The sequence below is a fragment of the Aulonocara stuartgranti genome (assembly GCF_965226115.1).
Source record: "Aulonocara stuartgranti genome assembly, chromosome: 3".
NCBI lineage: Eukaryota > Metazoa > Chordata > Actinopteri > Cichliformes > Cichlidae > Aulonocara > Aulonocara stuartgranti.
This window is the reverse complement of record NC_138941.1, coordinates 57,337,481-57,480,059: the sequence shown is the minus strand read 5'-3', so window position 1 is coordinate 57,480,059 and position 142,579 is coordinate 57,337,481. Positions and strand designations below refer to the sequence as shown.

At 39.2% G+C, this 142,579-nt stretch overlaps 11 protein-coding genes and 2 long non-coding RNA genes across 14 annotated transcripts; 10 read left to right on the top strand and 3 right to left on the bottom strand.

The window, feature by feature from the left end:
• Positions 1-1,262: 1,262 nt before the first annotated feature.
• Positions 1,263-1,874, top strand: LOC309703886. The gene is made up of 2 exons (XR_014276070.1): positions 1,263-1,441; positions 1,610-1,874. It is a non-coding gene; the product is annotated as an uncharacterized lncRNA (long non-coding RNA).
• Positions 1,875-7,487: 5,613 nt separating this feature from the next.
• Positions 7,488-9,928, bottom strand: LOC309703306 (ladderlectin-like). Its single transcript, XM_082528090.1, has 6 exons — positions 9,822-9,928; positions 9,664-9,741; positions 9,281-9,390; positions 8,351-8,485; positions 7,969-8,077; positions 7,488-7,825 (listed from the first exon to the last, which is right to left on the bottom strand). The coding sequence occupies exons 2-6, from the start codon at positions 9,722-9,724 to the stop codon at positions 7,758-7,760; spliced, it is 483 nt and encodes a 160-aa protein (XP_082384216.1). The 5' UTR covers positions 9,725-9,741; positions 9,822-9,928; the 3' UTR covers positions 7,488-7,757.
• Positions 9,929-14,034: 4,106 nt separating this feature from the next.
• Positions 14,035-24,915, top strand: LOC309703308 (uncharacterized protein). Its single transcript, XM_082528093.1, has 2 exons — positions 14,035-14,633; positions 24,387-24,915. Exons 1-2 carry the CDS (start codon positions 14,374-14,376, stop codon positions 24,451-24,453), a joined length of 327 nt encoding a protein of 108 aa, XP_082384219.1. The 5' UTR covers positions 14,035-14,373; the 3' UTR covers positions 24,454-24,915.
• Positions 22,787-23,590, top strand: LOC309700483. Its single transcript, XR_014274680.1, has 2 exons — positions 22,787-23,301; positions 23,389-23,590. It is a non-coding gene; the product is annotated as an uncharacterized lncRNA (long non-coding RNA).
• Positions 24,916-29,344: 4,429 nt separating the features above from the next.
• On the top strand, positions 29,345-31,203 carry LOC309703356 (uncharacterized protein). Its single transcript, XM_082528131.1, has 5 exons — positions 29,345-29,951; positions 30,049-30,160; positions 30,476-30,564; positions 30,678-30,850; positions 31,014-31,203. The coding sequence occupies exons 2-5, from the start codon at positions 30,105-30,107 to the stop codon at positions 31,041-31,043; spliced, it is 348 nt and encodes a 115-aa protein (XP_082384257.1). The 5' UTR covers positions 29,345-29,951; positions 30,049-30,104; the 3' UTR covers positions 31,044-31,203.
• An 8,807-nt stretch (positions 31,204-40,010) lies between these two features.
• On the top strand, positions 40,011-44,917 carry LOC309701888 (ladderlectin-like). Its single transcript, XM_082526214.1, has 4 exons — positions 40,011-40,140; positions 44,077-44,211; positions 44,397-44,508; positions 44,582-44,917. Exons 1-4 carry the CDS (start codon positions 40,120-40,122, stop codon positions 44,647-44,649), a joined length of 336 nt encoding a protein of 111 aa, XP_082382340.1. The 5' UTR covers positions 40,011-40,119; the 3' UTR covers positions 44,650-44,917.
• A 9,685-nt stretch (positions 44,918-54,602) lies between these two features.
• On the top strand, positions 54,603-59,476 carry LOC309703137 (sialoadhesin-like). Its single transcript, XM_082527847.1, has 9 exons — positions 54,603-54,909; positions 55,023-55,247; positions 56,111-56,460; positions 56,594-56,816; positions 56,939-57,187; positions 57,302-57,565; positions 58,802-58,856; positions 59,186-59,328; positions 59,424-59,476. Exons 1-7 carry the CDS (start codon positions 54,708-54,710, stop codon positions 58,810-58,812), a joined length of 1,524 nt encoding a protein of 507 aa, XP_082383973.1. The 5' UTR covers positions 54,603-54,707; the 3' UTR covers positions 58,813-58,856; positions 59,186-59,328; positions 59,424-59,476.
• A 4,918-nt stretch (positions 59,477-64,394) lies between these two features.
• On the top strand, positions 64,395-115,981 carry LOC309701823 (selection and upkeep of intraepithelial T-cells protein 1-like). Its single transcript, XM_082526094.1, has 7 exons — positions 64,395-64,442; positions 107,091-107,266; positions 109,323-109,673; positions 112,132-112,345; positions 112,930-112,994; positions 113,990-114,106; positions 115,299-115,981. The coding sequence occupies exons 2-7, from the start codon at positions 107,218-107,220 to the stop codon at positions 115,961-115,963; spliced, it is 1,461 nt and encodes a 486-aa protein (XP_082382220.1). The 5' UTR covers positions 64,395-64,442; positions 107,091-107,217; the 3' UTR covers positions 115,964-115,981.
• LOC309704031 (ladderlectin-like) lies at positions 79,330-80,425 on the top strand. The gene is made up of 4 exons (XM_082528986.1): positions 79,330-79,435; positions 79,522-79,650; positions 79,826-79,934; positions 80,083-80,425. The coding sequence occupies exons 1-4, from the start codon at positions 79,415-79,417 to the stop codon at positions 80,163-80,165; spliced, it is 342 nt and encodes a 113-aa protein (XP_082385112.1). The 5' UTR covers positions 79,330-79,414; the 3' UTR covers positions 80,166-80,425.
• On the bottom strand, positions 87,579-89,647 carry LOC309701874 (galactose-specific lectin nattectin-like). The gene is made up of 6 exons (XM_082526194.1): positions 89,553-89,647; positions 89,382-89,458; positions 88,888-88,997; positions 88,653-88,787; positions 88,255-88,366; positions 87,579-87,915 (listed from the first exon to the last, which is right to left on the bottom strand). The coding sequence occupies exons 1-6, from the start codon at positions 89,573-89,575 to the stop codon at positions 87,848-87,850; spliced, it is 525 nt and encodes a 174-aa protein (XP_082382320.1). The 5' UTR covers positions 89,576-89,647; the 3' UTR covers positions 87,579-87,847.
• LOC309693051 (butyrophilin subfamily 1 member A1-like) lies at positions 100,504-106,442 on the bottom strand. The gene is made up of 6 exons (XM_082512030.1): positions 106,192-106,442; positions 105,209-105,308; positions 104,047-104,382; positions 102,730-103,011; positions 102,559-102,649; positions 100,504-102,246 (listed from the first exon to the last, which is right to left on the bottom strand). Exons 2-6 carry the CDS (start codon positions 105,297-105,299, stop codon positions 102,195-102,197), a joined length of 852 nt encoding a protein of 283 aa, XP_082368156.1. The 5' UTR covers positions 105,300-105,308; positions 106,192-106,442; the 3' UTR covers positions 100,504-102,194.
• A 1,976-nt stretch (positions 115,982-117,957) lies between the features above and the next one.
• On the top strand, positions 117,958-130,574 carry LOC309701822 (uncharacterized protein). 2 transcript variants are annotated; one of them, XM_082526092.1, is made up of 7 exons: positions 118,105-118,160; positions 118,589-118,817; positions 122,999-123,349; positions 124,395-124,608; positions 126,037-126,101; positions 126,702-126,812; positions 128,052-130,574. In XM_082526092.1, exons 2-7 carry the CDS (start codon positions 118,754-118,756, stop codon positions 128,714-128,716), a joined length of 1,470 nt encoding a protein of 489 aa, XP_082382218.1. In that variant the 5' UTR covers positions 118,105-118,160; positions 118,589-118,753; the 3' UTR covers positions 128,717-130,574. The 2 variants fall into 2 exon arrangements, with proteins under 2 accessions (XP_082382219.1, XP_082382218.1); XM_082526093.1 differs by lacking the exon at positions 118,589-118,817 and having other exon boundaries at positions 117,958-118,160.
• Positions 130,575-132,104: 1,530 nt separating this feature from the next.
• LOC309698595 (uncharacterized protein) lies at positions 132,105-139,144 on the top strand (the record flags this gene model as incomplete). The annotated part of the gene is made up of 6 exons (XM_082521140.1): positions 132,105-132,225; positions 133,230-133,581; positions 136,343-136,556; positions 136,901-136,965; positions 137,123-137,239; positions 138,465-139,144. The coding sequence occupies exons 2-6, from the start codon at positions 133,368-133,370 to the stop codon at positions 139,142-139,144; spliced, it is 1,290 nt and encodes a 429-aa protein (XP_082377266.1). The 5' UTR covers positions 132,105-132,225; positions 133,230-133,367.
• Between the last annotated feature and the right edge of the window lie 3,435 nt (positions 139,145-142,579).

Below are 142,579 nucleotides of genomic sequence, written 5' to 3'. Positions count from 1 at the left end.
GCATGTCTTTCTCACTCCAAAAGCGCAAAATTGACAATGAAAACTGTCGGTTTAACCCTGCCTGGACTGACAAATACTTATTCATTTTACCGAGTTTAATAATCTTACAACCGAAGTTGTACTACCATGGTGAGGGTCCTGTACAGCCCAAGAGAGAGCTGCAGCATCTTCCCTTCGTGTTTGCTTCTTGGCGAAGAAGAAAAGGCCTTTCACAGATTCTGAAACAATGAAATACTGCATGCTGGCCGTGGTGGATGCGGTGAAAAGTGAGTGTGACATCTACTATTAAAAACGTACCCCTGTAGGACAGTTCAAATATTCGTAGAATTGAAGTTCTGGCGTCAGACGAGTTTGAAATGCTGTTAGATGACCTGAAGAAAACTGATGTAATGTCTATAGCAGAAGATCACAGACAGAACTGATAATGCACAGTTATGCGTATATGTCCGTTTTTTGGATGGGAAATTGCTCGGTTTACTACCGTTAGAGGGACACACAGCTGGCGAAATGATGTTTGAGAAGATTTAAGCTCTTTTTGAGGAAAATGGTCTGGATATGAAGCGTGTCTGTATACTTGTGACCGATGGGGCTCCATCCATGGCAGGAAAAGTGAGTGGTCAGCCAAAAATTTATTTTAATTTGAAAGAGAATTATCAAAATGTTTTTTGTTATTATTATTATTATTATTTCAAATGTGCAAAAAATAGTTTAGTTACAGCTCCCTTTTTTTTTAAATGGACCTTTTGGTGTGCATTTGTGAGAGGTCACCACCAGATTTATAGGGGAAAAGGAATAAAAAAAATACTTGTTTTTCAGTACAGTTGTGTGGGTTTGAAATTGATCATGATCTGCTGCTTACTGGCTTCAAAAAAAATATCTGGCCCAGATAAATTCCTCGGATTGAAAATCTGGCCCAACTAACTTTGTAGTTGAATAGGCATGCCTTACGGTGTGTTCACACCAAACGCGATGGACGCGAATAGAGCGTCAGGTTTACATGTAAAGTCAATGGAAAGGCGCGATGACGCGCGATTGCGGGTCCCGCGAAAATTCGGAAGCAGATTTGCGTCGCGAAAACGCCAAAACGCGCGTCAGTGTAGCGCGTCTGGCGCGTTTGACGCGCGAATAAAACCATGCGCGTCAGCTTTTGTGTTGCATTTTGTGCATACGCGTGTTTCGCGTCTACCGCTCGAGTTGGAAAAATCTGAACTCCAGCGTCAAATCGCACCGCAACAACCAATCAGGAGCCTGGTGACGTGGCTGTTACCTAGGTCAGAGGGGCAGGTCCAGCCAAAGCCTTTCATACTTCAATGCAGGGGAAGGCTAATCAATGCGGTAGCAAACAACTCGGAGCTGTACAACACCAGCTGCTTTCTGTACCGAGACAGGAATAAAAAGGACCGAGCTTGGAGGAAGATATGTGAAGAGATCGGGCAACCTGGCAAGCACTGATACCTTTTTAGTCGGTGGGATTGCCTTGTGATCACCTTTACTAAATATCTACAACCAATCTGATTATATCCTGTTTTTTTTTTTGTTTTTTTTCAATGTTGAAATTAAAATCTAGTAGCAGCCTTCTCATTTCTTTGTGTTTTGTGCTGTTTTACAGGCCCACAGAGGAGGACGGCTCCGAGGCAGATGAGGGACGGGTCCCAGGACGGTCCATCGGCGGTGGAGCTGGCCATCCTGGTGTCCCTGAAGAGGCCACACCAGTCTCCAATGGAGCATTTCCTCCTCAGCCATGTTCCTGCTCTGGAGAGCAGCTGGTCCTTTTTATTCCTGTCTCTCTGTAAATTCTTATATTTTATATATTTATGTTTAATGTTTTTCTGTTTGAGAATTTTAATATTATTTCAAATAAATTTTTATAATGACTAATGTCTCAGTTCTACTACACAGCAAATGTTGGCACACGACTTGACACATGTAGAATTTATTTCATATTATACTAATGACAAAATATACTGATACAGTGGGATGCAAAAGTTTGGGCAACCTTGTTAATAGACATTATTTTCCTGTATAAATCGTTGGTTGTTACAATAAAAATGTCAGTTAAATATCATACAGGAGAGACACACAGTGATATTTGAGAAGTGAAAAGAAGTTTACTGGATTTACAGAAAGTGTGCAATAATTGTTTAAACAAAATCAAGCAGGTGCATCAATTTGGGCACCACAAAAAAGAAATGAAATGAATATTTAGTGTATATCAATGTGTGTGTCTCCTATATGATATATGGGGTGCCTTTGTCTGGACATGCTTCCCATTCAGAGCTGCACAGCACAGAGGAAAGTTCCAGTGCTCCTGGAAATCCCTCTGTGATGGACCGCCAGTCTCCAGGTGAAGGCACAGCCATGAAGTCGTCCACTAGACAGTCCCAGATGGCCGTCGCTGCCTGGGGGGTGATCTGGCTCACCGTGGACACACCGACTCTGTAACTGAACGCTTGGTCGTGAAGGAGTCCCCGGTGACAAGGAACCTGGACAAAATTGTTCAAAATCAGTATTATGTGTACTGCAGTTACAAAATACATTATTCAAATTCCAAAATACTTTTGTGATGTCAGATTTAAATTACAAAACATGAATCTTACATAAAACATTTTGTAATTATAAGGATAATTACAAAATGTATATTAGATCATATCTAAAACAGTGTTTTGTTTTAACTTTAACATATCATAATTTGATTGGTAGCAACTTTCACAACTACAGTGTGCCAATCACTCATAATTCCTAAACATGTCAATCAGGTAGGAATGAAGTAAGACATTAATAGAAATAAAGAGTTGTATGTTGTAGCCCTTTCCTTGCTTAAATCATTAATATTTTTGAAGAATTAATCTGTGATAAAACAGCTTATCAAGATAGAACCATGTAACTAAAGATGAACCAAACTGTTCAGTTTTATCTAACTCTGTTTTAATAAAGGCTGGTGACCCCTGTTATAGTCTGACAGCTGCAGGGATTATATACAAATATTCAACTATCCCAGAATTAAACCAGGTCTAAATAAAAAGGAGTGAGTATCACTACAAAGGTTAACTCAGTGGTCCTAATGCTACAGTTTGATATCAGCAAACACCGAGCGCATACATTGATAGGACACCACAGCCATGCTATCATTGCAAACACTGATAACAGCATAAATCGAATTAAATCGGGACTTGATGAGAGCTTCTGAGTATCACTAGAAATATTATAAACAGTCGTCTCTGTACCACAGTTTGCTATCAGTATACACCGACAGCATTCACTGTTAGCATAGCACATCCATGTTAGCAGTGTATAAATGGATGGTTTAGCATATTAGCACAGGTATCAATAAAGGACTACCGTATTAAACACTTTTACTAACCTCAGGCAGACCGACAGGCGCTCTGCAGGTGGGATTGAGCGCCTGTAATTGGTGTCTAGGCGGGCGATGCTGGGACCGACGAGGGGAAGCAGGTCCTCAAACTGGCCGACGGTGATAGCGCTGGAATCGGCCGTCATCCAGGCGCAACTCCTGGAGCAAATGGTGAAACTCACCAAACTGCTCACGCCTCTGGAGGACCTGATGGACCCAGGTACGGCGAGGACGTCTTTTACGCTGCTGCTCTGCTCTCCAGAGTACATAGAGAAGGGAGACTCTCTCTTCAAGCGCTAGCTCGACAGCTGCCATCTTGCAAAGATACCGGTCTGGCACAACTCCCTCCCACATTCCTCCCACATTTCCGGTTCACGCGCGGATTTTTCTTGGACACGCGTTGAGACGCGAATGTGCACGCGTCAAATTAGGGGCGTTTGGGGCGTTTTGTTTGCGTCCATCGCGTTCGGTGTGAACACACCGTTAGGCTCATCAGAGACAATCATATCCAGGTAAAATAATTTCCTTTAATCTACACGCATTTAGGAATTACTTAGCTAATTACACAGATAATTGAATTATTGCCAGCGTTGTGCCAAAAAGTGTTCGCCTGCCAAAACTGATTTCCAATGTTTCCGTGTGTAATATGTGTAATATCTTTATGTATGTTGGTAAATAGACTTCGGTGAACATGGTTTACAAAGGGGTTTTATACATACAATAATTACCTGTTGTTCAAGTAACCTTATAACTCTGGTTATAATGTAGGTTCAATTGATATATTTGTTGCACTGTCTGCTGTCCTCTTGACCAGATTACTCTTAAAAAATAAATTTGTAATGTCAACAAGATTGTTTGTGAACTGGATAAATAAAGGATATAGAAAAGTCACTGCCAAAAACTGATTGCAGCTTCTACCTTGTTACAGGAATGTTGCTGGTGGCTCAAGGTGACTTGATATCGTTAATGAGGGAAACATTTGACATATGACAACATCGGTCATTCTTACACATGTACTGTATCATATAAAATATATAAACTAAATATCTTTGAAACGTATAGAATCTAATCTTTTGTTTGTTTTTTTACATAGCACTTTGTCAAACTGTTGTCTGCTACAGAGTTACAAGTATTATACTAATAATATAGCATCCACTAAGAAACGGTCCAGGAACAGGTCACTCAGATTATTCCTGTATGAACAACTGTAAATACTGTTTTTTCATCTTTACATACTGTGTATTTGAAATATTCTTGTTTAAGAATCAGTGTGTGCACTTCCCAACACTGATTACTGATCACTGGACATACCTCACTATAAAATATGTCTAAGCTGCTCAGTATATATAAAAGTATATGGCTCCGTGGCTTGCCTTGCTGTAGCACTGTTTTTGTTTTCGTCTTTTAGTTGAGAACTGTTACTTACCAAATTTGCCACATGGCTTAAACAAAAGAGCAATCAGTCCAGCTGCAGCTAAGAGAAACCCAGCTGTTCCTCCAATGGTGATGACAACCATTTGAAGATCAGATTTCATACAGCCAGCTAAAATGACATAACACTGTGCGGTTTTATAAATAACTTGGAATATTTTGAAAATGTAAAGTACTCTAAAACATAAACCTCACATAGATGAAAAATGCAAATAAAACATGATTTTAGGTGTTAGGATGTACACATGTCACAGTGAAGTTCCTGCATACCTGGTATGAGGATTGTTGTTTCCCTTGTCTGGTTAATTGTTATTGTTATTTACTTTATTGCTATCAAATAAATATCCATGTAATATTGTTCAAAGTTAGCGTTATGTTCATACATGTTAAAAATGCCTGTAAATCAAATTGAGTTCAGTGACAATTACTGTTTGTTTGAATCAATTTATTAATAACATAAAACCTTTAAACTAATGCAACACATATTAACAGTGTAACAAATATATTCAAATAAATAAATTTCTCAATACGTAACTCATTTGGGAACTAATCTTTCTAGAAGTGAACACAGTCTGTCCATCCTCTCCCTGCTCTCCTCTCCTCAGCCTCTCTTTGCTGCCTCATGTCCTCTCTGATGAGGTCTAGCAGCTCATCATCCCGGTCTCTTTTCCTCTTTCTCCCTGTCGTTGGTGGCTGACTTGCTTCGTCATTGCTGTTGTTTTGGTCACCCACTGCTGCGCTTGGCCCTGGAGTGTCCTCAGGGAGAGAGGACATTAGGACAGGAGGCTTAATGGAAGACATCTGTCCTGTCACCTCATCCATGAGGGCAAACCAGGGCCAAGTAGCAGCAGTGGGCTTCCCACTGGCCCCCTCTCCTGAGCCTGGATACTTGCAATCCTAAAGGCAGAGGAAATCAAAAATGACAGTAGGCAAATAAAAACACCACAACAACTCTTGGTAATTGCACATTTATTAACTTGTGTTCTTAAGAAATTTCTTCTTGATAACACACATATGTACTTTGTATTCTTTAAAGTTATCTCATGTCTTCTGGCCTGCAAGAGGGTGACTTTCCCCTGCAGGCCCATCTTCTCCAGAATTGTCCTGATCATACACAACAAATAAGAGAAGAAAGGAAACCATGACAACTATGTTAATCCCTAAACCCAAAAGTTTTCACAGCAGAACACCAGAGGAACACCGTCTGGACATCACAGGTTCTGTACAGCAGCGGTTCGTGAGTCGTTTGGCCACGAAAGTTGAGGCGCCGCTGTGAAATTTATGGTTTTCGGGGTTTTTATCGTTAACTCGGTTTCCCTGGGTCTTTCCCGTGTTGTAGTTGTGTGTCTTATTTTGAAAGAAATATTTACGTTACCATAGCGACCAGAGAGCATTAAGCGGCAGAGAGGAGGATGTTGCTCTAAGTGTTGGCACATTTTCAGGAGGACGCTGCTAAACCTACTATCCTGCTAAGGTTTCTACCGACTATTCTCAACCACTGAACACAACCCAACATTACAAGTGGCAAGAGGGACTCTCCCTCTCAGATCATTTCATACACCTTAATGAGCAACATTTTATGCTTCCATCATAGCTAAATGAGCCCTCGTTAATTTGGTCATATTTGATTCATGTCCTGAGATTCATCTATTCAACAAAAGATGCAAAACCAAAAAATGTTCTAGATGTAGTAATCTCTAAATAATTTGTCAAACAGAGCAACCTCAGCCTCATTTCAAATAATAAGTTTAAAAGACATTATCGAACATTTTTAAGTAGAAATAACTTTATCTTTCTTCATCACAAGCTAGCTGTTGTTGTCTGTAAAAAGGCCTTTAATCAAAGTTCTAGAATAAACCAGTAAAGTGTAATTATCAAAAATAACCCAGTGATTTTTAGAGTGTTGGAATTCACTTTTTGCTTGCCATGTTTTATTTCATAGTAGAGGAGAAATCAGTGATATCTGATCAGGTCACAGTCTAGTTGAAAATGGCAGTTTCAGAAGAATAATGTGGCTTCTTCTGAAGCGTATCTTCTACACAAACAATTGGGTAAAATCTTGGCCCAATATTTGATCAAAGCTAGCGAACCTATGACCCAATAGAATTATTCAAGCCAGGGAGTTAATTAACCCAGCACATCGCCAACCCAACTCTTGAGTCACGACTTTTAAACCAACATTTAAACTAATAACCTACGGCTTTTACCCAGAAGTTGTTATAAAAGTAACCTAACATGGTTTTATTATGTATTTGCAGAGGTTTTGTGAAAAAAAGTTCAGTTTGTGTTTAGAGGTTTGTGAAAAGGGTGCAAGGTTGTATCTTAACAATTATGACAATGTACAAAAGCTTTAGCAAAATATTTAGTTATTTCTGAAATTTAGCACTATTAGGTGAAACTAAAAGTTTGGGACGAGGGAAGCAAAAGAGGGCAGACTTATTTAAAGGAGACCTCATCGTGTGTGTGTGTGAGTGTCTAATTGCATGCTCGTGTGTGGTGATGCCATCAAAAGCAGAAACAGGACACACAAGCAAATAGCATCGGATTAAAAAGATTAAAGTAATTTCAAGAGAAATTGGTGTAGTTTCAAGCAGATTTATACGTGGGTTAATCTATCAGTGAGTTAATCTAATCAGTGAGTGTTTAAAAACTGCACTGAAAGCTTACATAATGTTACACAAAAACACAGATACTCACAGACCAGTTTGATTCAATGCTTAATAGTTTAATGATGCAGAAGAGAAAAAAAGTTTTGTTTTTAAGTTTTTGCTAAAAGCATTCTTTCCATTACACATTTCAATTGCTCCTTTTAAAAGACACAATCACACTATTTTATGTCACTTGTCGCTTCATTCCTTATGCATCGTTACAGCAAAAGAAAAAGGTAAAGATGTGAAAACAGATATTTTGAGTGATATATGAGAAGATTTCTTTCTTTTTCAGATGACGTGCCTTCATGTCAGCCCAGGAATCATCACTTACTCTTAATGCAGACAGAAGGGCATCGGGACTGGCAAGAGATATCATTCATACACAGGTCTCCTGTAAGCACCAAAAATCAACTTTAACTGAAATTTTTGTTGCATGGACACAAAAATATAGAATATATGAGAAAAATATTTTGGTTTTTTTGGTTTTATGTATAATGACAATAGCACTTGTATATATTATGTACAATATTATACCTGAAAAATTCATTTCCATGCATTGCTCGCTGCCCAAGTTGTTAGGCTCCCCCCGACACCAGTTTGTGTATTGGAAACGTGTTCCATCGATCCAAAACCAATAACCCTCCTACAGAACAGAAAAAAGTTAAAAATAAGGAATCGTTTTTTAACAAAACTACACTTTAACATTATACATCGACTACCAAGTTTGGACACACCTTCTCATTTATTGGTTTGTCTTTACTTTCACTACTACCGACATTGTAGATAGAAACTGAAGATATCAAATATATGAAACAAGATATATGGAATTATATGGCAATGAAAAAAAAGATAAGAATGAGAAATAAGTAAAATATCCAGTGGATAGATTTATGTTTTAACTGGCAGACTGGCATACCTGTTGACCATCAGAACCACCAATCCATGTTCGTCCATTAGCTCTACTCCCATCAGATATCACCCTCTGAATCTGCTGGTATTCCCCAAGGCTCTGTACAGATGCAAGGTTTGCACTCATGGTCTGACAGTTTCTCTACAGTAAACAAAAAGACAGAAGAGTTACAGAAGATTTATAAAACAACCTTCATGATTACACCACCACAAACATACAAATAATAATAAAACATACCAAGAAATATTTACATTGAGTGACAAAATTATTGATTTTAATTATCTGACCTTTTATTAATAGCTTACAATTCAACAAGTAATAAAAAGTAACGTTTTTTAAAAATTATTATATTGAAAGGACTAATGATTAATACATTTACAATCATTTATCATTCAGAATTATTTCATGCAGTTAATGTTGGTGGCTTAAACCATTTACTGCAATAATTAGCATTATTTTTATAAATTAAAAAAATCATATTTGCTATTATAAGCTTGGATGCATATTTCACAGTACATATAAGAACTGGTTTTAATCGAAGCAAAAATTGACAGGTGATTTATCCATGGCATAAATTGTAGGAACGTGAAACTGGAGACTTTAGTTTGTTTGCTTCTTTGTTTGTATTTCTTGTTTACTAATATATTGTTACTGTTTACTTGTTAAAAAGTAAAGCCATATATGACATACATACATATTAGAACAAATGATAGCATTATTAAAATTCAATAAATGATAACATTAACAATGATCAATACATACTATTATAATTTTAAACAAATTTTAACAGTACATTGGCTTTGATAACATTTTAATAATTGTCAATATAAAAATGTTTAATATAATATTAAAAAAATATTATTATAAGGTCTTATCCAAATATTAAAGAATCAAAGAAACACAGTCACAGTAACCGGTGAGTCCTGATGTTATTACCTGAGCATCACCCCAGGGTAAGGGTGTAGAAACATAGAAGTAACATTTGTTGTTGGACTCAGTCCAACCAGCAGGGCATGATGAGGACTTCTTGAGAACATAGCACTCATCTAAAGACAAAGCAAACATATTGTGTGACAAAATGCTGACCCAATTCCCCCTTTACTGGAATAATTATAATTATGGTCATTAACTTGTGTTTTATTGACAATAGTTTTACTTTTCAACAAATTTCAACTGGAAAATGTGTCATTTTCTTCCTTTAGATTTCTATTTTTAAAAACATGTATTTAAAAATGGATCTTATTATTTGGACAGCTGTATATAGCCCATTGACATGCACAACATTCAGTATGATACTAGTTACATACTTTTATACTTACCCTGAGCAGCGGTCAGAGCCATCATTGCACAGAGAAGTGCAGATGCAGTCAGCAGCTTCATGATGATATTTAGTGTCTCTGTAAGAAACACATTAACAAAAGTGATTAGCAGTTTGATAAAGAAAGGATAGAAGATCCTCAGCATATTTGTAACATACCTGTCTGTAGAATGTCTTCTCCTCTTTCAAGTGTCAGCCTGTAGCTTCACCCCTCAAGTAGAGATGAGCACTTATATACACTTTCTTATATTTACATTTCAATACCAGGAAGAGATGCACTAAAAATACTTAAGTATGTTTTGATTCCATGCTTCACTAACCCTGTCTTTACCAACCTTACGCAATTCTCTCCACCCAGCTTGAATTTCATGGATGTTTAATTTCATTTATTGACTGCTGGTCAACAAAGATGTCACGCTCCTGGGCCTTTGGCTCAGTGTAAATGTGTTTGGACTTTTGATTCTGGGTTGTTTAATGTTCTATGGTTAAGGTTCTGTTCCTTGTTTTGGTGTACAGTTGTGATCCCTCTGTTTATATTTGTTTTCTTAGGTCTTCTTAGTTTTGTTTTCTAGTCTGTAGGTTTCTGTTATCATGGAGCACGGAACAGGGGAGTTTCCATGCCTCATGTTTAGTCAGCCTTATCCTTTCCATTTAGTCTTGTCTCTGCATTCGGTGTTCTCTTTCTTTCTCCCCGTCAGTCTTGTTCCCATGTATGTTTCTCCACTGGTCTCAGTGTCACACCCAAGTGCTTCATGATGATTTCGGAGTATTTCTATAAAAAACAAAATACCTAAAATGGGTAACAGATCAATAAAGAACTTTGGACAGCCATAAAATAGACAGTTTAAAAAAAAGGAAACAAACACTTTGAAAGCAAATCAGATTTGATATGATTTGATTTGACAAAGTTTCATTGCAGCAACTCAAAGAAAAGCATCATTTACACATAGCATAACATGGCTTGGTCATTGTGATGCACCAAGCAAGTTACAGCTTGGATTGAATGATTTTAACATCAACTGCAAAAACTGAAAATGTGTTTGTATTTGTAAATATTTGTAAGTCCATACAAGAAGCTGATTGTGAGAAAATGTATCATTTATCCTACTACAGTTTACACCTTAAAGAGAAAGCTCATGAATGTGCCAGCTCTGGAGACCATCTTCACCTTTATGGGAAAATAGTTAGTTGTAGATGGCAAGTTGTCATGAGAGAAGTATCATTATAATATTTGCTGTAATGTGAGAGTGTTTACAAAGTCACTGTATCAGCCTCACTTCCTCATATGCTACTGTACCAACTCCCATTAAAAAAACACTGTTGGCACCATCAGTCACACATGAAACTGTTGTTTCTTTAGAGATGGGTGGATGCTCAGTCAACACCCTCATCAAATACCACTAAAATTCAACAGGTTTTTTTTTTTTTTACAGTTTTCTTATGCTTATTTTTGTTTGTAGCATTTTGAAGTTTTTATTTGATTTGTCTCTTTTTTGTTTTGTCTGCAATAATGAATGAAGTGATGCTTCCATAAATAATGGAGAGCAGAAAAAAGTTTCACTAGGTAGCTACAGCTTCTGTCCTTTTGTGATAGCTTTCACTCTCTCAAAACAAGTGTAATGTTTGTGAAATGCTGACTGTTCCTTATTGAAATATCAGATTTTTTTTTCTGTTACTAGGTCATACTTTGTATTTATTGAGGGTGTAAAATAATATTGGATATATATGGACTACGTAATGTTAGGAAATAATGGATGTCACGTAGTTTGAAGAAAACCAACGATTTTTGGGAAAAGACTAAAAATCATTGTCAAAAAATGATGCAACAGAAAAGTCAATTTTGGAAAGGTTAACATATGGTAAATGGTAAATGGCCTGTATTTGTATAGCGCTTTTCTAGTCCCTAAGGACCCCAAAGCGCTTTACACAACCTGTCATCCACCCATTCACACACACATTCACACACTGGTGATGGCAAGCTACAATGTAGCCACAGCCACCCTGGGGCGCATAAAATAATGTTGATAACCAAACAGTTGCTGGTCCCCATTGACATAGTATGGACATAGTATAAAATAACAATACTATGGAAGTCAGTAGGGACAAGAAACTGGTTACCAACATTCTTGAAAATATCTTCTTTTGTGTTCAACAGAACAAAGAAACAGGTTCAGAACAACTTGAGGGTGATGATTACCAAAATAAAGTTTTATTCCTTTTATCTTATTATCCATTTTATCTTATCCCTTAGCATTTAATTACTTCAGTTATACCAAATAATAAATGACCATCTTATTGGTCTCTTTTTAAGGTTAGTGTTGGAATACAAACATTTTGGGTTAACTGTAATAAAAACACATTTAATGCATAAACCTAAATTCAATTTATTATGAATATAGGACTATAGATTTGTCGAAATAAGTACACAAGAGTTAGTTGAATTTTCAAGTCAAGAAATGAAATCAAAAAGATCATGACATTTCTAAACGTATTAATTTTTTAATGAATATTCATGTATTAGTGCATTGAACAAGAAAAAAATAAAACAAGTAATCATTGTTCTAATTATGATTTTTACGGTAATTCCTACTTTCTACTGCAATCATATATTCTTACAGAATTTATCATGAAAGAAAGCACTAAGCATTCATTTTGAGAGTTAATCTTGGTCAGCCAAAGCACACTTAGATTTTGGCAAGACTGAATGGACATGTCAAATAGTGCACAGTTAGTGAATAAGGCCAATTTCAAATGTCTGCTGTAATCCACTAGGCTAATGCTCTTACACTGAAGATTTATAATGTGATGTTTACAGGACCCATAATTCTCTCCTTCTTCTCTTTTCAAGGAAATCCCAGACATCCTTCCAGAAGACAGAACTCTGCTGATGACTAATGAAGAAGAGTGCACTGCAGGTCCTGTTCAGGTAGAGGTCCCAGTGGATTCAGGTCAAACTAAAGAGCAAAACCAACTACTATTTCTGGCACTCAAGCTCAAAAACAGTTTGACCAATGACTGTCTTGAAGATATCATGAGTTTGTACGTGTTTTGTCTCTAGGGGCCACCGCATATATTTATATATAAACATATATAAATAAAACCACTTTTTTTTTTTTACGTTAGTAATTCCTTTTGTGCATAATTTTATAGTATTGTTAATAATAAATTAATTAAAGCAACAAAACAACCCGAAGAGCCGGTTCGGAGCCAAAAGAACCGGCTCTTTTTAGTGAGCCGAACCGAAAGTACCGGATCTCTAAAAAGAGTTGGAAATCCCATCACTACCAAGAAGTGTAGTTAACTGGGGGCCATTGTGGGCTCGTTCCGCCTTTGTGTTTGAGTCTTACAATGCTAAACTACTAGACATGATCAAAAGCACTCAAGGGGTTGCGCTACAGATTGTAAAATGTTCTGGCTACAGAAGGCCTTACCATTTTATGGCCAGACTTTACTGAAAGATGCCTCAAATGAATGCAAGGAGATATTTGAATCTCTAACAAGACCTAAACAGTTAAAACATGTAACTCACACACATGGTATCACTGCACTTAATCATCCTAAAGTGCGATTAATTAGGAGGGATGACTATATGGCACTGAGTCATTATGGGGTACAAAGGAGCAGAGTAAAGTACTTTCAACGAATCATTACAGATGGCGAGGTGTTTCACTCCGAAGATTACAGTCGTGTACTCAAACGTCATTCATTCACTGTTATGTTGAATGATGATGATCAAAATTTCTTTAACTTTAAACGATTTGTAATATATCAAAATGAAAGTGGAGAGACGTGTTATGCTATTGGAAGATTCTATGAATGAGCAAAGCATAGTCTCTGTGCCTCAAATCCAAGTTATTTTGAACCAGTATCAAAAGGTCTTGGACATCTTACAGGCAGGCACGTGCAGAGGGGGGGGGGCTAGAGGGGCTTGAGCACCCGCCCCTTTCCTGATGGGTGCCCAAAGTGCCCTTTTGTTGAGGCAACTTTTTAAAAAAAATTATTATTATTTTTTTTTAATGTGTGTGTGCGTGCGAGTCCTGTCTGTGCCCCTCAACAATAACATTTAACTATTAATCACAGTTTTGCTAAATAAAAGGATCTCGCTTGCATCAGTCACATGTTCACATTTAACCAATGATCGCCCTTGACCGCAAAACGCGCTGGTTATGAGCCGGGAACGAGCTCACAAAGAGCACGCACATTTTTTCCGGTCCGGAGCTGTAGGAGAAACACAAGTTAACTCAGAGACACAGACTGATGCCACAAAACCAGTAAGTAGGTGTACAGCACTGTAGTGTATAGCACACAGGAGTATTGGCTTATTACGTACACGTTGGTAAGCTGTCTTGTTGCAACTGACGAACTAAAACAAACGAGCGTGCTGTGTGTGCAACAGCGCGACAAACATTACCTGTCCTTTTATTAACTGCACAAGTAGTGCTGGTCATAGCTGCTGGCTACCTGTGTAACGGTGTGTTCACACCGAACGCGATGGACGCGAATAAAACGCCCCAAACGCCCCTGATTTGACGCGTGCACATTCGCGTCTCAACGCGTGTCCAAGAAAAATCCATCGCGCGTCAAAATATCATATTTTGACGCGTGTGAACCGGAAATGTGGGAGGAATGTGGGAGGGAGTTGTGCCAGACCGGTATCTTTGCAAGATGGCAGCTGTCGAGCTAGCGCTTGAAGAGAGAGTCTCCCTTTTCTATGTACTGTGGAGAGCAGAGCAGCGGCGTAAAAGACGTCCTCGCCGTACCTGGGTCCATCAGGTCCTCCAGAGGTGTGAGCAGTTTGGTGAGTTTCACCATTTGCTCCAGGAGCCGCGCCTGGATGACGGCCGATTCCAGCGCTATCACCGTCGGCCAGTTTGAGGACCTGCTTTCCCTCGTCGGTCCCAGCATCGCCCGCCTAGACACCAACTACAGGCGCTCAATCCCACCTGCAGAGCGCCTGTCCGTCTGCCTGAGGTTAGTAAAAGTATTTAATACGGTAGTCCTTTATTGATACCTGTGCTAATATATGCTAAACCATCCAGTTATACACTGCTAACATGGATGTGCTATGCTAACAGTGAATGCTGTCGGTGTTTACTGAAAGGAAACTGTGGTATGGAGACTGTTTATAATATTTCTAGTGATACTCAGAAGGTCTCATCAAGTCCCGATTTAATTCGATTTATGCTGTTATCAGTGTTTGCAATGATAGCATGGCTGTGGTGTCACATCAATGTATGCGCTGGTGTTTGCTGATATCAAACTGTAGCATTAGGACCACTGAGTTAACCTTTGTAGTGATGCTCACTCCTTTTTATTTAGACCTGGTTTAATTCTGGGATAGTTGAATATTTGTATATAATCCCTGCAGCTGTCAGACTCTATAGCAGGGGTCACCAGCCTTTATTAAAACAGAGTTAGATAAAACTGTGAACAGTTTGGTTCATCTTTAGTTACATGGTTCTATCTTGATAAGTTATGTCTTATCACAGATTAATTTTTTTTTTTTTCGCCTGTCCCATTTGGTTCTTTAGCCATCAGAATTGTTGTCTGAAGACCAACAAGGATACCCAATGGATTTACTTTGCCAAATGGATAATCGTGGCATTGCCGTATTGGTTCATTTGGTCGATCTTTGTTTTTATTATTTATTATATTTTATTTTCAGATGTTACAGACGGGACAGACATGAGTGAGGGATAGGAAAGGGAGAAAGAAAGAGGAAGGAAAGGAAAAACAGAAGGGGAGAGGGACAGTGAGAAAGGGGGGAGAAAAAAAATAAAAATCTCCTGGATCACCTGTTGAGAGAAGAATAGAAAACAAGCAAAAAAAGACAAAAAAAACAAAACAAAGCAACATACTAAACACAACACCATCGCATTAATCTAGCTAAGTGTAAACAGCAGTAAATACTAAATATTCAATGTTGTTGTGCAGCACGCAGGACAGATGTGCTTCGAAGTAGCAGCCAAGAAAGGTGTAATTTGGGTCTACGAGCAGTGAACACCCGTGTGCATACCTGTGTGGATCAGCGCGCTTGTATTCCAAAGGTTTCTCCATGTAACGATCTGCTAGGGAGTGTGGGGGGGCCACAGCCCCGTCCTCCAGGGTGTGAAGCAGGTATGGAGGAGATCAAAACTCCAGACATCCAGAGGCCCCCAGAACACAAGAGACCATGGAAGACCAACAGAGGGGCAGCCGCGCCACTGTTCCAGTAAGAGCTGAGGAGAGTCCCAGATGAGGGTTCACTCAGCAGCCGCGGAGCAGAAGCCAGGGGGAGTTGCAGTGACGCGCCCATGAGCTCCGCTGGCCGCCAGCTGTGCCTGAGTGACCGAGCCCCAGGCCGAGAGGCCGGGGGCACCCCACCCCCGAAGGGGCCCGAGCGAGCCCCAGGCTCCAGGCCCTGATAAGCGGCCGCCAAGGAGTGAGCCGGTGTGTACCTGGACGCCCACCCCCAGACACAAAGAACCACAAACGCACCGACACCTGAGGGAGTCCGCCACCGGCAGGGGAAGTGGTGGTAGGTGGAGATAGGCCTCCAAACCTTGGAGGGCCTGAGGTGTCCCCAGAGAGGTGGCGTCTGATACCCAGCCTGACATATAGACACAGACATACAGGCACACACAGACACAAACATCCATTCCCCCCCTCATGCTCTCATATGCAATCACTCCACACTCAACCAACGTGGAGACAGACATAAAGAGACGTTGTACACACGATCACACTCCCCAAGCGTACTCTACAAACCGGGTCTAGGTACCCTTGCCCCTGGAGGGGGGAACTGCACCCAGACCCAGGTGGTGTTACCCTTTTCCCTGCGGTGGGGAGAGGCAGACCACCCCAACTCCGTAGCAGCAGGGAGGCCCCACACTCCAGACCGCAGTCGGACGGCCAACTCCACCTAGCCCTCCCGCTCCAGCAGGCCGCAGAGAATGGGGGTGGGAGAAGACTCCAAACCTCCCTCCACCCGCTCATTGTAGTGTTGATGCATGTGTGTTCTAAGGTGCAATTAAAACCCAGGAGGGCATGGAGCTACCTGCCAAGGAGCAGCAGGTAAGCGCATAGTCCCTCCTGATAGCCCTCAATGTCTAAGTGTATTTAAAATTGAGAGGTGGGCAACGACGCCAGGGGTGAGGTGTACACCCTGATGGTAATTTGGACTCCGTGATTGTGCCCACCCCCAAGATCCTATATGTATGTGTAATGAGAGTGTGAATAATGTGAATGTCTAAGTTGTGGGATAAAATTGAGGCAGAGGCAGCCAGAAGGGGACAGAGGGGGGGGGGGGGGGGGGGGTAGCCTCCTCTGCACCCTGGTGACATACCCCTACTCCAAGGCCCTGCATGTGTGGGTGGTTGTGGTGGAGCGGGAAGAGGGAGGACGCTGGAGATGGGGAGGGACGGAAGGGAGGGGCAGGTAACCCCTCCCTGGGGCCAGCTCCCCCGCTGACCTCAGTAGGCACTCCCACACTCCGCGACCCGCCAGGGAAAGGGGGCCCAGGCCCATCCAGACCGGGGCCCAGTGCAGCAGCGCCTCCCGGCCCCACAGAGCCCGGGACAGTCCACCCAACCCCACCACAGAGAAAACTGCACCCACCCCACCATCCACTCATCTTCCAGACTACATAATACAGTAAACGCCCAGGCTGAGATCTTCCTCCACCTCTCCTGTATCTCCCCCTCCTGCAGAGAGAGTTCCTGAAGAGAGGAAAGCTCCTGCAAGATGTGACCATCTCCCCCACCAGTTGAAGAGCCCCCCAGGTGGTTCGACGCACCGGCGGCACCCTGCTCCAGGGCCGGGCCCCCATGCACCCACCCGCCCACAACCCCGGCAACACACCAACCAGGATCCAAGCCCACGAGGCCCGGCCCGGGCCCCAGCCCAGAGACGGAGCGCCCCCAGAACCTCACGCCCATCCCGGACCCACCCAGGGCCAGCCAGGCTACCAGGTCAGTAACCCACGTCCGTCAGCACAGACCTAGCCCCGCTGCACGCAGCCGCGAGGAAACAGTCACCTGAGAGCCAACAGAGCCCCCAACCGGACATGACCGCTACCCCGGGTTGAGCCCCCCAAGGAAGATGCCTCCGGGGAACCCCCCGACGCCCTAAGCCTGTCCCTACCCCCACACCAATCACAACAGTGAAGGCGGGACCAAACTATGACCCCCCACCCCCACTAGGTGATGGAGCTGATAAAAGGAGTCCAGAGCAATTGATCTGATGTGGTGGCAGAGGCTGTGTCAAGACTAATGTAATCTAATAGATAATTTCTATATTGGTTAGAATTAAGATTATTTTTATTTTTCCAGTTCATGAGGACTGTTTTCTTGGCTATGCATAGGGCAGTGAAAATCATATGGGCTATATTCTTTTCTGAAGTGACATTATCTAAGCTGCCCAGTAAACACACTAAGGGGGAAGTTGGAATGTTACATTTCAGACACTTTGATAAGTCTTCACATATCTCGCGCCAAAACTTTTGCACTGGTGGACAGAACCAAAGAGCGTGGATGTAATTGTCTGGTGTATAGCCTTGACAGTGTGAGCAGTTGTTGGAAGATGTAAAGCCCATCTTGAACATCCGATGACCTGTATAGTGCACTCTATGTAGTATTTTGTATTGTATTAATTGCAGACTGGGATTTTTAATTAATTTAAAGGTTTTTAAGCAAATCTGAGACCAGAAGTTTTGGTCTAAGCTGACTGATAAATCTGCTTCCCACTTTGCAATAGGAAGGGATATTGATTCATCTAATTTAGAAAGTGTTCTGTATATTTTAGATAATAATTTGGGGGATTTAAGAGTAAGAAAATGTGCCGCACTTAGTGGTGTTTGTAATTCAACTTGACTGAGGTTAAATTTCTTTTTTACTATGGATTTAATTTGTTGATATTCTAAAAATCTTGTCTTGTTGATCCCATATTGTGCAACTAGTCTGTCAAATGGAATAAATTCTGTTCCCTCTAATATATGTTCTAAGTATTTAATTCCTTTACAACTCCATTCTACCTACAAGAGTTTCTAAAAGCAGATGGCAACAAGTCACATTTACTGTCGCTCATCTGAGAAAGAAAGCGTGTACAAATGGTTGTGAAGGTATAGACATGGTCATAATTAAAAAGACAATAGATTGTATAAGTACTCCTCTTTGTTATATTTTTAATCTTTCGCTACAGTCAGGAGTATTCCCTGACAGAATGAAAGTGGCAAAAGTAATACCATTATATAAATCAGGAGATAAGCATAGTTTTAACAATTATAGGCCAGTGTCTCTTTTATCACAGTTTTCAAAATTGCTAGAAAAACTCTTTGCACAAAGACTTGATAGTTTTATTGAAAAATATCAACTAATACATGAAAACCAATTTGGATTTCGTAAAAATAGGTCAACGGCATTAGCGTTGTTGACTTTTATTGAAGATATTTCATCTGCAACACATAATAATAAATACACAGTGGGAGTATTTGTTGATTTAAAAAAAGCTTTTGATACGATACAACATTCTATTTTGATTTCTAAATTGTATAACCATGGAGTGAGAGGAGTAGCATTGAATTGGTTAATGAGTTATTTAGAGAATAGGTTGCAATATGTTTATTATTTTGGCAATACTTCTGAAAGACTGAAGATTGTATGTGGTGTTCCTCAAGGTTCTATTTTGGGACCTAAACTCTTTAATTTATATATTAATGATATTTGTGACGTATCTAAAAGGTTAAATTCGATTTTATTTGCAGATGACACAAATTTTTATTGCTCTGGAGAGAATTTGAAAGACTTGGTTGAAATTATGACTTCTGAGATGTTAAGAATAAAAAAATGGTTTGATGTAAATAAATTATCTTTGAATCTGACAAAAACGAAATATATGATATTTGGCAATCGTGTAAAGGAGGATAAAGTCATTATGTTTATAGAGGAAGAATTGATTGAAAGAGTTACTGAATTTCGTTTTTTGGGTGTAATAGTGGATGAGAATTTGACATGGAAATCTCATATTGAACATATTAGAAAGAAAATGGTCAAAAGTATTTATATTCTGGGTAGTATAAGAGATTTATTAAATTATAAAACAATGCGTATTTTATATTTTTCTTTGTTTTTTTCATATATCAACTATTGTGTTGAAGTTTGGGGGAATACATATGAGAATACCATAAAACCTTTAAACCTATTACAGAAGAAAGTTATACGAATAATTCATAATGTTAAATATAGAGAACATACAAATAAATTATTTATAGAATCAAAATTATTAAAATTAGGAGATTTAGTGAAATTACGGACATTATTAATTATGTTTAAGGCTAAAAATAATATTTTGCCTTTTAAGTTACAAAGAGTATTTTTGATGTGTTCAAGGGGAGAAGAGAATAGAAGGAAATTTTATTTTAAACATCAGTTAGCCAGGACTACACAAAGATTAATGAGCACAACGGTTAGGGGTATAAGACTGTGGAATTCACTTCATTATAATTTAAAGAATTGTATAAATCTACAATGTTTTAAAAAGTGTTATATGTTTAAAACGATAACTCAGTATGAAGAATGCGAATGAATGTGATGTTGGTTTGGGATTCGACCGGAGAGAAATGTCAATATTAGTTTGTTTCTGATTTTTGGTGCCCATCGGTGATATAAGTTCGATGGTAGATAGGGGGCAGGGTTTAATAAGAATATTTTCTTCTTCCTGCTCCTTTTCACACATGGTTGTTGTGTTTTGTTGATAGAAGATGTGGTTGTTTTGTTTGATTTGTAGTACCAAGTGTGAAATAAATAAAAATGAAATGAAATGAAATGAAATTCTGGGAAATTAATCATAATATTGTTTTGTAATATGTCAGGGTTATTCCAGATAGGTGTACGTTTGCATGGGATTAATGAAGACTCCGTTATTTTTAGAAACTCCCACCATGCTGTCAGAGAAAAGCTGATGTTGATACTTTTAAAGCATTCATGTCTTTTGATGTTTGAGCTAATAAATGGTAGGTCTGAAATCTCTAGATCCTTGCATAGTGCCTGTTCAACATCTAGCCAGGGCTCAACTAAGAAGGTATGTTTTAACCATTCTGAGACGAACTGAAGCCTGTTGGCTAAGAAGTATTGGTGAAAATTAGGCAGATCTAATCCTCCTCTATCCTTGGTTCTTTGTAGCGTTTTTAAGCTGATACGCGGGGGTTTATCTTTCCAAAGGAATTTGGAAATACAGTGGGGCAAAAAAGTATTTAGTCAGCCACCGATTGTGCAAGTTTCCCCACTTAAAATGATGACAGAGGTCAGTAATTTGCACCAGAGGTACACTTCAACTGTGAGAGACAGAATGTGAAAAAAAAAATCCATGAATCCACATGGTAGGATTTGTAAAGAATTTATTCGTAAATCAGGGTGGAAAACAAGTATTTGGTCAATAACAAAAATACAACTCAATACTTTGTAACATAACCTTTGTTGGCAATAACAGAGGTCAAACGTTTACTATAGGTCTTTACCAGGTTTGCACACACAGTAGCTGGTATTTTGGCCCATTCCTCCATGCAGATCTTCTCGAGAGCAGTGATGTTTTGGGGCTGTCGCCGAGCAACACGGACTTTCAACTCCCGCCACAGATTTTCTATGGGGTTGAGGTCTGGAGACTGGCTAGGCCACTCCAGGACTTTCAAATGCTTCTTATGGAGCCACTCCTTTGTTGCCCGGGCGGTGTGTTTTGGATCATTGTCATGTTGGAAGACCCAGCCTCGTTTCATCTTCAAAGTTCTCACTGATGGAAGGAGGTTTTGGCTCAAAATCTCACGATACATGGCCCCATTCATTCTGTCCTTAACACGGATCAGTCGTCCTGTCCCCTTGGCAGAAAAACAGCCCCATAGCATGATGTTTCCACCCCCATGCTTCACAGTAGGTATGGTGTTCTTGGGATGCAACTCACTATTCTTCTTCCTCCAAACACGACGAGTTGCGTTTATACCAAAAAGTTCTACTTTGGTTTCATCTGACCACATGACATTCTCCCAATCCTCTGCTGTATCATCCATGTGCTCTCTGGCAAACTTCAGACGGGCCTGGACATGCACTGGCTTCAGCAGCGGAACACGTCTGGCACTGCGGGATTTGATTCCCTGCCGTTGTAGTGTGTTACTGATGGTGACCTTTGTTACTTTGGTCCCAGCTCTCTGCAGGTCATTCACCAGGTCCCCCCGTGTGGTTCTGGGATCTTTGCTCACCGTTCTCATGATCATTTTGACCCCACGGGATGAGGTCTTGCGTGGAGCCCCAGATCGAGGGAGATTATCAGTGGTCTTGTATGTCTTCCATTTTCTGATGATTGCTCCCACAGTTGATTTTTTCACACCAAGCTGCTTGCCTATTGTATATTCACTCTTCCCAGTCTGGTGCAGGTCTACAATACTTTTCCTGGTGTCCTTTGAAAGCTCTTTGGTCTTGGCCATGGCGGAGTTTGGAGTCTGACTGTTTGAGGCTGTGGACAGGTGTCTTTTATACAGATGATGAGTTCAAACAGGTGCCATTCATACAGGTAACGAGTGGGGGACAGAAAAGCTTCTTACAGAAGACGTTACAGGTCTGTGAGAGCCAGAGATTTTCCTTGTTTGAGGTGACAAAATACTTATTTTCCACCCTAATTTACGAATAAATTCTTTACAAATCCTACCATGTGAATTCATGGATTTTTTTTTCACATTCTGTCTCTCACAGTTGAAGTGTACCTCTGGTGCAAATTACTGACCTCTGTCATCATTTTAAGTGGGGGAACTTGCACAATCGGTGGCTGACTAAATACTTTTTTGCCCCACTGTATATGAATCCAGAGATCTGAACCAATCTTGTGATGGTTTGTTAGGGATCATCAAAAATAAGTAATTTATTTTTGGCAAGATCATCATTTTTATAGTGGCGACCCTTCCCATGAGTGATATGGGTAAAGATTTCCATCTAGTCAGATCGCCTTCTACTTTCTTTAGAAGTGGGATGTGGTTTAATTTAGTTAAGTCTGAAAGCTTAGGAGAGACATTAATACCTAAATATTTAATATTTCCGGATTGCAGTGGGGCAGAGGAAGAATTATGGAAGGAGCAGTTAATGGGGAGAAATGTAGATTTTGGCCAGTTAATTGAATAATCTGAAACTCTTGAAAACCAGTTTATTAAAGTAATTACCTCAGAGAGGTTGGTTTGTGTGTTTTGCAGAAAAAGCAACACATCATCCGCATAGAGACTGATTTTATGTTCTATGTTCTTACATTTTATGCCCTTAATTGTTGTAGCCTGTCTAAATGCTGCTGCTAGAGGTTCGATAAAAATTGCAAAAAGTGAAGGGGAGAGTGGGCATCCCTGTCTGTGTCATGGTCTGGGTCTGATGACCCAGAGCTCATGTATTTCTTGTATATGTTTTTCCATATGTTATGGTGGTTTTCTCTCCCTTTTTGTCCTTTCTCCCTGGGTGCTCCCGGATGTTTTGGGGTCGCTGAGGGGACTGCGACCCGGAAGTGTTCCCGCACTGGGGAGTGCCGCACCTGCCGCCCATTAGCCCTCACCAGCTGCAGCTGATGGCTTCATGAGGGGCGCCTTATTTAAGAAGGTGGCGGAGCCCCAGTCGGCGCGGGATTATACTAAGTCGAACCTGTTAAGTACCTCCGTAGATTAGTGTGTTGTGATCGGCTTCGCTACTAAAGGCTGCCTGCTGAGCTGTGTGTGTTTTTGTGTCACCAGGAGTCGGGAGTCAGGAACGTCGTCACGAGGGGAAATCACAGAGTGGAATCGGGTTTTTGGAGTTGTCACCTTTTCACTGCTATGGACACGTGCACTGTGTGGGATTCTTGGAGGAATCGCCACAGGAGTCACAGTGCTTGAATTGTATATAGTTGTCGTTTCTGTCCACTCGCCATAAATAAATCCACTGTCCTTCACTTGAGTCTCGCGTTTGGGCCCTACTTTCTCTACAACTCCACGGTCTGCCGTCGCAGCCCGTGACAGTCTGGTGCCCCTCAGGAGATAGAAGCTGGAGGATGTCTGGTCATTTGTTCTGATACGAGCTGTTGGGGAATTGTATAATATTCTTATCCAGTTTATGAAAGAGTTTCCAAAACCAAATTTGTGTAAAGTTGCGAATAAAAATTTCCAGTTAACTCTGTCAAATGCTTTTTCTGCATCTAGAGATAATATTATGGTTTCGATGTTTTTATCGTATGAGTAGTCTATTAAATTAAGTAATCTACGAGTGTTTGTTGAGGAGTGCCGACCTTTTATGAAACCAGTTTGGTCAGGATGAATTAAGAGGGGGGTCATTTTCTCTAATCTCTTTGAGAGAGCTTTGCAGATTATTTTAAGATTTTAAGATTAATTTTTCAAAAATATTAATGATTTAAGCAAGGAAAGGGCTACATGTCAACATACAACTCTTTATTTCTATTAATGTCTTACTTCATTCCTACCTGATTGACATGTTTAGGAATTATGAGTGATTGGCTCACTGTAGTGGCAAAAGTTGCTACCAATCAAATTATGATATGTTAAAGTTAAAACAAAACACAACTGTTTTAGATGTTATCTAATATACATTTTGTAATTATCCTTATAATTACAAAATGTTTTATGTAAGATTCATGTTTTGTAATTTAAATCTGACATCACAAAAGTATTTTGGAATTTGAATAATGTATTTTGTAACTGCAGTACACATAATACTGATTTTGAACAATTTTGTCCAGGTTCCTTGTCACCGGGGACTCCTTCACGACCAAGCGTTCAGTTACAGAGTCGGTGTGTCCACGGTGAGCCAGATCACCCCCCAGGCAGCGACGGCCATCTGGGACTGTCTAGTGGACGACTTCATGGCTGTGCCTTCACCTGGAGACTGGCGGTCCATCACAGAGGGATTCCAGGAGCGCTGGAACTTTCCTCTGTGCTGTGCAGCTCTGGATGGGAAGCACGTCCAGACAAAGGCACCCTATATATCATATAGGAGACACACACATTGATATACACTAAATATTTATTTCATTTCTTTTTTGTGGTGCCCAAATTTATGCACCTGCTTGATTTTGTTTAAGCAATTATTGCACACTTTCTGTAAATCCAGTAAACTTCTTTTCACTTCTCAAATATCACTGTGTGTGTCTCCTGTATGATATTTAACTGACATTTTTTATTGTAACAACCAACGATTTATACAGGAAAATAATGTCTATTAACAAGGTTGCCCAAACTTTTGCATCCCACTGTATTAGTATATTTTGTCATTAGTATAACATGAAATAAATTCTACATGTGTCAAGTCGTGTGCCAACATTTGCTGTGTAGTAGAACTGAGACATTAGTCATTATAAAAATTTATTTGAAATATTAGAATTCTCAAACAGAAAAACATTAAACATAAATATATAAAATATAAGTATTTACAGAGAGACAGGAATAAAAAGGACCAGCTGCTCTCCAGAGCAGGAACAAGGCTGAGGAGGAAATGCTCCATTGGAGACTGGTGTGGCCTCTTCAGGGACACCAGGATGGCCAGCTCCACCGCCGATGGACCGTCCTGGGACCCGTCCCTCATCTGCCTCGGAGCCGTCCTCCCCCGTGGGCCTGTAAAACAGCACAAAACACAAAGAAATGAGAAGACTGCTACTAGATTTTAATTTCAACATTGAAAAAACAAAACAAAACAAAAACAGGATATAATCAGATTGGTTGTAGATATTTAGTAAAGGTGATCACATGGCAATCCCACCGACTAAAAAGGTATCAGTGCTTGCTGTAGATATCTGTGGGTGCAGCAGCAGGAGCTCAGGGACTGGGGATGCTCTGCTGCAGAATCAGTTGGTTCTATCAATACAATATTAAATGTTAACAGGTTGAATATAATAATCATAGAGTAGACAGTGGTCCCTCATTTATTGCAGCAGGAGTTCTCAGAATAACTAGCCCCTGGTCACGCACTTTATACACTGTTTTCCCCACACACATGAACATTGGTCACAGTTCTCACAATTGATTCTCAAAGTGCAAACCTTTGTAGATTGCAAAACGTAAAAGTATTATTATGCCGCGGTTTGTCTTCATCTGCCTGCCACTTTCGTGCGCCTTTTTCCCTCGAGGTGCAGGTGTCTATTTCCGAATGAGGCTCATAGTTATGGGTGTTTTTGTGCTGTTTTTTCCATTGGACGTGATGGTTATGAAAACCAAACGTGATAAATTTGGCAAGCGCAGGAGACACAGCACGGAGCAGATTTGTCAATCAGGCTGCAGAATGCAATGCTGTACGGTGCAATAAAAAATCAGCGAAAAAGCGAGGCAGTGACGGATGAACAGCGGGACCACTGTGTGCTGTTTATTAATAAACAATAAAATATATTCCTAAATGACAACATGCATAAAAGCAGAACGGTATTTGTACGTCAGTGGAAAAATAGCGGGGGCTTGCTAGCTTTAGCGCGGCTTCCCCGGGTCAGTAAAAACTTTCAAAAGAGAAATGAATGAACTTACCAGGTTGCCCGATCTCTTCACATATCTTCCTCCAAGCTCGGTCCTTTATATTCCTGTCTCGGTACAGAAAGCAGCTGTTGTACAGCTCCCAGTTGTTTGCTACCGCATTGATTAGCCTTCCCCTCCATTGAAGTATGAAAGGCTTTGGCTGGACCTGCCCCTTTGACCTAGGTAACAGCCACGTCACCAGGCTCCTGATTGGTTGTCGCGGCGCGATTTGACGCTGGAGTTCAGATTTTTCCAACTCGAGCGGTAGACGCGAAACGCGCGTATGCACAAAATGCAACACAAAAACTCACGCGCGTGGTTTTATTCGCGCGTCAAACGCGCCAGACGCGCCAGACGCGCTACACTGACACGCGTTTCACGTGTTTTGGCATTTTCGCGACGCAAATCTGCTTCCGAATTTTCGCGGGACCCGCAATCGTGTGAACACACTGTAAGGCTGTCATGGGTCTGTAGCTCTGTCACCGTTTTAGGGAACATATTTAGTCTTAAAGTAAGTTACAGGGCTTTTCCTGCCTTTCTGGAGGGATTATATTTCACTAAAAAACGATCTAATATGCATGTCCACATAATTATGATTTATTGTAATATATTAAAACACAAGCTGTATTTTAAAGAACATACATTAAGAAGCAGATTATATTAGATTTATATTTTAAATAAGACAAAATTTGGATTTTACAGCATCACAATGATATATGGGAATATGACAGTAAATACTAAATGTTAAACATTATTGTGCAGCACATAAGATCAACAGAACACAGTGTGCTTTGAGGTAGGAGCCAAAAAGGGTGTAGTTTGTGGGTGTGATCACCCGTGTGTACACCTGTGAGCATGGACGCGCTTGTTTTTTGTTTTTTTAAAAGGTTCCTTCATGTAATAATCTGCTAGAGGGTGTGGGGGGGCCACAGCCCCGTCCTCCAGGGCGTGAAGCAGGTGTGGAGGAGATCAAAACTCCAGACATCCAGAGGCCCCCAGAACACAAGAGACCAAGGAAGACCAACAGAGGGGCAGCTGCGCCACTGTCCCGGAAAGAGCTGAGGAGAGTCCCAGATGAGGGCTCACTCAGCAGCCGCGGAGCAGAAGCCAGGGGGAGTTGCAGTGACGTGCCCGTGAGCTCCGCCGGCAGCCAGCTGCGCCTGAGTGACCGAGCCCCAGGCCGAGAGGCCGGGGGCACCCCACCTCCGAAGTGGCCCGAGCGAGCCCCAGGCTCCAGGCCCCGATAAGCGGCCGCCAAGGAGTGAGCCGGTGTGTACCTGGACGCCCATCCCCGGACACAAAGAACCACCAACGCACCGATGTCTGAGGGGGTCCGCCACTGGCAGGGGAAGTGGTGGTAGGGGGAGATAGGCCTCCAAACCTTGGAGGGCCTGAGATGTCCCCAGAGAGGTGGCGCCTGACACCCAACCTGACATATAGACACAGACATACAGGCACACACAGATACAAACATCCATTCCCACCCTCATGCTCTCATATGCACTTACTCCACACTCAACCAACGTGGAGACAGACATAAAGAGACGTTGTACACACGATCACACTCCCCAAGCGTACTCTACAAACCGGGTCTAGGTGCCCCCGCCCCTGGAGGGGGGAACTGCACCCAGACCCAGGTGGTGTTTCCCTTTTCCCTGCGGTGGGGGGAGGCAGACCGCCCCGACTCCGCAGCAGCAGGAAGGCTCCACACTCCAGACCGCAGTCGGACGGCCAACTCCTCCTCCTAGTCCTAGCCCCCCTGCTCCAGCAGGTCGCAGAGAACGGGGGTGAGAGAAGACTCCGAACCTCCCTCCACCCGCTCATTGTAGTGTTGATGCATGTGTGTTCTAAGGTGCATTTAAAACCCAGGAGGGCATGGAGCTACCTGCCAGAGAGCAGCAGGTAAGCGCATGGTCCCTCCTGCTAGCCCTCAATGTCTACGTGTATTTAAAATTGAGAGGTGGGCAACGACGCCAGGGGTGGGGTGTACACCCTGATGGTACTTTGGACTCCGTGTATCGTGCCCACCCCCAAGATCATATATGTATGTGTAATGAGAGTGTGAGTAATGTGAATGTCTAAGTTGTGGGATAAAATTGAGGCAGAGGCAGCCAGAAGGGGACAGAGGGGGGGGGGGGGGGGGGGGGGGTAGCCTCCTCTGCACCCTGGTGACATACCCCTACTCCAAGGCCCTGCATGTGTGGGTGGTTGTGGTGGAGCGGGAAGAGGGAGGCAGCTGGAGATGGGGAGGGAAGGAAGGGAGGGGCAAGTGACCCCTCCCTGGGGCCAGCTCCCCCGCTGACCCCAGTCCCAGATAGCAAGGAGACATTGAACAGATGTTGATTTTCCATCTGAACCATCAGAATCGTCAGGATTGAAATGTCAACACAAAACCAATGTTGAAACAACATTGAAATACTGATGAAACCTTACACTGACATTGAAATAACATTGATTCACTGTTGTTCTGTCATCGTTGATTGTTGATCTATTTATAGTTGACAAGGTGACAACAATCACGTTGAAAAACCATCGATTTATGGTTGAGCGGGAAATTAAAGCTGCTACCACTTGGACTATTCCGCAGCACCCCTATCACATTGGTACATCCCTCCAGGTAACCATTGTCTTGTACAGTAGAGCGGGACATTAGATTTACTCTCAGCGGAATTGACCGGAGAAGGCATCAGTTCATGCACTGCACTGGCCTGCACCACGATTAGTATAATGTAAGAATGAATGACTTTTGTTCTATTCGTTATTTCCACGGTTGCATTTGGATAACAGTAAAAAAAAAAAAAAAAAACTTGTTAATGTAAAGTTTCGGATAAAATGTGGGAGCCCGAAATTGTGTCTACTTTCATCTTACAATCCGGCAACAAATAAATTGCACTGCAAACAAAGTCTATCAACAAAGAAAACATTTTCGTTTCATACTTTTCCGTTATATTCCCTTACAAAGCTAGCTTTAACGCTTCGAGGGTTCCTTTGTTCTTGCCGTCACCTCGGCGCTTGACCCAGACTTTCGCTCTGTAGTTGCTTTTTAGCATAGTACTACAAAAAATTGTAAATCTGTGATATATGATTGATAAACGTAAAGGTAACTGTATAAATGTGTTCAATGACTTTGTTACTTTTAATGATTGGAGAGCACCCGCGTCGATTCGCACTCAATTCAAACTTTACGTTACACGCTCACCTAACTTTACGCTGCACGCTCACCTAACTTGCGTTTGCACCTTTTGTCCACACGTAAACTGCGTTTAGCATTTACGTGTGGACGAGGAAGACGGAGAAAACGCAGCGTCAAAGGTGTGCGCCTATTTTGACGCCACACTGTGCGCCAAGTTTTTGTCTCGGTGCCATGAATTCCTACAATGGCAGACTTAGACAAAATACTGTTAATTTTATTATCTTCAGTGTTTAAATGCTTACATATACGGGTTTGCTTGTAATTGTTGCCTATATACATTTTAAGCTATTATTTATTATTTAGTTCAATCAATAGATCAAGTTTTGTAGTGACTATGAAATATATTGTAATTATCTGTTTCCTGTTTATCCTAGACAGGGCAAAAAAGGACTCCAAATTAAAAAAAAGATAAAAATGAAAGACTGGTGCATTGTGCAGTTTAGCACTGGTGGTACAGAAATAGTCCCTAGATCATGGATAAATGGGGAGAAATTGTCATGGCCTCCATATCCTCCGTGAGACACATTCAGGATCCACGACGCAGTAAAGAGGAGAGTTCATCCTGGTGCAACATGGCTCACCTATGCACCAGTCCGACTTCTAATAAGCCATGGTGGGTATCATCTGGATTGGTGTTGTATAAATGTAACAATAACAAGTTTTTCGTGTCCTAATTTATGTCTGGCCATACATTGTGTTTGTACTTCCAGACACATTTCACGAAGCAGAACGCAGTCTTCAGAAATATCTAAGTGAACACTGTGATATGTCTGACCTTCAGTCCGAAGCTGAAACTCAGACCAGTCATAAAAGAAAGCACAAGTAAAACTTTTTTTATTTCACAAACATATCTTTGATTGCTAAGAATTTATGATCTTGTCTTTTATACATATCTGTGGTGCTTGCATACTGCTATATCACCACATAATATAGTCCAAAAAGTGGAAGCTTGTAAACTTTTTATAAATGCAAAGCCGTGTACACTTGTGCACTTCAAAAATTCCTTGTATACTGTACCTTCTTGCACATCTCCGTTTCCTGTGTGTGTTGTTATAAATCAAACTGTAACTTTAGGAAAAAATATTCCAAAAGCACATTTGTAATTACTTATGACCGTTTTCAACTTTTTTTCTTTAGACCAAATCCCCTGTACACATATAGTGACTCAGAGGATGAGCAGCCCACAAAGAAATGGTTTCCCCAGGCCCCTCGAGTGAAAATACCAGGTAATAAAATACTGTCTAGTGTCTTTGTACATATCTGTGTGTGACACAAGGAAACTTTTGATAAGTTGTCTGTATTCTTAAATACTTAAAAAAAACTTATCTTTTTCTGTCAGACCTGACGAGAGCTGTTAACGAACTCCGTGAGGAGGTCAGAGCCATCCGCAATACCGGCTGCAATGAATCGGTAGATGCTGGGGTACTGCCTCTGGATTTGCCCTTGCACAACATTGAGGAGCTAAACAATGCAGAGCCAGCTCTTCAATCACAAGAGGCAAATAAGGCAATGGTAAGTATATAAAGGTTATGTACACTTTGTAACTATAAAGTGTAATAGCTGTCAGATGTGATTTAAATACATAACAACGGCCTGTTGATTAAACACACAAGCACTTGCATACACATTAAAGACATGAGACACGCTAATTCCATCTCTTAAAACGTGTCTATAGGTGAGACGCTTTGCCTTGATTGGAGCCTGACGCAGCAGTTAGGGGCAAACTCTATGTCCGAGTTTGTCTTTGCACAAGCAGTGCAGAAATGGCTCCGATACGCCCCAGATCATTTGGGTGGTGCAGGACGCACATCATGCAAAAAATTACAAACTTCTGTGAATCATATAAACGTAAATAGGAAACTGTCTTTTAATAAAGTATTTAGCAAACGAAACATGCCTATTGACCTTTTTTTTGTTTATTTTTTTTCTCTCTTACATCACATGCAATGCTTTCTTATTTTAGGATATTAATATTGACATGATACATTGTGAGACATTTGGGGGTTTTTTTTATAAAGGGTGTCCAATTTAAGGAATAAGTACAATTATGTGTTTAGGTGGTTGAAGTATTGATGGAAACATGCAGTAGTTTAGTATTGGTTAAAATACCTATAAAGAAAGGTAGATTTCCAGTCATGATTTAACTGTTGTTTTAATAAAAAGCAAATATGCGAAAGAGGTGGAAAATCAACACCATAGCTCAACAGTGTTTCAATATCAGAATCTGACATTGTTTCAATGTCAGCAGTATTAGAAAATATAACGTTGAATCAACGTCAGGTTTCAACATTGATTCAACATCAAAACCTGACGTTGTTTCAACGTTAAAAAAGGGTGCAAGAGTGACGTTAGGTCAACGTCACACTTCAACGTTGATTCAATGACACAGCCTGATATTGACTCAACATTGTTTCAATGTTTCCTTGCTATCTGGGGTAGGCACCCCCATACTCCGCGACCCGCCAGGGAAAGGGGGCCCAGGCCCATCCAGACTGGGCCCAGTGCAGCAGCGCCGCCCGGCCCCACAGAGCCCGGGACAGTCCACCCAACCCCACCACAGAGAAAACTGCACCCACCCCACCATCCACTCATCTTCCAGACTACATAAGACAATAAACACCCAGGCTGAGATCTTCCTCCACCTCTCCTGTATCTCCCCCTCCTGCAGGTGTGCATAATTATTAGGCAACGTCCTTTCCTTTGGCAAAATGGGTCAAAAGAAGGACTTGACAGGCTCAGAAAAGTCAAAAATAGTGAGATATCTTGCAGAGGGATGCAGCAGTCTCAAAATTGCAAAGCTTCTGAAGCGTGATCATTGAACAATCAAGCGTTTCATTCAAAATAGTCAACAGGGTCGCAAGAAGCGTGTGGAAAAACCAAGGCGCAAAATAACTGCCCATGAACTGAGAAAAGTCAAGCGTGCAGCTGCCAAGATGCCACTTGCCACCAGTTTGGCCATATTTCAGAGCTGCAACATCACTGGAGTGCCCAAAAGCACAAGGTGTGCAATACTCAGAGACATGGCCAAGGTAAGAAAGGCTGAAAGACGACCACCACTGAACAAGACACACAAGCTGAAACGTCAAGACTGGGCCAAGAAATATCTCAAGACTGATTTTTCTAAGGTTTTATGGACTGATGAAATGAGAGTGAGTCTTGATGGGCCAGATGGATGGGCCCGTGGCTGGATTGGTAAAGGGCAGAGAGCTCCAGTCCGACTCAGACGCCAGCAAGGTGGAGGTGGAGTACTGGTTTGGGCTGGTATCATCAAAGATGAGCTTGTGGGGCCTTTTCGGGTTGAGGATGGAGTCAAGCTCAACTCCCAGTCCTACTGCCAGTTTCTGGAAGACACCTTCTTCAAGCAGTGGTACAGGAAGAAGTCTGCATCCTTCAAGAAAAACATGATTTTCATGCAGGACAATGCTCCATCACACGCGTCCAAGTACTCCACAGCGTGGCTGGCAAGAAGGGGTATGAAAGAAGAAAAACTAATGGCATGGCCACCTTGTTCACCTGATCTGAACCCCATTGAGAACCTGTGGTCCATCATCAAATGTGAGATTTACAAGGAGGGAAAACAGTACACCTCTCTGAACAGTGTCTGGAAGGCTGTGGTTGCTGCTGCACGCAATGTTGATGGTGAACAGATCAAAACACTGACAGAATCCATGGATGGCAGGCTTTTGAGTGTCCTTGCAAAGAAAGGTGGCTATATTGGTCGCTGATTTGTTTTTGTTTTGTTTTTGAATGTCAAAAATCTATATTTGTGAATGTGGAGATGTTATATTGGTTTCACTGGCGGAAATAAATAATTGAAATGGGTATATATATTTGTTTTTTTTGTTGAGTTGCCTAATAATTATGCACAGTAATAGTCACCTGCACACACAGATATCCCCCTAAAATAGCTAAAACTAAAAACAAACTAAAAACTACTTCCAAAAACATTCAGCTTTGATATTAATGAGTTTTTTGGGTTCATTGAGAGCATGGTTGTTGTTCAATAATAAAATTATTCCTCAAAAATACAACTTGCCTAATAATTCTGCACTCCCTGTATACTGAAGATCTTCTATTCTTTCAGCCACTAACTGCCAGTTACCTATTTCATCTGTTTCTTACAGAGATACTAAATATCATCATGAAGCTGCTGACTGCGTGCATTGTGAAGGTATTTACAAAATGTACTAAGTTCTTCTGGGCATCAAAACATGGCAGTACGCACACGGTCTGTTTGACAGGTGGAAAGAAGGTGGAGCCAAAACACAGAGTCGACTCCTAAATCCGTGGAGACATAATCAGTTTTTATCCAATTTAAGAAGGAAAACACAAGGTAGCATTAACACCATCGTCCTCGTGGAGGGAGGAACACAAATGATATTCCCACAATGCAAATTATGACCAAGGTCATACCACCGTTTTAATAAAGTACAAGCAAGTCTTCTGCCTCGAGAAATATGTGACCAAAGAGCCTACACAGGATAAACAATCTGGCAGTCGCTTCTGAAATGTTTAATCCAGCAAAAAAAAAAAAAACCCATCAGTCCCACAAAATAAGAAAGAACTTCCTGTACACAGTTTGTCACTGTTTCACATGTAGCTGCTGTTTGGTCACAGCAATAATACCAAAAACAGATATTTCCATAGGGAACAACAAACATTTCAGAAAGTTTAGACCTGATTTTAGACACGGAAAGAAATCACAAAGTGATGTCAGCTACACTCAGTGTGACCTACTAATGGCATCCATTGCTTATGGGATCATAATTATTATTTAACACTGCAGACAATTACAAAAGAAGTATTAAAACTGATCTTTGTCTTCATAAACACAGAAATCAGGGATCTAGGCATCAGTGTCACATGAAATAAATGATGAAGACAACACTTTAGACTTTAAACTATTCTTTAATATCAGTTTTTAGTTTTATTTATTCAGGCTGTTGGTTGAGCACATAACCTTAGAGCAACATCCTGATTCAGTTTCATGTGTGGCTGATGATGCAAACACAGTTTGTTTCTTTAACAAGAGTTGGTAACACATGTGATACTTTAGCTGATACAGTGGATCTGAAAACATTCTCATATTACAGTAAATATACTAACTGCAATTCTCCCACAATAGTTTTAATGTCTAAAGGGAAGGAAGGATGTAGATTTTTAAATTCATCACAGTTTACTCTGTGAACAACCTTTGAAACCTGACAGTGTACACTTCCACCCTCAGCCTCATGCCATCCCAAAGATCTTTACAACAGAAACACTTTTTTGAGGTTACAGAATCTACAGCTTGCAGCACAATAATGTCAGACATTATTTCACCTGTAGCTGCAGTTTCCATGTTCAATAATATTACTCAATCAAAGATCCATCATTATCAAAGAATGACTTGAAAATACTGATGAAGTGAATATCTATAATAACAAGCTTCAAACCATTGTTTAATTTCTCTGATATTTATTCAGTGTGTTGACTGAGCACTCAACCCTTTTCTAAACATCCTTATTCAGTATCATGTGAGACTGATGGTGCCAAAAACACGTTTCTTTAATGGGAGTTGGAAGAACATTCTCATATTACAGAACAGAGTAAACATGTGTGTCTCATGCACGTCAAGCATTTTGTGAAGTGATGTGACATAAATAAAACTGAACTGAACTGAAAATTATAATGAATTCCTGCATCTCTGTGGTCAGTATGAAAAGCACATAAATCACTGATCAGAATATCATTAACTTCCTTTTCTCTTCAAGTCTTCAGAGATACTGGTTTCCTAAAATACTTTTGTTCTGGTTTCAATCATGGTCATGATTTTTCCATTACTGTTAATCCAGACTGTGTCTCACAAATTTTTAATTCTATTAAATTTAAAGAACATCGTAAATCATCTCAGGACAATTGGTTGCGTAGCAATAGCAATTGTATTCATATATTATATTTCCTTACGTGTAAGCTTAATGTGCTTAACACAGAAGACAAAAATATAAAAACGTGTATCTTTTGTTACATTTAATTTTGTAAGGTGCTGTTTTTAAAATCTGTTTTTAAATCTAAGTGTGGAAGGACAAATATGGATTGGTTACCCAAATGGAGATGACATATAAGATGACACTGCCGCAGACTGCCATTACTTCAACCTCTGCTCATCCCAACCAGCCACACCATTACCTGTGAAGCACCTCTGTAAATACCTTTAATGGTAGTTGCTACATCAAGGGGTTTGTAGGAGTAGACTGCCTTTTATTTGATCCTAGTTTCCTCCCATTTATCTTAGTTAGGAAGGTAAGTTATTGTCATCTGATTCATTTTGAATCCAGTCTTTAAGTGATGATGTGATGAATCCTGCTTCCGGGCCCAAACTACCCTGTGTTTAATAAGGCTGTTGTGTTTTAATGCTTTGTATCCGTTTCTATTTAATCTCAACAAGCCCCTAAAAACAGTCATTGATCACTGTCAGCCTCTCTTAGGTTTTATTACCGCTATTCATTTTAAAGCTCAGTTTTTAAAACCTTACAATGTAACTACAGCTCAGCCCATGCAGCAGTATATTAATAACTAACCTCGTATTGTGGATGGATTATCTCAGTTGTTCTCCTGGCTGTAGTTTGGTCCTTTTACAGCATCCTGCCATGCGATTGCATTTGTCGCTGACCTTCGGGAACCCTCACGTGAACTTTTATCGAGTGCAAAAAAGTTTGCGTTCATCCTCCAGCTTCACTGTTTATATTATGCTAACCATAGCTGAGTCGCTAGTGATCACGTAGAACATTTTTATATGCCAGCTACCCAAACTTCAGTAACCCTACAAATGTCACTGCTGTTTACTTTTCTGTCTTCATTTATGTCGGAAGTGATAGCACACCTGTCCCTTTTAATTTGTTTCAGAAATCTCTCTATATAATGTTTAGGTGGAAACTAGTGAGCTAACTTCCTGCTAACTTCTAACTCAGTTAAATTTCATAAATTCAATTTTCATGGATGCCTGGATGTTAAACTTAATTGTTACACCTGGTAGAGCAGCCACACTGATCATTTTATTACAGATGAAAGAATTTAGACAGTTTTTCAACTATCAGTGATGCTGCAGTGATCGTTTGACTTTTGGACCTGCAGTGGAGTTTGGGCCCAGACATGGCTAACAGTGTTGGGGAGTAACGGAATACATGTACCGCCGTTACGTATTTAGAATACAAAATATGAGTAACTGTATTCCGTTACAGTTACCGTTTAAAAAGGTGGTATTCAGAATACAGTTACTTTGTTGAAATAAATGGAATACACTGGGGTACTTTCCTGTTTCATTTTGTCGCGGGTCAGGACTGTTTGGGTTTTGTTTGACAGCTACGATCTGTTGTTCCAGGCGGCAGCGTTACGGTTGCCATGGTTACAGGGCGACGCTCTCTCTCTCTGCGACTGTGTGTTTCCTGGGTGAGAGAGCGCCTTTTCGTTGTTGTTGTTGTGCTAAGCTAACAGGCAGAATGCTACAAGCATAGCTCTAAAGAATGTAGCATCATGGGCAGTGTAGTCCGTGCTGCTGGGAGAATGGACTGCCATACACGTTATGTGTCTGTGAGCGCTAGGAGGGAGAAAAAGGGGAGTGGAAAGGTACGAGCAGTCATCGAGCAAAAACGGGAGCTGGAAGCATGTAAATATAATAATAACCACTGCAGCCAAGAAGAGTGCCTGACGAGCCCAGTTGTAAGTAAGCTATTAAGACTCGACTGTACACTGTGTTCGTGTTTTCCTCCGAAAACAACAAGTTCCGTTGGAGCAGCCTTTCAACGCCTCTCTCTGTCTGTCGCAAGAAAAGTTGACCCACACAACAAAGTAGAGCTATTTTTCGGCTACCAGCCGACAGGGACCCCGCCGTATTATGCTGGGCTTACAATGTGCAATTTTTTCAGTCGCGCGATTCAGCTCCTGCTCAAACTGTACGATTGACTCGCAGGGGTTAGAAGTTCATAGGTCACGATGCAGGGTCTCACACTATACGGCCCGATGCTCTGAGTGCTCACACTGTGCGTCCATAAAAATGAAGGTTATAACAGAAATTCTGTCGCTCGCTCTCCCTCTCCGTCTTTCACTCACACAGACACACCACCACCATCAACTTTGCTAAATTGCTAATGAAAAACATTGGTCAGGCAGCTGTGATTGAGCAGCAGTGTCGATCCAACTATTTTCACGGTTGTTGTGGTCGTGATAATTTTGTGAGGCCACATCGAAAGGGCTCGGATGGTTCTACAGGTTGTGCCTCCATCGCTTGTGTCCAGATCACACGCTGCACTGCCGTGCTACGCCGTCTTTTTCGCTGACATTTGTGTTTGCGCGTGCGCAGTGTGGCAAACTGCGGTGACACCCTCACGACCAAGCGATTGATGATCGGGAGCTGGTCGTGAGGTGTCAATCTCTTCTCGTTACCCCACGTATACTACACGATGCACGACGCACGATGAAGGCCAAAATCGGGCCGATCGCCAAAACAATCGCACGACTCAAAAATCGGCTCAAAATGGGCCAAAAATCGCACAGTGTGAGCCCAGCGTTAGTCAGAGGTCCCTTTACTACAGTTCGGAGTCGCGGACCTTCAGTAATAGTAATAAATCACACAGCAATAGTACATTCACGTTGTTGTAAAAAGCATGATAATATTGTAGCGGGTCAGGGCTGTTCGGGGTTCTGCTTGTACAGTTATGTTTTGTGTATGTTGCCATGGTGACGGGTGACGCCCTCTCGCTGCGACGGTGTGTCCTTCCGGGGTCAGAGGGCGCCCTATGTGTGTTGTGGTTGCCGTGCTGAGCAGTTAGCTAGTGGCAGTGTGTTCTTCTGCAAATGTAATAAACGGCTGTGCTCCCTGGCTAGCTCACGGGAAGCAAGACCAAACGATACCTCCGTCTCCTCCTTGTCTGAACTCGCCACAATATATTAAGTAATCCAAAGTATTCAGAATACGTTACTGTCATTGAGTAACGTAACGGAATAGGTTACAGAATACATTTTGGGGCATGTATTCTGTATTCTGTAATGGAATACATTTTAAAAGTAACCTTCCCAACACTGATGGCTAATGACGTCATACTTAAAAACTGGATAGGTAAGTTATAATATTTCAGATAGTTTCCTTTGGTCCACCCTGAAGTTGCATCCAGCTCCTTCTCTGTGTTAATCATTGTAAAATTGTACTAACTGTGTGCTGTGGCTCCTTGAGGTCTGACGAGGATGGATCACCTTTATGTTGTGGTCTGACCACCCCTAGACAGGCCATAACACTTTAAAATGCCTTGAAATAGTGAAAACAGCAAAAACAAAAGGGTCACATGCTACTCTCCGTGTGACAGCACAGCCTGGTTGAAACACTGTAGGAAGGTGGAGCTCAGTCTAATCAAGCCCCAGTAAAGAGGAAGAAGAGATTCATCTTCATGAAGAGAACAATTAAAACAATATAAACACACTCAATACACATTATGACCTGTGTAACTGCAGTTTGGTTATAGAAACCATGCATCTTACCCACAGATGAGACAGCACTAACAACACCTCATATTGCCATAGGGAACAGACCATTTGAAAAATGTTAACCTACCTTAAATTTGAGAAACAAAACTATCACAAAGTGACATCACCTGTACTCTTCCAGTGCATTTTCTGCCATCCATTATTTATGGAATAATCGTTATTATTTAATACTGCAGACAACTATTTAATCCAAATTAGTAAATATGCATATCAGAGATGTGGTGATACATAACCATCCTTTTTTTTATTTACAAAAACATAAAATAGTTATAAAGACATTAAGTTTAAGAAAACTACTCAATTTCACTGGTATTTGTTGAGTATGTTGACTGAGCATCCAGCTTTCCCTGAAGAAACATCCTGATTCAGTTTCATGCAGGACTGATGGTGTAAACCCAATGTTTTTTATGGGAGTTGATAGCACATGGAGAGGTGTGTGGTGATAGAGTTGCTATATTTCTTTCAAGACAACTGAAAGTCCTAACAATATTTGGGTTGACACTAAAGTCAGACAGAAAGTCTCCACTAAAAAGTGGAAGCTGTTATACCTGCAACAGGAAACAGTTCAGAACGAGATGTCATAAAATCTCATGTAGGGTTAATCTTTAGTCAGCTCAATAGTTTTTGTCTGCAAAGTGTATTTTAGAATTCAAAAACTGAAACGTAAAAAGCACATTACATTTTACCCTGAACACTGCTTTCCTTTACAGAGACAAAGCCCTTAAAGAGAAACTTACACTTCGTTTGTTTAGCACATGATTCTCCTTATGGGGACCTGATATGTTTAATATGCTGCTGAGAATATAGCCCAGAAGAAGCATATAGTATAGCTTTTATTTTGGAAAGAGACATTTCTCCGTAATAAACTCTCTTTTCCAAAGATGAGTGATTTCTCGATCGGATAGATTAAATTTTTTATTATTTTGTTGTTTCAGCAACGTTAAATTTAAAAACTGTGCTTTTCAGTTAAAATATATATTTATAACTTTAATAAATGACAAATTAAAAAGGCATGAACACTTTTTTGTATTGAAAAAATATCGAACCGTGACACCAAAGTATCGAACCGAACCGAACTGTGAATTTTGTGTATCGTTGCACCCGCATTACTAGTGTCAATGAAACCAGTTTATCACATACAATGAATCAATTCAAAATCATGTTGTTTGTCAATAGGAGAATGGTATCTTGTGAAGAAGTCCCCATCTTGTCCCTGTGGTTGGACTGAGTACTACAACCAGTGCTTCATCTATGTTGCTAAGCCCATGAGCTGGGCTCAGGCTGAGGTAATATCAGTCATTATCACCAATGAGTTATTCTGAAAATGTTTTCTCTGATACTTAGGTTATTAAGTATCATCTTCAGGATCAACAACTGCTCTTAAATTGATGTTTCACAACAACAATACTTACATTCTGATGACATTTGCACACAAAACAATTCATCCATCCATCCAGTGATTTATTTTCTGCTGCTTATTGTTGCTGTAGTGGGTGGGAGCAGTAAACTAAATAGAAAAGTTTAAGAAGTTTAAGACGTCCCTCTCCCCGACCACATCTTCAAGCTCATCCAGATAAACAGTGACATTCCTGGGCCAGCCAAGAGATGTAATCTGCATGATCCATCAAGTCCTGGGTTTGTCCCAGAGACTCCTAGGAGATGCCTGGAACAACTGACCCAGGAGGTACCCAAGAGATATCCACATCATCTGGCTCCTTTTGATGTGGATGAGGAGCAGCTATACTCTCGTTCCTTTTTGAATGTCTGAACTCTTCACCATTAAGGACATTAAGGGAGAAAACAAATGCTATTTGGAGAAAACTAATGTTGGCTGCTTGCAGTCTCACTCTTTTGGTCAATAGCCAGTAGTGATGTGTCGGTTGCGAACGAAATGGCTCTTAGAGCCGGATCTTTGACGTGAACGACTCAAACCAGCTCCTTATCGCAAGCCGTGGGTTTTTTTCTTTCTCTCTCTCGCACTTTTTTTCGCTTGGGCTTTGCACTGGGAAGAGGGGGGGAGGGGCGGTAGTTATACTCGCAGTAGCACAGGAACAGAGTGGGAGGGAAAGAGAGCGTAAAGAGCCAGGGACAACAATATTAGAGACAACATTAGAAAGGTATAGTAATCATCCACAACTATTTTCAGTTGTGTATGATAAAGGATTCAGAAAGTTTATTCATGCAGGTCCATATGACAGAGAATATGCATCTTGTTTTTGTTTTCATATTATAATTTATAATTAATTGTGTTGTGGTTTGCAGTGTTGTTTCACTTTACATTTGTTTAAAAGGAAAAAGCTGAAAATTTAAATAGTTAAAAGTTTAAATGTGAATAGTTGGTTTTTTGTATTATATGATTTATTTATTACATTTTATGTGGAGTGAATAAATTAAAGTATATTTATGGTGGCTCCTAGAGACAAAGCAGGTACAAACTTCAAAACACGTACAAAACACAACAGAAGTGCTCCAGGATGCTAGTGACCGTGACACCAAAGTATCGAACCGAACTGATACCGTGAATTTTGTGTATCGTTGCACCCCTAATAAAAATATATATATATATATATATATATATATATTAGGGCTGTCAAATGATTAAAATTTTTAATCCGATTAATCACAGCCTAAAAATTAATTAATCATGATTAATTGCAACTCGAAATAGGACCAAAATGTGTGCAAACATACGGACAGATAGCGGATTTTTACACACTTGTTAGTGTTATTTAATGCTAAGACCACGCTGAGTGGCCTGCGTTCACTCAGCGTGTTCTGACGTAGGCTGGGTGTTGTGCTGGAAGCGAATTAATCACAGCCTAAAAATTGATTAATCGCAACTCGAAATATATGTGTATATGTGTATATGTGTATATATGTGTAAAAATCGGGACAGATAGTGGTTTTTAACACACTTGTTTGTTTTATTTATTATTAATTGTGAGTACAAGCAGTACAAGCAGAACAGGGCTTCAAATAATTGTGAGGGATTTTTACTGAATGTTTTCCACCCATTTAAATCTAGCACATTGTTTTATCCATATACATCTTCAAGTTCACAGAACATAGGCCTAATTCAACAGGCAAAATAGAAAAAATCTCCAATCATCCTTTTGGGTAAGGTAGATTAGTGCAAAATAAATATGAACAACAGTGAAAAGTATTGTTTAAATCACATTCAACCATAGAACAAGCTCTAAACACACGGTCCTCTGGTCTACTCATCCTTCAGCCAGTTGCTGAGACAAACCAACTTGTCCACGTTCTCTGAGTGCAGAGCAGACCACTTCTTGTTCACAATGTGCCCTGCTACAGAGAACAGCCTCTCACAGGGCACTGTGGAGCCAGGAGTGGCCAGGTATCTGCGAGCAAGGCGGGCCAGCTGGCTGTGGGCTCCTGCATGAGCTGCCCACCACTGTAAGGGACAGTCCTCTAAGGCAGTGCAGGGCTCTGCTCTGTAGCGCTGTATGGCTCTGTCCTGCTGTACCTCCTCCTCTGACTCAGAGTCAGAGTCCATCTGCAGCAGGCTCAGCCTCTTCTTGGCTGGACCTTCTTCTGCAGTGTGTGATCTTCTAGGAGAGTCTTCATGCAGCATGCCTGCCAGTGTGGTCCACACTGCTTCTCTGTCAGTCTTGGGCACACTGCGTAGGTCTTTAAAACGTGGGTCCAGTGCAGTTGCGATCTGGAGCCATGCATAGTTGGTATGTTCCTGGCGGGAAGCAAGGTCTTCCTTAAACTTCTCTTTAAACCTCACCACATATGCAGGGTCCTCATCAGTTACTTCCATGACACGGCGCAGGTGGCAGAAGGCTGGTAGAGGAGAGGTAGGCCTCTCCTCCCAGCAGTTCAGTCACATATCTGCAGTGGAATACACACACACACACACACACACACACACACACACACACACACACACACACACACACAGATAAGACAGCAAATTAAAAAAAGCTTTTTATTACTAGGTATTAAGACATTTTCATAATAACAAAACTGATTTAAGATGTATGTTTGATAAATTTAATCTAAACCTACAATTATGGTCACAATGACAGGCTCACCTGCAGGGCTCTAGAAGTGTCTCCAGTCTCTGGAGTTTGTCCCACTCTGGAGGCGTCAGGAGGACAAGTTTATGCTTTTGTTTATCCAGAGTCGCGGTTACTGCAGTTTGGTTGCGGATCAAGCGCTTCACCATCTCCAGCGTTGAGTTCCAGCGTGTAGGCACGTCCTGGGCCAACGGCTCCTGCTTGCGCCCCAGTGACACCTGCTCTGCGTTCAGCTCTGCTGTGTTTGCTGGGCTGTGCTTAAAATGGCCAACAATTTTGCGGCATTTGGCCAGCGCAGTGACAAAGCCACTGTCTGCGAGACTCACTGTGATGCATCTCTGTAGAATGTGCGCAGTACACGGCATGTGATTGAATGGCATGATGCGAGCCGCGGCGATCATATTGCGCGCACTGTCCGTGCCTACTGTTGTCACCTTCTCCTCAATTCTCCACCTGCGAGCAACAGTCTGGAACTGCTCTGCACAAGCCTCCGCAAAGTGCCGCTCTTCCGTTTTCATTATAGTCAGCGCAAAGGATGTCAGACCCCAGGCTTCAGGGTTTAAATGCGCAGTAACTCCTAGGTAATTGTCATTACTCAATGATGTCCAGTGGTCTCCTGTCAGAGCCACGCATTCTGTGTGAACTAAAGCCTCTTCTTTTTTCTTTTTCTCCGTTTCATACAGTTCGTGGATTCAAATTGTTATTGTGCTTCTCGCTGGGGGCTTGTAGGACGCGTCCTGAGATGCAACCTTTAAAACATCCGCAAAGCCCTTGTCCTCCACAATGCTTAGCGGTCTACAGTCCTTTGCTATCCATTTGGCTATATTGTCGGTCAGTTTGTCCAAAGAAGACTTACCGAGTGGCCTGCGTTCACTAAGAGTGGTCTGACGCAGGCCGGGTGAAGCTGCTGCCCCGACAAACGCGTGTTTGGCATTAAGGTGGTATTTTAAGGTCGAATTTGAATGGTGAAATTGAAACTCTTTACTACAGTGAGTGCAAATTACAACGCGTTTGTTTATTGTCCCATCTATGTTCTTCTTGTATTTAAATTCCCCATCCAGAAGGCCATCCTGTTCCTGCTTCTCCATTTTCATATATAATATATATATATATATATGTTTACCAATGTAAAGAAAAAATTTTTTTTTTGGCAATTCTGCTGTTTCTTCGCTGTAGATAAACTGTCAGTCCATGAATGCAAACCTTGCATCTATGCAAAGCCTTGAGGAGTACCAGATGATTCAGAGGCTGATATCTGATGCTATTCAGCAGGATGGACCTGCTTGGATTGGCGCTTCGGATGCAATAAAGGTATGCTAACATACACAAAGTTATTCACCAGGAAATTAAGAAAAACAAGAATAAAAAAGAATTCCACATGCACAAAACAAAAAGGGTTTTTTGGTGCCTAAATAGACAAAAGACGAAAGAAAACTATCAATGTATCAATGTGCCTTTTTTTTAGAAAGTATAATTTATTGTTTTGTGTTTCCCAGGAAAAGTTTTGGTTTTGGAGTGATGGGACCCCTCTCAAATACACAAACTGGTGTACTGGACAGCCTGATAACTTTCAGGGCAATCAGAACTGTGCATATGTAAATTGGTCAGGTAAATCACTGTGTGGTCATGATAAAATAATCATGTGTTTACTTAGCACTAACTAGGTTTTTGGTACTTACAGACAAAAAGTGCTGGGATGACGGTGGCTGTGAATCTGTTATTCCATCTGTCTGCGCCAAGAAAATCTGATGGAAGCACAAATACTTCACACAAGATATCACCTGAAGAATCTGTGTGTCATTATACATCTTTTATCTCCTTTATTGCTGTAATGCTACGCAAGGAATGAAGCGACAAGTAACATAAACAAGAGCTGGGTTGTCACTTAATACAAGAGAAATGAATTTGTTGTGGAAAGAATGCTTTTAGCCCAGTTTCATTTAGATGTAGACTGAACTCTTATCTCTCATCTTCTAAATCAATAAAAAAAAAGAGCATTGAATGAAGGTGTGTCATTAATCTGTCTTAAATTTATTAAAGCTTTGCAATATGTACTTCAGAATATGTACAGTTCTGCAACTATCACTGTGTGGTTTAATATTTGCAACATCTGGAGCTACAAAGTCATGGAATATAATAGAAAATCTGGAAATCTTTTTTTAAGTGGCGTTTGTAGGGTTACTGAAGTTGGGCTAGCTGGTATATAATGATGTGCTATATGGTGGCTAGCTACACAGCTATGGTTAGCATAATATAAACACAGTGAAGCTGGGGGATGAATGCTAACTTTTTTCCACTTGATAAAAGTTAACATGAGGGTTCCCAAAGGGTTAGGAACAAATGTAACTGCATGGGAGGTTGCTGTAATCGGACCAAAATTCAGTGAGGAGAACAACTGCAATATAAGGTTAGTCATTAATATACTGCTGTATGGGCTGGGCTGTAGTTGCATCATACTCTTTTCTCTCTGCAGAACATTTCAGTGCATGTGCCAAAGAAAAGGAAACAAAATGGCTATTGTTCAAGTCATTACTACTGCATGAGAGTGCTTGTATAAACAAGAGCTGTGCTACCCTACTATTGCCAATGTAAGGTACCAATGCAATGCTACCCTAGGAAAGACACATACAAACTCACACTTGGCCCTCTCTCTCTCTCTTTCACAGACACACACACACACACACACACACACACACACACACACACACACACACACACACACACACACACACACACACACACACACACATTGTGCATTTCTATTTATGTTGTATCTTTTTATTACATACCCCTACACCCCTCTCTTTTTTCTGCCTGTCCTGCCTCAGACATGTCAAACTGTATACCACAAATAATGTAGTAGCACAAAAAGAACACGAATGGAAATGAAGAAATAAACAGATAAAAGAAAAACCTGAACAAGAGGAGCCTATAGAAAATTTATCAAGCAATCTTGGAAAAGAAAAAGAGAGAAGGAACTTTCATGACTTTAGCAACATTTCTAACGGGTTGAGTTCACTTTTTAGACCACACACGTCTGAGAAACATATCTTTGTATGTTTAGATATTTTGGGCTGTGTCAGATTTCAGTGAAACAAAGCAGTGTTTATTGAATTAGGCTCCAAGTTCCATTAAATTGTTTGGTCTTATGTGTTATTTTCCTATAGTTGTTTCTTCTGTTTTTCAGCTTCCTAATAACCTTGAATACTGTTCAGGCCTTGGGGCACAATTCTCTGATCTTCTGTTGTCTTACAAGAAGATATTTTACCATTCCTGTTGGAAACTTCCAATCTGATAAGGTTGAAGTTGCTCAAAGATCAGATTTTAGCCTGCTGGGTGTGTATTTCTGGTGGACTGGTTTGGGGAAACTAAACATTAGAATGCTTGTCTGTCTAAATCGTTACATTCCAAGAAGATTCTATTTAAACATGAGCTAGGGTCAAGTCCGGCGTTTTCAGGACGAGAGTGTTGTGTACTTCAGTAAACCCAGGGGAGCTTTGAGGTAACAAGCTCTTCACACAGGAGAATTTGTGTTGGTGTGTAATTTAAAAAAAAAAATTTTTAAAAACAACAAAGCAATAATTATATGTTTTATTTTTAAGAAAATAATTCCAACTTTATTTGTCACGGCTGGGGCACCAGTCGTGTGATGGAGTGAATGAGGACCCAAGTTGCAGACAGCGATGGAGATGCGAGTGAGGTTTTATTTACAGTGTTGCAAAGTGACAAACAGGAAATGAGTAACAAGCTAAGCAAAACCTAAACTGGGAAAACTAAAAACCAAACCTGAAATCATAACACAAAGGGAGGACACGAGGCGAGGGGCAGAGAAACATCAAAATAACACAGAGTGACACAGACAAACCGACAAGGAACACTGACTGACACCCACTATATATACACACACAAGGTAATCAGGTAATGGCACACAGGAGAGGAGCACAGCTGATCCTAATTCACAAGATGACAGGAAGACACAAGCTGACACAGTGATAACAGACACAGAACTTCAAAGTAAAACAGGAAATTCACAAAGACAAACTCAGGGACACAAACAGAACAAAGGAGGGAGAACACTAAAGCGCTACACAGAAGAACCAAACCCTAAGCACTAATACAAAATAAAAATTACCACAAAACATAAGATGAATCCAAAATGAAACACAAAACACTGGGTAAACGACCCAGGATCATGACAGTACCACCACCACCACCCGCCGGCTGGCTCCCGACAGCCTCAAAATACACCACCAGATCCAGGTGATTCAGGACGGAGGGCCAGGAACAGAACAAAACAAGAGCCCCCAGGAGTCCAAACAAAGCGTCCATAATACACTCACAGGAGCAGAGTCCAAAACATAGTTCAGGGGGCCGGCTCGGGGACTGATAGCACAACAGTTCACATGGTTGCTGGCTCAACGACCCAGGATCATGACATCATTGTTTACTTTCAAAAAACAAAATCAGCCCAATATGGTGAATGTATCTGCCACATATACCACTGTTAAGATAAATTGCAGAAATATATTTAATATACATATTATAAAAGCCCCTTGATGGAAATTTTGGATTGTTTTTAGGTCATGAGTAGGGATGGGTATCGTTTAGGTTTTATCCGATACCAGTACCAAACCGGTACTTTTGAAACGGTGCCGGTGCTTAAACGGTGCTCGAACCGGTGCTTAAAGAATGGAGAACACAAAATTGGTCCAAAAACCTCTCGTGTTCAGCTGTTTTTTTGTAAAAAGATAACAATGTCAACCTTTTCTGCAGCTATGGGGCATATATGGTATCACTCTTGGCTGGAAGCAGTGCTTAAACAATGGAAAAAAACACAAACTCTGTCCTAAAACCTCTCATGTTTAGCATTTTTCCACTTTTTCTTTGGTCATTTTAGCCTTTTTGGCCAGGGTGAAGGGAGCATCTGCCATCAAACAAGAAGACAGCCGCATGTAGCTATGATGATGTTTGCAAGTTCACCTTACATGCATTAATGTAATAACGTGGTTAGCCTACTCAACGTAAATTACACACGGACAACATTAAGCTACTCACGCAGAGAAGAACGGCTGCTGCTGCCATCATCATCTGTGATCATTTCTGCTACACTAGCAGGGCTAGGGGCCAGGACTCTCCTCTTCGGGTTTTTGGGGGATGTTGCTAACTCCGGGTCCGATAACAGGCACCACACCCGTAGTAGATGTGCACGGTGTGAGGTCTCGCAGCAAGCTATCAAATACGGCAAATTTCTCGGCTTTTAACAAAATGCTATACGTCGCCAGGTGTTTCATCAGATTTGAGGTGTTACCTCCTTTGCACAGTATCACAGTATCACCTTAAAGCATTTGTTGCAGGCTGCTGAGTTTGCATATTTTGCTGTGAAGTACAGCCAGACTTTTGACCGCTTCGCCTTGGGCATTTTTAATCTGTAGCTTTGCTCTAAAAGAACGTACGTACCTGGACCCGCCTACTACGCTTGCAAAGGTAAAATGATTGGCTAGAATCCGAAGTGTATGACATTTTAGGAAAAATGGTCTGGTTACTACCGTTTATGTCAGAACCGCTTCCTCTAAAGTGACAAAGTGAGTCCTGTGTGCCTACTAAATAATTTGAAGAAACTTTCCATTTTATGAGTTTATATGTCATTATGACCACTGATTATTAAATGTTTGTATTGTTCCTTGTCTATCCATTAGCATTTTACATTTAAAATTTGCTGTAACACTGAACTGGAAGAGAGAACAAAACTTTCTGACATGTAAGCAACATGATGTAACTTTGGTTACCGGTACCGGTCCGTGGCCGGGGGGTTGGGGACCACTGGCGTAGTGTGTTACTGATGCTGTGGATGACACATTAGCAAATCACATAGTAAGGACAGTCAGCAGCACCATATTCTTTAACCTGTGCAGGTACATAAAGTTTCGTTGGTATGCAGATGTGAATTTAAATGAAATGTTTTTAAACAAATAAACAAATACTTTATACTTTAAGACAATTTCCCAGGACATAAATATCTTCAACAGAGGGTTGAAGTAGGAGCTTCTCTGGGAGTCAGTCACTCAAGATACTCTTCACAGCAACAGTCTTTGACAGGACATACATCTCCCACTTTATGTCATGTGCCAGGTAATGTCTGTAAAGTCAGTTCACTGTTTGTGCATGTTCTGTGTCAGACTGAAGGTTTTGATCTGTTTTGCTACCCTGTAACCTATTACACATACACACATCTACTACTGTATGCCTCACATACATCCCAGTGTCTCTTTCTGTGTAAATGGTCTAGGTTCTAGTACTCACTGTTTGACTAACATAAACTATTATACTAATAATGTGAATGTGAATCAATGTGGTTGTTAGTTTCAAGAGCAGCTGGGTGTTCTCGAACCATAACAAATGACAACCAGTTTACCCTGTTGTCTCTGGTTCAGTACCGCTTCAGTTCTTTTTGGGAGGCATCACAATGCAAAACTAATGGTTTTTCAAAATCAGGATAGCCCAAGAGTGGTGGACTTAACAGATTGTCAGTAAGATGGTAGAGCACTGCCTGATGTTGGTCTGTCAATGTGATTGGCTGGCTTGAGGGAATTTGGTCTGATTTCTTCTGTCTCTTCTTGTGCATGCTTCCATTCGATCCTTTGTCTTTGTCTTTTGGGCAGACAACAGACTGTAAAGTGGCGTGGGTGAGAAGTTTGGTATATATGGACGGTAGTAGAACAAGGAAAACCAGCATTTTTCTCAAATCTCCCACCGTCTCAGACTTGCAGGTTTTCAGTGCCTAAACGGGTGCTAACTCAGTGTGATCCATGCAGTAGCCTTTAGACACAATTCTTCCCAGAAATGTCACCTTGTCTTTGTCTTTGAATTGTCTTTGAATTTCTTTTACTGATGTATTGGTCACTTGGTTTTAATATGTATGTTTCACACTTTATTGGACATAGTTAGATGGTGGGGCCTGGTGATTGTGTCTTGGGAAGTGGAGGAATATTGAGCTTTAACTTTATTGCAGGCAGGCTGACCCCAGAGTGGGGCAGGATTCCACAGGTAGTGAAGTCTTTTGTTCACCATGTCTTTGAGAATGGGGGAAGTGGCAGAGTGGCAAAGAGCTGGGTTGACCCTGTAAAGAGGTGATTAGGGTAAACTCTTTCCGTGGAGGAAATCATAGGTGTAAACAATAGCTGTGTAATACCTTCTGTTCTCTTGACTGTATTTAAACTCAGGGCTGTGCAGGGAAGGACAGAGAGAGACTGCTGTCAGTGCAGTGATGGCCTCTCTTTCACTCAAGCTTGGTTTTTATTAAAATATGTTAGCTACTCCTCATTGTATCTCTGCAGGCTTTGTTAATTAAATGTCCAGAACTTCTTTAAACACCTCGCACGTGTTTGGAGTAAGCTCCACACCACGTGCTTGATAGTTATACATAATATCACACAGATGGTACTCAAATTATTTGCTGTGGACATCCACATATGGCTGAGATATTTCATCGGCACTCCTCCATACTGCACTGGAACTCTGCTGGAGTCAAAGGTGTAATAAAGGATGTTAGTGATCTGCTACTCTCCTCCAGAAAACCATAATGATACGTCCAACACTGAGAAGCAGTGCACTGCAGTCGCACACAGACTGTGGTTGATGAGTATGGGGACCATGATTTCTGAATTCATCCTCTTCTTCAGCAGGTCCTCCAAATACTTCTTTAGCTCCTTGTGGAGTGGCTTGGGTAATGAGGTGTATGTGCACTTTACTAGGGTTGTGTCACTCCACGTAAACTTTCCTCCGTCTCAACTCTCTGTGATTTTAGTGTAGCTTTATTGTTTGACTGAGTTTGTTTCTTTGTATTGTTACGACCCCACGTAGAGGTCTAGGTGGGTGTGTGGGGACTGGTAACAAATGGGTCAGGAACTGAATGAAAGGAAACCATACAGACTGTTCAGTATATCAAATTCAAAATTCAAATTCAAATTCAAATTTTATTTGTCACGTACACAGTCATACACAGTACGATATGTAGTGAAATGCTTGGACAACTGCTCGTGACCTAAAGAAAACAAAAAAGGAAAGGCTATGAATAAGATAGGAAATAAATATGAAAAATTAAAAAGGGTAAATTTAACTAGGAAGGAATAAAATATAAATTAAGGTTAAAAATGAAATAACTGTACAACACAAATTAGAATGAAGGGTAAATTTAACTGGGAAGAATAAGATAAAATATATAAATTAAAGTTGAAATAAAATAACTGTACAACAAAATACACAATACACAATATATTACAGCTTCATTACAAATAATCTTTACTGAAAGAGCCGGCAACACCACCAACATTTTTCCAATAACACTAGAAAAAGAAAAATGTCGCAACAACCAAACAACAAACTCCACACTACAAAGAGGCACTTCTGGGGACCCACAAGTCCGCTCTGTCACTAGCAGCAGCAAGCTTCACTGCTGCTGCTGTTGAGGCCCACAAGCCCACACCACTCACATGCTACTCTTCCTACTGATCCTACAACTCCACACCACAGACAGGACAATCACATAATAGGACCTCTTTCGCCACCTTCACACACAACTTGGGGACACCAGAGAAAACCACCCTCACACATCCAGTTCATCCCCAGCTTATATGACCTCACGGAGGTGATTGCTGACTGGGCCCAGGTGGTAAACGAGGCCAGTGAACAGCAGCTGTGTCCTGGGGAGAGGGAAGACTGAGAGAGAGACAGAGGGGTGGAGCAAGAGAGGAGGAGGTGGTACAAGGGCAGTTTCAGGAGGCCCTGCTAGGGCCTGTTAAGTCATAAAAACAGTTACCTTAATGGGCTTTATATTGTAAGGTAAAGACCCTTTACCTTAAAAGTAAAATGAGGGAATTTCTAATCATATTTTTCTCACATTTAATTTTCAGTAATGATCTGAATTAAAGATGTTTTTTCTACAATTTTACTAATTTTACCAGATTTTTAATCATAAAACAAGTACAGTGGAGTATACAGTACCACGAGCTACATTTGAGGTGAGATCCGTGCATTTATTGATGTGATGGACATTATTTCTTGTATTTTATTTGCCTGCTATTGTGGTTGAACTTGTCTGCAGCCACAGCAAAGACAGGAGGACACCAACCATGAAACATGAAATCATTTATCAGCTTAATTCTACAGGAAACAATAAAGTTAATCAAACTTTTACATGTAATGGCTTTAAACACTCGTGTTTTATTCTATATCCCTTCAAGCCAATATAAGAGTGCCATTTATATAACTTTGGTTCTGCTTCGTGTTATGTATGACTTATGTGTTAATGGTCCAGGTAAAAATGTAATGTCGAATACAGACATTTAACAAGTTGAAAAAACATGATTACAGCAACGTTCTGTTATCAAAATACCTTCATCACAGTTCAGTGTTTCACATGTCAGTTCTGCATTTCTCTGCATTTTTCTCACCAAGCATGCTGTGATCTTATCTCACAGTAAATGAAGAATGATGAATGTGTTAAACAGAGGTACTATTTTTTCAGTGACTTCTCTCTCAGAAAGGCTTCTCTTATGTTTATCCTCTTCAGTTCAGCTACCTCATACTTCAGTCCACCTTCAGTCTAGAGTCTGTGGTTCCCCTGGAGTCTGTCACTGGTTTGCTCTTTATGTTAAAACATTTGAGGTGTTTTTGAAAGTTAAAAAGGTCCTCTGATAATTTTACACATCACCACAAATGTCCCATCCCCATTTAAAGGGTTAAATGCTATGTCAGGGTTTTATGGCAGATTTTGTGCATGTACCTTTTTGTACAATAGGTGTTGACTCATTTTTGAGTCAAACTTTTATTAAAGGTCAGATTGTGGAATCTATTCAGTAAATATCTGGGAACAGTTGTTGATACAAAGTTTAATTTCACTTTAATTAAATTTTAGGCTGTGTGCAAAAATGGCCACCGGTGAGTCCCATGTTTGTTTCCACAGTGATTAAACCATGATGATTCTCTTTTATTGCATTTTAATGAATCTGTTTCATGTTTTTCTTTATCATTATGGTTTGGATATCTGTAAAGAACAGAAGTTTAGTCAAATTGTTAAGTGGTCTAACTGGCTGATTGGCGAACCAAGCACCCCTCGAAACGAGTCGGTTACAGCAGTTGGTCGATGTTTCTTGAGGATTGATAACCTTTACAAAGTAAATTTCTGGTCCCACAACATAAAACAACACTGAATTAGCTTTGCTGTAGCAGCAACTTACTTTAATACAGTCATTGGTTGCACATGCAGAAATAAAATGATGAAATTGCAGCACTTTTAGTTGTCAGAAAGAGGAAGGAAACAGCAGGTTAAACTAAGAAGTTTGTGTCTCAAACACAGTGAGATTGCAAAGCAGGTTTTCTGCACTCCGATCACATTTTAGGCATTTACAGTAACTGTGCACACTAACTATAGTGGACAGCACCATCAGATACACATCAGAAATCATTTCTTGTATATATCATTTACCTGCTGATGTGTTTGAACTTGTCTGCAGCCACAGCAAAGAGAGGAGGACACCAACCATGAGACTGAAAGGAGCACATGCTGCAATCATCTGTCTTCTCACTTTGTCAGGTATTTTATATTTACATTTTCATATTTTACAGATAACTGACTCTTGATCAACTATAAGAAAATACACAGAAATATAGAACATTTGTAGTTGATGGTTTTCTAAACATTTTAAACTCCAGCTCTGTTTATGCAAGACTTGAAGAGAAAATAGTTTCTGTTAAACTTCTTTAACAGTCAATTTCTTTTTCAAGTGTATTTTTTTCTGTTTGACAAGTCTTTCTTCAAGTACATCATAAATAACTGTTCAGATGCAGACATAGGCTGAGCACTATTGTGTCATGGTCCGTGGTCAGTAAACCAGTGTACTGAGTGTTGTGCTTTTAATTTCTTAGGATGGTTGTGTTTCAGGTTTCAGCTCTTCTGTTCTCCTTGGTTTGAGATTTCTACTGCTTAGCTTTTGGACCCTGTACCCCCATGTTCTGTGTTGGTTTAGTGTCTATTCTGGGTCGGTGTGTCTGTTGTGTACTTCCTGTTTTACTTTAACAGTCTCTCGTCAGTGTACATCATATTGTGTTTGGTCTTTCCCCGTCTCATCATTATTATTAGTGTCAGCTGTGTCCCCTGTGCTGTTCCTTGTTAGCTTTCTGTGTATTTATGTCTCACTCAGTTCCGTATCATGTCATCCCTGGTTTTGTGGAATTTTCCATGTGTTTCCTGAGTGGTCAGCTAACTAGCTTTTCCCAGTTTAGGTTTGTATTGTTTATTTCCCCAGTCTGTAAATAAAGCCATTTTTTGAGTTACGCTCCACTTCCGAGTCTGCATCTGGGTCTTTTCCTGCCTGCACACAGTTGCTACCTGACATGATGTAAGAAACTTTCCCATCAGCTGTAAAGTTCCACACATCAGTTTCTGCTTTTCTCATTTATTTCTGTCACATCTCTTTTCTCACAGAAACTTTTCTCTTCAGTTCAGCCTCCTCGTGGCTCACGGGTGAAATTCCTTCGCTGCACCTTCAGAGTGTGTGTCCTCCTGCCTCAGCTCACATACAGATTAACTGCAGAGAGCGTGGACACACCTTTAAAAGCAGAAGAATTCATTGTTTTGTTTCTGATGTGTTTCAGCAGTTCAGGGTGAGGATGGTTGGTCAGTGACTTACACCTCTACACAGATTTGTGCCTTAAAAGGATCAACAGTGGACATACGCTGCACCTACACGTACCCATCCAGAGTGAATGGGAACGTGACTGTAGTTGAAAAAGCTGTGTGGTTTACTAAAATGAAAGGTGATGAATTTGTGGATGTGAGGACAGAGGCAGAGTTTGCAGGTCGTGTTCAGTATCATTGTGATAACAAAGACTGCACTCTGAGAATCACAGACCTGAGAGAGAGCGACTCAGCTGAGTACAAGTTCAGATTTGTGACAAACCAACGAGGAGGGAAATATACTGGATCACCTGGAGTCACTCTGTCTGTCACAGGTCAGATTTTTATATTTAAATGTTTTCAAAATAAAATGTTTTGCTTAAACTTTGGGAAACTACAAGCTATGAATGTTGTGTATATTTTATATTTTGCTGTGTATAATTTTTAGTTCTCCAGGCACAAGTGATAAAAACTTGGCCAACCTTGTATCCTACTTGGAAGAAGGTGACATGTCAGAGCAGCTGTCGTCTACCTGATCCTCTTTCCTATGTCTGGTACCAGAACGAAGTGAATATTGACAGAAAGGAGTCTTCTATTGAAAAATACTTTGATGATACAGACAGCATTTCCTGTGCTGTAAAAGGATACGAGAAGCTTCCCTCTCCTTCAGTGTGTGAGTTTACTTCAGTCTTACACTGACAAAACATCATTAATTTCTGTTTCTAATAAAAAAGATGTAAGATAAGATAAGATAAGATAAGATAAGATAGAACTTTATTAATCCCTCGGGTGGGTTCCTCTGGGAAATTCGGTTTCCAAAAAGCACAGCACCGACAGAAGTTACAGTTACAGAATATTATATACACACACACACACACACACACACACACACACACACACACACACATATATAAATACAGAGACAAATATAAATAAAATATACGAAGGGGATAAATAGAATAAATAGGAATAAAAAATAAAAATACAAGTGAATTGCACATTTCAAGTATTGAGTCTATTGCACTGTTGACTATTAACAAAAGTATTGCACAAGGTATTGTACAGTGAGGTGCAGAGGCACTACAGCTTAGTTGTTCCCCCCGCCTTTGTCCTTCTGTCTCCCCTCCCTCTCCCCTCCAGAGAGGAGTTAAACAGTCTGATGGCGTGTGGGACAAAGGAGTTTTTAAGTCTGTTAGTTCTTGTCTTGGGGAGAAGCAACCTGTCACTGAACAGACTCTTCTGGTTGTTAATGGCCATGTGCAGAGGATGCCCAGTATTGTCCATAATGTCCAGCAGCTTTTTTAGTGTCCTTTTCTCTGCCACTGTCACCAGAGTGTCCAGCTTCATGCCGACCACAGAGCTAGCCTTCCTGATTAGTTTTTCCAGCCTGGATGAGTCCTTCTTTGCTGTGCTGCATCTTCATGTTTATTTTAAATCTCAGTGAAGCCAATAAATCAACAATAAGTCCCAACAGCCTCCTGCTCTGTGGTGCTGCAGTCAAATCTTCCTCTAACAAATCTGTTTCATATATTTTAGGTGTTGGTGATCAAACCTGTAACAGAGTGACTTACACCAGCAGAAGCATCTGTGCCCTCAAAGGTTCATCAGTGGACATTTCTTGCATCTACAGTCATACACATCCTGCTGTGTCCAAATTCTGGTTCAGTCCTGAACGTAGTCATCAGTGGCAGCATCGCTCACACCCCGAGGACCTCAGAACAGACTCCCACTATGCAGGTCGTGTTGAGGTCATTGAAACAGAGAGAGGAAGCTCCACTCTGAGAATCAGAGACCTGACAGAGAGGGATTCAGCCGAGTATCACTTTAAATTCAAAACACAAAGCTTTGAATGGAAGAGTAGTTTACCTGGAACAACTCTGTCACAGGTACTGAAGAACACACACTGTTAGCAGGTTTTTGTTTTTGTGATCTCAGATATCAAAGGTAGACTTACATATCCACACATAAAGCCTCTCTCTACATGATGTCACTGCTGTGCTGTCATATTCAGCTCTGCAGGTGAAGGTGAGCAGAATAATATCAGTCCAGCAGACTCAGACTGAGGCAGAGCTGAAGTGTCAAAGCAGCTGCAGTCCAGCTGGTCGTCTTTCTTACGTCTGGTTCAAGAACGGACAGAAAAACACGACACAGCAAACTTCTGCTTATACAGACTACTTTAATCCTGGAGACATCATCTCCTGTGCTTTCTCTGGATACGAGGATTACCGCTCTCCATCAGTGTGTGAGTTTAATTCACTGTGTCACCAACAACATATCACAGCTCCAAGCCAGCTACAGTTTATCATGCTGTAATGTTACATGAGTTTAAACGCCAACTTTAATAAAGAAATCTTTTATCTGCAGATCCGTCAAAGCTTCCCTCTGTGTCAGTGAGTCCCTCTGGTGAGATAGTGGAGGGCAGTTCAGTCACTCTGACCTGTCGCACACATGCTAATCCAGCAGCTAAGAACACTTTGTACAAAGGCAACCAAATCTTGCCTCTAACACCAGAAGGTATTTATAATTTCGCCTCCATCAGCTCTGAGGACAGAGGCATCTACGACTGCAAGACTGAGGATCAGCTCTCTGTGTCTTTATTCATAGATGTCCAGTGTAAGTAAACAGCAGCAGATTGATCTGTCTTGATAACAGTTTCCTGTAATGTTTTCATTATTGGTGGAAATTTTCTCACACTGAATGTAAATAATTTTTCTCGGTTTCCTCCAGATGCTCCAAAGATTCCCTCTGTGTCAGTCAGTCCCTCTGGTGAGTTAGTGGAGGGCAGTTCAGTGACTCTGACCTGTAGCAGTGATGCTAACCCAGCAGCTAACTACACCTGGTACAAGGAGGATGATAACTCAGCAAAAGCATCTGGACAGAACTTCATCATCACTGACTTCAGACCTGAACACAGTGGAAGTTATTACTGTGAAGCCCAGAACACAAGAGGACGTCGCAGCTCCACCTCCCATCATCTCACTGTTGTGACAGGTAAGTTACTGATGCACCTGATGTTGAAACTGATAATATTATGGTTTGGTTTTCACCTGACAATAAAAACTACTGTGAGGGGACTGTTGTAATTTTTCACAAATAAAATTTAACTGAAAAAAAAAAAAAACATCCTGGAATCCTCGATTATCCAGTTTTGGTTTCAGTTCACAGCATTAAGTCCTGATATTCTAACATTTTTAGAGAAAATTGTATTATTTAATGATCAATCACTGATTAACCCATCAAGTTCAATGTTTTTGTTTCACTTACTTCCAGGCTCATGGGAACTTCCTATAATCCTCTCAGTCTCTGTTACTTCTCTGGTCATCATACTCCTCTTTCTCCTGCTCTGGATTAGGTGGGATGTTTTAATAACTGATTTGGATTTTAAAGGTGTTTTTTGTTCAAGTCAATCTTAAGACAATAGTCAGAAATATTCAACTTTGATATGTTAGTCTCATAACCTAGTTTTTCTCAGGTTTGTGTGATTTCATGGCATCTTTAACAAAAACATGTGATGTAATCCTTCAGCGTTGTCGGGGTTTTGCAAAATGTAATCACAATTGTTGCAACCTTTTGGGAATGAACAAAACATTGAAATGACTTCATCTGACAGATATTAATTCTGTAGATGTACAGGTTCACACTGAGAGCACAGAAAAGACCAAAAACTAAGAGATCATTTTATTAGTCAACTCCAGAAACTTAAAGTCCTCTGAGACTTTGTTGACAATGTCATTGACAAGTTTAAAAGTTATGGTACATGGTGTGAAGCTGATCAGTTAGTACAGATTATAAGAACGTCGCTAAACAAGCAAGCAATAAGTGCTGGAAAAACATACAGCAAAGGGTTTGTGTAGCATTAAAACTTATGACTAACCATCTCAGTCCATGGATTTCACTCGTTTTGAAAATTGCAGAATAATTGTGAGCCAAAACCTTTTATACTGGCAACAATTTTAAAAGAGAGCTGCATAGAGATATGGCCTTATATCTAATTTTGACTTCCTTTGAATGTTTATCCAGACTTTTCTGCACTTTTCTGATATATTTACATTACAACTTATGCTCATAACATCACTTTCCTGCAGGTTAGGTTGGCTGAAGACTGCTTCTGTTAGCTGTGATAATTTATCTTGTTCATAGTTTGGGAATTTATTCCACTGGACATTTGTATCATTAAAACATGAATCCATCCTGTTTGCTGAAATGTGTATGTTATTGTCTTATCAGAAGATCATTGAAACACCAATCAGAGGCTGCAGAGAGGCCAGACAACGGAGCACAGGTGAGTGATGAGACTTCAGATATTCCAGTGAAAACATCCTAAAACATAATGTTCAGACTTCAGAGTCACCAATTAGCTCAACCCATCACACAGACTGATTACATCCATTGTATCAATGTTCACCCATATTATTCATCTCGTCCTTCCACATTCATGCTTTTCTGCATTAACTTGTTAGCAAAATCAAGACACCTTGAGGTAGTAACAGATATTTAACTGTAAGAGGGGAGGAAGGAAGAAAGTGTTATGATATTAACGGTTTTAGTTTATTAGTTCCGTATGCAAAAAGTCAAAAAGCCCTAAAAAATGTTCATCCATGTGTTTGACAGACGGATGAAATTCAATATGCTGCTGTACAATTTGGTACAAACCGGCCAGACTTTGCTAACTCCAACTCCAGCTCAGCTCAGCGTGACAGATACCAGGAAGAGAGTGTTACATACTCCACCATGAATGTCAGAAGTGCTAGAAGGTGAGCAGCTCTTCACACAGGATAACTGCACCTCAAGTTTATTGTTTTAATACTTTGCATACAATAGTAGTATCATTTTATTGTTTACTTCACAGATCAAAACACCAAGCTGCTGTGGAGGATGCCTCTGCACTGTACAGCACCGTTAACAAACATCCCAGAGTATGAACACAGCCTGGAGCTGCTGTGTGTTTCATCAGGCTCCTCTGTTTCTGGGGGTAATAAGTGACTTGCCATGAATATAAATCATCAACACAAACCTCCAAAAGGACCATAAAGTACAACCAGCATCTCTTAAATCTAATGTGAACAAACTTCTCATTTTATGTTTGTGTATTTTTATTTCTTCGTCATCACAGCTCATAACCGAGTACTTTGCTGTATGTATGATCAATTTTGAAATGTCTCTTTCTGTTGCTTTATCTCACCAGTAGTTAGTAGGAACAAAGATGTTATTTCCCACACTAACTGTATCACAGTTTAGGTTAACTGTTGTTTAAATATCTTGTTTAAAGTTCAAAGAGACAGATTAGTGATCTCTGGTGCCACCTTCTGACAAAAATACTTTGTGCTCAACAAAAAAGGTAAAGTTGTGGCTGTCTCAGTTTTTCCAGATAATAAAGAAATGGTAATTTATTTAATTGGTACTTTATTGCCCAACCTGTCCTGTATTTATAAAATTTCTGTTTACAGTAATGTTGGCAAAAAATTGCTTTTTTTATGAACCCATTGTAAAGGCTTTATTTTTTATGGTCAGGAATTTTTTCTATTATTTAATATTTTATATATTATTTAATAACTACTTAGTTGTAGTATGAATAGTAATGAAGTGGTATGTATCAATAGGGAAAAAAGAGGGCATGTCATGATGTGCATGAATAGTTGTTGCAGTTCATGTGGAAGCCAGAGGGGGGAGGTGTTATGCGAATAATAAAAGTTATGGCAGAAACCTGAGAACATGGGGTCACGTCTGCTCCATAAAGCCATATTGTAACATCAGTAAAGAGTGACTTGCACTTTTGGCCCATGTGTAATAAACCAAATGCTGGGGTTGTTGATTTTGCACTTTAGGGAAACACTCAAGCAAATGACCAACGACTCTCAGAATTGCTGCTTCCAACAGGTTTTACTGGCAGCAAGGACTGAACCATGCAAATTCGTTGCCTCCTGAGTTACACAATCAGAGTTGGAATATCCCAGTGCATGTGTATTCAAAATGGACACTACATGGTCTTGTTTTTATTAGCCCTCAATGCAGCAGTGACCTGCTTTCAATAAGTTACAGGGTCGGTTTCCTTTTCATCAAGTCTTCTTACAAGTACGTCAGAATTATCTCCTCTCATGCAGACATACGTTGAGCAATGGTTTAACACAATTTTCCACAAACCATAAAGGGAAGCTGGATTTAAACTGAACATAGTCGTGTTGGATGCAAGTTAAGGAAATACAAGTATTAAGTGTGACTGTGGAGGACATCTCCATCAATGTTCACAATTACCAAAGTGAATGACTACAGGCATTTCTCTCAGTCACCTGATTGTTTGGTGCAGAGATGTCAAACCAACCAAAAGTAAGCACAAAGCCCTTCACACCAGCTTCTTTTTCTCTCCTCTTTGGATAGCTTCCCCAGAAGCATAGGCTCCTTGATGGAAATATTTTTGGCATTAGCAGCTGCTCTTTCAGAGGATGGAGGATGTGGTGGAGCTGTAGCTGTAGCATGAAGAAACCATGACACAATTTGTTGGTCTACCTGCAGAACAAGATCTACAGTCTCACCCAGAGTCTTGGGCGCCTCACGTAGTGCCATTTCATCTTGGATGTAATCGGCCAACCTCTCCATAAAAAATGACCGGGGTGCCGTATCTCCCCAGGTCAATTTTGTAGCAGGATCACAGAACTCTGAGATAAAGTGGCACATGGACTGATTACCCTGAATTACAACTATAATGAAGTAACTTTGACTCCACCTATACTTCCTGAAAAGGGGGATCAAAGCTTTTCTTTAACTCCTCCACAAACAAGGCTTAATTATTGCAGGCATGAAACCTGCCATCGTAAAGGGCTGTTGTCCACTCCTGGGCACGGCCAGACAAAATTAAGTCAACCCTGCTGGTAAACAGAAGCTGTTACTGAAAGCAACCACACAGACACTAGTGTACTTTTTACTTGCTAGGGGAGCGTTGGAGAGCAGTGTTGTCACTCGCCTGTCCAAGCAACTCGAACTCCTCTGCGTCCACCTCACTCTTTTATTGACAACAGAGGTTACACATAATTCAGTTAACCATGTGACAGTTTTATACGCCTGTCTGTGTGTTTGTGTTTCCAGCTATACATACATAGACATACGACCTTTCAATGAACTTAAACTGTGTGTATGAGGTATGCAGAAAAGCAGAAGTAAGCGTCAGGAATTTGCAATGGGTCATGTCTCAAATGCACATTTAAAGGTATGAAGTCTTGCACTTGAACAGTCTGGTTTCTAAATCTATAATGGAAATTATAACGTCAAGGCTGCTTCTAACCTAAGAAAGTTCAATTGCAGAAATCAGTAAATGCATTTTTATTTTTTATAAGTCATATATATAAAGCATTCATATTAAATATTGTACTCTGAATTACAACTATAATTTATCTGCAGACAATACTGCTTGCCATAGCCATTACTGGGCTCTCCCGGGCGCCAGTGTGTATAGCGGAAATGGCTCCCATCATTCCACAACCAAACATTTTCCTAGAAGACAGGAGTTGATAGCATTATTTCAGGCAGGCCAAAAGATTCTGCCTAACCAAAGTCTTGTGAAACAGGAAAAAAAATGTAACGATTGAATAAAAGTACCCCAGATGCACCAGTTCCTCCAATCCAAGTAGTTTTGAAGCCATGAGGCTTCTGAATCAGAAGGTACTCGCTGCTGCTGTGCACAGATGCAAGGTGGCCCCCCATGGACAAGCTGTTTCTCTTCACTTGCAAGAGACAGAGAGAGCAAATGTGTTTTAAGATATTTTTCTCAAGTACTGAAGGCAATACAATTAGAAGGAACTTACATCACCGTGAGCCCAACTCATGGCTCTTGGAATATAGACAAAGCAGCGACGATAGAACCAAGTCCAACCACGAGGATAACTAGAGGACATGTTGACCTGGTAACTACTTCCTGGGGAAAATAGTTTTATACGTGACTCCAGCTGATATTTATTCTACATTATTTTAGATAATGACAAATACAATGAAAGAAGAAAACAGGGCACTTTTACTCCTTCACAGTTATAAAGTGTAATTATATGTATGCAAGTGTAATTTTTTTCATAATTATTAATCATATAATTCTAGTTATTACAGTAATACCTAATCTGTTTATACCCCTATTTTGAATAAAGTTTAGAAAGTCCTTTTACAAACATTCAAAATCAAAATCATATTAACTTATGGTCGATAGAAAGTTTCCAAAGAGTCCAGCAACAGAACACCTTATAAAACTTTCTTGTAAAAGTTACGGTGTTAAAGAGAAACTCTGTTGAAGGAGAATAAAACGCATACAAAAATGTATTGCCACCCCTTGATGTCATCATTGTGACTGAAAATATTGTTGCTTTTATATATAAATTGGCAAATGAAAGTTCATCATGTTCAACTAATTCCCTGCTCTACATGGTGTTCTTCACCTTTTGGAGCCATCATCTAAACATAACCTTGACTTCCTCTGCTGCAATCTTTCACTGCAGTCTTTCAGGGTTCAAAACTTCCCTGGATGTCAGCCACGGCATGTACCTGGGCAGGAAGCTGAGGTTGTAGTGTAATTTGTACAGCATCACCTGTGATATGGCCAGAGGATATGGAAGCAAACCAAGTGGGCCCTCTGCTGCACATTGGAACAAAGTTGTTGCTCTGCTGAGTGGAGGAGGTCTCTGGTCCCGCAGTATACTGAAGGTCAAAGAGTTTGATTATCATACCTCAAGTGCATGTCTAACAAAATATCATAATAACGTTATCTACCAGAAGCATCTTGGCACAGTGATTTGAACTACTGCCTTATGTACCTGTGGGATAAAAAACGATCAAGAGCAAATCATAGGTTCTGATATGCTTTTCTTGGCAAACTGTATGGCGAAGAAAATAGATCTCCTTAGGAAAATAATTTTTTTTTCTACATAGCTCTGTCAGTTTTGGCCGGCGGTCATAGGTTCTTTCCAATAATATGACACGAGACTGGAATAAAATATATCCATGGACTGGCACTTTATTAAAGGAGGCACACTAACAACAACTTTTAAAACAAAATGTCTTCCTTTTATACTCTACCTATTCAGGTGAGCATCCGGACTAGCCCAAGTATAGGGGTTAACTAATCAAAATGAAAACATAACCCTCCACAGAAACAAACATACAATAACATTAAAGCACATAACAAACATGTACATATTTCCAACACGTACTATAAACAAACCAATAACATAAGCTTCAACCATTTCTATCTAAATTAAAACCCTCTTTAACCACACTCCCTAACTTGGCACACTGGTCTGCTCCAGGAGCTCTTAAGCAGGTGATTGAGCTGCTTTCACTCTTTTGCTCCAAATCCTGCAAGAAGCAACCAGGACAGGTGAGTACTTTTACAAATTCTCATTTTACACATATTTAGGTTACTGACAAATGATTAACTGTAAGCAGTAGTGATGGGCAGATGAAGCCCCATGAAGCACTGAAGCTTTTCATCCAATTGGTTCACCCCAACGCGAAGCTTCATGAAGCTTCATTTGCTCTAGCAGGACACCTACTGGACGTAAAAATAATAGCTGGCATGAATTTGAAGAGTGTGGCATTTTGCACACAGCCTGTAAATGTCAACAACAAAAGGAGTGTGTAAAACACCTATAGTGTAGTGATGGCAGTATACTGTGTATATTTATGCTGGCAGTATGGAAAATGATTATTTGCGGCAAAGTTCGAACCGCTTCATGAACCAGTCACGTGGTACAGCCGGGCAGCGAGGCTTCGGACGTCATCATTTTCAGCTCCTCCCATAAATGAAGCAAGCCTCGATACGCGCTTCGCGGAAACGCCCCCTCCATTACTCGACACACGCTCCGAAGCCTCGATACAGAACGTCCCATCACTAGTAAGCAGCTCTAACTTGGGCTCTTTTCTGACACAGGGAGGATGGCCAGTTTTGGTATGATTGTGTTACTGTGTAATCATGCTTATGCACATCTGGATAATGACACAAACTAGTGTGTGGCGCTTCACTTTTTAATAAACTAAAAGACAGAAATCAGATTATAGCATCTGTAGTGTTTATTTATATTATGTTACTTATCATTTGTGATATTTATTACTGTGTGCATAGCTACTTTAATAGGAGAGATGAAATGAAAAAATCTCTTCCTTGCTGGTTCCATCGAAGAAGAAATGCTCAAGTAACTATGTAGCACGTACATAATCCAATTCCACAACACAGTGTGATGGGAAATCAGCTGTGTTTTGCTGTCCATTTTATTTCGAATCTGGTGCGAACCAGTGAGCCAGGTCCTGAATCAGTCACGTGGTACGGACTGCCCGCGAGGCCTCGAACGTCACTGCATACGTAATCAAAGCAAGCCTCGATACGCGCTTCACAAAAACTCCCCCGAGATTACCTGACACACAGGATACATCACTACTCTTCATTTTTACAAGCTGTCAATTTAATTGTCAATACGTCAAGTGAACCTAATAAAGAATTCATAAGAACTAATGTGTGTTTTCTTTATACTATTTTAAATTCTCAATCCATCTATTAATTACTAACAGTGCCAACAAGGTAATGGTTTCCATTACAAGCTCCCTATCAATAGCCACAAAACTTTATTTACATTGACAATAAGTCACTGTGCTGTGTGGGAGGCTTGACTTTTGACTCTTACAAATTTGCCAAACTAACAAATATTACAACTAAGCATATTTTTTCTTTATGTAGGACCCTGCTAATGTTTAAGTAAAAGACATATTTTTAGCCACTGTACATCACCGCAGTGCATTGTAAATCAAACAATCAATATGTGACTGAAGTGCAGACTTTCAACTTTAACTAAAGGGGTTATCCATAAATTTTGCATGACCTACTTAACAATCAGGACCATTTTTATACACAGTTCACCATTTCCAATGGGACAGTTGACTGATAAGCATGGCCAGATGAGGCCTACTCCCTTATTCTTTCATGACAAATGAACTAGACATAATATCTGAAGTTGATTCAACTGTTACTTGTTACTTCAGTTTTATTGTTATTTCAATTAGAATAATATCATAAATACGAGAAATAAATTTCTCAGGCAATTTTAAGTCTTTGTCTTATAAATGAATTAATAAAACTATCAAGTAAAAAGGGGAACTGTTGTGTACATAAAAGCGATGATGAAATAAATTTTTCTTCCAAAACGGAAGTTACAAAACACCATATTGTCTAGACAGAAATTGTAGAACACCAGTTCCAAAGAAGTTTCAATGCGGAATAAAATATGAGTAAATAAATAAATAAGAAAATGAAATAACTCATTGATGTTTCAAACTGACAAGCCTAGATTTTATCCATAACTGAGCACAGAAAACATACAAACATGGGGCCAAAGCTGATTTAAAATGACAGGCAAAATTGCAAAATTACTGTTTTGTAGTCAGACAAATTCAAATTATTTTTGGAAAACAATGAAAGATGTCTAGGACATTATGTTTCAGTCCATCCAACGCCACTAGATTGCTCCGGGTCAAAGAGATCAGTGATGCCTTGAGTTGTACAGTACATCATGGTACCCCTTTTGTAACAGGTTCAACACGGACAGCCAAACAAACATTTGCACTCACATCCATCCCTATGGCCAATTTAAATTTATCCTAACACGGATGTCTTTGAACTGTGGAAAGAAGCCATGGTACCCAGAATGAGCATAGATAAAGAAAGAACATGCCAAATCCACACAGAAATGCTCCAGTTATATGTTGGATTCTTCCTGCTGTGAGGCAACAATGCTCACCACCAACACAATACTGTACTGTGCAGTTATAAACGCCATGCAATTCTGTTCTTAAAAATTAATTTAGATCAAAGTATTGATAAAAAATGTCTATTTCTTACTCAAAAATTCAGCCAATTAAATCATGACTTCCTTTTTTCAAAATGACTTGTGTCACTACTAAACCAGTCATTCTCTGATAACCCTCAAATGAATTACTTAGGAACCAAAATATGCAATTTCCTGTTTTTTTAAGCAGTTTCATCCAGTTTAATGAAATGGTTCCTGCTTCTCATTATCAGCGACATCAAAAATTGTTATTTCAAATTACACATTTATTTTTAACATCAGGGGTTTTTAGTTTTGTTCTTTCCCTATCCAATTGGACAGGTACGACCGTATGTTGATGTTGCATGGGATGGCCAAAATAAGTATCTGGACTAATGCAATGAAAAAAAAGAGAGAACAAAACATGCAACTCTTGAGAGAAAATATAGATGTCATGTTTTCCCTACGGAGAAAGGACATTTGGGAGATGGAGTCCAATGTCTCTGAAATCCAGGGGGGTTGCCTCTACTTCTTGAAGAACAAGTAAGACAGACTTTTACAAATGTATTGTATTTATTTAGTGATCTGGATTGACCCCAGCATTTTCTATAACAGAAACTGCTTCCCAAGGCCTTCCTGGAGGTCTTTCAAGCGGCTAACCCCTTTTATTCTGGGCTTTCTCCACAGGTCCCAGCCATTATAGACACCACAGCCAGCTCACCGGGGGCTGCACAGGCACCGGGGCAGAAGTGCCAAAAACAGAAGGTGCAGGGTCAAGTACCAAGGTCCCCATCACTAAATGTTATCTGTAGATGGGCCATCTTTGATTAACCCTTTGTTTTGCCTTATCACAACAGGTCATAACACGGTAAAAAGTTGCACATTAATCCTAATTATTAAATCTTAAAACAAGGAGTATGTATAAATACTCCAGTGTAGATTTTTAGTGTGTGTGTGTGTGTGTGTGTGTGTGTGTGTGTGTGTGTGTGTGTGTGTGTGTGTGTGTGTGTGTGTGTGTGTGTGTGTGTGTGTGTGTGTGTGTGTGTGTGTGTGTGTGTGTGTGTGTGTGTGTGTGTGTGTGTGTGTGTGTGTGTGTGTGTGTGTGTGTGTGCGCGCATGCATACATGATTATTTAATTCTTAAGGTGATTTTCCTTGTAATGTATTGTCTGTGAAGGTTCTCAGTCATCCAGGTCATCGTAATCTAAGGAGCTTGCAAAGAAAAGCGTCTGGACTTCTTTGAGTTGCTTGAAGACGTTTCACCTCTCATCCGAGAAGCTTCTTCAGTTCTAAGGTCAAATGGTGGAGAGTCCTAGATTTAAACCCAGTGGGAGTTTCCCCCCCAAAGAGGGACAAAGGACCCACTGATGATCCTCTACCTAATCACATGAGCCAAGGTGTGAAAACAGGTGTGGGTCACAATCAGCCAGAGTTTCGGGTGAGCTCATTGTGAAACCTGGCCCCACCCTATCATGTGATTTCCTGGGGTCAGATGGCCCAGGATGTGAGTGGGCGTTAAGGCGTCTGGGGAGGGATCTCAAAACTGGATTATAGATGGCAGAGAGTTGGTGTTGTAAACAACCGCCTCTGTTCAAAGATGGTCGCTCACAGTGGACATAGATGGCTTCTTTCACTCCTCTTTCAAACCATCTGTCCTCTCTGTCCAAAATGTGAACATTGGCATCCTCGAAAGAGTGTCCTTTATCCTTAAGATGCAGATGGACAGCTGAGTCTTGTCCCGTGGAGGTGGCTCTTCTGTGTTGTGCCATGCGCTTGTGAAGTGGCTGTTTGGTCTCTCTGATGTAGAGGTCTGGGTTACCCTATCCTAACCCCCTAACCCTAACCCTAAGGTTAACTAAACTTGAAATATGCCCATTTCTATCAAGACCTAACCATTCTAATATAAACAGAGCTAGTGCTTCTATCTGAATACCTCCCCGATCGGAATATGGCTTTGGGGGGTGGGGTGGCTATTAGCAGCTAGCATCGCATCGAGCATCGACAGTAAAACATCTTTAGCTCAAAGCATTCAACACTTATAACACACTGTAAAGAACAACAAGAGAAGTAAAACAACACACCAGATTCTCAAAGCTCCCGATTGTTTTTCGTTCAAAGGTTTCTGAGCTGAATCAGCTAGTGAAATACATTATCTAACTTAACAGGTACCTAACAAAAGCATATGACTCACCGGGATTTTCCAACACAAATAACTTGACAGACATTATTCCCTTTGTGGTCAGAGTTCGGGGCCTAATAAAACAGTAACTTTTTAGCATTTATACGTAACACAATCTGGTCTCATTAACGGGGTTGCAGCATTGCATACCAAGATATTTTTTCCATGCGCTCCGACACACACTTGACCACCATCAGAGGGAAGATCTCACAGGAAGAGACAGGTAATGCTTCCTGCGCACTGGACGCAAGGTTGTCAGAACACAAGACTGCATTACAGCACTTGTGACAATAACAGGCTAAAGCCTTAGATAACAAAAAGGGATTTTGCAGCCCTGTATTTCACATGGGTTACACCAGGAAACTCACCGTGTCTGCGGGGATATATACAGTTAACGTGGCGGGGCTTGGGTGTGTCGCATTGCCAAGACAGGGCGCCGGTCTCGCTGGTTGCCAGAGGGAGCTTTGAGTGCTGCACCACAGGCCTAGCTCTGTTAACAACTTGTGTGTTTCCGTGTCTGAGAGGCAAACATTTTTCTGTCCTGCCACAGGAGCATGTTGTAAACGGTAATCATCCAATTCTGAGATGTCTAAACAGTTTGAAAAATATAAGATGGTTAATGTTATTGTGTACAATTAACTGTTAATCGGGAGAGCAAGAATGAAAAAACGTAACAATATCATTGAGAGAAAGGGGGATAGAACCCAGCTGGCTTAATTCAGAGTCTAAAAAAGATAAAGAAAAACAAAGAGCTTTCAAAAAGTAAGCACAAGTTTAACTAAGTACTCTGCTATGGTTTAACACATTTTCGCACACACACAGGCCCATAAACAGATGGCATTTTTGGCCATAAAAAAGTTAACTTATTTTTTGGCTTAAAATGAGAAAAATGCTCTTGATGATAAATAACTCTACACAGCAAATCCAGCATGTCCAAATTAACACTGTCGGATTTGATTTCAACACTATTAAAGTGTCTATATGGGTCCACACCAGAGAGTGTTAATTTAACTCTTTTTGGAGAGTTGGTACGTTAACTCTGATTTAGTGTTAAACACCAAATCTGTCTGGAGTTGATAATTTAACACTTGGTGTTAAGAGTTTATATATTAACTCTCAAAGAGTATTTTAGTTTAACTACGTAAGAGTTATCTTCTAATTCATTCTAAAAAGCGGGAATTTTACTGTTCTGAACTTCTAGAAATTTCTTTTGGAAATAAACATTTACTAAAAAGATGCAATGGTTTTTGAAAAACATTTATTCTGAACTGTGCACCACAATTTCAAAACATTTTCTGAAAGATGTAACAGTATACATGTTCTCACTTTCATTAGAATGTTGTTTATCAAAAGGTCTGACATGGTAAATGCAAATAACAGCATTCATCACTTATTTCTTCAATACAATATGCATGTCCTTCATTCATCCCTTTGTGGAACTTCAGTGCACTTCTGCTCTCCCCCATATTCCATCTTCACAAGCATATCCTGTGTGGAGATTGAATAAAAATTAGTTGACACTAATTAATGGCACAAATAATCCAGTAAACAATTGCAGCACAGTAAAAGAAAAAAAAGGAATCCTCTTTGAGCCATTACTTGTGTAAAGTATTTTCCCAAAAGACAAGGACACAGGCAACAGGTAATACTGAACTAAATGTAAAACCTCAACCTTTTTCATTTTTACCTAAACCGTGTGCACAAAACTCTGGAGGGATCTATGCTAACGTAGAACCCAGTCAGGACGTCTGCTACTGCTGTTTGCTCGTTTTTTTTTTATGGGCGATCGTTTTCAGGCTTCAAGTAGCACCATTATACCAACATTTCACATTCTAGACATTGTTTTAGGTGTATTTGACCAAAGGTTTGACTGAAAATTCACATGCAAGCTTTTTTCAAGGCTGTGGTATTTGCCCGCAGACAATACCTTTCAGCTAGCTAAAACAGAATATTATGCTATCACCGAGCAACATGGCTAATGCCTTTCACACAGCTTTGTCTCAACTCCAAAGAGCCACAGAAGTAAAAGCTAATAGAAATAATTGAAACAATCTTTGAAAAAATGACTTACCAAGCATGGCAAACAACTCAAATATGTAGAGCAAAATGTTCCGAAACGGCTTCACTTCAGCTTCGATTGGAGCCGTGCTGGGGGCGGAGTCTGTGAATTTACTCTGTTGGTGTCATAGCCCCTCTAGGAGTTCAGAGTTAAGAGGTCAAGAGTTAATGTTTCCATTTTAACACCTCCAGATTTGAAATAGAAACACTCATTTTTAACACTCGATTTTAACTACTATCATTTTACACCTCAGAGTTACATTAAAAGAATGTGACTCTGCTTAGAGTAAAATTAACTCTACTTTTGCAAGGAGACTATTAACACCAAAAAATTTAACACTTTTGAATTTGCTGTGTATATTTTTCATGATCATATTTTTCAGTTATTGAAAAATCTTTTTTGAAAAAGTTTTTCTTAGATATAGTGCAGTCTCTCATCGACCTGTACTGCTTGCCTGAAAGCATTAAACTGAAAAGCTGATGAGCTGGGTGGAAGAAGTGTCTTAATAACTGTAGATATATCTAATCAACAGTTATTTGTGATCCTAAATTTTGATTAAACTTTGATATTTAATGCCCTTTAACACAACAGCAAAGCAACGAAACTCATGGCTGCAGCAAGAAAACTGAACCTGACCGGAAGCCTGTGCAGAAACTTTAACGAGTTTGTATGAGAAGATCCGTGAGGCTGAGTTCAATGTTTTAAAAGCAAATTTCAAAAAAAAGAATTACACACGACAAGAAGAAAGTTAAACAGTAAAACATGAAGAAAAGAGGACAAAATGAACAGTAAATGCCTTTTACTTGGAGGGAAATTGCATAATTCGCATGATTAATTTTCAAGGTTGACTTTAATGTCTTTTCTTTTTTCTAAGATTTCCAAAATGCATCTGTGGAGGTGTCAATAATCCTTTAGAGGTTACAGAACCATGATTTTACAGCACATAATTGTCTGCCTTCTCTGATACCCAGAGGTGAGTTCATAGTTTTATTAACGTGTTGTCTTTGCACATCAGATTGCACACGCTGCCTCTTAACTACGTGCTAAACAGTTGTGGCTTTATGAGATCAGTAACTTCCTCCTAGAGAAGCAAACAACCAACCCACAAAGCACTTCACACAACAACCCCCATCAAGCATTTCTTTGTGTAGTATTTTGTATACTTTGTTCTACTGAACGCTCCTTTGATGTCGCCATTAGATGCATATTAATTTTTTTAGTGCGTAATTGTTAAGTGCTGTATGTTTTATTAAACAACCTTTTGTGTTTCCCCTGCTTAAACTATTACTAAGAAAAAAAAGTAAAAATGACATTTTGAAGAAATCGTTTGGTTTTTGTTGCCTGAACAGATCATGATTGTTGTCACATATTGTATTTTTGTCTTTAGAATGGAGACACTGTCTTGTTGTTCTCATGGAAACATCACAAAGTAGTTCAGATCAAGTTATCCTTTAGTGCCATGAAGTAGAGGAATTTTTCATTCACAGATAGCGACTAAGGTAAACATGTCTCTCTTTTTAAAATAGTGTTTTTTGTCATTAGATAAACATGAAATTGTCTATACTGATATCTGTGAAACCATCGCAAACATGTCCCTAAACTTCTTTTTTTCAATTATGAAGAATCAAAATAAGTCAATTCCAAATTTTCAGAAAAATACTTTAAAAAGTGGGATAAACTGAACCATTAAAGAAACAAAAGTGAATTCTCTCCTCTGTGAATTGTATACATTGTTTTATGTAATCACAAAGAACACAAAATGACAAGGTAACATTGTATTTTTTTACTAGGATTACTGAACATGCTGAAAAAGAGGTGATGCTCAAGAATCCAGATGTGTAAACACCACAAGGAACAGCTTTGATAAAAAAAACAACACACACACACACACACACACACACACACACACACACACACACACACACACACACACACACACACACACACACACACAAATCCAGAGTGGCGAGAACTTCAGATCAAGTAAGATCAGGAAGTGGAGCTTCTGAAATATCTGGAGGAAGCAGGAGAGCAGCTGAAGAAGCTACACATTTCAATGACAGGAAAACAGGCTTTGAGAAAGAGTTTATATGAATACAGTGACTGTCATTGTCAATATCCCTGAACAAAGCACCTGTGCTTAAACAGTCTTCAGTGTGGCTTTAGTCTCTCAGTCTGGACTTCTGCATGCATTTATGAATGGCAATAACTCAAACAAGCCCTGAGTTCATCTGTGCAAATTAGTTGTTACATTTCTTACTTTGTTAGAGGGCTTCTAGCATCTGTAGTGTCCATGACTGTTCCACAACTTTAAATGTGTATTTATTATTGAACCAATGATGAAAAAGGCCCTTTGACCTCCATGGAGTACGTATTAAAGGAATCTTTACCCAACTTAAACCACATAAATTGTAGTTGTGAATGTTCACTATAATAGATGGGAAAGTTTCAGATAATGGGATCATGTAAACTTTGTAAGCCGAACGCTTCATAATGCTCTAGACATTCACATTTATTCGGTTATATCTTCAATATTTTCATCTGAGACACGCAGTTCTGACCATGAGCACAAAAGGTCCCCTTACAATTCAAATCTTCTTTCTATGAGGGAAACCAATCAGATGAAAGTTATAGGGAGAGAAGCCAAGAAAAGACAGAAGATGAACTGAAGTGTCAAACTGAGGCTAAAATCAAAGTATTTTGAACTCTGAACCATCCAAAGCTGCTTAGGAATCCAAGAATAAAATATATTGTGTTGGAAACAAGGAGAATATGCTCCATTTCCCATTTCAGTGCATTATTGTAACTTTGTAACTACTTCTCTGGTTTGAGGTGCACCATTTCAGTAAAAAGCGGCCACAGTAATGCGGACGCAGTACCGGTCTGTTGTGGTGAAGAGAGAGCTGAGTGTAAAAGCGAAGCTCTCATTTTACCAATCGATCTACGTCCCTACCCTCAGCTATGGTCACGAGCTGTGGGTAGTGACTGAAAGAACGAGATCGCAAATACAAGTGGCAGAAATGGGCTTCCTCCGAAGGGTGGCTGGCATCTCCCTTAGGGATAGGGTGAGAAGTTCGGCCATTCGGTAGGGACTCAGAGTAGAGCCGCTGCTCCTCCACATCAAAAAGAGCCAGTTGAGGTAGTTCGGGCATCTGACAAGGATGCCCCCTGGGTGAGATTTTCAAAGCATGTCACACCCGGAGGAAGCCCCGGGGCAGAAATATATTATATATATATATATATATATATATATATTATATATATATATATATATTTACAAGTGGTCTTAACAAAAATGCTTTTGAAATGTCACATAGAGATCTTTTGTTTTTTGACATTGGCCTCAAATACAACATATCAAAGATTGAATAATAACTGCTAGAGCTGGGCGATAGAACGATAACGATATGTATCGCGATATAACTTTTACTCGATAGAGAAATTAAGCTATCGCGATAGACCTCGCTGCTCTTGTCCTCTTTAAAAAAAAAAAAAAAAAAAAAAAAAAAGGTCAGCCAATCCAAATTAAGTAGCGCAGAGCCGAACCAATCACAGCCGCAGCGTCACGTCGCGTGACTTGTTACGTACAGCACAAGTGCCAAGCCGCACGTGTGTTTGTTTGGGAAGCAGCCAGCGGGTAATGGAGCCAGCACGTAATGGAGGAAATGAGTGTGCCGACTAGAAAAATCAACCGAGCGTGACCGAAGAGAAAACAGATGATGGTTCCAATGCCGGAGAGATTGTCGAACAGAAGAGCCATAGAAGTTCCGTAGTGTGAAGGTACTTCGGCTATTTCAAGTCTGACAAAAAACAGAGTAGCGTGCACTGTAAATTGTGCCGAAAGCAAGTCTGGAAATACAATAAACTGGTGCATGCGTCACACTGTGCGCCACGTTATTGTTTCGGTGAAATGAATTTCTACAATACTGTTACTGTTAATTCTACTCTCTGCAGTGTTTAAATGCTTACATATACACACAGTTACTGTCCCTCCACACATACGACTCTGTTCTGCTTCTATGCCCCAGCTTTGTTTACTTTTTCCCACCGAGGCTTCTAGACTTCTGATTGGCCAACATTTCTGCAGGGTTAGGAATCTAGCGCCACCTGCTGCTTTGGCATGTTCATAGCAGCGTTTTCCTTCATTTCTGCCTTTATGTGTGGACGGGATTATTTTTTAAAACGAAAACGGAAAATCTCCGTTTTCAAAAATACCCGTGTACGTGTGGACGTAGCCTCAGTCTCTGACTGGAAGCGCTAATTCGTCATTCGGCTTTTGTCAGACTAAAGTAACTGTTAAAACTGTTTGAAAAGCTCAGCTATACAACAAGGAGAGATTGAGAATTTCCTTTTAGTTCTCAGTTTATTTGATATTGACAAAAGTTAGTCAGTTTTGTCTGATCTTCTGTAAAACAAACTAAGATTTATTTTTAGAATTAATATTTTGTTTCTAAGTGGAATTGACAATTTAGTCTGTTTCGTTTGTTCTATTTTGAAACTTAAACGCTTTAGCGGCTGCCTTTTGTGTAGTTTGCAATATTTGCCTTTATTTATCTGAAAAAGTCTCATGTTCCTTAAGTACATCTACCCTGTTGAACTTATTATGGGAAATAAATATTTAAATAAAAACAAGCTGCTGATTATTTCACATTTTACTTGTGAGCAACGGCACATTTAAATCTTACAAATATAGTTATTTGGCTTATATCGTGATAGATATCGTTATCGCCTGAAATGAAAAAAACATATCGTGATATGAAAAAATCTCATATCGCCCAGCTCTAATAACTGCTATGAAATTTTATTTCAACTTAAGTTTTAAAGAGAATTTTCAAAAGTTGAAGCTTTTTAAGAATTTTATGAGGGTTGTTGTTTAAGCCCTTCGTTGATTGTGATTTCTACAGGGCTAATTTGATATTGTAATTTTGTCTGTAAATTAAAACATAATATAATACACATCTTTCATCAACGATTTGTATATTCTCTCTAGTGAAAAATGGTTGATGAGTATGATAATGTGAAGAGCACATGGTAAAATCAAAATGGACAGAATATCCACATGAAGCTGGCCTCCTTTTTTTCTGAAACCATTAACTCTATCTCTAACTTTCATCTAATATGGTGGAAAGTATATGATGAAAAGCTATCGCAATGGAAAGTTGTAAAGACAAAATAGGCTCAGACGGGAAAATTAATTTGTCGCGGGCCTGGGTCTGAGGGACCCAGGGTTTTTGAATAAGTATGGACATGTGTATTTTTGTTGCTGCTGTCCTTTGTTTTCCATGTGTTTGTGTGTAGGTGGGTTTGTGTGGGTGTGACAGAGCACCTGTGGAGGAGGATCACACACACCTGGAGCTGATCATGCCTCGTCAGGGAGCTTAACAGTGTGGCTGAGCGCTCCTTGATGCTGGATTGTTGCGAGAGACTCCCCTAAAAGATCCCTCACCAATAGTTGTTGATGGCAGCGAGTGACAGCAGCAGCACAGCAGCTGGCCCTGGCTTCCAAACCTTGTGTTATTTGTGTGTGGTTCCTGAGATTTACTGAGCGTTGTATATAGTGTGTAAATTAGTCTTCACTTGTAAATAGTACATTGTAAATAGACACTGAAACAGAAGGGGTGAGCTGCCTTATTATTTTCTTGTACCGTTTTCTCCTGTTTGTTTCAGTTAGTGAGTTAGGTGTAGCATGTGTCTTTTTTTTGATTTTTGTTTCACAGGGTTTTAGATAGCACCTCCTTTCCTAACTTAGCTTGATTCGTTTGTTATTTTGGCCTTTGTTCACCCTGGAGTTAAGCTTTTCAGTGTAGAGACAAATAAACCACCGTTCCCTTCAAAGATTAGTTTATGGTTTTGGGGACCAGGGCAGGGTCACTTCCTTTCTAACCCTTATGTTATGTTCCTGTACCCCTAGACTGGGGCGTAACATTGTGTGCAGTATGAATCTGTGTTATTAAACAGTACCTACCTCAATTAGATGTAACTTACTGTGATGCCAACAAAGAAAGTTCATATGGTTTAGATTCTGTCTTCATGATTCTCTGAGTGATTAATGTGATTAATGGAGCCACTTGTGTTGCTTCTTGTGCGACAATATGGACAGTATCCTTTGGACAAATTCATGGATTTTGCTGTTGCTGGTATTTAATAAACTCTCTACTTGAACTTTGAAAAAGAAATCTACAGTAATAAGGCAGAGGGAAATATCAGAATGCCTGCATGTCCTTTCTAAAATGCATTCATGCATAAACAAGCTGACATTAATAAAACTTAATTAATGTTTCAGAAATTTATTTAGAATGAAACTAACACTTATGTTGTTGTATTCTAGAACGAAGGCAAGGAACCCAAAAAGAGCAGAGGAAGAAGAAGAACATGCAAGGCCTGGCTGGCGGCTGGATTCTTCTTGCTGTGAAACAGTGCCAACTACTGCACAAAGCATTGATAATGAAGATAAAGCTTTTAATCATGACTGGTTTTTAACACATGCCTTCTATTACTACAACCAGTCACCCTCTGAAATCCCCCTGATGTATTTCTTAACCTAAATGTGGAATATCCTGTTTTTAAAGCACTTTTGTTCAATTTAGGAAATGTTAACAGTTTTCTGTTAACATTTGTCTAAAGAAACCTCTGTTTTATAAATACAGGACAAGTTGGGCAATGAACTTCCAATTAAAGAAATTACAATTTGTTTATCATCTGGAAAAACTGAGACAGAGCAACAACTTTACATTTTTATTTTTGGAGTACAAAACATTTTGGTCAGAAGGTGGCACCAGAAATCACTAATCTCTCTCTTTGAACTTTAAACAAGATATTTAAACAACAGTTAATTCAATTTCAATTCAATTCAATTTTAACAACATTGGGAAGGAAAAACTCGCTTTTTACAGGAAGAAACCTCCGGCAGAACCAGACTCAGGGAGGGGAGGGGCCATCTGCTGCGACCGGTTGGGGTGAGAGAAGGAAGAGAGACAGAGAGACAGTTATTTTTTTCATACAAGTATAACAGAATAGCTTTAGTGTTTTGTTTTTTAAAACTTGAGTATGAACTTATACAAAGTGCACCAAGATATTAAAAACAGTTTTATTTATTTAAAATTACACTATATCGGAAACGTATCGGTATCGGCAGATATCCAAATTTATGATATTGGTATTGGACATAAAAAAGTGGTATTGTGTCATCTCTTGTTGAGAAAGAGGGTGGTTTCCGGTTTTGCAACTATGTAAATATATGAAACAGTATATAACCAATAATCTTAGAGCTGTTATCACCTCCATGCTAAAGCTACTGACTGAAAAGGTGAAAAGAGAGCAGACCTTTCTGTAGAAGGAGACCCATAAATTATCGTCTCTCTTTTCTTATTGAACCATCACTTATTTTAACATTTCTGTTTTTTTACACAGATGAAAATGAAGCTATTCAGTGTGTCTACACTTCTTTGTGTAATGACTGCTCTGCCCTGACTAAAAGTAATCACATCTCTAAAGAAAAGAAAAGCACCTTTCTCATGGAAGATGTGCACCTCAGTTTATAGTACAAAGGACACACTATAAGAAGAGAAAAGAATACATTTTATTTCTAAAAAAATAGCTGAATATAAAAGAGCGTGTAGCACTAGAGAATATGGGAAAGTTAGATAGAGGGAGAGTGAGAGAAAATGAAACGCAGAGCAGTTTCTGCATTTCACAAGCACAGTCAAAGTTTTGTGGGGTTTTTTTTATTTAATTCACATTTTCTTGATACTGTACTTAGTTTGGTTTAAACTCACATTTTAACTCTCTGTTTGAATTTACCTTCTTCCTTGATTGTGTTTGTCAACTTTGCAAATCCTTTTTAAAGGTACTGTATAAATAATCTATCATTTTAATACCTAGAAAGGCATTATTAATAATCACTAGTGGTGTGCGGATCGATACTGAATTATCGATTCTTCCGATACAAGTCGTTTATGTTCTAGAATTGATTCTCATATTAAAATATCGATATTTTAGCACTTTGCGATAAATTTGTAGTTTATCATTAACAGGAACAGAGTGGAAAGAAACCATATCATTCGGATTGTCTAAATTGGAAGGAACTACTTCCTCTTACGCCTTTCATAGTCAAATGCAAAATACAACTGTATAAATGTGTTGCAGCACCTCGTGCGCACTCACAACAATGGCTGAGCGTAAATGGAGTCATGTGTGGACGTATTTTACCTCCACAAACAGCCAAGACGTGGTTTGCAATATATGTGGCGAGACAGTGAGATGTTGTGGCAGCACCACTAACCTCGTATAGGACATCAGTTATCTGATGTCCTATAATCATTATGAAGCTCTATTATTATATTATTATTACAATTACATAATACAATTATATATTGTATTATGAAATACAATGAAACATTACGTTTTTGTACAGAGTACCAGTATCGGATCAGTATCATTGATACCACCCTGAATTTTACTCGGTATCAGATCGGAAAGGGAATCAGTGGTATCGCACATCACTAATAATCACTATAAAGTTTACAGAGGCATGCATAGAATTACACTTATATAAATGTAAAGGAGTCAAAATATTCTGTTCATTGTCGATCATTTAACTAATGTTTATTTTTTAAGATATTTCTTGTATGATCGTTTTCATTTATAGTAGATGTCAGGATTAAGATATTACAAAATAAGATATCAACTGGAGACACAACATGTACAACTTTTTACTGACCCCCAGCAAAGCGTGACCTAATCAAGACATCCGGTGGTTGCCCTCATGGCTGGACTGAGTTTAGAGATCGCTGCTTTGTTTACGTTCCAACATCCATGACTTGGCCTAGAGCTGAGGTGGGTTAACTTATTTGTATTGTCTTCAACACTTGATTAAAATACATAAAATACATACATGAATAAAACTCCACTCTCCATTGAAGAGAAACTGCTTGTCCATGGACGCAAACCTCGTATCTGTGCACAGCAGCAGCAAATACCATATGATTCAGAAGATGACTGCTCCTCATGGCTACCAAACAACCTGGGTTGGAGGAACCAATGCACCAGGGGTACTTTTTTAAATTTTTTTTTACACAGTATTTCTCTTTTTGTATTAATGATAGAAGATGTTACATTTTGTCAAAAAAATATGTGAATAGAGGATCTAGGGTGGAGATGGGTTACACTGATACAGGGACTGTGACAACGCTTGACCTTTTGAACTAATGCTGTGTTTAATTTCAGGAGCATATTTGGTTTTGGAGTGATGGGAGGCCTTTCCAGTACACAAACTGGTGCCCAGGAGAGCCCATTAGTGGTTCCCGTCCATTTTGCCTACAGATTAATTATAGTGGTAATTCAGAACATGGTTGCTTAATTTGTGAATAATTTAAGTGCTTTAAATAAAATACTACATAAATCAAAACTTACAATCTTGCTTTGGATTGCATCTTTAACACTTTGTGTGACATTTTACTGATTTCTGCTTTTGAACCTCACAGATGGCAAATGCTGGGATGATGTGTGGTGTGATAATCTCCGTCCTTCTGTCTGTGCCAAGAAGAGATCAGGACTCCTGGACTGACACACATGAAATCTGAATCAAAACAGCAGACTGAAATACAATGTTTCTGTTTTGCTCCTATATCTTTATGTGCAGCATTCTATTTTCCTCTCTGTTTAACACTTAAACAACAAAATCACAAGTCAACAGAAGTGTGATTGTGTCATCAGTAGACTGATTTTACCATGTTTCTTTGTATTGTCTTCCAAGAAAACTATTCTGTTTTAATTCTTTGTTTTTAAGTTTCCTTCTTGCTACATTAAAGCTTTTGGGCAAGCATCTACCTGTGTCTGTTGTGTAGCTACATATAAATTCAGTAGTCATAACATGCATTAATTTGGGGTACTTATTGAGTGGGTAATATTTACCTGCACTTACTGTTTTTTATTGTCTAGCTCAGTAATGCTGATTTGGAAATTATATGTCTTTGTTAGTCTTTCTGTAACAGTTAAACTTGGTATGATAAAAAAAAAAGAAATGTGGTACTTAAGTTGCAATACATTTGCTAGAAACAATTTTGAAAATAGTAAGTTATAACAAAATCTGTATTTTCATGTAGTTACTGTCACGGCTAGTGAAGTGAGCTGTGTGGAGGAAATATATGGGGACCCAAGAGCAGGCTGAGATGTGAAGAAGGTTTATTGCAAAATAAAGCACAAGGTGAAAATGGCAAAATGGAACTAAAGATAATCTATACTGGGGAAAACTAAACAGTAGTGATGGCCCGCTTGAAGCTGACGCTCCGGTGCGTGTGTCAAAAAAATCAACACACTGCTTCAGAAGCACTGTGTCGAAGCTTGATTCGTCTGGCTAGAGTCATGTGATCAGTGACGTCCGAAGCTTCATTTAGAGTCTAACTGCTGATTCAATGGTTTATAAGGAAATGAATCATTCACGGGATTTGTGGTGTTTTGATGGTGACAGATAGCGAACCACTGATCATTCCACTGAGAGATTTGGAGCCAGCGAGGAATAGAAGAGGTTCTGTTGTGTGGGAGAATTTTGAGTTGATTTTGGTCGATCGGGTGGGTTTTACAACTTTGTGTTCTGGCTGTTTGCTTTTGTTTGCCTTTTTCAAAAAAGAAAGTGTAATAAAGCATCAAAAATTCAAAGGTCATAAATAATGATTCTTAAATGTAGGCTACCAGCATGCTGTCTTGCACAATGAAGGTAAAGGTGCAATAACAGTTTTGGTTTTAACGAGCATTTTAGAAGTTATGGTTGGTATGTCTGCATCTAACATGCAACCCATACCTCAAAATGCAGTCATGAATAGCCTGTGTGTAAAACCACAGTGACTAACATCTGATAAAGAGGAAATGCTATTATATTCAAGTCATCTTTGTACTGGACATAAACATAAACCTGATGTGAACTTTTAAAGAGACAGCAACGAAACATGCAAATAAGAGGAATTTGACAGTCCTTTGACCAACATTTTCAATATACTGAACTTTGCAATATTTATGAATCCCTTTTCTTTTAGGGAATAATTACGCATACACACTAGCGATTGTTCCCTAGGATGATTACATCCCCTTGGGCAGGGATAGCTCAGTAGGTAGAGTGGTGGCCCCATGACCGGAAGGTCGGGGGTTCGACTCCACTGAACGGCTACTCTGAGGTACCCCTCAGCAAGGTACCGTCTCTACACACTGCTCCCCGGGCGCTGCATTGGTGGCTGCCCACTGCTTCACTGGGTGAATGGGTTAAATGCAGAGGAACTATTTCCGTATGGGGACTAACATGCACACTTTACTTTGTATCTGACTTGTCTGTGTATGCAGTGACTGATTAACCAAAATGTGCGCACAGAACATTAGATGTGTCCATAGTTGCATGTGAATAAACCACAAAAAGACATTAGTGTTCTTTTTTCTTTTTTTTTTTTTTTGTCCCGTTTGGATCTATAGCCATCAGAATTGTTGTCTTAAGGCCAAGAAAGATGCCAAGCGGATTTATTTTACCAAGTGGATCATCATGGCCTTGCCATATTGGTCCATTTGATTGACCTTTATTATAATTATGAATTTATTTTATTTTCAGTTGTTACAAACGGGACAGACATGACTGTGGGATAGGACAGGGAGAAAGAATGAAAGAGAGGGGAGAAGAGACGGTGAGAAGGGGGGGAAGAGAGAAAAAGAAACAAACAAACAAAAAAAACAAAACACCTGGATCACCTGTATGGAGAAAAAAAAAACAGAAGAGAAAGCAAACAACAAAGAGCAACATAATAAGAAAAAAAAAAGCACCATCACAATAAACTAGCTAGCAGTAGATATCAGTAGATATTAAATAATAAACGATATTGTGCAGCACGCAAGATAGACAGCGCACAATGTGCTTTGAGGCAGCAGCCAAGAAAGCTGTAGTCCGCGTCTGTGAATACCCATGTGTACACCTGTGTGGATCAGCATGCTTGCATTCCAAAGGTTTCTCCATGTAACAATCTGCTAGGGAGTGTCTGCTTTACATGAAGCTCTGTGAAACCTGAGCGATACCGTCATCAGTTTACCACAAAATAAATTCTTAAAGAAATCCTAAAAATAGTTCTGCAAATTTGATCCTTTTGCTGCTTAAGGTGGTTTAAGTCAGTTAGGGACATTTCGTTTCATCTTCAGATATGAAAAAGCAAAGGGGTGGGGGGGGGAGTGCTCACAGGGGATACTCAGAGTGCTAACAGGGTTTTGTCATAATGTCTCACTAACAGAAGAGTGGTGGAATACAGCTAAGATAAATTAGATCATAGTACATAAACCCCAGCACTGCAATTATTATATTTCTGCAGTGCAGACTATTCCGCAATACATGACTGTGCAGTCTATAAGCTCACCACTTCCTGTAACCAGCTGGGCCTATCAACGGTGGTCAGGATGTGATGGCAGCTTAGCCCAGGAAGATGATCAAACAGACTCTCTCAGAGAGGTCAAAGCTGTATCCAGTTAGACCCATGGGAGGGCAGGCAGAGGGGATTATCTGAGGACACATTGATCAACCCTTCTAATGTATGACTATTCTTAGAGAATGTGCCATGAGTAATGTTTAAACACAGGCTTCCTGTCCTGTTTGCACGTAAATAAATCAACTGGTAAATGAATAAACTGGTAAATGAATAAACTGGCTTAAAAAAGAGAAAAAGAAAGAAAAAAGCTGTATTAACCCTTTAAGACCTACCATAGAACCAAGTCCGCCAGAGCTTATATTATATTTTTACATGCTGTGGAGCCATTTTTGGGAGCTTTTCAAGTTGCTATACGTCAATACAACCATTATAGCCCAAATTTTAATAATATGCATGCATTAAGTGCATAGTAATTACATAAATTGCAAAAAAGTGCAATAAACTACAAAGAAATTGAAAATCATTTTTGTTTTTTAACATATATTTCTAGTTAGAGAAATTTAAGAGGCTTATCCCTCAAAACTGTAAATACAAAAAAGTTGCACAAAATAGTTTCCTACCACAGGAAATTTATTTTAAGTGTCTTCATAGTTTTATTTATGAAATACACCAATTTCTATACACTGCAGGAAAAACGAAAATAAATATTATAATGCAAATTTGCAAAAAAGCAGCATATGCATCAAAATAAACTATTTCCAGCAGTGCAATTTGAGTCCTAAGCATCCCAGAAACGACAAAGAAAGTCATAAAGTCAAACATAACTTTTAAAAACACCAGTATAGGCTCATGAGGCCTTGATGGTAAAAAACTACATTTCCGCGAAAATGACGTCACTTCCGGTTTCGGGCAGGTCATGGCGGAGATGCGATAGTTCACGCTGATGGACGTGAACTATGAAAATTATTGCGCTAGCTTACGTGGTTGCAGTGCTACCGGGATTTAAAAATAGTTACGCAAAACAGAGCGTGCCCACTCTGACCGGTTTTAAAGGGTTAAAGCCGGTCGGTGCTTGTTAGCAACAGTATCTCTTTCAAACTGTGCTTTTAGCATCTCCCATGCTTCTTTGGGGGTCTTACAGTTTGTTATCAAGTATTGGGGTGTACTTACATTCAGTACCAGCACTGAAAAAGCCTTTTCTTTCTTCCGTTCAAATTCAGCTCGTGCTTGGGCATTAGCATCCACAGCTAACTGCTCCGTCTCCCCTATCATACCCCACAGTCCTTTTGCCTTCAACAGGTGCTCCAGTTGAAATTTCCACGTTGCCCAATTCTCCAGTCCGCTCAGCTTGTCAATAAACAGTCTATCTTCCATTGTGAATCCCACAATTCTGTTTATGACTCCCAAAAGAAAACATGTTAGCAGCTTCCCTTGGCGACCTCTGGGCCCATAACCTGATGTTTTTAACGAACACCTTTTATGGCATGTAATGCACAAAGACACCAACAGAGGGCAGTAATATCCCTTCAACATACATTGTAAAATTACTATTACAACAGTTACTAAATGATATAACAATATTATACAGCTGTTATAAGTTATGTGTGTGATATTTATATTTGTGCTTTGTCTTTATTGTCTTTCCTCAGGAGAACAATCTCAAATAGATAAAGACCTGGTTAGCATGGTGATTGAGGACTCACGACGCTGATGAGCCTCAACTGTCGCTCCAACAACAGTATGCGACACAGGAGCATGCAAAACAGTTTTAAGGCAGCCACCTAAGAACTTCTGGTGGCAGTTTGTTTGTTAATTAGTTAGTTTGTTTGCTTGCTTGCTTGCTTGTTTTAATCAATTTTAAATCATGCCTTTTATTTGTTTTTGTTTCTAATGTCTCTGTAAAGCACTTTGAATCACCTTGTTGTTGAATTGTGCTATACAAATAAACTTGCCTTGCCTTGCCTCCCAGCCATTTAGCATTGTGGAGGACAAAAGATTTAAAAGATTTGTTAAATCATTAAATCCCAGTTATGTTCTCCCCACTAAAAAGGTCATAAAAGCAGTGAAAATTTAGTTTTTACAGAATAAAATGTGGACAGGACTGAGGCTCAAAGCCTCAGTGTGTAGCTGTCCATACCTCAACGTTACAAAAGCACAACCACTGTCCACACCCCAACCACACCTCACCTCACAGTAAATGATTGTTTCCATTTTAAGCATTTCCAAATAATCATTTTACATACTGCCAGTATAAATATACACAGTATACTGCCATCAATACAATATACATGTTTTACACACTCCTTTTGTTGTTGACATTTACAGAGTGTGTGCAAAAGGCCACACTCTTCAAATTCATGCCAACTAATATTTTTACGTCCAGTAGGTGTCCTACTAGAGCAAATGAAGCTTCAAGAAGCTTTGCACTGGGGTGAACCAATTGGATGAAAAGCTTCAGTGCTTCATGAAGCTTCATCTGCCCATCACTACTAAACAGCAAACCTGAACACAAAGGAAGGTGGGCGATGGCACATGAAGGCTGACAGCAGGGAGAACACACAGTTGATACACAGACAGACCAGCAATCAGCACAAAAGTAGACACGACTTAAATACATGCAGAAGAACACAGGGAGATTACACACAGGTGGGGAACACAGCGGGACCTGATAAGCCTGACAAGACGGGGGGAAGCAAAACTGAATACAATGAAATAAGACATGGACCTTCAAAGTAAAATAGGAAACAAGAAACAATTCAGACACAGACTTGACACTGAACTAAACCTACACTAAACACGAGGGCACAAGACACAAAACCTAAAAACAAAACCCTAAACCACAACAAACTGAAACATAGAATTATAATATTCAGATAACTAAAGAATCAGAACATAAACCATAATACAGATACAAAAATACAAGAAACTGAAAATGCTGGGTCAAAATGACCTAGAACCATGACAGTTACATTAAAAAATGTTATGTCAGTGGAATTCCTTTAGTATTGCTCAGTCAGAAAAATCAAGTTATCTTAATATCATGTACTCATAATGAACAACTTGCCCTAACTTAGTCTGAACCAAATCTGATGAGACAAGACAGCGAGGGCTTAAAACTGAATACACTCACACATGACTGTTAAAGTAAAACAGGAAATTCAAGACAGACATGGAAACGCAGACATGACACTGAGACATGACTGACTGGAAAAAACACACAGAACACGGGAAAGGCAAGGTAAGAAGAACCAAGGGCTCTCCAGAGCCGCCAGCGGAAGCAGTGAAGCTGCAGGCGATGGCTGGACCGGCTCTCCACAGCCTCCAACAACATTCCCATGAGGACTATGATATTTGCCACAGTGTGGCTTGCGAGTTGTTCACATCCAAGTATCAGAGTGGATATTTCTTGTGAGGGGGAATGTGGGCAGGATTTTTCAGCAAGGACATTGACAGCTAAAGCCAAATAAGGGAGCCTTCTATCTAAATCATTACTCGCACTGTGTACTTTGCAATCTGTATGCTCTCTAAAAAAAATGTCCTCTGGGAAAAGCTTTACTGTCAGCGAGGTTTTGGCACAACTCTTTGACAGTCAAAGTGACACAGAGGAGAATGTGTCAGAGACAGAGGATTGTGTTGAGAAGGACCCTGATTTTGATTCATTCTCATGTGATAAGAATGACAGTGGTGGCCCTGCTGTTGCCTCTCAAGCACCAGCAGACACAATTCCTTTCAGAATGGAAAGATATCACGGTCCCTTGCGCAACTCCAACAACAGGGTAGACTTAGTGCTGCTAATATTGTCAAAATGGTTCCTGGCCCCACCAGATACAGTCAAGCCAATATTTATGTACTAAAACCAACTATGGTCAGCTGACAGCTTATCATTTCTTTAATTTTTCCACTCATGAACTTTCTTTTAGCATTCTGCAGTGTCGAGGGACCCTGAGCTAGTGCATGAGGGTGAGAAATACTTTAAAGTTTTTTTTAAAGTTTTCAATTGTGTAACAAAAGATATGCAAATGCCAATTTAATAATTTTTTAGGTATTATTAAATAGCACAAGCTACAATAGTAGGAATATACTTGTTTGTTATTGAGCAGAACAATGTCCAGGATGTTTACTGATATACTTTTTTGCATTTGAAAATCACAGTTGGACTGAGTTTAACTGCATTACAAGAAGTGCTGTTAATTTTTCTGAGCTATACTTATAGTGTTTATAGTGTTCAAGTGTTCTACTACAAATCTCAAGTTCAAGGATGATAAAACATAAGCAAAATTGAAACTAGTAAGCTACCACAAAATATATTTTTTTAAATTTGAAATCTTTTTCAGTGGTTAAACACTTAGTATTGCTCACTCAGAAAAAAATAAGTCATCTCTGGTCCTTTGTACTCACAATGATTAAGTTGTCCTAACTTAGTCATCTTAAGTAAGTGTTAGTTTTTTTTCTAGGCAACACGTTTGCATATGTTTTGTTTTTTTTGAGCTCAGAGAACTAGTTAGATTTTACAGTACAGATATATGTGAAATTTAAGAGTACACTCATGAGTATTAAGCATTTAAATGCACAGACCAGTTTGATTCAATGCTTAAGATTTTAATGATGAAGAAGATGAGAAACAACAATTCATTCTGGGAAACAAAGTTTTGCTAAAAGCATTCTTTCATGTACACATGCAATTTGCTCCTGATAAAAGAGATCCTCCAGTTTATGTCACGTGTCGCTTCATTCCTTATGCAGCATTACAGTAAAAGAAAAGAAGTAAATCAAATCAGAACCAGATTCTTATTGTGATATATTAGAGTATTTGCTTTGTCTTCAGGTGGGCCACACCTTCATCACAGCCCAGGAATCATCAGATGGCCTTGACACAAATAAATGGGAATTGGCTGTCACATGTCCCATCATTCCAACACTTGCTTCCTGTAAGTAGATAAAATCAGAATGAACTGAAATCATAATCACAAGGAGAAATGATTACTAATCTAAATATTTTGTTCTGTATAACAGTAGCACCTGATGCATACATGTGTTTACTGCTGCATCAAAACACTATGTAAATATTCAATATGATAAAAAATTGAACTGTTGTCTTTGTTAAAAATAAATGACACTACTTGTTTTACATTTCTGTCACACATTACTGTTTGTCACATTAAATGCATAAAAATCATTTGGGGAATTGTGGGTATTGTTTCTTTTTTTCTTTAACATTTACAGTGCTCATACATCGTACTTTTAGGGATTTCACAGAAGGTTTACCTGAAAAATTCACCAGCAAGCAATGCTCGTTTCCCCTATGGTTGTTAGGTTCTCCCCGACACCACTGCGTAAATGTGAAAGAGGTTCCATCGATCCAAAACCAGTAACCCTCCTAGAAAACAGAAAAAACAGACAAGAATACACTTAAAATTAAGCTACAGTTCCAAGTTCTAAATGTGCAGTTATAGACAATACTATCAAGAATGAATTTAAAAGTCTTGAAAAATCAGATCCCATCTGATCTTAAAGACCTCCTTATCTACTGCAGATGTGTGCTAATCCCTGAGCCTGGTTCTGCCTCAGGTTTCTTTCTGTTAAAAAATGTTTTTCTTCGCCTCTGTCACCAAGTGTTTGCTAATGGGGAAGGGTCATCTGAATAATGATAAGTGAAATTATACCTGTTGACCATCTGAGCCACCAATCCATGTTAGTCCACTTTCATGAGTGGCACTAGATATGACGCGTCGAATGAACTGATACTCGTCGTAGCTGCGTACAGATGCCAGGTTTGCATTCATGTTTAGGCAGATTCTCTACAATGGAAATCAACAGAGTTCATAGAAATGACAATGTAAACAGAAAGATTTAAGATTTCACAAAGAATAAATGATAAATTTAGACCACTGCCTTTACCTGCGCCTGAGCCCAAGTCATTTGATCGTGATTGTAGAGAAAGCATCGATTCCCATACTGAGTCCAGCCACCTGGACAAGATGCTGCTCTCTTCTCAACATGATGTCCTCCTGAAGGCAATCAAAGATTATTGAGTTACTTTACTGTATAAGAAAAAAAAATGTTAAAATATAAATTCATGAAAAATATGTTTAAGTGTTAAAGATTAACTTTTTTTTTTAGCTATAAATGTACTTGTCCATCATACATGAAAAATAATTTATGTAAAACTGACAGAGGAAAGCTGATGTACTCTTTCTTCTGTTCAGAATGATAAAAATGTGATTAGTTTGGGTGACCTGCTGGAATTAATGCCTCTGTCCCATTACTGGCCACTTTACCCCGACGTGCTAAACAAATTACATCAGCAAATGTTGATTTTGGTCATTCATTTTCAGTTTAATATATTCATGCATAAGATGTATAGATGATGCACAGCATACTGGAATACTCACTAGCAGCAGTGCCCAGAGCCACCATTGCGCACAGAAGTGTAGACACAGTCAGCAGCTTCATGGTGATGTTAGTATCTCTACACAAATCAGAAAATTTAAAGTGGCTAGTAGTTTATTAAAGAAAAGATAGACAGTAATTTGACAGTTTCCAGCAAGCCTTTGATATAATACCTTATCTTCCTTCTTATCAGCATCAGCTTGTAACTTCAGCCTTCAAGTGTGGAGGTGCTGATCAAACCTGACACCAGCATTTATATACTGTTTCTGGATCTTGACTCAAAACCAGGAACAAACACACTAAAAATACACTGTTATTTATTTTAGCTCCATGCTTTCTTGTATTTCACTTTATAACAACCTTTCTACCTCCACCCAGATAAAATTCCACTGCTGTTTAATTTGGCACATTGACTCAACAAAGAGATACATCACCTGATCTTTGTGTCACAGTTTTGTTTCGTTTTTTGCATGGTGAATGTATTTGTCCTTTACTCATCATTATCCACACATACTGTTGGCAAAACATGCCAACAGTATGTTTCTTTTTCTTCCCAGTTCTGACTGGGAACACACCTGAAACTGAGGAGCAACCTGAAGAGTAATTCGGCGAACAGCCAATTGGAAAATGAGACAGAAAAGGACAGTTAGGAATGACTTCCATATAAAATAAAAGTCATTAGAATGTCTATTAGTACACCAATGAACAATGATTTTCATCTAGGAAGGAGAAGTGTATAAAAGAGTGACAGACTTCCCCAATTCAGGTTTCTGCATAGACTCTGAATGCTGTTAGTCCTCTTGCAAGATAAAATGAAGCTTTACGTCTCTGCTGAGTCTATGTTTGTCATTTGATATTTCTCCTACAGTACCTTGGGAACTCTAGGTGTTCTGAATACTCTGACAGCTCTGGATGCATAGTCAGGGGTTGAACTCAGCTGCTTCCTCTGGTGACTGGAGGATTCCCTTACCCTGGGAGAGTGTGGGTGCAGAGGTTAGATGGACAGTAGTCATTCTCACCTGAGGAACAGCTACGGATGCAACAATAGACTGCGTCCTGACCACCCTGACCATTGGAGCAAGGATGAGTGCAGGGTTAGGCACAGGCTCTGGTGTAACCCCACATGGGGTAGGACAGCTAACTGACTGAGTTCAAAACTGAAACAATAAAAGGCTGAGAAAAGGCAGACTCAGGAGTTGAGACAAAAGTTCCTTGGGAAAGTGACTAATAAAAATAATCAGTCTTTGGGCAGTTTATAGTCTCTGAATGAATCTAATGTTTGTATGCCATAAAAGTGTTGGAGGCAATTCAGAAAAGGATACGGAATCACTCGCTCAGGAAAACAAGACTTTAACTATGTCCTTAATAAGGACAATAAAGCCAGCTTGCTGACAAACATATAGGCTGTCTAACAGTTGATTTGTTTTTTGTTTTTTTGTTTTGTCCACACAGGTGAGACATGGAAAGTACAGCCTTCAGCGTACATGATTCAAGGTGAAAGGCAAAGACGTGGACCAGGCAACCAGGAGAAGTGGTGTGCCCCAGAACCACATGAGTACCGTGGAAGAGTGGCTCGTATTCTGGCCTAAGCCACCACTGCTATTACAAATGTCCTTCATAATGGAAAGTGCTACTCTTTGCTACATATAAAAATTCTGGTCTGATGGGTCCATTTCTTGATCTTGGCTGCCTACCTGGCCCTCTCGCCTTGGCCTCAGAAACATTTCAAGTCAAAGAGTACGCCTGTCACGTATACGCCTTTTACTAACACTCAACAATAACCTTAAGTAACTCTATATATCTGAAGCTCTCAAATGTACCCAAGGCTTGTAGTGCTCATTTCATGTGTGTACTCAGCCTGTGTCCACAGTGTGTGCTGTGTGTGTCTGTGCCTGTGTGAGGTTGACTGTGTATTGCACAGAGGGTGAAAGGAATTTATCCCAATAACGTGTTTAATGAAGCTCTTTATTTCTCTCATCACTCTCACCTCATCCCCAACTTGTGACGGAAGATGTTTGAATTTCTCAGAGTTCGTTCTGTTCGAGATTTATTTCCTTCCTAAATAGTGCTTCTGTTTGCAGCTCAGAGATAATGTGAAAATCAATAAAGGCCTAAACCAACTAGCTTTGCCAATGGGATATTATTTTCAACAGAATTAAACCGAGTATAAGAGAAAAAATATTTGTATTTACTTCTACAATTAGAAGTAAAGCTCACATTGCAAAACAAAGTTGTATAGAAAGCTTTCTTTTAATTATACAGACTTTCCATGTAGAAAATTATTGCCTAATAGCAAAACTCATATGTACAGATAATACACCAGAATTTGAAACTGCAGTGCTCTCGCGGCCCCAGTGTTGCACTAAAACAACATAAAAACAACATAAAATATAAAAAGATAGTAGCATTAGCTCCTCTTCTCTAAGCATTTCCACCCAGCTGTTCAACAAGAGCGGGAGAAAATATTATATGAGGCCCTGCTGTTTGAATGTTTGTTTACAAAGAAATGAACAGTCTCTAATGTTTACTGTAATTATTCTGGCTATCAACAGAATTTGACTTTTCATGCTGTCACCAGCTCCTCCCATTCCCTATGTTCAGTCATATTCATTGCCCATTATCCCAACTACTGAGGCAATAAAAAATAAATTCAAATTCAAATTTTATTTGTCACGTACACAGTCATACACAGTACGATATGTAGTGAAATGCGTGGACAACTGCTCGTGACCTAAAGAAAAAAAAAGGAAAAGGCTATGAATAAGATAGGAAATAAATATGAAAAATTAAAAAGGGTAAATTTAACTAGGAAGGAATAAAATATAAATTAAGGTTAAAAATGAAATAACTGTACAACACAAATTAGAATGAAGGGTAAATTTAACTGGGAAGAATAAGATAAAATATATAAATTAAAGTTGAAAATAAAATAACTGTACAACAAAATACACAATATAGAACTATATAAGAATGTATGAAGAAATATAAATAAATAAATAAATAAATAAATAAATATATATATACACACACACAATAACAGCAGCTGTACAAGTATTAACTGGAAATGAAGAATATAATGTCCAGTGTTGTGCAATCCACATTATGTCTTGTGCAGTGCAAATATGCTTAAAGTGATTTAGTGATGAAGTGAAAAACAATGTCCAGAATGTCCAGTGTGTGTGTAAGAACTGTATGTGTGGGTCAGTACTGTGTGGTGGTGAGATTGAGAGACCGTATCACCTGCGGGAAGAAGCTCCTCCTCAGTCTCTCTGTGTTGGTCTTCAGGGAGCGGAATCGCTTTCCTGACCTCAACAGAGAGAACAGTCTGTTGTTGGGATGGCTGAGGTCCTTCACGATCTTCCTGGCCTTGGTCCAGCACCGCCTGCTGTAGATTGAGTGCAGGTCAGGGAGCTCGGAGCGGATGGTGCGCTCAGCTGACCGCACAACCCTCTGTAGCGCTCGTCTGTCCTGCATGGTGCTGTTCCCGAACCAGGTTAAGATGTTTTCCCGTCAGGATGCTCTCTATTGATATATGCATTTTTTTTTCTCTGCCCGTTCTGTTGGTTTTTGTTTTTTGCCCTTCTCCCCCGTCCCTCTTCTCAGCTGTTTCTCTTTCACTCTTTCTTTCTCCCCTTCTTTCCCCCAGTCAAGTCTGTCCCGTATTCAGTAAGTGAAAATAAAATAAACAATAAAAGGTGAATCAAATAGACCATTACGGCAAGGCTGGGATGGTCAGTTTGGTGAAGTAAATCCGTTGGGCATCTTTCTTTGCCTTTAGAAAACAATTCTGATGGCAAAAGAGCCAAACGGGACAGGCAAAAAAAAAAAAAAAAAAAAAAAAGGATGCTCTCTATGGTGCACGAGTAAAAGTTCCTGAGCACCTTGGAGGGCAGTTGGAAGTCTCTCAAGCGTCTGAGGTGGTAGAGACGCTGACGGGCCTTTTTCACCACGGTGCTGATGTGACAGGACCATGACAGGTCCTGCGTGATGTGAACTCCGAGGTATTTAAAGCTGTCCACTCTCTCCACTGGGCACTCGTTGATGACGGGGGTCTGGTAGTTCCTCTCCTGCTTAGTGCTGAAGTCCACTATCAGCTCCTTTGTCTTACTGACGTTTAGAAGGAGGTTGTTCCTCTGGCACCAGTTCTCCAGATTCCTAATCTCCTTCAGGTAGGCCGTCTCGTTGTTATCAGAGATCAGGCCCACCACGACGGTGTCGTCAGCAAACTTGATGATGGTGGTGGAGCTGGTAGTGGCCATATAATTCCTTGTAATTAGAATGATATGATCTCATAGGGTGGCTGTGGTTCAGAAGGTAAATGGCCTGTATTTGTATAGCGCTTTACTTAGTCCCTAAGGACCACAAAGCACTTTACACATTCAGTCGTCCACCCACTCACACACTGTTGATGGCAGCTACATTGTTGCCACAGCCACCATGGAGCGCACTGACAGAGACGAGGCTGCCAGACACTCGTACCACCCTCTGACCACCACCAGTAAGCAACGGGTGAAGTATCTTGCCCAAAGACACAACGACCAAGACTGTCGAAGCCAGGGCTCGAACCGGCAACCTTCTGATTATAAGATGAACTGCCAACTCTTGAGCTACGAAGGTAGCACATCTATTAATCAGAAGGTTGGGGTTTGATTCCTGTGCACTCCAGTCTGCATGCCAAATATCCTTGGGCAAGATACTAACCCCAAGTTGTTCTCCAGTGTTTCCACTGTAGTGTGAATGTGGGATAGAAAGCACTTAACTATAGAAAAAAAGCTTCTGTGATTAATGAGGCATGTTGTATAAAATGGTGTGAGTGATCAGGTAGAGCAAAAACAAGCTATATAAGAAATACTCAATTTCCACCAAGTTACTACTTCCAGAATAAATTTTTTTTTTGATTTCTTTTCTTTTTATTTCAGGCAGAAACTCAAGTTCACCTTGTAAGTACAACTTGTTTTACTCTGATATACAGTTTATGTATTTTATAAAGAATACCAGTGATTTTTCTTCTTTGGAAATAACAGATCCACACATACAAACACTGGACCCACAAAACAATGTTCAAATCTCCAGTTAAACGAACACATAGAAGGTGTTTTTTAAATAGTTTATGTGAACTTTACTTTTTGTGGAAAAACATTTTTCTCTTTTTGTTTTATAATCCAAAGGGTTGTTCAGTCATTCAAGTCCAACAGTTTTCATGTTACTATATTTTAACTGTTCTGTCTATAAATAATTTACTTGCACCATTTTGGTTATTCATTTATTTAAGGTCAATAACGTAACCACCTCCTTCATCACATTGGTTTCTTTCATTATATTTTTTACAACTGAAGACATGGGTTATATATATATATATATATTTTAAATTCTGAATTAATTCTGAAGTTCAGAAGCGATATTTGAATTCTGCACTTATTTATCCATCTAAACATCCAAGCTTTCAAAAATCTGTGATAACCTTTGTTGTTTTAATAATATATGTTGATTAGCTCTCCATTGTGTAGCCCCTTTAAAATACAGCTTATTTCAAACTGTCAATCCTTCCTCTTAGATGCATGATTATATTGATGATAATGTAGAAAAGCTGAACAGATGTGGAAAAATACAAACCTTATTAACCTTGCTCAACTGACTAAATGCTGTAAGAACATCTTGCTTTACTGGCTTGATTGGCAATAATAAAAACTATAAGCACATCCTTGACAGGTCACTATTGCATCAGATGAAGGACTGCTTTGTCATTGAGTGAGTGACAAAGCAGTCCTTCGGTGTAACCCTACCTCAGAAAAAAGTCTCCACAAATATTTGCGTACTCATACTCATGCTTGATTTATTAGTCACTGTCTAGTGAAGGTGTCTGATGATCAGTGCGTCAACGTTTTAAATTTCTTTATATAAATGGTAAGATTTTGTGTTCCAGAGCCCAAGTTGTGCATTAAGGTGACCCTGACTATATCTCGCTGGTACTCCTCAGATAATATATGATGTTTAGATAATTTATGATGTTTGTGCTTAAATGGTTTTATTTCATATAAAAAAAAACCCTACAGTTACAAGCAAAATAGAGTGGAGTACCAAGCATTCTTTTTATTCAGGCTTATTAAAAGCAGAAGAAAACCCAAATCTCTGGTGTAATGCACACACTACCTCATTCCTTAAGCTGCAGAACAAAGGAGAGAATAAAAATGCAGAAAAATTAGCCGTCTGAGCCAATCACGTTCATCTGTAATTCAGACATATGGATTACAAACTAACTGAATTACAGGTGAACTGTTAGTTTGTTTCAGTGCTGGAATGATAACAGATTATGATAACACATGACAGCAGTGCCAAAGACAGATGGGAGATTGGCGTCATTCACATAAAAACAGAATTCAGATTTCCTCACACACAGACAGTGAGAGCAATGGTGATCATGACAATCGAAACAAAAGTAGTTTATCAAAGCAGCTGCTCAAAAGACACGAAGAGAAAAAGAGGTTAATGATCTTTTCTGTCAGTTTCTCACATACAGCAATAGCATGACTTCTGAACTTCATGAATTCTGAACATTGATTTATGTGTCATTAGAAGTGATCACAGAGATGCAGGAGTTAAACACAACTACAGCACAGATGATTCCTTTCAATTTTTAATTCAGTTTTATTTATATCGCGCCACTTCACATAATAATATATGATTCACTCTGTGTACTGTAATATGAGAATGTTTACGAAGCCACTGTATCAGTTAAAGAATCTCCTCTCCATTTGCTACCAACTCCTATTGAACAAACACAGCTCAATGTCATCACAGCGCATTATTAACTTTGCTGTATGACTGATCTATTTTGAAACGTCTCGTTATATTTCCAATGTTAGTTTCTGTTGCTTTATCTCACAAGTAGTCAGTAGGTATGCAGATTTTATTTCTCTGACTAACTGTGTGACAGTTCAGTGTAATGATGATAAAGTATTTTTAATTTCTTTAATTGGTACTTCATTGCCCAACCTGTCCTGTATTTATAAAATAGAGTGTCTGTTTACAGAAATGTTACCAGAAAATAGTCAATACAATATAATATAAATACAAATTGACAATATACAATTGTCAACCTGAAAAATATTTCTGGTAGGAAAGAAAAGAAAGAAAGGGGAACACATATTTAAAATGTCCAGTACACAAAAATGAGATGCCATCCATGTTTCCATGTTCTCTTGTCCAATTCAGGGTTGTGGAAGGCGCAGCACCACTGTCCTGTGCAGCATTCATCAATAATTGACCTCTAACCATGCAAAGATCCAGCCTCTCCTGCACCACCAAGCCACCTGCTTGCATACTGAAAAATTCAAAGCTTTGAAAGAACTGGTGGAGAAGGAGTTTTGACTTTTTCCTTCTCTTTTATTATAGTTTGGAAACTAGAGATCAACACCAAAGACTCAACTTTTTAATGTATTTTTTAATTTTTTTAATCTTTGTTTCCTTTGGGTCTTTTTCTTCTCCACAAATCAAAGATAGCCAATTCTAGCATTCTGCTCTGGTTTGTTTCATTTAAAAACTGCTAAATAAGAATGAAAGCTGAATTTACCTGAAGGGTAACAGCCGAGCATACCTACTCCTCGTGTTGCTTCAAAGTAACATCTGGAGTGGCTCCTCTTTTTTTAAAGGCACATGCTACTACTTGGGAAAAATGCACCTCTGCAGTGATTGATCAAAACTTTTGACTGGTCACAATAAAACTGGCCTAAAGTTCACATTGGGGTGATAGTTTTCATGCTATACTAACCAGTTTTCCTCAACTTGATGAAAGTGCTTTAAAACAGGAAATTGCATGTTTAACTTAAGAAATACATCAGGTTATCAGATGGTGACTGGTTGTAGTAATATAAACCATGCTGAAACAAAGTAATGATTACAAATTTTATTCTCCATTATCAATGCTTTTATCTGCCACTTTTATTAAGAAGAGAATGATATTGTGTTTCACAGACAAAAAAATAAAGTCCTCCTAGATTTTACATGGGTGGTGACTGGTCTATAAAAATATAATAGCCCTGGTGTCTCAAATCCCTTTAACTGGTTAATATATAACTGTTTGCAAGATGCTTAAAAACAAGCAAAATAAAGTTAACACAACATCTTCTACTCAGCTTTTTGGCTTGCAGGCAAACGGCAAGAGTTCAAGAACATGCAGAATTATTCTTTATAATTTCTGACCTTACCAGTTTTTCAAGGATTCTCGCTTCATCTTATTTTAGAACAAACAGTGTGAAATCATTTAGAGATCTGAGATAACTAGATGCATATACAAGAACCATACCAGCATCTAAAAGACTTCAAATGAACCTGTAGCTAGCCACGCCTGTGTAATCAGGGCGGCCACAGTTTAGCAACCGCTATCGCTCCCACAGCAGATTGCCCCAAGCAGCCAGCAAACCAGGCCAATTGGTTGACAGTAATGAGAAAGCCTTACACAAATACTTTTATTCTGTGAATTGCTGGAAAACAAGAAAAAAGAAAGCAAGATCAGTTAAATATCTATTTAAAATCTGTGTTTTTAAATTCTTATTAAACTAATCATTGTTGCACTCTTAGAAAAGAAGAAGTTAATGGAAATCACTGGTTATCAATCTGATACTCTGCTTCCCTCTAGTGGCCTTGCTTGTCACATACACAGTCATCCAGGTGATTGTAGTCAAAGGAGCTTGCAAAGAAAAGCGTCTGGACTTCTTTGAGTTGCTTGAAGATGTTTCACCTCTCATCCGAGAAGCTTCTTCAGTTCTAAGGTCAAATGGTGGAGAGTCCCAGATTTAAACCCAGTGGGATTTTCCCTCCAAAGAGGGACAAAGGACCCCCTGATGATCCTCTACCTAATCACATGAGCCAAGGTGTGAAAACGGGTGTGGGTCACAATCAGCCAGAGTTTCGGGTGAGCTCATTGTGAAACCTGGCCCCACCCACCATGTGATTTCCTGAGGTCAGATGGCCCAGGATGTGAGTGGGCGTTAAGGCGTCTGGGAAGGGATCTAAAAACTGGATTATAGATGGCAGACAGTTGGTGTCGTAAACCCCCGCCTCTGTTCAAAGCCGATCGCTCACAGTGGACATAGATGGCTTCTTTCACTCCTCTTTCAAACCATCTGTCCTCTCTGTCCAAAATGTGAACATTGGCATCCTCGAAAGAGTGTCCTTTATCCTTAAGATGCAGATGGACTGCTGAGTCTTGTCCTGTGGAGGTGGCTCTTCTGTGTTGTGCCATGCACTTGTGAAGTGGCTGTTTGGTCTCTCCAATGTAGAGGTCTGGGCATTCCTCGCTGCACTGTACAGCATACACCACATTGTTAAGTCTGTGTTTTGTATGGGCTCAAATAGTGGTTATAAATATTTTGTACTTGTATATCAGGATTTGTATGTGTAAAAAATATTTGTGTGTAGACTTAGCCAAAAAATACAAGATTGTAGTAAATGTAACAAAACACTGATTATTCAGAATACAAAATGCTTTGACTCTTTGAAATTAATTAATTAATTAATTTAATGCTTTTCATACATATTTTAGGGTTAGAGAAACCATGACCAGACCATGATAAACAAAATTTTCTGGTCAATATATCTAGAGGATAAAAGGACTGTGGAGCTGGCTACCATCATCACGGTGAAGCATAGTGGTAGTGGTGTCATGCCCTACTGCATGATACTATTACCACTATGTGTATCAGCAGCAGGAACTGGAAGATGAGTTGTTTTTTTGTAACACAGACCAAGTGTCATGATCCAAAGGTATGACTGGAAAATTCCATCAGGAACCTGATATCTGTTGGTTTTCCCCCAGTGTCCTTCACCTCGCCACCTTTCTAGCTTTGTTCTTTTCTCTTCTCAGCGGGTACCGCTTTGTTCCAGTTGCACCTGTGAATTCCTAGTTTTCCCTTACTGACCCACGCCCTGCTCTAGTAACAGTTTTCGACGAATTAATCTCTGTTTCCAAATCAAAATTTTAAAGCTGCCAAGATTTCTTTTTTAAAAATCTGCTGCAATTTGGTGGGTAAATATTCTGTTAATGTTGCTGCATTCTTTCATATGGATCAGCAGACACTGTCACTACACAAATACTAATAAACTGACCAGTGAATGTCAATATTTGTGGAGACGTTGTCCTTAGGCAGGTTGGCAAAGGGCACCTCTTTGCTCCTCTTTGCTTTAAGCAACAGTTTGCGGCAGTGGGAGGAAAAAGCAGGTTAAACAACTGATTGCCTAAATGGGTATACATTTTCTAAAATAAAGAGTTATAGTTATTATATCATGCTGCAATACTATTGAAGGACTTTACCTCCTGGCCTGAGGAAAGACGAGAATAATACAAATATGACTCAGCTGTTTCCAACTTCCGAAAAGGATGAATATTACAGCCAAACCTAGAGTCCAAAACAGAATTTTGAGTTAACGTTGGGGTCATGAGACACAAAAATGAAGAAGCAAAGAAATAGGCCACTTAGCTTGTTAAATTAAAGAGAAAAAGGCTTCCCACTCTTTACATACCAGTACTGTTTAATAACGGTATTTACATTTTATAAAAGTTGCTAATCTGCCTGTTCTAGGCAAAAATACAAATGTTAGCATAGCACTACACTTTGCATCATAGTACAGTCTGTTTGACAGTCTGGAAGACGGTATGAGCTGTGATCTAAAGGTTACATAATGGAACAAACAAAACAGGATGAATGGCTCCATAATAATGATACTAATAGCACCCCTCCAACAGCCCTCCCTTGCCTCTGGTCCTCTTGGATGGCTGCCCCATCTGGTGCCTCCCTCCTTCTTCGCAGGATGTTGAAGAAATGTGTGGTCTCAGGTTTTCAGTAGTTTTGGGGGCTGTGGATGGCCTAGATATTTTTTTCTTCCTGTCCCTGATTAGATATTATAATATCATACCATATAAAATTTTATAATGGAAACAACAAATACAAATGAATAAATAAACAGATAAATGAAACACAAGTGGAGCCTATAGAGAATGTATAGAGCTGATCTTCAAAAAGTAAAATGTGTTTGGCACCGAAGCATTCAGATCAGAGTTCTGATTGCAAAAACTGCCAGACAGGACATATATTTAAAAAAGGAAAAATGACATTAGTGAAGCAGGGCTTAGCATGTGGTAGAACAAACTGTATTTATTCCAAGAAAAAACGAAACTGGAATAACAAGATGACAAGAGACATGTTGCAACTCGTCCTCTCTCAGAATAAAATAAGAGAGCAGTTTCAGTTGAAGCTGAGCTGCTCATTGCACCACTAAGTAGCACAGCTGTAACATAGGTGCACCTGCTCGAGTTACAAGATACATGCACAGTAAATAAATAGGCTTATATTTAAGAAAAATGAGAAAGAATGTATTATTTACAAAGATTGTATTAACAAGTATTATTTTTCAATAGAAATACATTAATTTGATATCAAAGGAGAGAAACAGAGGTGCATACAGTTAAAAAGAAAGACTGTCACAATAATTAAGAATAGGTCAATACAAAGAGAACCAAAATAAATAAAACTGTTAACTTATTATTTATCTACAGATTATATATTGTACAGATGTGCTGCCTCATTTGCAAATAAAGTTTTCTTGATTTGGACTGTATATAAATATAGCCTGTTTAGACCTTAAAACTATGTTGTTTAGCTCTTATTAATCAGATCGACTCTGCCATGCATGGCACTTAAATTCATTATGAAAACTCTTTCCAATACAAGACCTTTATGAATGGTGCCTCACAGAAAAGTGCTGCTTCTGATTTAGCATTGTAGCTATCACAGATTATTAGACTCAGTGCAAAATTAACAGCTGATGAAAGTGACAGTCATCAACTGTAGGTTAGAGGTAAGAAGCCCTTCTTTGGTTGCCTAGATGAAGTTAAAACATTTTGGGTCTTTTGAGGTTTCTACAGTGATTTTAATTTTACTTCCTATATTATGGCCATGGACATGGTCCAATCCTGAGGCTCATCGCTCCTGATTGGCCATTTTAAAGCAAAATTAGCTACACTAGGATTGTCAGTCTGTGACTTTGGGTGAGACCCAAAATAGCTGTTTTTCCTGAAAAGGTGTGTCTACAACCAGAAAAGTAGTTACAAAGTTACAATAATGCACTGGAATGGGAAATGGAGCATATTCTCCTTGTTTCCAAGACAATATGTTTTATTCTTGGACTCCTAAGCAGCTTCGGATGGTTCACAGTTCAAAATAATACTTATTTATCTTTGTTTTTAAGCCTCAGTTTGACTTTTCAGTTCATCTTCTGTCTTTTCTTGGCTTCTCTCCCTATAAGCCACCTTTTGTCTAACTGACTGGTTTCCCTCATAAACAGAAGATTTGAATGGTAAGGGGACCTTTTGTGCTCATGGTCAGAACTGCATGTCTCAGATAAAAATATTGACGCTATCCACTCTCTATAATGCAATAAAAGTGATTACATGACCTCATCACATGAAACTTCAGATACTACAGGTCATCTAACACAGTAAGAAATGTAACAATCAATTTGCACAGATGAACTGAGTTGAGCTATTGCCATTTAGAAATACATACAGAGAGACTAAAGCCATGCTGAAGACTGTTTAGGCACAGGTGCTTTGTTCAGGGATACTGACAATGACAGTCACTGTATTCATGTAAACTCTTTTTCAAAGCCTGTTTTCCTGTCATTGAAATGTGTAGCTTCTTCAGCTGCTCTCCTGCTTCCTCCAGATATTTCAGAAGCTCCACTTCCTGATCTTACTTGATCCGAAGTTCTTGCCCCTCTGGAGTTGTGTGGTTTTCTATCAAAGCTGTTCCTTGTGGTGTTTACACATCTGGATTCTTGAGCATCACCTCTTTTTCATCATGTTCAAGAATCCTAGAAAAAGTACAGTGTTAACTTGTCATTTTGTGTTCTTTGTGGTCACATAGAACAATGTATACAATTCACAGACAGGAGGATTCACTTGTGTTTGAATATTGGCTTAGTTTATCCCACTTTTTAAAGTATTTGCCCCCTATTTGGAATTGGTTTTATTTTGATTCTTCATAAATGAAAAAAGAAGTTTAGGGTCATGGCACATTGTTGACATGCTTGCCATGTTTTCTCAGATCTCAGTAGAGAAAATTTCATGTTCTTGTAATGACAAAAACACTATTTTAAAATGGAAAAAAAGAGAGACTTGTTTACCTTACTCGGCATCTGTGAATGGTCAGTAGAATACTCAGAAACACGGCGAGTAAGCCCGGAACCAAGACCAATTTCAAAGACCAGGACGGGACTGGAACATATCATGTAACATTATTAAAAACCACAGTAGTTTCACATATAGCATATGAAGCATTTCATCATGAAATCTACCTGGAACATGTATGTGTGTCTCTCTGCTCTGGTTGGTGTTCCTCTGTTGGACTCTGCAGGTGATGTTGTTGTTGTGTCTCTTCTCCACAGTCACTCTGCTGCTGACAGTATAGAGGTCATCAGGACCTCTGAGGGTCTCTGTAGGTCCAGCAGAGAGGAGGTTTCCCTCAGCATCCAACCACAGCAGCTCAGGCTCTGGATACCAGCCTGCAGACTCACACTGTAACACCACTTTACTGCTGGTTTTACTTATTACAGTGACTTTAGGAAAGGAGACAGCACCTAAAAAGAGAAAAGAAAACCAAGACCGGGAGAAATACTTTAAATTCACAGTGCCAACATTGTGGTTATTGGTTGATTATGTTTGTAAAAGGTATCAGTGTGACCTGGAGCTTAGTAAAGACTAGTAATTTAGAAAAGTGAACTGGAAAAGCAGAAGAAAATGAATCGATGGAACAACTTTGCTAAAATAACCAAAGAGACACATATACACTTAACTTAATTATACAAGTTAGTTATTATGAAAGCAAATTACTATCATAGTGTTGCATTTTGAAGAAAATATTATTGCATTTTGACACAGTGCACCCTGGATGGTTTGCTAATCTGTGGAAAGGTTAACACATAAAGTCAAAAAGCATTCACGCCTACAGACAATTTTGAACTGCCAGTTAACCTGACCCCACTAACTGCATGTCTTTGGACTGTGGGAGGAGGTGGGGGTACTGGGAGAGAACCCACACAGTTGTGGGAAAAACATGTAAACACCACACTGAAAACACCAGTCAAACCCATCAGAGCTAATACCCAAAACACTACTGTGAGGTATCACTGCAACAGCATGCTGAACATAAATGTATTCATTTGTTGTTAAGGGGGCAATAAATAAATTAACTTCTTAAGCCGCACAGAAAGCACAGAAAAAAAAAGTCTTATTTTAATTTTTGCTTTTTTTGACAAAACGTATGGTTTGGGTTTGAGATCTATTTGAGGTCATCAGTGGAGAATTAGACCTCTCGAAGTTAATGACATATCCTGAGTCATGCCATACATATTAACAAGAGGATCCCAAGCTTTCTTCCCTCAAAGGCTGAAAAATCCTTTTAGTCCATGTAGGGATCCAGTCCCATGACACTAAAGGATAACTTGATCTGAAGCTGTTTGTAATGTTTCCATGAGAACAAGAAGCCAGTGTCTGCATTCTTTTCTTTCAGTTACATGAGATTTTTCAACTCAAATTGAGCACTCAAAGTACTTTAAAACACATTAATACATAATGAAAGGACATAAAAAATAATATAACGTGCATTTACTTACCAACAATGAGTTTAATGAAGGCCTCTTGTCCCACTTGTGGCACAAGGCATCTGTATATTCCCTCGTCAGAGACGGTCACGTTTGAGATTTTCAGTGAAATGTCTCCATGTTCCAGTTTTTCCTTAACCACTGATGTCCTTCCTCTGTACGACGGCTGCTTGTTCACCACGTGTTCTTTTTCGTCTGCCCACTCGTAAACAAACCCGGGCGTTAGGTCAGGTCTCGCCCACTCCAGCCTCATGCCATTAGCATTCATTTCTGGTTTAATGTGGCACGGCAAAACAACCTCTTCCCCAACTGTGGCCACGACTGCTGGAACGACAATGAGAGGCCGCCCTGAGGAGGAAAAGGAAACAGCGGAGTAAAGTGAGCATTCCTGACAGTGTAAGTCACAGTTACTGTCAAACCTCTTACAGTTTACAAACAAGTTGACATTTATATAAAATTAGACCAAACTGGAAATATTACTTCTACTACTACTACTACTAATAATAATAATCTAACCTATTGTGGGTTTTTTTTCTACTCTTAAACTTGTACTTTCTTACATGACCCAAATATTTCCCACGTGTGGGACTAATAAAGGTTTATCTTATCTTAACTTACCAAGCACTTAACCTTGGTGACGTTGAGCTCAGAGAAGAAAATGAAAAAAATGTACAAACTGTACTGTAAACTGCAGTCAAACCACATGACAGTCGTTTACACCCATACCACTTAAGGCATCTGACCCCAGGATATAATAAAAAAAGACAAACTTCGATATAATATAATATAATATAATATAATATAATATAATATAATATATGACAACAATCATGACCTGTTCAGGCAACCAAAAATGTGGCCTTTGCTTCTGTTTTTTGGTTTAAGGAGGAGAAACACAAAAGGTTGCATAACAAAACATATAGTGCAATTATGCAGTAAAAATGTCTAATAATCCAATGGCGACATCAAATGAGCGTTCAGTAGAAAAGAGTATTCAAAACACAAAAGACTACACAAAGAAATGCTTGATAGGGGTTGTATTGTGAAATGCTTTGTGGGTTGGCTCTTTGATTCTGGAGGAGGAAGTTACTGATCTCAACCACAAATGTTTTGCACGCAAGAGGCAGCGTGTGCAATGTGAAGTGACACCATGCTGATAAAACTATGAACTCACCTCTGTGTATCAGGAGAAGGCAGAAAATCATGTGCTGTAAAATCATGGCTCTGTAGCCTCTCAATGATAACTTATATCTCCACAGATGCATCTTGGAAATCTTAAAGAAAAAGAAAAGTTGTAAAATTAACGAGATTAAAGACAATCAAAATAAATCATGCTAATTATGCGATTTTGCTCCAAGAGAAAAAGCATTTTCTGTTCGTTTTGTCCTCTTTTCTTCATCATTGACTGTTTTTTCTCCCTCTTCTGGTCGTGTTTAATTCGTTTTTTATATTTGCTTTTAAAACAATGAACTCCCCTTCCAGATCTTTTCATATAAACCGATTGTTAAGTTTCTGCATTGACTTCGGGCTTAGTTTTGTCGCTCTAGTCATGAGCTTCTTTGTTTTGCTTTTGTGTTAAATGACATTAAGTATCAAAGTTAAATCAAAATTTAGACTCACAAGAGAGACGCAACTGTGATTTTATTATGTCATATAATGCGAAAAAAGCTATTCTATTCTATTCTATTGTTTTAATCTCAAAGCCAGAAGACGACAAAGACATATAAACGATGTTGGACGGTTTTAAAATCCCCTGAACTGCTGTGACGCTCCCCTTCCGTCAGCTGAGAAAACTCTTTAACATTTAAATCGACTGTACTTGGATGGGTAACGAAATGTTTCTCCCACTGAAAACGCTACATCGGGATGAACAGAATCGACCTTTTGGGAATTGCGACTTACTGCTATTGTGTCCTTGTTTACTTGCATTCATCTTTTATAAGGCATTGATGCCTCTTTTGCTGTTGGACCCTATCTGAAAGTTACGGATACCACGTTCACTTTCACTGTGTCGTTGTTTGTTTCTTCTTTGTATTATTTGTTACGATATATTTATATAATTGCACATAAACGTTAAAACCTTTGACACTGTAAGCTGTTTTACTTCTATAACAGTTCTGATGAGAATAATCAAAAGTATTTAAGAGGAATTCTTACCTCAAAGAGAACAAAAGTCTACGACTTGCTGCGCAAGAGCTCTGTTGTTTGTTTACACTGTCACGTGCGATCAGCCGCGTGAGCTTCCTGTTTAAAACGAGGAAATCGTGACGACGATAATATGGCTCAGTGTTTTAAGCTAAACGTTGTTTGCAGATGCCATGTATATGTAAATATATAGCAACAGATATATAAAACCTCGTGTCTCAGCGTTACCGTGCACTTTCACTGATATGGCATTTCTGGTGTCACTTTTCTCTATAACGCTCGCTCTCTCCCGCTCTCTCTCTCTCTCTCTCTCTCTCTCTCTCTCTCTCACACACACACACACACAGTGGTCTTTGATTTCATCATTTTCATATTTTGACAAATTTGTTTGAAGGCTGTAAAATAAATCGATTTAATAATGTTATTTTTAAAATATATTTTATTTGGGTTAAATCAACACGTTTTTGTACATGAACTTGAAACTGGACTATAAGAACAGAAACACCCTACAAAGGCTCGTTATCAGTGCAAAATTGCATTGAGGTTTTGCAAAAACGACGTGCTTTACTTGCTCTGTAATTCAGCCTGAAACTGCCTCAGACCTAATAATAACTAAAGTAATACACAGGGCTTCGACAAAGATAAGTAAACTATATACTATGGCAGACTCCACGAATCAAACTATAGAGCTGGAAAGCTGACATGTCGATGAAGCACCATCAGCCCATTTACTGTGTAAATCGAGTGTAATGTTTCATTTTTAACACCAGATGGCGACCCCTGGAGAGGTCAGGAGCACCACCTTTTTTCTTCTTTTTCTTTTGTTGGTGTTGAAGCGTCAGTGTGTCAGCAGGTGAGAAACAGCGTAACTGCGGCACCGCCCACAGCCAAACCAAGATCAAAAGTCTGAGGTTGTGAGTGTCAGTCAGTGTTTCTGATCACACTGATCTGAAAGGCTTCTGGTGTCTGCAGAGAGAATGATAACTTCCGAAACATTAATTTGGTTCTTCAGTAATTGAGGGGGAAAGTCCTTTAGGGATGTATCGTCGTCTTTTCGTGGTTGCCAGTCTGCTGTCATCCTATATGGGTAAGAAAAAGAGCTGGGTTATGCTGATTTTGTTTAGAGCAACGATTTAATTCACGTTCAGTCAAAGAGAAAAGTAAATCAGAAGTGCCAAAGAACGTTAGGAATTTTCGGTTAACTGCAAAACGCCCTCGTCATGCATCGCTGTTATCAGATAAAGATCACAGGAGCCAACAGGTTTTTCTTTCAGGATTTCTTTAAATTAACTTTTCCAAGCGGTGAACAGTGACTCCTGGCCGTCAACAGGATACTTAACAGCACAAGCTCAACATGACCTTTCATTGCACGAGCCGCGGATCCAAGCAATACTGCGATTGTTTGTCTTCCACTAGTGCGAGAAAGTGTTTGTTTAAACTTCACCTGCTGCCGTTACCTCTGTAAATCATGCCAAACCAGTTAGCTAGAAAATAATAACTCGGCGTCCTTAGGTCAAGCTTCAAATCTGCAGTGATCTCAGGACGTGTTAAGAGATTTTCAGAATAAAATAATAGTTTTCAACACTATAGACAGGATTTCATATTATACATTCTGTAGTAGTGCTGTATAATTACTACAAACACTGTAGTCATAGTATTTTTAACCAGTGCTGAAATTATGGTTATTTAATGTAATTACTCACAAAGTTTGAAAAAACAAAACCATAACGCATTTAAAAGTAACCCCAAATCAATACGAATATAATACATCTATAAATGGATAAGAGAGGAAGAGAAAATAACAGATATGTCAATTAAATATGCCACAGTCTAGTGCAGAGGGAATTTGGGGGACTTGAAAGAGGAAAAAACACAAACATAATTGTGAACAGCAATGATGTGCAATCATTTAATCATAATTGTTCTTTAATTGTTAAAGATGCACACACTGCATGCCTGGATCAAATTAAATGTACGGTTTGTTAACTGGTGCAGAACTGTGCGCCATGTTCAAAGTTTCTGATGTTCAGTCTTAACCATGTCTGCATGTCTTAATGAGGAGTTGCTGCCATGTGATTTGTGTGAATAGATATTTGCACTGACATGCAGTTGAACTGGTGTACCACATAAAGTGTGTTTCTATGCATCTTGCTTACATAAATGTCACAATTATCTGTGTCCTGACAAAGTGTGGGACGTAGAGTATGTGTGAGACAGTGTGGGACATTTTCATGTATGTACAAAGTATACATCTTACAGGTTTGGGGACTTCCCCACCTTACCTCATGAACATCACTGGCCAATATCTTAATCACGCTGAACCAACCAGTGCAAACCTCAATAGATGGACTCGTGCCAATAGTTGTATCATTAACCAAATACTATGCATTTAAAAATAAATGCCATCAGAAATGCAGTGCATTCAGAAGTTCATGATTAATTGGATGAGAGAATATTTGAGTGACTAAGCCGTCATTGTTGCGTCACAGGAAAGTACTGCTGCAACGTTATGCAGGTGAAAAAGATAATAAGTGCAAGCAGCTGATTGTGGCATTCAAAGTCCTCAGAAACAAACGTCTTGCAGCTTTGTTTTCTGTCGGGCTCTTTGGGTGGTAATTTTCTTTCATTTCAAATAAGATAAGATGGCCAAACCTGGATAAGAGAAAAAATAAATCAACAATGTCACCAAAACAAACAAAGAAACAACAAAAAAAACCCAGTTTACTGTGTCAGAATTTTTTTTCTTTTAAAAAGGGGCTTTCTCTTCTGGATGTCGTACTTTTGTTACAGATGTATGCCCTTATAGCTTTAACGTGGCATTAAAAATATATGGGATAGACTTGATTGTCTCTGTAATGTAACTGTAATCCTGCTGGTCAATACTCAGAGTATTGATCAGGATTTGAAAAAGACGGGTAAACTGCAGAGTTTGCCTTGTAGCTCCGTGCTCTCTTCACCTATAACACATAGAATAACATACAGGAGTCAATCCACCTGGAGGCATTGAATACCTTCTAGTAAAGTTTTACTCACATTGTTTATTGCCTACTTCATTAACTTTAGTTTTTATCATTTTAATATGGTTGTTTATCCTTTTTGTGTTTTCTTTTTTTTTTTTTTTTTTTTTCTTTTCTTTTTTCTAGGTGGATCCTCTGCTCAGGATCAGCCAGTGCACGTTCTTGCCTTTGCTGGTGGAGATGTTATTCTACCGTGCAGTTTCCATATCTCTGACAAGGAAGACTTTCCGACTGTTGAGTGGTCCAAGGAAGGCTTGAAGCCAGATGTTGTCTTCTTGTACCGGGATGGCTGTGAGGCCTACGAGATGAAGAATCCAGTCTTCGAATACAGGACAAGCCTCATCATGAAAGAGCTCAAAGATGGAAACATCTCATTACGGATCTCCAATGTGCAGGTGTCTGATACTGGAAAGTACCAGTGCCTCATATTCCAGAAAAATGTCGCCAGGAAGGTTACAACAGTGGAGCTGTTTGTGGGTATGTCCACTCATGTTCATTTCCACACAAAGAGTTCACCATTGAATTGCCTAAGTGTGCTTCACCCACTTAAATGTTGGGTTCTTGTCCAATTCAGCTAAATTCATTTAACATGCGATCAGGATCTGGGTTTTACTTTAGAGTCAGAGCTCGAATGGGCACAATTTTGAATTACAGGAGGATAAACCATGCTCCACAAAGTTTATGCTAGGTTAGATGGTGGTCCTTGATATAAGTTGACCCTACCCCTAACAGCACAGAGCTCTTTAAACATAGACAGTATCTGTGAGCTGCTTCTTTTCTGCATCTGTATCTCATTTCATCTTCTATCTATTTGATTTTCCTTTTGAATAAACAATTGAGCTATTAATTATACCTAAAAATCTGAATCCATTCTTCGGGTCGTATAGCAACTGAATAAAAATCAATGATACGTCCATAAATCCACACACTTGTAAAACTTCTCACATTTCAGCCTTTAGTTGTCAACAGTCTAAAACTACTTCAAAGTTAAATGAGTCTTGATGAGTATCAAGCTTTATTGGTTGATAAGGTTAGCCACTATCTTGCTAGAGAAAACTTTCCTTCTGTTCAAATGTTCTGTTTATGGAGGTCAACAGAAGAAAGTATAGGAAACAGGGGAAACTGGCTTCTTTTAGACAGTGGAGCTGAACAGAAGAGTTGCACCAACCACCAATGAAAGACGAGTAGACCATATTTTGACTGTGACATATACAAAGCTGCTCTAGTTGAGTTCAAAGATAAAGACATAGCATAATAGATCCAAAAAAGGAAACTTTAAACAGATTTCCAAATGGTAAATGGCCTGTATTTATATAGCGCTTTACTAGTCCCTAAGGACCCCAAAGCGCTTTACATATCCAGTCATCCACCCATTCACACACTGGTGATGGCAGCTACATTGTAGCCACAGCCACCCTGGGGCGCACTGACAGAGGCGAGACTGCCGGACACTGGCGCCACCGGGCCCTCTGACCACCACCAGTAGGACACAACGACCGAGACTGTCCAAGCAACCGGCAACCTTCCAATTACAAGGCAAACTCCCAACTCTTAAGCCACGATCGCCCACAAATGGAAGGAACAGAACAGAGATTATTTAAACACAGATCCACTACTTTCAGCTATATATCACACTTTAGTGGCAAGTATCCTGAGTATGGGCTGTAAATATAGTAGCAGTTATGAAAAACACTGAGAATCAGTTCCACTTTGCTCTTTAAGTAATACATTGTGTACATAACATTTAATCCTCATGGGTTAAAAATATGTGACTGTTTTCTGAGTCGTTTCTGAAGCTTAAAGTACAAACAACAGCTTCATCCACAGGAATGTCCTTTGAGTTCAGTGTGTGTACACATTTGACTCTTTTTTTTTTTTTTCTTTTCTTTTTAATAGTTGGGTGTTTCATAACAGGTTGAACTGGTTGATCATTAGCCTCATTGCTCATGTAGCAATCGCCCACCTGTGGGCTGGACCGGAAGAACATATCCGGTGTGTCCTCATTTGGTTTCATGTCTCTCTGTTTAAATGTGATTTGGACCAAACGTGGACATTAAATCAAGCTGCCACTGCCAATAATGAAAAACAGGAAATGAGACTATTGCATTTCTTGAAATTCTTGTTTCATTCATGTCTCCATTAAATCCCTGAAGTTGAGTCACAGTCATTAGACCTTAAACAAGCAACCATTGCATCACCAAACCTCTGCCAGGGATAGTAGATACAATTCTGTTATTGTTACAAATTTGGATATATTTTTGTCCCTAATGAATGAAAAATATTAACACAACCATGGTGGTACCTGCATCATTTTTTGGGGGGTCTGTAAAGTAAAATGTGTGTGCTAAACCTTCAAATGACACCAGCTTTATTTCATTATTTTACTGGGAATATGGCCAGTTGGCCTTGTTCAGAAGTGCATATTATACTATTAATAATATTTGACCAATGTAAGATTTAAACTCCTGTAAAAGTTGCCATGATTAAGGATTGGTTCACATGAGATAATCTTTCTTTCATCAGAGGAACAGACTTTTAGGAACCAAAGTCTTTTTATAGGAGGAGACACTCATCTACTTAAACGCTCAATTTCAAGGAGCTTTAGAAAAGTTGTTTACTTTATAAAAAGCACAGCTCCATATAAATATCATAGGGTTGTGACCTTACAGTTTAAATTGCTCTGAGGCAACTGCTGTTGTGATTTGATACTGTCTATAAATAGTTTAATTTAATTGTGTAAAAGCAGTTTGTATTGTCTGTGTATCACTTAGTGTCTTTCATTCTTCTTCAGAAGCCAAGAGTGTTATAAAGTGTGGGTTTGACATCATAGATGTAACTTTAACATAAAAACAATAACAGGTTTATCAGAAATAAGGACAGGTGCGTCGGATGGCAGATTTAATGATCACACCTTCTGGTTTTGTTGTTTTTACAGTGGCTGTTTCTGAGCCAAGGCTTTCAGTGATTTCAGCGGAGGGTGATGCCATAACTTTGCATTGTGAAGCAAACTGCTGGCTGCCAGAGCCTCAGGTAACATTTCTGGATGACAATGGAAAGAACATCTATGGGGAAAACCCCAAAGGACAACAAGATGCCCGTGGATATTTCACTGTGACACGAAGAGCCACTCTGCAAAGAGCTACCAGCAGGTTATACATATTTTTTTAGACATTAATAATTGGATAAGCATTTTTAAATTTTATTACAGTACTGTGCAAAAGTCTTGAATCTGTCTCTTTATATTCTGATAGGACAACAGGAAAACACAGCGTCAGAACTCATTGTTTCTCTGGCTCTAATCTCATTAGGTAACTGTCAGGAGTAGTTCTCATGCAGTGTAACCCTATCTGCTGTGGACTGGCCTCCTGAGAGCCAGGGCCCCTATATTCACACTGTGAGATCATCAGGACACAACACAAAATAAACATCCAAAGGAGAATTTCAATGACCTTCAGCAACCCCGATGACTATTCTTGAAGACTACCTAAAGAAATGACAAGAAACATTGCCTATAAGAGTTCAGACTGTGGGCCCATTTGTGTTTGTACTTTTCAATAAATCACTGCACTTCCCCCCATATAATTCTTTAGGTGGGAAAAAGTGCAGTGATTTATTGCACGTAGACTTGCTCAAGACTTTTGCACAATACTGCAGATTATGTTTAACCAACTAACTGTGAAATTAGATTTTCACTTATATGATGTGAGGTATAAACTGTGTATTTGTCAAACAGTGTCACCTGCAGAGTTCATCAACCAGAGTTTAACCAGACCAGGGAAACAAAGATCCTCATACCAGGTATGCCAGATCTTCACGTGTGCATTCAAACACCCATATTCACATTTTTTTTAAATGCATTTGCTATCTATTTAGGGTTTATGTGTAGGTTTTATTGGGATTTCTATAAATTACCGTGTGTGGAGTTTTATCAGATGACCACTATGTTAACCATTTGCTCTCTAGTTGCTTTCCACATGTCACTTCACACCAGGATTGACACCCTAACCCACTGTTGTCTTTATTTTAAGCTGTAAGAAATCCACACCAGACCTGGGTGTGCCCTCATGCTTTGCGCATCTTTTATTATCTCTGTCACGCTTGCTGTACACGCTTGGCTGCCAGCCATACACATCAACGATGATCCCCAAACATAGGACCCTACACAGATTCTAGGCTGATTGCAATGCACAGGTGCGTCTGCCTTCCCTGCAACGGCACCGCAGAACACACCTGTGATTGATCATGTAGTTCTAGCCAAAATATCTATACTTAGAGACCGATCCATCCACCCATCCATTCTCTTCCACTTATGCATGTCTTTGGATGCTGGGAGAAAGCCAGATTACCTGGGGAGAACCCACGCAAACACAGGGAGAACATGCAAACTCCCCACAGAAAGACCCCGGCCTGATCGTGGAATTGAATTCTTGCTGTGAGGCAACAGTGCTTACCACCGTGCCACTGTGCTGCTTAGAGATCATGATAACAAATTATATCTTTACTCCAATACAACCTATGTACGGCCTCTGCACCACATGCTTGCCAGTTTGCATATCGCCTCTATTCTTGACATTGTCTGGAGTCCTGTTGAGTTTGTTGGCAGTACAGTTTAGCACGTGTCACTGTCTCAATCTAGTAGCCTGATTAAGAAACCTGGCAGGGCACTGGGTGTTTATTTCCTACCAATAAGGACTCATTAGACTTGAAGAAAAACTTGCAGATATATGGTATTTTATATTAAGTATAATATGAATTATCTGTTCATATGTCAACACAATGTTATGTCATTTCAGGTGTCTGCATGAAGTCTGATCCTCACACTATCGCCATCACCATTGGAGGAACAGCACTGTTTTTCTTAGTTGCAGCTGGATTCGTTGCCCTTTCATGCATAAAATGCTTCAGATTTGGTGAGTCACAGTTCTGAATTATACAAAAAAATGCAAAGCAAGGGCCATTGATATAGACTGCCAGTGAGCAGTTGAGAAACATTTTTAAATGACAGCAAAGTGGTTTTGGTGTTTTATTTTTTTATTGTTGTTGTTGTTGTTGTTGTTGTTGTTGTTTTTGTTTTAAGGATGAAGAAAAATGTAGTTGCTCTTTACATAGAGAACACAAAGACAGAATTACATGTGTGTAAGGTGGAAACTCAGGGGTTTTGTGACTGACTCAATAGTATACACTGATCAGGCATAACATTAACGATAACTGACATGGCACCAGTAAGTGGGTGGGATATATTAGGGAGCCAAGTGAACATTTTGTCCTCAAACTTAATGTCAGAAGCAGGAAAAACTGGGATAGGCATTTGAGCAAGTTAGTTTGGGCCTAAATTGTGATGGCTAGATGACGAAGTCAGAGCACCAACGAGTTCATGTTGAGCCAAGGCTCACTGATGGATGTGCGGTCCGATCCAACAGACGAGCTACTGGAGCTCAAATTAAAGAATTAATTAAAGTTAATGTTGTTTCTGATAAAAGGTGTATGAATACATACACTGGGAAACACTTGGGAAACACTTGGTACCACAATGTACTTTTGGAAAAAGGCAAGCAGCAGATCCTGTTATACTGTTCTGCTGGAAAATCATTGCTCCTGCTACCCATGTGGGTAATACTTTGATACGTACCACCTACCTAAGAATTGTTTTTGCAGACCATGTACCCCTTTCGTGGAAATGGTTCCCTGAACTTTTTAGCAACATAATACACAACGTAATAAAGCAAAAACGGATCATGAATGGTTTATGAAGCTCAATCCAATCTGTTCGTCTGTGACATGTGTTTGGACAAAGAAGTCCAGTCCATGGAGGACCAACTTCACAACTTCCACGACTTGAAAGACGTTTTTCTAACATCTTGATGTTTTGACAGTGAAAAAGGGACCAAAACAATATTCAATGGGTGATCATATTGTTTTGCCTGATCTGTGTATTTCTTGGAGTTCCTTTGTCTGTACAGTGATCATAGTTTTTGTTTTGTTTTGTTTTCCTGAAGTCATAAATCAAGTGAAAGGTTGGATAATTTTCCTATAGCCATCTATACAGTTTGAATTCTATTTGCCACAAGATGATTCAGCTTTTTTTATTTTTATTTTACACAGCTATTGTAAAGCGGCCAGTGAACAGAAAGACATCAAATCAAAGCCTCATCCACCCGACAAGAGTTAACAGCACAGACAGCTCGTTAAATGGCAGCATTGGACAGATGAAAAGACAGTCTGGGTTTCTTATCGAAGATGAGACTCAAAAACTACAGGACAGCAATGTTGTTTCCTACAACGGTGGAACAACTGTCCAATGTCATTCCACACCCACAGCAGACGTTTCAAAACCCTCCAAACTACTCTTAACTCACGACCCTGACAACAAGAGCTTGACCAGTGTGTACAATCCAAACCCATCTTCAGCTTCAACCAGCTATAAAACTCCAAAATCTGATGACTTACCCAAAAGCAGGGGTTCAAAGCTTATCATCAAAAGGCAAAACAGCTTTCCAGACCCTGGTCACATATCTCAAAGAAACCACCGTATATACAGCAGTCCAGCTATTTTACAACTACACTTACCAACATCCAACCCTTCTTCTGCTCTCAGTAGCCACCAGATGATCAACTCCAGTGTCTCACCCCATCAAAGCACCCACCATCCTCAGCGTAGACACTCGCCAGGACTTCCACAGTTAGCTGAATTTCATAACCGTCACAGCCTCCTGAGAAATTTACCTGAAGAAGATGAACATAGAAGTTTATTAAGAAATGAAAAGTAAAGGAAATGTAAGCTGTACATTTCACACCAGTGATGGAAGCACGGAGTAGGGGCTTGACAGTCAGCTGCAGTGTCTCCTGTTCTTTGAATGTTTTTAATATTAAGCATGATTTCGTTCTTTTTCTTTGCATTACCAGTCAAAAAATGGGACCAGACCATGATGTATGGTGCTTGCGATACTTTTGCTTATATATAAAAGGCTGTTTCTTTTTACTTTCATATTAAGAGTTGGGGCTAGTTTGTATGTTTTTGTTTGTTTGGAGAAAAAAACCAGTTCTTTGTTAACATTGTTAACACTCTGTGGGGCGATCGTGGCTCAAGAGTTGGGAGTTCACCTTGTAATTGGAAGGTTGCCGGTTCGAGCCCCGGCTTGGACAGTCTCGGTCGTTGTGTCCTTGGGCAAGACACTTCACCCGTTGTCTACTGGCTGTGGTCAGAGGGCCCGGTGGCGCCAGTGTCCGGCAGCCTCCCCTCTGTCAGTGCGCCCCAGGGTGGCTGTGGCTACAATGTAGCTTGTCATCACCAGTGTGTGAATGGGTGGATGACTGGATGTGTGAAGCGCTTTGGGGTCCTTAGGGACTAGTAAACCTATACAAATGCAGGCCATTTCACCATCACTTTGTTAACATATAGGAGTGCTTTTCCAATAGATGAAATAATTGCACTTTAAAGCCTTTTTTTACTTGCTATTGTATTTTTTTGTATAGTGTTATGTATCAATGGGCTTGAGAAAAAATATATTTCCAATTATGTTTTTGCATAAACTGTGCAAATGGAAATTGATATGTTTGTATTTTTATAGATGAAACATTGGACATTGAGCTCTGTTTCACTGGCTCATGTAACAAAAATGTTTTGTTATCCAAAAAAAAAAAAAGACTCCCAAATCATTCTTGTTTGCTAATGTTTTGCACAAGGTCATTTGTGCCTTTGTTTGCTGCCCTGATTATCCCAGTGTACTTTCTGCTGGCATGAATCAGAGCTAATTTCCCTGACTTTACTTTTTACTCAGGAAATGCTTTTATCGCTGCCCCGATTTTAAGTGTCAGATGACTCCACCAGGAACACTTAACCCAGGTGTTAAGTGTTTATTTATTTCATTGTATCTTTTCATATCTATATTGATGTAAGTCTTTAGTATTACTTTTATGTCTTCAACTGTGTCTATTATTATTATTATTATTATTATTATTATTATTATTATTATTATTATTATTATTATTAAAAAGTTGTAGTTTGTAAAGTTTGTAGGGCAAAAACATGTCTCGGTTTGTAAAGTTTGTTGAATTTGCACACACTGACGACAAAGATTAATACATTGAAAAGTACAAACACAAATGGGTACAAAGTCCGAACGCTCTTAGGCAATGTTTCTTGTAATTTCTTTAGGTAGTCTTCAAGAATATGCCTCAGGCTTCCTGAAGTGCATTCACAGTCAAAAATAAGCACTTGCACCCGTTCATACATTTTCCCAATGCATTGTCATGTGACTTGTGTTATCCGTGTGTATATTCAGGTTGGAACGTCCTTGTGTGCTGGGAGAAAATGTTCTCCCACACTCATAAACGGAAAGAAAGAAAGAAAAAAGTCAAGGCATCAAGTGGCAAGTTTAGTCCATTGTGCTACAGTGAAACTGGTAGCACAAAATGCTTTTATCACTGTATGCCCCAGAGGGGTCGATGGCACGATATGGCAGCCTGGCTTCTGTCAGTCTGCCCCAGGGCAGCTGTGGCTACAACTGTAGCTGCCTCCACCAGTGTGTGAATGTGAGAGTGAATTAATAGTGGTATTGTAAAGCACTTTGGGTGCCTTGAAAAGCGCTATATAAATCCAATCCATTATTATTATTATTATTATTATTATTATTATTATTATTACCATTATTATTATTTTATTATTATTATTTTATTTTATATTTTAATGACAGTTTAGGACATTAGGTAGCTATAAACACGGAGTGTACTTGAAAGCACCACACACACACCGATAGTGAAACCACATGAATGAACTCCAGGCAGTGTCTCTGTGCGTCCTGTCTACCGTACTGTCTTTAATGGGCTCGTCCTGTTTTCAGGCCGATGTACACTTTCTATGAACTTTTACACCATTTCAGTGACTAAAGGGAAACTTCAGCTTTTTCCCCTTGGTGATGTATCAGCGCCTTTTTCTGTGTGCCAGGCTGCTGCTATTTTTTACAGGTAAGGAGGGGAATACTACTTCAGCTGCTATTATTACATTATATTACATGTGTTTATAGTTATATAAATGAGCTGCAAATTTATATAATCCCAATAGTAATGACAAAAAAGGTTACAAATGAAGTTACACAGAAGAGCAAAGAGGAAAATGTCCATGATTTGTACGTTTAAGTAACACAAAGTTTAAGGCTAAATAACAAATAAGACAAACTTGTTTTACCAGCTTTAAATTCCATGAACATGACAGCAAGAAGATCGTTGTGTTATTGTTAAAATGATAGTCTATGGGCAGAAATCTGTGCCATCAGAAACTGAATTTGAATAAGTTAAATTTGAATTTGAATTTTATATTTTGAAAATGAATTGATTTGCTTTGAAACTGAAATGGAGTGATATAAAATTATTCTGCTCATAATGTTTATGGACAGAATTTCTAGGTGCAGCAAGTGGCAGAAGGCTTTCAACTGGGTGGTCCCAGAATCAGTCAGGGACGAGTTCCTGCCCCAATTGGAGGAGTTTAAGTCTTGGGGTCTTGTTCACATGTGACAGGAGAAGGGGAGATCAATAGGCGTATTGGTGCTGCGGCTGCAGGGATGCAGATGCTGTGCCGGTCTGTTGTGGTGAAGAGAGAGCTGAGTGTAAAAGCAAACCTCCTGGGTGAGGTCTTAAAGGCATGTCCCAGGACACACTGGAGAGATTATCTCTCTCAGATGGCCTCGGTGTCCCAACAAAGTCCCCGATTCTAATTGGATTTTCCTAAATCTTTTTATAAGTGCAAAATGTTTACATGTGAATGCAATTACATTACAAACTGTATGTTGACAGAACCACCTTCGTGTTATTGCTATTATAACAGTAATTACAGGCTCACAGAGTGATAAGAGGGAGATATGACTCACACATTCTTGCATTCACAGTGTTGGAATATGAGATAAGTTATTGCATAGTTTCCACTGATGAGTCGGATTAACTTAAGACCTGTTTTCACATTTATACCTTGTGGTAGGATGTATGCAAAAGGTTATGTCAACAATACAAATCATTGTTCTTCTGTAAGAGGTGCAAATATTTTTCCGGGAGCAGAGATTTTGCTTTATGCCTCCGGCTGTTTCATGTGATCATCACTGTAATAATGCAGCTTACAATATTGTTATATTTTAATATTTTACTACTGCTACTATTATTCCTTACTAGTGTTGTTTGAGAGTCCGTGCTAGTTTGCTAACTTGGATTAAAGGGCAACAGCCAAATTTTCTGGATCTCATGGGTGGCCCAGAATATTTGGTGCGCCTATGATTTATCAAAGGAACTCCAACCAGGAAACCAGAACGTGTGCAGCACCACAATGTTTGTCCCTTGTCCAGATATTCTGAATAGTTGTATGTTTACAGGGATTCCTGCTATTGCGCCTTATCATACTGCATTATTTTTGTGCCAGTTGTTTGAGTATCTGACTCTGAGGCATAAATGTGACTGTCAAAGTATCGTTTCAGTCACAAAGGCCAAGCTGCCTTTGATTTTATGCAGTTAAAGCAAAGGCACAAGAGCAATCCAGCACTCAAAGCACCCTTAATGGAAATTTATTGGAAATTTTGCAACATCAATCAACATTAATCGGGTCACATTTAGAACTTTTTTTTAAAGAATGTTTATGGAAAAACCTTTAACAGAAACAACTATACAATCTAAAAAATTGGGGACTCCTGAAATGTAAGATCTTTATTTGAAAACTAATCCACTTTTTTTTTTTTTTTTTTTTTTTTTTGCCTGTCCCGTTTGGCTCTTTTGCCATCAGAATTATTGTCTAAAGGCAAAGAAAGATGCCCAACGGATTTACTTTACCAAATTGACCATCCCAGCCTTGCCGTAATGGTCCATTTGATTCACCTTTTATTGTTTATTTTATTTTCACTTGCTGAATACAGGACAGACTTGACTGGGGGAAAGAAGGGGAGAAAGAAAGAGGGAAAGAGAAACAGCTGAGAAGAGGGACTGGGGAGAAGGGCAAAAGACAAAAACCAACAGAATGGGCAGAAAAAAAAAGAAAAAAAATGCATATATCGATCACCTGGATCACCTGCTGAGAAAGAAAAAAGAAAACAAGCAGAAGAGAACAAGAGTAATAGAATAAACAACATCACAATGATATATGGGAATATGACAGTAAATACTAAATATTAAACATTATTGTGCAGCACATAAGATCAACACAACACAGTGTGCTTTGAGGTAGGAGCCAAAAAGGGTGTAGTTTGTGGGTGTGATCACCCGTGTGTACACCTGTGAGCATGGACGCTTGTTTTTTGTTTTTTTAAAGGTTCCTTCATGTAATGAAGGAACCCAGGCAAGAAGAGGAAAAAAGAAAAAAAGAAGAAAATTTAAAATGTTAAGTGTTAACATAATGCTCTGTAATTGAAGCAAACAACCCACCCACTCCAGTTATTAGCAACTGGATTATGAGTTATTACTGTAAGAGGCATAACACTGACTTATTGAGTGATTTACCTGCAGTCTGTCAACTTATCTGTTAGTTTGTGATTCTTTTTCTGCAAGCTGCTAAACTCAAATGTCATCTGTAGAAAAACACAAAGTACACAAGCTGAATAATTAATTAGACCAAAATGTCAAACCTGTTACTGTTAGGTCAAAGTCATCTCTAAGTTATGAAATTAAAATAATTATAGAAGTTAACTGAACTGCTTCCACATCTCCTGTACAAGAACCAGAAAAAAGAGAGAAAAAAAAAAGAAAACTAATCCACTGGTGACGTGGTTGGTGTTGTGTGTTGCATTTTTTTAATGTCCTGGAAATTAATGAAGTATAGCTAATTGAACCCTCTTTAAAAATAAATGTATTTGATTGTTAAAGCATTTTTCTTGCATCCACAAATGTTAGCATGATTCTTATGATTTAAATCTTCTTGAGGCATATTCATTGGAAGATTTCCTAAATGTGCACAATTACATTGCATTTCTCTGGAGTTTCCATCAGTCTCACAGTCAGAATGAGCGCCATAGGTAAAAAAAACAAAAAACAAACCCATAGCTTTACTGTTTAGCTATCACTACTAATAATAATAATCATAATCTTATTACCTTTGTTGTGTCACAAGTGAAAATGGATCTTGTTTATTTAATCTCCTACATGCATTGTTGCACTAAGTTATCGCAGCATAAAACCATGAAGCTGTCAGTCTGACGCAGTGGACATTTTTTTTTTTAACTTTTGTTTATGCTGCGTGATTTTCAAAGTATGAGGAAGCGCTCTCTATCTGCCACGTGAGGTGGTAGAGTTTGTCTTTGGTTTTACAGTTGTTTGTAATTCCTCGATCATTATTAATTAACCATCTCTTTTATCTCATCTGGTTATGCACTGACATTTGTGACTGATACAGTGTTGCTCAAAGAAAGGCACTCAGCCCTTCTTCATTTTATAGTTTTTACAGTCGGTGGCTGCAAATCATCTCACGTTTGTGCAGCCTGATGAGACAATCATGATGACATGATATCTGCTGCCATATCAAGGAAGGAAAAACACAAAGCACAAGATTGCGTAAGCAAACAACTGTTCTTGCGCAAGAAAGCAAATGCAAGCCACTGAATAATTTAAAGAGCCAAACAGCAATTGGCAAATGCAAATGCTATATCTCAATCTGGTCGCAAGTAGGAAACTGACTAGTATAAAAAACTGAAAAGTATGGCAAAAAAAAAAAGTTCAATTCCAGTTGCACAAATAAGGTCCAAGGTCTCATTATTACAAGTAAATGCAATACCATCCTATAGGAGTCAGTGGAATAGTAGTGCTATCCAGTGCAGCTTTAAAAAGAAAAAATCATGTCTTTCTTTTATTATTTGTCTGATTGTTAACTGCATAACTGAAATAAATGAAAACAAGCCCAAGTTATAAATATAGTGACTGAAAGAAGAAGAATTCTGTCAAGGTCAGCGGGGCGAGCCGTGTGGAATTAGTAAAGGACCCAAGATGCAGGCACTGCTGATGTGAGGTAGCTTTATTTGTGGCGACTGAAAATACAAAAAGGCGACGGTGGCAAAAAAAACAGAACTGAGAAAACCTAAACTGGGAAGACTAAGCATAAAGCAAACCTGAAGCCAGAAACAGAGATGCAGGAAGACACAGAGAGAAAACCATAAGATGCTGTAGGGAGATAACGCAGATGAACCAGCAACTAACAGGCAGACACAAGGCTTAAACACACAGAGGGATAACGAGGGACTGAGACACAGAAGGAGGGCACAGCTGGGAGTAATCTGACATGACGGGACAGGTGATAATTGAACACACTGCGATCAGACACGGACCTTCAAAGTAAAACAGGAAACACACACACATGCAAAGACACAGACTTAGAGACCTGACTACACTAGAGGGGATACACAGGCAGGGATGACACAAAACAGAGGGAGCACAGAATAAACACTGGGAAACCAAAACACAAACAGTCATAATTCATAATAGTATCAAAAGTAAAAGTACAAAAACCAAAAACACTGGGTCACCGACCCAGGACTGTGACAAATTCAGGCCTTCAGAGTCAGAGTAGAACTGCTTCTCCTTCAAAGAAGCCGTTTGAAATAATTATGACTGGATGACTCCTAGGTGGGGTGTTTTGGGTGGATTCGGGATTGAGAATTGCTGAGGACACACCTGAAAATAACTGGAGTAATTACATTATTAAGTTGGTTTGGGAATGCCATGGAGAAGGAGGTCTGGGCAGGTCTGTTCAGACTGCTCGTCCCTCACCCAGAGATGAATAAGTAGTATAAAATGTAGCATTAAATGAAAACATTTATTCATATATTTATGTATTTTTTTCCTAGGTGAACATGCTGCACATGGTAAACAGAGGCAGGTTCTAGCATTTGCTGGTGGAGATGTTATTCTACCATGCAACTTCAGGATCTCTGACAGCACTGACTTTCCGACTGTTGAGTGGTCCAAAGAAGGTCTGAACCCAGATGTGGTCTTCCTGTATCGGGATGGCTGTGAGACCTACGAAATAAAGAATCCAATCTTTGAGTACAGGACAAGCTTGATCATGAAAGAACTGAAAGATGGAAACATCTCATTAAGGATCTCCAATGTGAAAATGTCTGATGCAGGGAAGTACAAATGCCTCAAGCTCTGGAAGAATGCTCCTCGGGAGGTCACAGAAGTGGAGCTTGTTGTTGGTACGTCCTCTCAAGTTCAATTAATAACCAAAGCTAGGAATGCTGCACAGGCCTTGGACCTTGTCTAGTTTATCAAATCGTAGGCTGAACGAACCAAGTAATGTGAATGACTCCTTTTATACATTTCTGTGAATTATTCAGATTCAGTGTCCAAATAGACCCAGCGACGGCATTTTGATGGATTAAGCCAAGTCACGTCTAAATGATGAAAGAGGATAACACGCTTGCTTGAGTGTAATTTTCGTAGTATTCGCCTCTCAAAACAGCATCAAAAAGGCTTTTTGGCTGATTGTAAGATTGTAACACATGGTTAGATAGACATTTTTGCAGTACAGCTGGCTTCTGTGAGGCAACAGTGCTAAGCAATTTTTGGCCCATAAAAATGACAAAAACCAGCTAGTTGTTAATACTTCAATAGTAATTTCATAATAGAAAACATTTTTTAGCAGCTCCATTACACTTTGTGGGTAAATCTAGAACCTGTGTTTACTGTGAGTATGAAATGAAGCTTGTGAATGGAGTAACTGACACTTCTAAGCTTGTGTGAAGTACTGTGTCAACAAAGGCTGAGAGTTCAGTCTGTGCACACATGTGCGTCAGAGTGTCTCAGGTTCAACTGGTTTTGTCCTCATTATGTTGTCATTATGTGCTCTCTCCAGTACTTTAAATTGTGTACAGAGTAAACTGTGTACACTATTTGTTCCCCATGTAGTTATTCTAAAAATCATGTCTCTTTGAAGTTGTTTACCAAGTTTATGTGATTAATTGGTCGATTTTTCACTCTAATGAAGCTTCTAAAGAAGACTTTTTATAGTGTTTAATTTTATTAAGAAAGATTTTAATCTTTACCTATTTACCTTTTGATAACTTGGTTATCTTTAGCTACTCACAGTGAACTACATTTGGTATAGTTGGTTGCCTGAAGCTTAATTAAGACGATGGCTTGAATTATGCACATAAAACTAGTCATGAAGCTGGTTATTCAGGAAGTGATGACAGATGAAAGATTCAGTTGGCACACCTGATTAGATATTTTTGTTTACAGGTGCAGTCTCGGAGCCAAAGCTCTCAGTGGTTTCGGTTGAAAGATGTGGGGTGACTGTGCAGTGTGAGGTGAACTTCTGGCCAACAGAGCCTCAGGTAACATTTCTGGATCACCAAGGAAACGACATCCCCGCTCAAGGTTCAGAAAGAGATCGAGATGCCATCGGACGTTTCATCATCAAACAAAGAGTTACTCTGCAGGAAGGAAACAGCAGGTTCAACTGACATCATTGCTCCGTCTTTCAAAACTCACTGATAATTTATTTTGTGTAACATAAACAAAATGTTTTCCTTATGCCTCAAAACATTTCTCAGACACATCAAAAGTTGCTCTCTCATATGCGAGAGGTTGCGATGCAGTACATCATGTATCATGAAACAGACTTGTTGAGTTAAGACATCATTAGTGCAATGTGAACAGGAATAGTTTTAAATCTTATGACCTTATTTTGACTGGTCATTGGCATTTATGATTTCTTTAAAGCTAAAACTCTTGTGTATGAACGTATTTCTCTCTGTGAAGTCTTAAACGTCCAAAGCAATAGACACAAGAGATGTGAAGAAAAGAGCGAGGGCAGAGGGTGAGATGCGCATGGATGACTTGCTGCAGTCACCCTTAAAGGGAACACCCCAAAAAAACAACATTTAAATTTGGTTCTATTAAATTGATCCTGTTTTCATAAAAGATTTAACCAGTGATATACCATGTTTGGTAAGTAAATCAGACACAAGCAGCCAGTTTTTTTCCCCAACTCATCATTATATTTAATTTCTTAAAAAACATCTATCCATCCATTTATCTTCTTCCAATTATCCGGGGCCGGAAGTCTAAGCAGAGAAGCCCAGACCTGTCTCTCCCCAGCCACCTCCTCCAGTTTGCCCGGAGCTACACCAAGGCATTCCCAAGCAGCTGAGTGTCCACTGGGAGGAGGCCCGGGTGGTTCAGGCATTTGACACTGTCAGATGCCTGAACCACCTCAACTGGCTCTTTTCGATGTGGAGGAGCAGTGGCTCTACTCTGAGCCCCTCCCGAATGGCCCGACTCTCTAAGGGAGAGGCCAGTCACTCTTCGGAGGAAGCCCAATTCTGTCGCTTCTATGTGCGATCTTGTCTTTTCAGTCACTACCCACAGCTCATGACCATAATTGAGGGTAGGGAGGTAGATTGATCGGCTAACAGAGCGCTTCACTTTGACACTCATCTCTCCCTTCATCATGATGGACCAGTTTGGCGTCTGCATCACTGCAATCACTCATGGTGCAGGAACTCGTCCCTGAGTGGGCACTCCACCCTTTTCCAGCTGACGACCATGGCCTCCGGAATGAGAATCATGTGCTGATTCTCATTTCCACCGCTTCACACTTGGCTGCGAACCGTTCCAGTGCAAGCTGGAGGCCATTACTCGATGATGCCAACAGAACCAAAACATCTGTATAAAGCAGACATGAGATTCTCTGTGAAAAGCTCTGTGAAAGCCTTCCACCGCTTGGCTACGCTTAGAAATTCTGTCCATAAAAATTCTAAACAGAATCGGTGACAAAGGGCACTTATTGTTAAAAATCTTTTGAAAACAAAACACCTTTGTCCACATAAAATGTTACTAATGTACTCTAAAACTAACCAACTTGCATTTGTTCTCACAGCATCACCTGCAGGGTTCACCAGCCAGAGATCAACCAGACCAGAGAAACAAAGATCCTCGTATCAGGTACACGGGGACTTGAACATCACACATGTACCTGCTGGCTAACAAAATAAGAGAAATGCAGCCTGTTGTAGGAAGTTCACTTACTTTTAAAAACTCCAATCTGCTCATGAACTGCAGATGCAATTAGTGTTAAACTCTGGAACAGTGCATCAAATGACAACAATCATGTTTATATAATACATTGTCCCTTTTTAACTAAAACAAATAAAAAAAGAACTACCACCATACATATCCAACCTCAAATCAAATCATATGCAATTTGATTAATCTGTTCATTAAATAAACAGTTTTCTTGCATTATCTCACAGCTGAGTTGTAGGAAGTTGAAGGTGATTCAATTATTTTCAGGTATAGTCTGAAAAGTCTTCCAATAATTAGCTCGGGAAACATCTTGTTGTAATAAAATAAAAACATAAATGTGTTTTATTTTGTATACATGGAGCCATTTACGTGATTATGCAACACTTCTTAAGAAAGGAAGCTGCTTAGTTTGCCATAGTTCCTAGATATTGGAAAACCAGTTCTATGTTGCAGACATCATGTTTGTGATTTAGCAGATAATGTGATCAGATGTTAACATCATGCATGGTGTTATTTCAGCCACCTGCAGCTCTGACATTTGCACCGCTGCCTTTGCTGCTGGAGGGCTGGCTTCTGTCTTATTTTCAGCTATATTAGCTCTACTGATATATAAGGAACACAATAAATCAAGTAAGTCACTGTCTTCATTTAACAAAGATGATACAGTTAAAAAGTGAAGACATGAGCGAAGTGGTGAGCATCTAAGTGTTTTCTCTGCCTTGAAAAGGTTCACGTCTGTAGTGTCGTCCAACTGCCACAGGATGGCAGACATGGACCTCTCAAACAAGAACCACATGCTCAAAGTGCTGTTGCTGAGTACTTGTACTTAAAGACAGCTTGTTTCAGTAGAAAAAACAATAGCAACAGCTTTGCTTTTAGTGCTATCAAAAACTCATCAACCCACTCTTCAAAAGAAAAAAAAACAATGTCCTGTAAGACTTGTGAAAGTCTGTTAATGTCACATATTATAAAACAAAAGTTAGAAATATAGTTGCAGTGCTCTTAATGGCCAAAGGTGCACACATAGTGGCAGCTGTGGCTCAGGTGTTAGAGCGAGTCATCTGCCAATCGTAAGACTGGTGGATTCGTCTGACTGACTACGCGCTGAGGTATCCGTGTTCAGATACCGAACCCCATTTTGACCCCAGTGCATTCATGTAAATGCAATAAAGTACTTAAGCGCTGCATGAACACATGTGATTGGGTGAAAGAGACTTAGATGTCTGCTCAACTGAGTAGAAAGGTGATATACAAGTACCAGTCCATAACATTTACTTCTCCATAATCACCAAAATATCTTTATTTAGTATCTCTACTTGTTTCATGTCTATTCAGGGACACCTCTAGAAATCTTTCATATGGGGGCCAAAAAAATATCGGGGTGGCACAGCAAAGACAGAACAGTGAGGGACATCTAAAGTGACAAAAATGATATAGGCAGGAATAAATAACAAGTTAATGTTTCAACTCATTGTAGGGTGTCTTGCCCTCTCTTGTGTTCACTTGTGTTCTTGGTGCTGGGGGTCACTTGGGGGGGCCAGACAATTTTGGTGGGTGCCCAGTGCCTCCCTTGGTGGTGGTCCTGTAACTGTCACCAATCGAAAAAAAGAAAGTACAACTATGCAGTGAAGTTAAGGACGGGCGACAAGCTTGTGAAAAGTTGCCTATAAGTGTTTTAATGTTTTTATTACCTTCAGATTCAAATGTTTGGTGGGAAAAATCTTCATTTTGTTGCTTCACAGCTAAAGTCACTTTAAAATTATGTCTTCTTTTACAAAAATAGTTTGGGTTGCTTTTACTTTCCCTTCTTGTTAATCCGTAAATTAATGTCACATTATTAATGACACATTTTTTTTTCTGTCTACACAGCCCAAAAAAAGAAGCGTCTTCACAGGAAGTCATCAGACCAAAGAAAGAATAGCAGCACTGAAAATATGTTAAACAGTTTAACTGAGCAGCTAAAAGAAAGATTGGCTGGACTCAAGTCAGAGCTTCAGGAGAAAGAAGAGATCATTCGCCAGCTAAAAAGAAATGATCAGCCGTCTCGTGCTGTTGCTACCCAGCATGACCAACCAATTTGGGGCCTTTTCACGTCCAAACCAGACATCCCCAAAAGACCTTTCAATCATTATTCTGACCTTGACTCCAACGCTAGTTACTGTGCTGATGACTATAATCCAAAATTCACAGCTTCAACCAAAACTTACCCTCCAAAATCTGGCAGCTTACACCACAAAGGTTCACATTTAGGAGTCAAGAGGCAAAACAGCAATCCAGCACCGGGCCAACCAATCCAAAGAAAACATCGCAACAGAAGTAGTCCTGCTATTATGTCTTTAGCGTTACCTAGCTTGTCTTTAACCAGCAATGCAGAGAAAATGCTGGACCACATTAGCAGCTCAAAGAGTGAGGCTGAAGCCCTCCTAGATCAAGATGCATTCTCACCACTGCATAGAAGTTATTCAGCAGGTTCTCATTTAGCTTGCAATAATAACCGCTTTTATGTACTGGAAGATTTAACTGAAGAGTCATGAGCTGCCAATTCACAAAAGGAGAACAAAAACTGGAAAACTTTCAGTTAACATCTACTAATGACTGCATCTTAGCCAGATGTGTTAAAGCTTGGCTTCAGAAACTAGAAGATATCAACTTTGAAATTACTTTGGCCTTATAGTTCTTCTTTTATAAGATTTTCATTTGGGTGTGCTATGGGGAAAAATCCATGTAAAGCATGGCTGGCATGCTGATGGATAACACTTAGACAGACATTCATGAACCCACTGTTTTAATTCCTATTTGTATTTTTGTTTATGGATGGTTTTTTTTTTTTTACACCAACAGTTATTTAAAAGGTAAGAGCTGAAAATGAAGTCTTGGGTTTTAAACTAATGAGCATTAAACATAGACTATTTGAATGAATTAGATTTGGATGTATTATATAACCAACATATTTTGTGTGTGTGTGTGTGTGTGTGTGTGTGTGTGTGTGTGTGTGTGTGTGTGTTGATGTTTTATTGAATCTTAGTACCTTAATTTTGATTTCTGTTTTACTGTATTGTAAATGTTGCTTTATGTTACCATAACATTTGATGTCAAAGGTTGTATTGAGGGTTTACATTATTTAAAACTGCTTTGTAATACAAATTTAAAATGTTCTATTTGGCTTAATGTTTCAGGTTTCAAAAGCTAAATACTTAATGAAATATTTGTATGTGTTATATAAACAAAAATGATCATTTTCTCAAGCTTATGCTTTTATGTCTTCCACACTCAAGTTCATTGTTTATTTCTTCAGACAATATTAGTCTGAAACCTGAAAGAAAATAAAGTGTGAACACTACTGAAGTACAGGAAACCTCCAAAATTCACAGGGATTACATTCATAGAGCACCTGCGAATTGTGAAAAACTGCAAAAAATTCCTATTTTTTATAGTTCAACCCTTAAATGTGTATTTGGGTGGCATCTTTGGGCTTTAATAGGGAAAAAGAACACGAAAGCATTCAGTGCAACACTTAAAATGCGGAACTGCATCTGCCAGAGATGCAACAACATGTTGTTGCAGCTGAAAAGACATATCAGAATCAGAGAAACTTCATTAATCCCAAAGGGAAATTGAGCATGTGAAAATGATCCAGAAATACCACCTCCTCTGGGCAGGTTAGACATTTCCTGAATATAAGAAGCTAATGAAGTGCGATACTCTGACTTCAAACATGAATTAACTTGATGCTATGTGAAGAAAGTTTCTGTAACTACTCAGTTACTCACTTACATGCATGCATGTGAGCACACACACAGACCTTGCACAGTTTAAGAGTTTGTTGGATTTTCTAATCTTTATATTTTGACATACCTGTTAACAGTTGAGATGATTTTTAAGTTCTACTGAATCTTTATAGTTAAGAGCAATTTGAAAGGTAAAAAGAATAATACATTTAATATTCATCCGTTTTTCCTCATCTTATTTGGCATAAATCAATTGTTTGTTTGTTTTAATGTGAAACTGAGGAACATTTAGATGATCACCTTAAGGCAGAATACAGAAGAAGAGCACCCTCTTGTGGCGGAACTGAAACATTCCACTGTAAATGACGCTGTCAAACTCGTGACTGATGTCATTAATCTAATCATGTTCCTGCCTGCCTTCTCCGAGCCAACCAGGCTCTACTTTGCTTGCTTTAGTTCTTAGTGTTCTTCTGTCTTTCATTCTCCAATTAGTGCAATAAGCCTCCTGGACCCATCCAAGCTGCAATCTTCATCTTCACTCCCATGTAGAGTCTGGGGATCCTGTCCTAAATCATGTCACCACTGGGATTATTTCTGCTTTGATGGGTAGTTGGAGTCAAATTACCAAATAGCTTAATATAGTTCAGTATCTGAAAAAATTGTTAAGTGTTAAGTTTTTCTATTGAAGTATTATTGTGGATATTGCTGGATTGTCTAATTAAACGTAGGAAAAAAAAGAATCACTATATTTTAAGATAATTTTTAATCAGATTTTTCAGGTAGCTGTCACACCACCTTTAATGGCACATCTCATTCTAACCTGTTAGAATAAATGAATTCTCGTTTTGCAGTGTAGTCAGGGTTACACAAAAAAGTCTTCTAACAATTAATGAAAGGAAAAAAATCCAACACGGATCTGTCAGTGAAAGCTTGTCTAATACTATCATAGTTATGATAAATCTGTATTTTCTACTTTTTGTAGCTGAGGTCTTTTAATTATTATTTGTGAACCTGCTACATTAAATATTCATAAATATTTGTGTGTGTGTGTTTTAGCTCATCTCAGGAAATACCGCTCTAAGTAGAAGAGCGGAACCACCACCCACCCACTTGATTTGCAAATTCAATATTATGGACCTCCAGCCATCCTTTAAACGTCTTGGAGTTCAAGTTAGTGTTTTCATTTTTTGTTTTGTTGTTGTTGTTGTTGTATTTTACAGGGAAGTTAGAGCTGGTGTTGGCGTTTCATGTGTAAGCGAATGAGAAGTAAAAGTGTAGCAATCTTTAACACACCCACCCATAGCACACACCCAAGCCCAGGTCCAAAGTCTGAAGTTGACAATTCAGTTCTCATTCAGTGTGACTGTTTTTGCAAGTCTGATCTTAAAGAGTCGCTTGTGTCTGAGGAGAGAATGATTACTTTCGAAACATTTAACTGGTTTTATTAATAACTGTGTACTGATGATGTATCATCGTCTTCTCGTGATTGCCGGTCTGTTGTCAGCTTATATAGGTAAGAAAGAGAGCCGGGTTGCTTTAAATTAACGTTGCGCATGTCAAAGTTAAATTACAGTTATTCAAATGGAAACGTGACTTGAGAAACAAATTAAGCATTTCGCTGAAAGACAAAATTAATAGAACAGTTGACGGCAAAATGCTTTTTTTCTGCTGTTGGCAGAATAAGAATCACAGGAGCCAATCGATAAAACAACAAGCATGCGTTTGGATTTCTTTAAATGTCCTTATTTCTTTTTTTTAACCGGAAAAGCCGGTTAAAGCCAGTAAAGCACATCACGAGGATGTTTCAGTGTATGTACTGAGGAGATGCAAGCAGTACTGCTACTGTTTATCTTCCACTGCTATGGGAAAGTGTTTATATAAACTGCTTCACCTGATGCCGCTACCTTTTGTAAGTCAATTAGCTGGAAAATGATGTCCGATCAAAACGTTATTAATAAAATTTGTGGATTATATTTCTGACACTTAGAAGAAGAGCAGAAAAAGTTCCTCTTGGGTGTTATAGGTGGGATTTTATATCATGTATGCATACAGTAACAGGAATGTATGATTATGTATATAACCCCAAGTATAATTCATCTGCATGCATGAACTGAGTGAAATGTAAAATTATAACTGTGTATAAGTTTAAAGTTCCTGAAATTACTTTTCTTTCTCATTTTTAAACAGTTTAAACATCAGCAGGTTGTCTTAACCTCGTCTGCATGTCTTAATGCAATAATTTGTCGCCATGTGATTCGTGTGAATAGATATTTGCATTAACATGCAGTTCCACAGCTGTACCTAAAAACTGGCTGGTGAGTGTGTACATGTGTTATTGACATGACATGTTTATCTTAATTGAATGTCACAGTTTTCTGAGTCCTAACAAAGTGAACATACAGTATGTTTGTGTGGGACAGTGTGGGACATCTTCATATAAAAACTATACATCTTACAGGTTTGGGGTCTTCCCCAGCTTACCTCATGAACTATACCTTTCCTTTTCTGTCAAGAAGTGGAACAGTGTTGTTCACTGATGTGCACCCCTAGTTCAACCTGTGTTTTTTTTATTGGTGAACAATATCTTAATCATCCTAAACCAATCAGGAACACTGTGCAAAGTTCACCACATGGACTCGTCCCAATAGTTGTACCATTACCCAAATACTATGCATTTCGTGTGAACCCCAACAGAAAAGTCAGTGCATATCAAATGTTTATGAGGAAATCGATGAGAAATGCATTCGAGTGACTAAGCCTCCAATGTACTTGCATCACAGAAAACTACAGCTGTAATTTATGCAGCTGAGAAGATCATTAGAAATGCAGCTGATTGTAGCGTTTAAAGTGCTATGAAAAAAAAAACAGCCTTGCCAGTCTTGGTGCTCTTTTTCAGTTGGGCTGTCATTAGGGTGGTAATTTTCAAATATTACCTAAATTAACTTCAATTTCAGGAGCCTTGAGGAGTCAAAAAGAATTTTCAAAATTTTAAAAGGTTTTTTTCTCCTGTTGAAGTCAAAGGTTTACCTCTATCTTTGTTGTGACAGATTTATGCCCTTACAGATTTAACATGGGGATAAAAACATATAGGTTATACTTCATTTTCTCTGTAATGTAATTGTAATCCTACTGGTCAATATGCAGAGTATTGACCAGTATTTTAAAAAGACTGGTAAATTGCAGAGTTTGCCTTGTAGCTCTCGGCTCTCTTCACCTATAACACATAGAATAATGTAAAGGAGGCAATCCAGATGGAGTTTGCACACAGCTTTATTAGTATAAATATGGTTGATTATTCCTCTTGTGGGTTTTTTTCTAGGTGAATCCCGTGCTCATGGTCAGCCACTGCACGTTCTTGCCTTTGCTGGTGGAGATGTTATTCTACCGTGCAGTTTTAATATCTCTGACAACACTGACTTTCCGACTGTTGAGTGGTCCAAGGAAGGCTTGAAGCCAGATGTTGTCTTCTTGTACTCGGGATGGTTGTGAGGCCTACGAGATGAAGAATCCAGCCTTCGATTACAGGACAAGCCTCATCGTGAAAGAGCTGAAAGATGGAAACATTTCATTACGGATCTCCAATGTGCAGGTGTCTGATACTGGAAAGTACCAGTGCCTCATATTCCAGAAAAATGCCATCAGGAAGGTTACAAAAGTGGAGCTGGTTGTGGGTATGTCTACTAATGTTCATTTCCACATTGGTAATTCGGCTGTGAACTGTGTAGTCCACCAGCCTGAGAGTTGAATCCTTGCCCATTTATTATATGTATATTAGAGTCAGAGCTCTTAGCAGCATGTAGTTTAATTATGAAGTAAAGCTATGCACCAAGTCTTATAATAGAGGATGTGTAAGGCTATAAAAGACCCTTTTTTATAACTTACCTGTACTACATTTTTAGTTGATGCTGGGTTAGGGTTTAGAAACCAAAACTGTTCAATTAGGCTTACAATAAGACAACCGACTTTGGTTTTCCATGGTGACATAATGTAGATATTACAATCCTTTTTTTATTTTATATAACATTTTGCTTGCCATGAGTTTGGAGAGCTGTTTTATCCGATATATTTTTACCAGGATAAGCTATTCACATCATCATCATTCAGAGGACTTGTTCTTAAGCAGGACCAGGTTCCAATACATCCTATTGACTTGATTGAAGTTGGGATTCTTTTTCATGAACTGATCATGTTTCTCTTTCATTGCAAGGAAAAGGCTTGTTAATGCCACTTTTTTACCCTTCCTGGATTACATTGGTATCATTTACATGAATGCCTCTGCTCACTATCTTCATCTGTTGGATTCTGTCCATCATGGGGCGTTAAGATTTATAACTGGCTGTAAACTTTTAGCTCACCACTGTGCTCTATGTTCACTGGTTGACTGGTCCTCATTGGCAGCATGGTTCATTGGTATCATTTTATCTATCAATCTTTTTCTCCTTTACTGACCTTTTATTTATCAGAGTACATATTTAGTCATAGACTGCAGCGTTGGGACATCATTACATTTACTGTTCCAATAAGTTTATACGGAGCTGGGAAAGAGGGCATTCTCCTTTTCTGCCCCATCTTCATGGAATACATTACAGAGTGATTTGAAGATCTCTTAATTGATTTCAATTGCAGACTTCAAAAGATGTAGAAATGTTTTTTTGTGAAATCATCAGTGGGAACTTGTTCTTGTTTTTGATATGACTGTGCACATTAAATAAATTTAGCTATTTTATTGTTTTCATTTTAATACTATCGTTATACGGTGCATGTTAAAAAGCAAACAAAGAGTATTATATTAGCGGTTAATGTGGAAATCAGAGGCATTAGGTGTGGAGGTCAGTCATGAACTATATTCAGAATCACCTTGTTTTTTTGGTTAATTAGTACATTCATATGTCGCATTTGATCTTAATGGGCCACAAAATATTATCTTTTTCTGAGTCATTTTTTAAGCTTGAAGTACAGCAACAGATTCATATCTTCTACCAAGCCTCTTAGTTCAAAGTATAGATATAGATCTGACTATATGGTCAGGTGTGGCATTGCAGAGAGAACTGGTTTGTTATTAACCTCATGACAATTGCCCAACAGTGAATTGGTCTGCAAAAACATATCCAGTATTTCCCCACCTTGTTTAATCTTTGCCAGTGTTGAATGAAGTGTTTCCTCAATGACTAAAAATGTCAACACAACCAAAACCATGATAATACCTCTACCATGTTTATCAGTTAAATTTTGGTCTTGGTGTGTTATGAAACATCCAAGTATTTTGTTAGTTGAATTTGAAATTAAAACGTGCGTGCTGACCTTTAAACAGCACCAGCCATATCTAGTGTTTAGTCTTAAAGATGGTCATATAACCAGCTATATTTAGTTTCTTGCTGTTGCTTTTTACTACTTGACAGAATTGCATATTTTATGATATTAATGATATTTGATAAATATGGGATCTAAGGTCCTGCAAAAGTTAAAGATTGGTTCACACAAAATACATTTCCTTTCCACAGGGCACAGAATTCGTTTTTTCAGATGAAGGGACACCTTGACAAACCACAGTCATCTACTTTGGCTTGGCTCCATGTAGCTTTTGAAAAAAAGTAGTTTACTTAATGAAAAGCACAGCTTCTTAAAATTATTGTACGGTTAAAGACCCTTTCAACAATAATAACCTTGAGACAACTGTTACTGTGATTTGTCACCATATACAGTGGCTTGCAAAAGTATTCGGCCCCCTTGAACTTTTCCACATTTTGTCACATTACAGCCACAAACATGAATCAATTTTATTGGAATTCCACGTGAAAGACCAATACAAAGTGGTGTACACGTGAGAAGTGGAACGAAAATCATACATGATTCCAAAAATCTTTTACAAATAAATAACTGAAAAGTGGGGTGTGCGTAATTATTCAGCCCCCTGAGTCAATACTTTGTAGAACCATCTTTTGCTGCAATTACAGCTGCCAGTCTTTTAGGGTCTGTCTCTACCAGCTTTGCACATCTACAGACTGAAATCCTTGCCCATTCTTCTTTGCAAAACAGCTCCAGCTCAGTCAGATTAGATGGACAGCGTTTGTGAACAGCAGTTTTCAGATCTTGCCACAGATTCTCGATTGGATTTAGATCTGGACTTTGACTGGGCCATTCTAACACATGGATATGTTTTGTTTTAAACCATTCCATTGTTGCCCTGGCTTTATGTTTAGGGTCGTTGTCCTGCTTTTGCAAGCCACTGCAAATAATTGAATTGTTTTTAACAGCAGTTTTTATGGGATATGTGTCACTTAGAGTGCCTTTCATTCTTCTTCAGAAGCAAGTTCTATAAAAAGATTTAGGATTAGACATCATATATTTTAGTATAAAAACAAGAGTAGAACAAGCAATAAATTAGGATACATGTGTGGCAGATACATAAATCTGTTTTTGTTGCTTTTACAGTGGCTGTTTCGGAGCCAAAGCTTTCTGTGATTTCAGTGGAGGGCGGTGACATTGCTCTGCATTGCGAAGGAAACTGCTGGCTGCCAGAGCCTCAGATAACATTTCTGGATGACAAAGGAAAAAAGATCTCTGAGGAAAATCCAAAAAGAGAACAAGATGCCCGTGGATGTTTCACTGTGACACGAAAAGCCACTCTGCAAAGAGCTACCAGCAGGTTATACATATATACTTACACTTTCTAAAACATCTATAAAGTGGTTTAGAAATGAGGAAACAAAATATTCATCTTGGCATTAATTTTTTTTTACAGTACTCTGCAAAACATTTGAACCTCTCTCTTTCTATTCTGCCAGGAAGATGGTAAAACACAGCTTTAAAAAATAATTATTTTGCAGGACACTTCACACAATGAAAAGGTCACGGTCCACGAGGACACTTTTTCCCATATAAATGAAGACTGGCTCAAGACTTTTGCACAATACTACAGATGATGTTTTTACTAACCACCTAACAGTAAAATGAGCTTTTCACTAATATAACACTAATTATGTCATTTAGTGTCACCTGCAGAGTTCATCAACCAGAGTTTAACCTGACAAGGGAAACAACAATCCTCATACCAGGTATGCAGGGACTTCACTGTGACATGTGTACATCTTACACCTAAAATCATGTTTTATTTGCATTTTTCATCTATGTGAGGTTTATGTTTTAGAGTATTTTACATTTTCAAAATATTCCAAGTTATTTATAAAACCGCACAGTGTTATGTCATTTTAGCTGGCTGTATGAAATCTGATCTTCAAATGGTTGTCATCACCATTGGAGGAACAGCTGGATTTCTCTTAGCTGCAGCTGGACTGATTGCTCTTTTGTTTAAGCCATGTGGCAAATTTGGTAAGTAACAGTTCTCAACTAAAAGACGAAAACAAAAACAGTGCTACAGCAAGGCAAGCCACGGAGCCATATACTTTTATATATACTGAGCAGCTTAGACATATTTTATAGTGAGGTATGTCCAGTGATCAGTAATCAGTGTTGGGAAGTGCACACACTGATTCTTAATAACATTATGACCACTGATTTTGTCTTCATCATAGCACCTGTTAGTGGGTGGGAAACAATATGGAGCAAGTGAACATTTTGTCCTCAGAGTTGATGTTAGAATCAGAGAAAATTGGCAAGTCTAAGAAATTGTAATGGTTAGGCTAGTCAGAGTATTTCTAAAACTGCAGATCTTGTGCAGTGTTTCTAGTCTGGAGTGGTCAAAATCTATGAAAAATGGTCCAAGAAAGGAACAGTGGTGAACCAGCAACACGATCATAGGTGGCCAAGGTTCACTAATTGTTGTGGGAAACACGGGCTGGTCTGTCTGGTCCAATCCAACAGACACGCTACTGTAGTTCAAATTGCAAAATAAGTTAATGCCTGTTCTGATAGAAAGGTGTCAGAATACACGGTGCATTGCAGTTGCATAAGGGGCTGCATAGCCAAACACCAGTCAGGGTGGCAGTGCTGACCACTGTCCAGCACTGAAAGCACCAACAATGGACGTATGAGCATCAGAACTACACCACAGAGCAATTGAAGAAATGGCCAGCTGGATGGCCAGCTTTGTTTGTGTTGCTTACCTGGGGAACACCTGGTATCATGGAGAAGAGCAAGCTGTCAGAGGCAATGTGATGCTTTGGACAATGTTGGGAAACCTTGGGTCCTGCCATCCATGTAGATGTTATTTCGATGTACCACCTGCCTAAACATTGTTGTAGACAATCACCCTTTCATGTGAAAGGTGTTCCCTGATAACTGTGGAACCTTTTGGCAGGATAATGCACCCTACCACAAAGCAAAAATGGTTCAGGAATGGTTTGAGGAGCCCAACAATAAATTTGGGGTGTTGACTTGCCCTTCAAATTCCCCAGATCTCATTCCAATCTGCTTGTCTGTTTGACATGCTGGACAAATAAGTCCTGGGAATTCTTTTCCCAAAACAGTGATTGGGAAAGTGTTTTCTGAAGTCATAAATAAAGTGAAAAGCAGGGTAATTCTCTTGTAGCTGTATACATCTTGGTTTCTTTCTACAACTAGATTATTCAGCTGATTATTTTATTTTATTTTACAGCTATTGTAAAGCAGCTAGAGACCAAGAAGTCATCAGATCGAAGTATAACGTGTGAAAGCTACCACCTACTGACAACGGACAACTTGGTAAATGGCCACAATGGGCAGATGAATGAGTTTCTTATGGACGATGAGACCATAAAAATACAGAACAACAAAGTTACTCACTACGACAGGGCAACAATTGTTCGACGCCATTCCACAACCACAGGAGATGTTCCAAAACCCTCACAATTATTCTTAAATCATAGCCCTGACATTAACAACGTCACCAGTGTGTACAATCCAAACCCATCTTCAGCTTCAACCAGCATTAACACTACAAAATCTGGCAACTTACTCAAAAGCAGGGGTTCGAAAATTGTTATCAAAAGACAAGACAGCTTTCCAGACCCTGGTCACGTATCTCAAAGAAACCACTGTATGTACAGCAGTCCAGATATTTTACAACTACATTCATCAACATCCAACCCTTCTTCTGCTCTCAGTAGCCACCAGATGATCAACTCCAGTGTCTCACCGCATCGAAGCACCCGCCTTCCTCAGCGTAGACACTCCTCAGTACTTCCACATTTAACAGAATTCAATAACCATCACAACCTCCTGAGAAATTTACCTGAAGGAGATGAACAGAAAGGTTTATTAAGAAATGAAAACAAAAGGAAACGTAAATTGTACTAGAATAAGTGCATGGCAAGGTAATGCTCACTTGGTTCAAATGATTGAAACTCCTTAACTGAGCAATAGGTGCTGAAATTTAACACCAGTGACTGAAGCGTGGAGTAGGAGCTTGACAGTCAGCTGCAGTGACGTGAGTATTGCACTGGCTGTTGTGGTGCCTCGGTGTTGTTGGAAAAGGGGGGATCTTGGCATCACTGCTTAGATTGTTACCTCTAGATAAGAGTTCAAATAAGTAGTAGAAAAATGGAATTTAAAAGAACTGAGCCAGCCCGGTGGTGTATTTCTAGAAAACTAAGCTAGTCCTACAGAATCAGAATCAGAATACTTTATTAATCACTAAGGAAAGTATGTAAGAGATACAGGTCTTTGATTTTTTTTTTTTTTTTTTTTTTGCATTACCATTTGCAAAATCACAGAGACCATGATGCTTTACCATGATTTGGGGGAAAAAACAAAATGTTCTGTGCTAAAATTAGCATGGATATAGGAGATCTTTTCCAAGAATCTAAATCAAGTAAGCTCACTCTCTTCTTTTTTTTTTTAATTGTTATTGAATTATTGTATATATCATGATGTATTCATCCTGCTCATACATTAACCTTTTTGTTCTTTAATTAAAAATATTTCCAGGTTTTTGCATAAAATGTGCAAAAGGGTATCTTTGTATTTCTGTAATTGAAAGGTTACATTTGCTAAACTTGGACAGTGAGCTCGGTTTCAGTGGCTCATGTAAAAATGTTTGTCATCTATCATCTGTAATCCCAAATGATATCATTTTTGTTTGGTGATGTTTTTGCACAAGGGCATGCATTCATTTAAGTTATTATTAAAATGTAACTTTCCACCAACTTCACCCAGCTGTGAAAGTAGTTTACAAATCTCTCAGCACAATGTCCCAACAAAGTCCTGCATTCTAATATGATTTTCTCAAATATGTATGTATGTATGACAAACAGACAGGGTGACACCATAGACAGACAGAGACACAGACCAAATATAACACATAGAACCCAAACAATAATAATCATCATCATAATAAACTAGAAAATGATAAACTAAAAGCGCTGGGTCACCGACCCAGGACCATGACAAAAGATACCCATAGTAAACTACAGTTCGTTGAGTGGGATGCACACAGATTAATTTAATGTTTGACAGAGTAGTGGATCTCTTGGAGGACCAAAGGGAAGATTCATTAATGTAGTAAAGAAGGACATGCATTAAAGATTAAATCTGTGATTTTTTTCCCCCCAACACATCCTTGTGTTTTTCTTAGTAGCATATGTATAAAAGCTGTATTGATGTATAAGGGGAACAAAAAAATGAGGTTAGTCATCGTCTTCAATTAAAAAAAGATGGTAGGCTGAGAAGTTGAAGGCATGCCGAGTGTTTAGCAGCCGAGTTTTCCCTCTGCCTCGAAAAGCTTAACATTTGTAGTGTCCTCCAACTGCCACAGGATGGCAGACCTCTCCAAGAAGAATCACATGCTCAAAGAGACCACAGACCTCAAAGCACTGTCACTGATTTGTCAATGATGTGGTTCATTCTTAATGCTCTCATACTGAATGCACACCAAAGTATCAGATAGTGAACCTCATTTTGACCCCAGTACATTCATGTAAATGTTAAAAAGTGCTGAGACATAAGCCCAGCATGAATGTGTGTGACTGGGTGAGTAAGACTTGTAGAAAGGTGATATAAAGGTGATATACATGTCCATTTACCATTTACTTACTTCTCCACAATCACTAAATATCTCGATTTATATGGGGGCTTATATTATTTAAAACTGCATTGTGCTAAATATCTGTTGTGTAACCAAAACGTTAATCTAGTGTTAAAATGTTAAATTAACACCTGGAAGAAATAAAATATGAATTCTACTGAAATTTAAAAAAGCACTTTTCCAATTTCTTTATCAGTGGAAAAAAATGTTAAAGTGCAAAAGGGTCGGTTGTTATGAAAGTGGTTAGCCATTTCAGTGAAAAGACATTAGCTGTGCTTGCTAGGCTAGCAACTGCTTGTGTGATTATTTGTTGTCTACTAAAAGACCATCCAAGAAGATGTTTGTTACCAGTTCTGACAAATTCTGTCATTTTATTAGTCTGTCATTGTGTTCATACCTGTTGTTTATGCATGCATCTCACTGGCAAGCATTAGTAACAACAGAGCATTCAATCTTTGGATACTTTTAGCTCAAAGAAAAGCTGCAATGCTAAAACTAGTGCTTCAGAATGGTTGCTAATAGTGATGTGTCGGTCGCGAACGAAATGGCTCCTAGAGCCGACTCTTTGAAGTGAACGACACAAGGTTTTTTTTTCTTTTTTCTTTCTCTCTCCCTCTCTCTCCCTTTTTTTAGCTTCACTCCGCACAGGACTTGTGCTTTGCGCTGGGAAGAGGGGCGGTAGTTACACTCACAGTAACACAGGACCAGAGCAGGAGGGAAAGAGAGTTTTCATATTTTAATTTATATTTAATTGTGTTGTGGTTTGCAGTGTTTTATGTTGTTTCACTTTAAATTTGTTTAAAAGGAAAAAGCTGAAAATTTAAATAGTTAAAAGTTGAAATGGAAATAGTTGGTTTTTATTATTATATGATTTATTTATTACATTTTATGTGGAGTGAATAAATAAAAGTATATTTAAAGTATATTTACGGCACGTACAAACCCCAAAGCACGTAAAAACTCAGAAGCAAGGACAAACTCCGAAGCACGTACAAAACCAAACAGAAGTGCTCCAGAATGCTAGGGACAGTGTTGAGCTTTTATTACCTAGTGGCTACACAAGCCAGCAAGTACCAACGACCGGATTTGGTGTGTGGTAGTAACAGTTTTTTTTTTAAATTATCTGAATATATATGAGTGCTTGTGTATAAATACACAAACAATACACATATGCTTTCAATTGTGTAATTTAAGTGATCTAGGTAGCTCTGTTTTGGAAGTTCAGTTAACGCTAGAAATGTGTTTGTATGTGCTTTGTCTCTAGGGCCACCACATATATTTATATATAAACATATATAAATAAAACCACTTTTTTTACATTAGTAATTCCTTTTGTGCATAATTTTTAATTGTTGTTAATAATAAATAAATTAAAGCAACAAAACAACCTGGAGAGCTGGTTGGGAGCCGAAAGAGCCGGTTCTGTAAAAAGAGCCAGAAATCCCATCACTAGTAGCTCATAAATCAGCCCACAAATCAGCAGCTGATATTAACTCTTAGATCCACGAGTGACTGGACTCTACATTTTTAAATAAGTTAGTCAAACATTGCTGTTTTCTTGCCTTATCTGCTCGCTGTTTAAATTGTGACAAACTACCTGTTTCGAGCTACAATCACTACACACATACTGTTTACTTTGCTTTACAACTTTACGACCAGTGTTGGTCAAGTTACTTGAAAAAAGTAATCAGTAACTAATTACTGATTAC

Coding starts and splice junctions, on each gene's coding strand:
- LOC309704031 (XM_082528986.1), top strand. CDS start 79,415: ATGACTTGGCCTAGAGCTGAG. Junction 79,651..79,825: donor GAGGAACCAATGCACCAGGG/GTACTTTTTTAA, acceptor GTTTAATTTCAG/GAGCATATTTGGTTTTGGAG. Junction 79,935..80,082: donor CCTACAGATTAATTATAGTG/GTAATTCAGAAC, acceptor TGAACCTCACAG/ATGGCAAATGCTGGGATGAT.
- LOC309701823 (XM_082526094.1), top strand. CDS start 107,218: ATGTATCGTCGTCTTTTCGTGGTTGCCAGTCTGCTGTCATCCTATATG. Junction 107,267..109,322: donor TCTGCTGTCATCCTATATGG/GTAAGAAAAAGA, acceptor TCTTTTTTCTAG/GTGGATCCTCTGCTCAGGAT. Junction 109,674..112,131: donor AACAGTGGAGCTGTTTGTGG/GTATGTCCACTC, acceptor TTGTTTTTACAG/TGGCTGTTTCTGAGCCAAGG.
- LOC309703308 (XM_082528093.1), top strand. CDS start 14,374: ATGTACTGTGGAGAGCAGAGCAGCGGCGTAAAAGACGTCCTCGCCGTA. Junction 14,634..24,386: donor CGCCTGTCCGTCTGCCTGAG/GTTAGTAAAAGT, acceptor AATTTTGTCCAG/GTTCCTTGTCACCGGGGACT.
- LOC309703306 (XM_082528090.1), bottom strand. CDS start 9,724: ATGAAGCTGCTGACTGCATCTGCACTTCTCTGTGCAATGATGGCTCTG. Junction 9,391..9,663: donor GGCTCTGACCGCTGCTCAGG/GTAAGTATAAAA, acceptor CTTTGTCTTTAG/ATGAGTGCTATGTTCTCAAG. Junction 7,826..7,968: donor CATGGAAATGAATTTTTCAG/GTATAATATTGT, acceptor TGGTGCTTACAG/GAGACCTGTGTATGAATGAT.
- LOC309693051 (XM_082512030.1), bottom strand. CDS start 105,299: ATGCATCTGTGGAGATATAAGTTATCATTGAGAGGCTACAGAGCCATG. Junction 104,383..105,208: donor CCTTCTCCTGATACACAGAG/GTGAGTTCATAG, acceptor TTTCCTCCTCAG/GGCGGCCTCTCATTGTCGTT. Junction 102,247..102,558: donor ATTCACAGATGCCGAGTAAG/GTAAACAAGTCT, acceptor TACTTTTTCTAG/GATTCTTGAACATGATGAAA.
- LOC309703137 (XM_082527847.1), top strand. CDS start 54,708: ATGAAAGGTGATGAATTTGTGGATGTGAGGACAGAGGCAGAGTTTGCA. Junction 55,248..56,110: donor GCTTCCCTCTCCTTCAGTGT/GTGAGTTTACTT, acceptor CATATATTTTAG/GTGTTGGTGATCAAACCTGT. Junction 57,188..57,301: donor TTTATTCATAGATGTCCAGT/GTAAGTAAACAG, acceptor GGTTTCCTCCAG/ATGCTCCAAAGATTCCCTCT.
- LOC309701822 (XM_082526092.1), top strand. CDS start 118,754: ATGCAGATGCTGTGCCGGTCTGTTGTGGTGAAGAGAGAGCTGAGTGTA. Junction 124,609..126,036: donor CTGCAGGAAGGAAACAGCAG/GTTCAACTGACA, acceptor TTGTTCTCACAG/CATCACCTGCAGGGTTCACC. Junction 126,813..128,051: donor TAAGGAACACAATAAATCAA/GTAAGTCACTGT, acceptor CTGTCTACACAG/CCCAAAAAAAGAAGCGTCTT.
- LOC309701888 (XM_082526214.1), top strand. CDS start 40,120: ATGAGCTGGGCTCAGGCTGAG. Junction 40,141..44,076: donor TGAGCTGGGCTCAGGCTGAG/GTAATATCAGTC, acceptor TCTTCGCTGTAG/ATAAACTGTCAGTCCATGAA. Junction 44,509..44,581: donor TGCATATGTAAATTGGTCAG/GTAAATCACTGT, acceptor TGGTACTTACAG/ACAAAAAGTGCTGGGATGAC.
- LOC309701874 (XM_082526194.1), bottom strand. CDS start 89,575: ATGCTGATAAGAAGGAAGATAAG. Junction 89,459..89,552: donor CTGATAAGAAGGAAGATAAG/GTATTATATCAA, acceptor TGATTTGTGTAG/AGATACTAACATCACCATGA. Junction 88,788..88,887: donor TGACTTGGGCTCAGGCGCAG/GTAAAGGCAGTG, acceptor TTTCCATTGTAG/AGAATCTGCCTAAACATGAA.
- LOC309703356 (XM_082528131.1), top strand. CDS start 30,105: ATGTCTGACCTTCAGTCCGAAGCTGAAACTCAGACCAGTCATAAAAGA. Junction 30,161..30,475: donor AGTCATAAAAGAAAGCACAA/GTAAAACTTTTT, acceptor TTTTTTCTTTAG/ACCAAATCCCCTGTACACAT. Junction 30,565..30,677: donor CCCTCGAGTGAAAATACCAG/GTAATAAAATAC, acceptor TTTTTCTGTCAG/ACCTGACGAGAGCTGTTAAC.